Here is a 144,179-nt window from a genome sequence, read left to right as displayed (position 1 = left end):
TGGAGGCTGCTGGGGAGGCTGAACGCTCCTGGAGGGGCAGCAGCTGGCCCAGCACCACCCGGGTCAAGTGCGTGCTGTGGGCTGAGCACTGATCTCCACGAGGCTCTGTGCTCGCCAGAGGGGCTCGATTTTAGCGTTTTAAATTTTAAATGTGGAAGCCACGGCAGACTGCATCTAAGCTCAGACTGCCATGGCTGACAACACATCGGAGGTCAAAATCTGAGTCCCTGCACCCCTGGATGGGCCGGGCTCGGTAGGACGGGTGGGGGCCTTCCAGCCAGGCTCCTGTAGCAGTGAGCTGGGAGAGGCTGGCCACCTGGGTGCCAGTCCCCACACCGACACACGCTGACCGCCCAGCGCAGGCCCTCCCCAACTCAGGATCTTTGCCTTCTTTAAAGCGAGTGGGGGGGAGAGATTTGGACCACCCTTGAAGGCCCCAGAAGCTCTGATGACCCAGGATCAGAGACCGAGGTCCTGAGATATTCCTGTCCACCACAGGCACATGTGGGTGACCTCGGCCAGCCGCACACACCTGGACAGTGCGCCCCGCCCCCGCACGCCTGGGTGACACCACTGCTCGGCAGGCGCCTGAGGGACTCCTCTTGTCCCCTGCTCTGCCTTGGACAAAGGAGCTCTCTTTCTGTCCCGTGTTCCCCAGCATCCTGTTCAGCTCCCAGGGCCGGCCTTCCTGCAGATCTAGAGAGCGACCCCAGGTCTGACCTTGGCAATCCCGGGGAACCATTTCCGGTGTGTGTGCTCCCAGCAATGTTTCCGCCGTGATGCCTTAAGCCCGGCGAGGAGCGTCAGAGCTCAGTAAGTGGGGTTTTGTTTGATCCCTCTGATTCACCAGATCCAATCAAAACAATCACTGCTCACACTCTCCGGGCGTCTTTCCAGCCAGTGAGTTCCTGGAGATGTTTCTTATGCAAGTGTCTTCGAAGGAAGGAGGGAAAGAAGGAAGGAAGGAAGGAAGGAAGGAAGGAAGGAAGGAAGGAAGGAAGGAAGGAAGGAAGGGAGAGAGAGAGAGAGAGAAAGAAAGAAAGAAAGAAAGAAAGAAAGAAAGAAAGAAAGAAAGAAAGAAAGAAAGAAAGAAAGAAAGACATAAAACACACGATAACAAGGCAACAAACTGTTTTCTTGGGCACTGCCAAGTGTCTAAGCAACCGACAATTCTGAGAAAATACAAGAGGTCTTCAAAAAGTTCGTGGAAACTGTGTATTGGGAAAAAAAACTACACATGGTTTTCAATTTTTTTGCATCAAAATAGTTAGCCTGGGGCCAGCGCCGTGGCACAGTAGGTTAATCCTCTGCCTGCGGCACCAGCATCCTATATGGGTGCCGGTTCTAGTCCTGGCTGCTCCTCTTCCACTCCAGCTCTCTGTTGTGGCCTGGGATAGCAGTAGAAGATGGCCCAGGTCCTTGGGCTCCTGCACCCGCGTGGGAGACCCAGAGGAAGCACCTGGCTCCTGGCTTCGGATAGGCGCAGCGCCAGCCGTAGCAGCCATCTGGGGAGTGAACTAACGAAAGGAAGACCTTTCTCTCTGTCTCTCTCTCTCACTGTCTGTAACTCTACCTCTCAAATAAATAAATAAATAAAATCTTTTTTTAAAAAATAAAGTTAGCTTTTAATTACTTTTTTTCCCCTCATACTAGGACCCAAGACAATCTGGCTTCCACTTCTTCCTTTTTCCTGTTCTTATTTCTGTTACTGACCTGACTGCCAGGAATGGTCGAAGCATGTCTGGGGCTCACTCCGCCAGCACAGCCCTTGGCCCACCACCCTAGCCCCTCGTGGCGGTGGGCAGGCCTGGCCACCTCCTGGTGCTGCATTGTAATAAGCCCTTCACTGTTCGGGAAGCTTCCCTGTCTCGCCTGCCCCCGGGTGCTCAGAGCGCGTCCCTTCGTCCCTCCAGGCACTCTGAGCAGACACACCCGCACAGGCCCCAGACCTGACTGCGAAACTGCCTGAAACCCCATCCTGGTTTTTCTACTGGAAACGCCTCATGCACGCCATCACAGACAGCGTCGTGGTCACCCAAATGCCCTCGTCCTCCTGCTCTCCAGAGCACAGGCAGGCACGCACGGAGGGCATGTGTGTGCACACGCGTGTGTGCCTTCATGTGCGCATCCGTGTGTGCAGCTTCGGCGAATGAGACGCCGTAGTTCGTAGTTCACGTCCCTGTCTCCATCTGTCTGAGCACGGCCCCTGTCTGGTGTATGTCCGTTTTCCTCCTCCTTCACCCCCTCCTGCGACGCGCACTCCAGTGACCCCATCCATGTCCTTGGCTACACCTGCCGATCCTTGACAGAACGGTGAGGGCGTGGAAGGAGGCTAAATTTCCGTGAATACATCTGACTCTGCGTAATCATTTCTTCACTCAACACCGTGCTTTTAAAGTCTACTTTGCCACGTGTGTTCCTAATTCATGGCTTCTAACGGAAGCTTTGCAATCCATGGAAGACAGGACAGACCGTGGAAAAGGTGACACTTCAAATCAGCATGCAAAAGAAAAATTGGATAACCAGCCTCTCTCTGTCCACATGCAGGAGCCGTGGTTGGTTTGAATCCACACTAAGCTGCTTTCCTGGGAAGACCCAGATCCACAGTGGCTTCATAGGCGAAGAGTGTCTTGTCCATGGGACAGCCCAGAGGCGGCTGCCACGCCCCACCTGTGCCTCCAGACATCTCAGCCTCATTCTCCTCTCTCCCCTACTAGAAGGAGGGGTGAGAGGGCCCAGGTGGCACACATCCAGTACTTTCCAGGGAAAGATCCAAAAGAAAGTCACCAAGATGCCCCCAGCTCGCACGGCCAGGGAGGTTTGGGAAGGCAGCCAACCGCCAAGCTGCAACTCATTCCGTACGCAGGAATGGAGGCTGCTGGGGACAGCTGGGTGGGCTGCAGATCGCACGTCGTTTATTTTAGTGCTAAGATTTTTAAAGATTTATTTATTTATTTAAAGGCAGAGTTACAGAAAGAGTGGGAGATGCAGAGAGGAAGGGGGGAGGGAAGGAGAGAGGGAGAGAGAGAGAGAGGTCTTCCATCTGCTTGTTCATTCCTCAAATGTCTGCAACAGCCAGGACTAGACTGGTTCCAGGCCAAAACCAGGAACCTGGAACTCCATCCAAGTCTCCCACGTGGCTGGCAGGGGCCCAAGCACTAGACCATCTTTTGCTGCTTTCCTAGATGCATTAGTAGGGAGCTGGATCAGAAGTGCAGCAGCTGAGACTTGAACTGTCACCCAAGTGGGGTGCCAGGGACACAGGCAACAGCTCAACCTGCTGTGCTACAATGCCAGCCCCGGGTGGAAAAAATTTTGAAATTCATGCAGTTTTTCCCTAATATACATTTCCCATGAATGTTTTAAGAATATTTACTTGTTTATTTGAAAGGCAGAGTGAGAGAGAGAGAGAGAGCGAGCTTTCACCTGTTGGCTTACTCCAATAGCCAGGTCAGTGCCAGGCTGAAGCCAGGAGCTCCATCCAGATCTCCCTCATGGGTTCAGGTCCCCAACCACTCCGGCCATCTTCCACTCCTTCCCACTGGATTGAGAGCAGAGCAGCCAGGACTGGAACTGGCCTCCAATACGGAGCGCCAGGGTCAAAAGCAGAGGCTTAACTTGTGGCACCACGGTGCCAGCCCTCCGTGACCTTTCTGTAGGCCCCTCGAATGATGCATCTCAATTTCTGGCTGCGCCAAAGCCCTCTGCATCCCACTTTCCCCTGAACCGTTTGAAGTCCCCAGCAGCTGGCGCCCAGGAGCGTTCTGCCTTCATGGGCTTCCTCAATGCCGATCTCGCCTCCTTTCTGTGTCGGCCTGCATTTTAAGGAGAAGGGCTCTCGAAAGATAATTCCTTGTTTGCTCAGTGCGGGGAGAGAAAGAGGGAGAGAGACAGGAGGGGAGGGGGACAGGGAGAGCCACTGCCCTAGACAGAAAGTGGGATGGAGCCAGGCAGAGGGGCGGGGCCTCAGAGGGTGACACCTGCAGAGAGGCCCCCTCAGTAAAGCCTCACTGTTAGCATCGAGGCTGGGAGGCAGGGAGCAGACCAGATACACAAAGCACGGAGTCTGGCTCCCAGGTGGCTGGGGGGGGGGGGGAGCAGAGCTGTCCTGGGGACCCAGGGATTTCAGGCTGAGATGCCCCGTTTCAGGGAGGCTGCGTGAATGACACGGGGCCCTGTGTGCTGGCCGCCGCGGACACATCCACACCACTGGGTGCTTCTCCAGGACAACCACGGGTCCAGAAGGCCAGGAGTTTCCACAGAAGAGAAGGCTGAGGCCAGGCTGTTTCCCAGGCCAAGGTCACCCCGGCTCCGCAGCAGAGCCAGGCGAGCCGCCCGGTTCTCTGGAACTTGGGCCCTGGTGTTTCCTTCATGTCGAGGGCGTCCCTGGGACACTAATGACCAGCAGTGGCCGTCCGGGTGCCAGATTTCTGCGCCAGGTCCCTCTGACTCCCTCACAGAGAGACCATGCTGCTGTGCACGCCCTGCTCCGTGCCCGCGGTGGACTCCACCCATTCCCAGCTCTGTCTGAGTGCTATGCAGCCCCCGAATCCAAGGGCATCCTCAATCAACTTTAGTCTTAAAAACCCTGCTTACAGGGGGCCAGCGCTGTGGCGCAGTAGGTTAATACTCCACCTGCAGCACTGGCATCCCTTGTGGGTGCCAAGTCGAGTCCCGGCTGCTCTACTTCCGATCCAGCTCTCTGCTGTGGCCTGGGAAAGCAGCAGAAGATGGCCCAAGTCCTTGGGTCCCTGCACCCACATGGGAGGCCTGGAAAAAGCTCCTGGTTCCTGGCTTCAGCCTGGCCCAGCCCCAGCCATTGCAATCATTTGAGAAATAAACCAGAGGATGCAAGATCAATCTCACTCTCTCTCCCTCCCTTTCTCTCTCTGTATCTCGGCCTTTCAAATAAACAAATAAACTTTAAAAAAAAACACCCCGTTTATCTCACAAAACCAGCAAGAACTTGGAGCCCACCTGGCCTCCCCCTCCCCACTCGCCCGCTGCCCCTCCCCTGTGTGGGCCAGCTTGCATTCACACAAATGCTTCAGTCTTACCTTGGGTTTGGTTTAATTGTCCTCATGAGACCAGCCAGGGACAGCGCTTTCTCCTGGTCCTGGTCCCCAGGGCATCCCGTGAGTTCCGCTTAAATGAAATCGGGATGCAGGAGACGGGACGACCCCCAGTGGAAGGCAGCCGCCGCAGTGGCGCCCCCGCGAGGGGACAGGCAGGAACACATTCTCCCCGGAGGTGGGCCAAGAGGACGGTGTCACAGGTGTCACATCGGCTTCTTAAATTCAGCGCGGGCTTTTGTCTTCCTATTCCCCGAAGGCAGAGAGCGTTGATTCGCACAGAACTGATCTGTGCAAGGTTCACTTTCCCGCTTGCACTGCGGAGTTTGGCTCGGAGCGGCCAGCTCGGTTTGGTTTTCCTGAGACGCTCCATGAGCCCAGGGCATCGAGGGGGCTGGCGCCTGGTGCGCGGCTCCGCATTCAGCCCCGCCCCCTCGCCACCAGCCCAGGAGTCCTGAGAGGTGTCCCGGCAGCCTCAGTGGTCCAGACTCAGGATCGCGGACCCCACACACAGCCCCAGGGAAAAGCGGCAGGGGTGGGAAAATACCCCCCACTGCCACCCCTGCCAAGAGCAGCTGCCTGCAGGGGAGGTTCAGCAGAGGACCCAAGGCAGGGCTGGGGCAGCGCCGAGGAGACAGAGCCCTGCGCTAGGGCACAGGCTCTAGGGCTGCAAGGCGAGTGCAGCCAGCCCTTTACAGTTTTCTTGGTGCTCCCAGCATTTGTCGCCTTATTTCCACCTCATAGCAGCTCTGGGAAGAGATCCTTACACCCATTTCACAGATGCAGAAACTGAGGCTCGGGGAGATTGAATGATTTCCCAAAGGCCGGAGGCGGGGAGCTGGGCCAAACCCAGGGTCTGTCACACTGCTTGTGTGAAGGCCCCGGGCTTCAGGACATCATTGGGTGTTTCCCAGCTTGCAGAGCAGGTCACCCAGAGCACGAATGGAGTCACACACCCCGTCTTGGGGTAGGGCTGGCAGCTGCTCCCATGCCACCCATAGAGCACGGAGTTAAGGGTGTAGATCACAGAGCCAGATGGCTGGGTTCAAATCCAGGCTTGGAGTGTTCCTTAGCCTCTCTGTTGCCTCAGTTTCTCCATCTCTAAAATGGGCACAGTCATTTTTAAACCAGCCTGAAGGATCGAATGGTTGACATGCTTGGAATAGCAGCTGGAACAGAGTCAGTTCTTAGCAAATAGCAGCTGTGACCATCCACTTTTGACAACTGACAGATCTGAGTGTAGATTCAAGGCTTGGTTTCTAGAATCCTTCCTGTCCACCCTGGAGAGCCCAGCCCACCTGCTCAGAACCCATCCACAGAGCCAGGGAGACAGGAGCTGCAGCAGTGGCTCAGACTGTGTGCCACTACCCATGTGTGACTCCTACTCCCGTCACTCGGCTCCTCCTAAACAGATGTATTTGTTTGTTTATTTCCCGAAGCTTCACCACTTTGTAGCATCGGATCGCAAACCAGAGCCTCAGGGGTGCGAGCAATGTAATTATGCAGGAGACTGGCTCATCTTCAAGGCTAATGCTGACAAGCGCCGCCAGCCACAGCGCCAGCACCGGCTCCAAGGGTTGAAGGCGGTGGGACAGCACAGGCCAGCCCCAGACTCCTGCGGGAAATGTTCCCCGGTCGGGGGCACCGCCATCTGGAGGTAGAAAACGCATCCCTCTTCTGGGGCTAAACGTAAAAAGCTGCTGAAGTCCCAGAATGCACCACGGAGACATCTGCCGCAGCCATGGCGTGAGCCAGCGATGGGCGTGGCCCCGGTGCCGTGACCGTGACCCCGCTCACACAGCTCACGTTGTTGCTGGGATTTATGGAGAACTGGTACCAAGGGGCTGTGCTCTCGGCCTGCCGGTTAGGACACCCACATCCTACACCAGAGGGCCCGGGTCCAATTCCCAGCTCTGGCTCCTGACTCCAGCCCCCTGCTAATGCAGACCCTGGGAGGCAGTGGTGATGCCGCCAGCTATTAAGCTCCTGGGAGACTTGGATTGTGTTCCTGGCTCCCCTTGCTTTGGCCTGGCCCAGTCCTGACCACTGGGGGCAATTTGGGAGTGAACCAGCAGATGGCTCCCTCGCTGTCTCCACATATATGGTGATTACAAGTGTTGGCAAGCGCCCCATGCTTCGGGAACAATCTTAAAACCTCAGTAGGACAGATGACGGCGGATCCCACAACCTCACTTCCAGCTCAAAGACCTGGGCTTGGGATACAGAGATGGGGTCGCGTTTTTATTTCTCAAGGGTCCTGGGGCTGTGGTAGAGTGTTGTCCCCAGGCTAGCAGCAAGCTGCCTGGGCGGGCAGGGAGGGGTTTGCAAGGCCAGCAGGGATGCCCCGTGGCCGGCAGTAATGAAGAAAACCAACGCCTCTTCAGCCAGCGGCAACAGCAATGATCATTGCGACCACGAAGGTCAATGGAGCATAGGGTGTGAGTTCAAGGCTCTCCCGCCTCCTTGCCTGGGACCCAGCCTGACCTGGAAGCAGCCGGGGAAGTGTGGGAACCTCACAGAAACACCAAGAAGTCCCCTCTCGGAGCAGAAACTGAAGGCCCCAGTGTGCGCAGGTTCCAGAAACCAAAGAATAGCAATGAACAGAGGGGCCCGAGGGCCTAGGGAAACAGGTTAGAAGATAATCTTCTTTCCAGAGGTTTCCACAAATACATTCTTCATTAGCTTATTATTTATTCATAAGCAGAATACAGCCCAAAGAACTCCTACTCAGGGCTTTTCTGTATTATGCGTGTATTTCTGAGTGGGTGATATTCAATGCCCCGCTCATCCTAAGGCCATTGCCTTATGAACATTCCCCGATGACTATCCATGCTTGCCAGCCTGCTCTCCGGTTCTTCAGGGACATCCACCCCCACCCCCCCAGCCCCGCCTCTGGTGGCCAAGTTGAGCTGGAAAAGGAATGAGGCATGGTTGGCTTTTTGGCTGGCTACCAATCCAGCAAGGATTCCCTCCCTGTGAGAGACAATTAATAAGGAAGTGAACCCTATATAGACGATGCTATCAATGATGACAACCCTTGCACTTGATCAAAGGTGTCAAGTCACAGGTGGTCACTGACCCGAGCAGGGTCCATCAGAATTCTCCCCAAAGACCTCTCCTGTTGGAGTTGGCGGGGTGGGGTGGGATGGGGGGCTTCCCTATGTGAGAAGCCTTGTAGAGGAGCCACTGCTGTGGCACAGTAGGCTAAGCCTCCACCTGCATTGCTGGCAACCCATATGAGCACCAGTTCCACACCTGGCTGCTCCACTTCCAATCCAGCTGCCTGCTGCTGGCCTGGGAAAGCAGCAGAAGATGGCCCAAGTGCTTGGGTCCCTGCACCTGCGTGGGAGACCCAGAGGAAGCTCCTGGCTCCTGCCTCCGGACGGGACCAGCTCTGGCCGTTGAGGCCATGTGTGGGGTGAACCAACAGATTGGAAGACCTCTCTCTGTGCTTCTCCCTCTTTCTGTAACTCTATGTCTCCAATAAATAAATAATTAAAAAAAAAGTCTTGTAGAGGGGCGAGTTTCCCACCAGGTGAGATCAGCCCCCACTGCAGGGAGGGAATGGCGCTGACTGGCAGAGAACAGCAGGAGAGACTCTGGACAACGTACAGGCACCTGGATCCTGCTCTTCCTGAAGCCCAGCTGCATCCGGGCCCCGTCTGAAGGAGGAAGTGGCTGGTTCCACCCTGAGCAGGGACTGAGTCGGTTCAGGCTTGGGGTGAGACTCGGAAGATAAGTGAGACAGAGACAGAAAGGAAATGCAAAGACCTAGCAAATCTGAGCGGCTGCTGGCCCAAGAGCCGGGGACGCAGGAGTGTGGGAAGAGCCAGCAGTGAGGAGGGGCAGGGCCGGCAATGGAAGCAACTTGTGACAGGACTAAGGCATCTGAGCTTCTTCCCTGCGACCTGGGACCTTCTGGGGGTCTCAGCTAGCAGAGTGGAGAGGCTGGAGTCGGGGGGCAGCAGTCAGGAGCCGGTGGGACCGGCGGGAGGCTGTTGCTTATGTCCAGGAGAGAGGGATGAGGTAGACAAGCAGGAGAAGAGACCGGGAGTGTGGCTAACTCCCTGGACACCCGCCGTAGGCGCCAGCAGTGCCAGGAGTCCCGGCTGCTCCACTTCCGATCCAACTCCCTGCTAATGTGCCTGGGAAAGCAACGGAGGATGGCTCAAGTCCTTGGGCCTCTGCCAGCCATGTGGGAGACCCAGATGGAGTTGCTGGCTCCTGGCTTCAGCCTGGCCATCTGGGCAGTGACTCAGCAGGTGGAAAATCTGTCTCCTTCTCTCTCTGTCACTCTGCTTTTCAAATAAATAATACAAAGCTTGAAAAATAAATGAGGGCAGGAGCCTTTAGCAAGAGGCTCCTTGACAGTAGGGAAGCCCCCCGGCCCCACTGCACGCATCCAGCCCTCATCCAGAGCCACGCTGTGGGGAGGCTGGACCAGCGGGGAGCCGTCCCTTCCTCTTGCAGGCTTCTTGCTTGCGCTCAAGGTGAGGAAACACAAGCAGGATCCTCGTGTGCAATTTGGCTCTTTGTGCCACGTGGCCACCCGCGTGGCTGGCAGCTCAGCATTTCTCTCTTCACGGCTGGAGTTCTCAGTGGTCCTCCACAGCAACCCCAGAAACCCAAATGAATGCATCTTGGGTCTACTACCCAGTTGTGCCTTCCTGGTCTCCCCCACCCCCCCCTTTTTTTTTAATCTCTCTCCTCCTCCCTCAACTCCTTCTCTCCTCGAGGCCTACTGGAGGACTGCGTCTCTCTTGAATTCAACCACGGAGCTCCCGGGAAGCCATGCCGCACCCACGCCACGGATCCGATTCTGAGCACAGGTTGTCCTGGACCACATAGCGAAGACGGGAAGACGAAGACTGAGGGGCAGGGCGGGGGCTGTGGTTTGTGTGGTGGGAGGAGACTCAGGTGGTGGCAGGCACAGGCTGTGGGTGAGGGGCTGTCACCCAACCAGGCGATTGCTGGGTCGGCTGGAGGGCTGCTCTCCCATGCAGCCGAAGGCAGGGCCATGGCACGGACCGTCTGCCAAGCCAGCTGCTGCACCCTGCAGGCGGCGGGAGCACAGGAGCCACTGGGGTCCACTCATCCTAAGAGCTCTCTGCCTCCCGGCCAGGGGAGAGCGCGGGCCAAGGCTTCTGCCAGGGACACGGGCCCCGCGCCCTGCACTGCTGCCCTTCCCGGGAGAACGCACAGTGGAGCAGGCACCTGTCAAGGTCACGGCGACCTCGCATGGATTCTTCCTCCCATACCACAGTGAGGACTCCCTGGGAACATCATCGTCATCGTCGTGTGGCCAGCACCGGCCTCTGGGCAAGTCAGCTGAATGGACACCTCACTGAGGGAGGGCACACAGTCCCAGCTGGAGGAGGAAGGGGCCCAGTGCCTTCCACCCTCACCGCAGCAAGAAGGAACCTGCGGGCCACTGGCCCATTGCCCAGAGAGAGCAGGGCTTGGACAAGTCAGCTGCCTGAGGTGAGAAGTACCCCGCCTGCCAGGGTTCCAGACTCTCCCTGCTCCATCCCCAGGCACCGTGGGAGTGGCTGCCAGGCCACCCTGGTCCCACAGTCACCCTGAACAAGGGGAGGCTCATGAAGGGCTCAGATCTCTGCTCTCTGATCCTCCCCCAAACTAGGAGACCCCCAAGATATTGTGGAAAGAACATGGAGCTCAAGAACACTGCAGGCTTGGGGCCGGCGCTGTGGCACAGTGGGCTAAGCCTCTGCCTGTGGCGCCGGCATCCCATATGGGCACCAGTTCTAGTCCTGGCTGCTCCTCTTCTGATCCAGCTCTCTGCTATGGCCTGGGAGAGCAGCAGAAGATGGCCCCAGTGCTTGGGTTCCTGCATCCATGTGGGAGACCTGGAAGAAGCTCCTGGCTCCTGGCTTTGGATCAGCCAGCTCCAGCAGTTGCAGCCATTTCGGGAGGGAACCAGCAGATGGAAGGCCTTTCTCTCTGTCTTTCTCTCTGTAACTCTACCTCTCAAATAAATAAATAAAATCTTAAAAAAAAAAAAAAAACACAGGCTGATGCCACATATACTTTTTTTTTTTTTTTTGACAGGCAGAGTGGACAGTGAGAGAGAGAGAGACAGAGAGAAAGGTCTTCCTTTTGCCGTTGGTTCACCCTCCAATGGCCGCCGCGGCCGGCGCACTGGGCCGGCGCATCGCGCTGATCCGAAGCCAGGAGCCAGGTGTTTTTCCTGGTCTCCCATGCGGGTGCAGGGGCCAAGCACTTGGGCCATCCTCCACTGCACTCCCTGGCCACAGCAGAGAGCTGGCCTGGAAGAGGGGCAACCGGGACAGAATCCGGTGTCCCGACCAGGACTAGAACCCGGTGTGCCGGCGCCACAAGGTGGAGGATTAGCCTATTGAGCCATGGCGCTGGCCCACATGTACTTCTAATACATCGCTGTGTGACTATGGCGAAATCACCACCTCTCTCTGGACTTGCTTTCTTCCCAAGATGCATCAAAAGTCGGCTCATTCGGATGCTCTACGAATCTGAGCTATTTTGATGATGATAGTAATGACAGTGTTAAGTGCACCAGCCATTTCCAAGGTTCCTTCCTGCCCTATAGCTGGACAAGCAAACCTTCTGTTTTTAATGAGCTGCTAATAATCATAGACATCATTTACTAAGCGCTTTTTATTTTTTATTATTTATTTATTTATTTATTTTGGACAGGCAGAATTAGACAGTGAGAGAGAGAGAGAGACAGAGAGAAAGGTCTTCCTTCCATTGGTTCATCCCCCAAATGGCTGCCACGGCCAGCGCGTTGCGCCAATCCAAAGTCAGGAGCCAGGTGCTTCTCCTGGTCTCCCATGGGGTGCAGGGCCCAAGCACTTGGGCCATCCTCCACTGCACTCCTGGGGCCACAGCAGAGAGCTGGACTGGAAGAGGAGCAACCGGGACAGAATCCCCAACTGGGACTAGAACCCGGGGTACTGGTGCCACAGGCGGAGGATTAACCTAGTGAGCCGCAGTGCCAGCCTACTAAGCACTTTTGACCAGGCACTACAGATTTATCATCTCATTTATTTCTCATTAAAAAACAAACTTGCAGAGTAGATATATCAGCACCTATTTGGGAGATGGCACACCTGAGGCCCAGCGAGGTGGAATACTTGCCAACATCGCACAGTTTATTTGTGGTGGAGCTTGGGATGGAACCACACATTTCCAGCAAACCACAGAGCGATCTCTATAAAAGAGAGATGCCCTGGCCATCCAGTGACCACGTGACTTATAGTCCAAACCGAAACATTGCAGAGGGCGACCAGCCGAGCTGGCGTGCCCAGAGATCTCAGGACAGGGGCCTTCCAGCAACGAGCCTGACCCAGCCCCGCACACAGGGACGGCCGGGCACTCCACTTCTGAGCATGCCAGGGCACCTGTGTCATCCGATTTCTGTCACTGTCTGGTTCTCCCTGTGACTTCCTCTGTGGTCCACGAATTCTTTACAGTTGTACTGCTCCGTTTCCAAATAGCTGGAGATTCCCTGGCTCTCTTGTTTCCTCATTGCAAGCAGAAGGGATTCTGACCTGTTTGCACGTGTTGAAATTTGTTTTGTGGTCCAGCCCGTGGTCCACGCGGTGAACGCCCCAGCTGCACGGGAGAAGGATGTGTGTCTGCTGCTGTCGGTGGAGCTGGGCCAAGCCAGGTGAACGCATTGCTCACCGCTCCTTCGCCAAAGACCCTTCGCTGATCAGTCACCGAGAGGGGCAGTGCACTTGCCTCCTGTGTCTCCCGTCAGTGCTGTCCGGTGTCGGCTTCTGTTCTGCACTGTTGCTAGTTCTGGCACCTTTAGAAGTGCGTTGTGCTCTGACGAATAGACTGCTTGCTTGTTGGTTTGTACCAGGATGAAAGAGCTCTCTTTATCTCTGGCAAGGCTCCTTATCTCAAAGTCCCCTTTCCTCCTCTCAGAGTGAAAAGGGACAGGAAGTGTGCGGGTCCCTGCGTGCCTGCCTCATTCAAAGCCAAGGTATCCGTGTCCACCCCACCCCCACCTGAGGCCCGGAGCACCCTCACACACAATCCGATGGTCTGTGCGCTAAGTCCCTCCGGCTCCCTGCACGGGGAAGCAGCTGCTTATGTCGGCCGCCTGATGAGGCTCTTTGTCTCAGGAGGAAGAGACAAGCCATCAGCTCCCCTGGCTCCCGATGGATCGCCTGGGCGAGGCAGATGCTAATGCTGCCCTTTGGAAACCTCAGCAACACAGACGACCTTCTCTGGTGACAACCTCCCTCCTTGTGGATTTCCCTGTCATTTTGTCTGCACAGGGGGAGCTGGGCCAGGGTGAGGTCCCAGGGCTCTCGAACCTGTGGGATCAAATCATTGATTTACGACGCTTATTCTGATGCCAGAACTGACGGGGGTGGGGGGTGGCCGCCGAGGGAGTGGGGTGGCAAAAACAGGAGTCAAAGGGATTTGTTCGGCAGGCAGGGAAGATGGGGCTCCCGGTGCCCGGGACAGGTGCTCCGCAGGGCGCCTCACTCTTCTGTGCACCCGCAGTCGGCACGGTGACAAGTCAGTGTGCTCTCAGAGAAAGCACGGGAATGCAACAGGAGTGGAGGCTATCGCTGCAAACAGCCACTGTTCCAGCTAGTTCCTGCAGAAATGAACTAGACCAGGAAGCCGGGTGCTGACAGTCATCCGAAGGAAGGGGTAGGAGGCGATAATCCCTAGGCTGAGAAGAGAGGCCCTGAACACCACAGAAGCAGTTCACTGAGAACCAGGACTATGGCTTCTGCTCTCTGGCTCGAGGGCCACACCATGGCTGGTCGGGGATAAGAACCCCGGATTTCAAGATCTTTTTGCACCAAAAATAAGTGTATCTCTCTTTTTCTGAGAAACAGAGCAGTGGGGGGAAGGGAAGAAATAGACAAAAAGCTCCTATCTATTGATTCATACCCCAAATCGTTGCAACAACCAGGGCTGGGCTGGGCCAGGGCCAAGCCAGGGGCCAGGAACTCCATCCAGGTCTCCCATGGGGATGGCAGGGGCCCTGTTACTGCTGCCTCCCAGGCTGCAGCCAGAAGCCAGAGCCAGGAATCGAACGCAGGCAGCCGGATGTGGGATTTGGATGTCTTCACCTCCAGACCACTCCATTTTCCCCAAGAAGCTTGGTGAATCCCCTCGTGCAAGGGAACAAACACCTTAGACTGGAAGCGTCCAGGGCGGCCTCCTACCGAGCTTCGCCCTGGGGTGTGAGGGAGCAAACAGGAATTGCACAGCCTGGACTGCGTGTCTGTTGCTAATGTTTCTTTTTTTTAAGTGTGGAGAAAATGGGACGTCCACAGCTGTACATTTAAGTGGTGGCAATATGCGTGTTGGTTATATCCTTTTTCCAGTTTTCTGTGCAATTTTGTTTCTCAAAAAAACAGGTTTCTTTTCTTAAGATGAGGAGGTGATGATCCGGCAGCGGCTTTGCACCTTTAATGCAGCTCAATGAGCGTTCGCTCCTCGCTGACACGTTTGCCTCCAGTGGGCCCCGCTGAGTCCTGCCTCTCCTGAGGTCCGGGCGGGCAGGCAGGGCTTCATCTCCACCTAAGGAGCCGCAGCTGAAAATCATCACGGCTTCTGGCAGGCAGGCAGGCCCCGCAGTGGGGGGACCAGGTGGCAGCCTGAGGGCAGCGGGCAGGTGCCCCAGGCCCTGGAGCCCAGGGTCAGCACCCCCTGCCAGGCCCTCCCCAGAGCTCTCTCCCCCACCCACTCTAAGGGTTCAGATGGGAGTGAAGACAGGAACGCGGAGTGACAGGCAGTGGTCCCCGCCTTGGAGGAGAGACGACCACGCAGGGAGGCAGAGCCCTCCCCCTGCCCGCAGGAGGACGGCCCCCTGCCGCGCTGCCTGGCTCAGGCTGTCTCCTCTGCGTGACAAGCTCTGCCCCTGCACAGAGACAGCACACGCCAGGCTCTGAGACAGGTGCCTCCTGCATGGCAGGCTCTCTCTCTCTCTTTCGCTCTCGCTCTCGCTCTCTCCCCCTGTGGATGACAGGGCTCTTTGGTTGCACTTGAGCAAAACAGCCCTGGTGCATGGAGGCAGACGGCAGCTGGAAGGAGATTGGCGGGCCCAGGCTGGAGCGATGGAGTCAGAGGAGGACCTGGGACCCGGGCAGACCCCGGGGGTCTGAAGAAGAGCATCTGCCAGGAGACACGCCAGGGCGCAGCTGCCAGAATAAGGAGCGCCTGCAGTCGGGGTGGGGGGAGGGAGCCGCAATCCCTTGGATCGGCCCAGGGTGGTCACGGGACGACCCAGGTGGGTGAGGGCAGGACTCCTAGCTTTCCGTCCCTCTCAGAGCTCCCACAGTGGAGGCAGCATTGAGTGCCCGTGGAACTGCCAGCGCCTATCAAACATATGGGTGAGTGTTAATCATGCCCATTTTACAGAAAAGAAAAATTGAGTCCCAGAAGATTCACTCACTGTCCCAGGGCCATGCACTTGAACTAGAACCAGGCTCCCAGTTCCAATCTTGGGATCCCAGAGTTCATCTCATCCCCCCCACCCAGGTCTCCCTGAATAAAGGGGACACACGTGGACCCCAGGCCAGGCCCTGCCCGGCGCTGTCTCTGGACGCTGCTCCTCCGAGCTCCTCGCCACGTCCGTGTTTTCTCATCGCAGAGGGAAATTAGGGCTGTGACCAGGCTCAGGACTCGCCGCTGGGCCGAGGGACGCTGCTGGAGTAATTGTCTTATTATAGCAGGCCCAGAGATGTAATTTCTCAACCCGTCTGGCTGCAGTACGTGCCTGGGAAAGACAAATTAAGATGCCCTTGGAGAGACTAATCAAATAACAGCCGGCAGAAACACTCTCCAGAGTGCTGGTTCATGGAGAAGTAGCCCTGGAAGCTGTTAAGGCCCTGAGCCCAGGACACAAGGGCCCGTGTGCACCTGCCTGCAGCCCGCCCTTCTCGGAGCGAGGGGCTCCGGCGGTTCCGCGGGGGAGGGAGGGGGAGGACAGGAAACTGGGCTCCAAATGGGAAGCTCGCAGCATAAACGAGATGAACACGTTTGTTTGCTTCTGTCCTAGAAGAGCCCAATTGGCCACACATGGAATAAAGCACTTGAGATGTAATCTAAGGTCATTTTGTCACTGCCAGGAAGGCTGGGAATAAACAGGAAGTGGAGCAGCGAGGGGTCACACTAGCAGGAGCCTCACCTTCCGAGCAGGGGCAGGCGGCGTGCAGTCGGCCTGAATGTGTTGACAGACAACCTCCGACAGATGAGCGTCAGAGTGTGCGTGGGCACAGGTGCCTGCTACCACCCACAGGCCAGCCCGGAGCAGGAAGCAATCACCCCCCCCCCGCATCCGCGAGGATTTCCCACTCCCCGCACCACTGCCGGCTGGGCCACGCACTGCTTTGTCGTGGGGCTTCCCTGTGCCTTGCAGCATAGTTAGCGGCATCTTGGGCTTTCACGCACCGGAAGCCAGGAGCGCTGGGCCTGCCCCACCCCACCCCATCTCTCTCTAGCCCCTTTATCCTTCCCAAGCCAACTCCCCATCTACCGCCCCAACAGCCCTGGTAGTTTACATGGGAATCTGCCGCGGGATAAGCACTGTGGCGCAGCAGGGGTTAAGCCACCTCTTGGGATGCCCGGATTCCATATCCAAGTGCCTGGGAGCGCATCCCACCTCCACCTTCCAACCCAGCTCCCTGCTAGTGCCCACCCTGGGAAGCAGCAGTGATGGCTCAAGTGCTTAGGCCCCTGCCACCCGTGGGAAGACCTAGACTGAATGTCAGCCTGCTGGCTTCTACCTGGCCCAGCCCCTGCTGTTTGTAGACACTTGTGGAGTGAACCAGAGGATGGAAAATCAGCCTCTCTCTCTCTCTCTCTCTCTGCCACTCTGTTTCTGTTGCTCTTTCAAATGAATTTAAAATTTTTTTATAGAAAAGAGAATTGTGGGGGCCGGTGCTGTGGTGCAGTGGGCTAAGCCTCCACCTGTAGCGCCAGCATCCCATATGGGTGCCAATTCTAGTCCTGGCTGCACCTCTTCCAATCCAGATCCTTGCTAATGAGCCTGAGAAAGCAGTAGAAGATGGTCCAAGTCCTTGGGCCTCTGCCACCTACGTGGGAGACCTTGAAGAAGCTCCTGGCTCCTGGCTTCAGAACGGCCCAGCTCTGGCCACTGCAGCCATTTGGGGAGTGAACCAGTGGATGCAAGATCTTTCTGTCTGTCTCTCCCTCTCTGTAACTCTACCTCTCAATTAAATAAATAAAATAAAGACAGAAAGAAAGAAAGAAAGAAAGAAAAAAGAAAATTGTGGCTGGTTTGGTTTGCTAGGGTTTGTTTATTTTTAGAATTTTTTAAATTTAAATGTTCATGCCTTTTTAAGATTTATTTATTTATTTGAAAGGCAGAGTACAGAGAGGCAGAGGCTGGGGAGGGGGTTCTTCCATCCATTGGTTCACTCCTCAGATGGCTGCCTGCCGGAGCTGCACCAATCCAAAGCCAGGAGCCAAGTCTCCCACGGGGGTGTTACCTTCTACTGCTTTCCCAGGCCATGGCAGAGAGCTGGATAGGAAGTGGAGTGGCCAGGACTCGAACCGGCGCCCATATGGGATGCCGGCACTGCAGGTAGCGGCTTTACCAGCTTCGCACAGTGCTGGCCCCTGCTAGGGTTTTTAATTCTTTGATTTGTCTGCTAGCAGAACAAGCGCAGTTTCCACCCTATCCTGACAATTCAGAAACTTGGAGAAAGCCAGGCAGGCCCCAGCACCAGGACACCTGCCGACCGCAGCAACCCCTCATCTCCCCCAGCTCCACCTGGTCCTCGCCAGGGCTGCCCCTGAAACCTCAAGCCGGGCCCCCTCCCCAGCCCTCCCACCTGCAGCCGGCCCGAGGTCTGAGCGGGTTCCTAGAGTCACTCCCGACTCTCCTCTCTCACCATGGGCCATCTCCCAGGGGCCTCCCGGCTCACACAGCTCCCTCACAGTCATCTATGTCTTCACAGCAGACCCAGAGGCAGGGGTGAAGGCACAGTCTCCCCAGGGGACAGGAGGGGCGCGTGGGGAACTGAGAGGCGGCCTGGCACGTGACCCAGACGACTCAGCTGACAAACAGGGCAGCTGTTAGCAGCCCACGTCCTGACCGAGGGTGGGCTTCTTTAAGAAAAAAAAAAATTATTGATTCGTTTGAGATAGAGATCTTTCATCTGCTGGTTCACTCCCCAAGTGGGCCAACAGGAAGCCAGGAGCCAGGGACTCCCTCTGGGTGTCGCGCGTCGGTGGTGCAGGGGCCCAAGCACTAGGGCCCTCTTCCTCGGCTTTCGCAGGCTTCGGCAGGGAGCTGGATCAGAAGTGGAGCAGCCGGGATTCCAACAAGGAGCTCCTATGGGATGCCGGCGTCCCAGGCTGCGGCTGAACCCAGCCCACCACGAACGCTGGCCCCAGCTGTGGAGTGAATGTCTGTGTTCCCACAGATTGACCTGTGGGAGCCCCAGTGTGGCCGTCTCGGAGTTGGGGCCTCTGTGGTAGCAAGGAGGGTCCCTGAGGTGTAAGAGGAGGGCCCAGGGCAAGCCCTACCCCCTCCCCCTCCCCCTCCCTTTCTCCTTTTCTCCCTCCCCCACCCCTCTCTCTCTCACCCCCCTCCCGCACCAGGGTAAGGCAGCTCGCACACCGCACTGGGGCGCAGCGCTCTGCTCTCCGCCAGGCAGGAAGGGAGCCCTCGCCAGCGCCCCGGGCCTCCAGGCCAGGAGGAGACCCCGGGCAGCCGCCCCTCGCCCTCGGGGGTTTCGTTAGCGCGGCCCCGCTGCGGCTCTCACTTCCCGCGCACCGCCCGCCCCGCAGCTCGGGATCCTTGCTCCAAGAGCCACCTCCTCAAGCCCATGGCCTCCATTCAGCAGGTGCCAAACGTTCCCGGGGCGGGACTTCGCCGTGTGTCCAGTCACGGTCCTGTGTGTCCCCAGGCTGGACCCGGAACCGGCCATGGCGTCCCAGGAAGGAGAAGGCACCGATGCGCCCCCCACCCTACCCTTGCCCGCTCCCGCCTCTTTCCTCCTGCTCCGGTTGCGGGGCAGCGAGCGGGTCCGCAGGGGGACCCCCACCTCCCTGCCTCCATCAGTCCCCCGTCTCAGGGGCCTCGCAGCCACGTGACCGGGATACTGGCGCGAGTGAGCCCCCAGGCCTGGTTTTCTGCGCAGGTTTTCTCAACCCTGATTTGAGAACCTGACCCTTCCCTTCCCCCTCCAGTCGCGGGGGGAGGAGGGGAGGTCCGTGGGAGGCGCTTCCACCTCCCTCCTCTGTGTGTCCCTGTGCCCTGTGCAGCTTCTGGCAAGTTGCTTAACTTCTCTGAGCCTCATGTTTCAGAAATGTCACATGCATCATTTGCATAAAAGATGCAGTTTTCAAACAACACATTCCCCGAAATGTCTAAGAGGGGAGGGCAGAGCCTGAGGAATTGGGGAGATCCTGGGACAGTTGGGGGGCTCACCCGAAGACCTAGCCATGTGATCCTGTTTCCCCCACCCCGGGGCCGACTGAGACGCCTGTGTAGACACCTGAAGCAGCCCAGTCACCAAAAATCATTTTGCCAAATTTCAAATCAACTGGAATATCTTACATGAAAAGTTGGCATAAATTCTAGAAAATCTCAGATGAAATGCTGGTCATTAGCGGTTTTCTGCTGATGAAATAGCTTCAGCAAGAGCAGGTCTGTCAGGAAACGGGCTCCGGAGACGCGGGGCTCATTAGGCAAATCGACCGGCAAGCTGGGCTGAAAAGGGCACCTGTGGGCACCACCCCAGGGTCGGGACCTGCACTGGAACAGGATCCCCAGCCGACCCCGCCGCATGGGCCGGCCTGAGGGGCTGGCGGGTAAAAGCTGATCAGCACCAAGTCCCAGGGTCCCTACTGTGAGGCCCAGGAGCCAGGTGAGCTCCGGCTTCTCCAGCTCCTGCGGGCCACGGGGCAGCAGCACCCCCCACCCCACCCGGGCTTGTCTTTCAGTCTCTCCATCTGCTCCCTCCCCTCCCCTCTGGGGGACCCTGGAGCTCCACGCTCTGCAGACGCTGTCACTGGGGCCTGATTTCTGTCACCGGAGGCTGGCAGCCGGGAGACGCGTCCCTTCCAGAGCCAGTGGCTGGCGGCCCTGTCCAGGATGCCTCCCGCGGGGCCGGTGACTGGGAGGACTCTCAGAAGCACCCCACAGGGGGCAGGGTGCCCAGCCTCTGCCGACCACCCCGTCCTGGCCCATCCCAGCTGGGCGAGGTCTGCCCAGGAGGGTGCTGTCCAGGCGTACGTCCCAGCGTGGCCAGGGCAGGAGGGAGACTGCTGGGCTGGGCGGGGGCGTTGGGGCCGCATGCCTCGTCCCCCTGGAGCTCAAATCCATGGCTCTGACGGCCTTCCCGGCTGTGTGTGGACACGTGAGCCTCTGCTCTGGTCACTGGCAGGTTTGTTAGGGTCCAGATGCCGGATGCAACACCCCGAGTTTCTGATTCGGTTGCTCTGGGGTGGGGCCCAAGGATTTGCATTTCCAGTGAGCTCTGATAGGATGCGAAGCCGCTGGTCCTGGGACCACACTTTGAGAACCGCTGCCTTTGAGACTACACTGGAACGGCCCGTCCACCGCGGTCTGCTGGGTCTGACACTGAGTACTGAGTTCAGCAGAACACATAAAGCCCAGCTTGCTTCTTCCCAGCTGTGTGACCCAGGACGAGTCACCTAACCTCTCTGAGCCGGTGTAGCTCCTTGCCAAGTGGCGCTTGGGGCGACAGCTCTGCCTGCCAGGCCCCTCCCAGGCTCCCTCGTCACGTGGCAGGAACTGTAGCAGGGACCTGCGGCCACTGCTCTCTGGACCCTCAATGCAAGCACCAGCTCTTCCCGGCGGCCACCAAGGCGCCCATCATGTGAGACTGCAGGAGGACAGGGAGCACTCAGGGATCCATCGGTGCCCCACCCCAGTCCCGCAGCACAGTGGGAGCCCAGGGCAGAGCGGCAGAATTGAAGAAAAAGGTCCACCGAACTGGGACTCTGATTTTAGCCTAAAGATGAGAAAAGGTAAAAGATGACTTAAGAGTCCTCACTTTGGTGCAGGTGTTTGGCACAGTGGTGATGTCACTGCTTCCTATACCCAAGGGTCTGGGTTCAAGTCCCAGTCCTTCCACTCTGATCCAGCTTCCTATTAGTGGGATTCCTGGGAGGCAGCAGATGGTAGTTCAAGTGTTCAAGTGTCCACCACACTCAGGTAGACCTAGATTGAGTTCCAGGCTCCTGGTATTGTGGGCATTTGGAGAATGAACCAGCAGATGGAAGATCACTCTGTCTTTCAAATAAAACTGAAAACAAATAAATATTTTTAAAAAAATTAGTCTCAAGGGACCGGCGCTGTGGCCTTGAAGTTAAAGCCCTGGCCTGAAGTGCTGGCATCCCATATGGGTGCCGCTTCTAGTCCCAGCTGCTCCTCTTCTGATCCAGCTCTCTGCTGCGGCCTGGGAAAGCAGTAGAAGATGGCCCAAGTCCTTGGGCCCCTGCACCTGCGTGGGAGACCCGGAAGAAGCTCCTGGCTCCTGGCTTCGGATCGGCACAGCTCTGGCCATTGCTGCCAACTGGGGAGTGGACCAATAGATGGAGGATCTCTCTCTGCCTCTCCTCTCTCTGTGTAGTTCTGACTTTCATATAAATAAATAAATCTTTTTTAAAAAAAATTAGTCTTGAACTAGACAATGTGGAAATTAGAACCAGAGACCTTGTCCAGTCCACGTGTATGAGTCAGCTGGAGCATGAAGCTAAAGCGGGCGGGGTCTCAGAGCCCCTCCCACGGTGCCATCCCTAGATCAACCAAGACCTGAGCCTTTGGGGTGAGCCCCGAGTTGGGCCCCGCTCTAGGCACAGGTACTGGGGACTTCGAACGTCGCTGAATTCCTCTGGGCTCCACTTGGTGCATCTGTAAACTGGGTGGGACAGGTTAGTAGCTCCCTCTTGGAGCCACCACGTCCATGGTGCACAGCAAAAACACCCACCAGCGACAGCCACCACCTCTCCCCGGGGGCGGCCCTTCCGGCCCGCAGCCTGGACAGGCCTAGGAGCAACCTGAAGAGGTGTGGGCGCCTGTGTGGCCCCGGAGAACCTCTCCCCTGCACCAGGAGCCGCTCAGGGACTGCAGGGTTGAAAGCAGACAAGAATCTCATTTTAGCCCCAAGAGCGAGTTGAAAGGCCTTGCTACACATTGTGAGAGTAATGGTTGCTTTTCTTTTTTTTTTTTTTTAACACTTACTAAGGGGTAACTGCTTTCCTTTAAAGAAAAAAGTCATTTCGGCTCACTGTAATTGTAGCCACTGTCATTGTCCCCAGTGCTGTTCCTGACCCATTTCTAGTAGGGTGACACCCGCCCCCGCACAGGATCTGAGTGACGCTACCACATGACCAGCAGCCCAAGATGACCCAATAGTCATCTCTAGCTCTCACTCCTCCATGTTTCAACAGTGCTGGGACAGCCAGGGAGGCCCCCCATGGTCGTCCAAGCAGGCCAACCCCATTGTGAGCCGTGAAGCTGTGGCTGGACCCAGGTGGACAGTGCAGTGAGAGGTGACGACCCCAGGGGCAGGGAGCCTGGCCCTCTGGTGCCACCAACTTAGCAGAAGGCCCCGGGTCAGACGGCACTAGCCAGGACCCAGTAGCCGACCCCACGTGGGAGAGCAGCAGCTAACAGCAGTGCCGTCTCCCAGGGTGAGCGGGGCTGGGCGAGGCAAAGCGGGGAGGGCCTGGTGCCGCGCTGGGCACAGCCGGGCCTCACGCAGGGAGAGCCTCATTCGGGGACAGAAACAGGGCTGCGACACGGGGTCCTGCTCGCAACATGGCTGCAGGCGGCTCCTCCCAGCATATCCCGTGGCCCATGTCAAGCCAGCCGCTCTGGCCCCTGCCCGCCCTGGCCATCACTGCCCACTGCGTGGGGCCAGAGGTCCAAAAGGCCGGTCCGTCCCGGTGGCTTGGCTCCACCCTCCCTGAATGCCACCCGTCTGTCAGCAGCCCTGGCCCTGCCCGGGGGGACACAGCCCGTGTGGGCAGGAGCCGTGGGCCCACTGGGCCGGGAGGTGGGAAATGCATTTCTCACCTGTCAGGAACCGGGCCAGAGCAATTCACAGCCATGGCTGGAGCGTTTGGCAGCTCATTAGCCAGTGTAGACCGGGCTTCCAGACCTGCCAGCAACCAGGCAGTGCCAGGGCAGGGCTGGGCTGGCCTGAGGGACCGTATCCCGGGGCACTCTGCCTGAGGAGCCCTGGATGGGGGACCCACCTAGATCATCTCCCCTCTGCTTCAGGACAGAAAATGCTGAGGAGAGAAACCGGGAAGCCGCCATCTTGTTCCAGAAACATTCCACAGTGGGGAACCTAGGAGTGAGACCCCTCCTAAGACTGGGCGTTACATGGGAGGCAAGAGCACTCAGGAGACCCTCCGAGGGTCTCAGTCGGGCATGTAGCCTGCAAGTGACAACACGGATCTTTGCCCCTTAGGTGGAGGCGGAAAGGGGTGGGTGGAGGGGGCGTGGTCCCAGGTGCAAGGCCCAGCTGAAGCCTTGGGGAGGGCAAGCATCCAACAGCACCGGGGATCAGAGGGAGGAATCCTCTGTGTTACAAATGAAGGCTGGAGGCCAGGGCGGTTGGTGCCTGTCTGGTGAATGGAGCGAAATCCCCGGTCTGATCCAGAGTCTAGGCCAAGCTCTCCCAGCAACATGGAGTTCAGCCTCCCTTCAACGTCTGACCTTGGCCTGCATCGTTCTCCCTCCCACCAGCAAATGCTTAGCCACTCAGCTGTGTCCCAGGTTTGGTGGGCAGGGCAGTCACTGCAGCTCAGGGAGCCTAGGGCCCTGCTCGGGACAGCCCCATCCTCCCCCCCCCCCCCCCCCCGGGCACCTCGCCCTCCAGGGACACCTCCCACACGCTGGGGCCACCGCCCACCAGGGACCACGGCAGGCCCAGCCCTGCTGGCAGTGACGTGCACACAAGGAGGCTGAACTCGGGTTCCTGTGCACCTGTGCACGTCTCGGGTGCCTGCTCTGTGCTAGCCCCTGCGTCTGGCTACACCACGCAGTCCTTGCTCCAAGCCCTGAGGGGTGTGGCCTGCAAGAAGCAAGGCTGGGTCACAGCTGGGGTGGCCGCGGACACCAGCTTCTCATCAGGGAGCTCCAGCTCTCCCACCTGCTGGGGACTCAGAGGCAGTGGGACACGGGCGGAGCACAGGGGCACCAGCGACAGTACCAGGGGCAGGACAGCCAGGAGTGCTGGCTGTGGGTGTCCTGAGACCTGAGTGCCAGGGGCAGGACAGCCACGAGTGCTGGCTGTGGGTGTTCTGAGACCTGAGTGCAGGAGACATGGAAGTGAAGGCCAGAATACTCGGGTTTTGTAGCAGAGGAAACTAACTCCCCGAAAGCCGATGTCACCAGCACGGGACACAACTCGCAGGACCTGGAGCTCACACACCCGACGTGCCCCGCCTCTGGAGCTTACGTTCTCGCAACTGCGCCACACAGCCTCTCCCGGTCCCTGCTCAGCGGCCCAGCTCTGCCACCAGCTTGCTCCCTTTACCTCTCTGATTTTCACATCCTCTGTGTCTCCTGCCCACAGGGCCAATCCTGAGCCCTGGGCCTGACCCACGGCGGGTCTGCCCGGTTTGACCTGCCCAGGGCCTACTCTGACCCCCGGTCTGGGCTCTTAAAATGCTTTTGCAGCCAGTCGTCCCCAGAGCGCCTGTCTCGCACTTGGCTTTTCCTCTCTCTGGGGCTCCCTGGCGCCCTGACAAGCTGCCCTCCCAGGAGAAGGCCCTTTCATGCCTGCGTTTGCTTCCGATGTCTGTGTAGAGCAGATGAGCCTGGCGCCTTCCACCTCCGCACTGCCTGCGGTCCTGCAGCGATTCCCCACTTCACACGGCTACCCTGGATTAGCCGGATTTAGCCTGGTTTGCAGCAGGAGTGGAAACTCTGGAGCTGTGGACCCTTGGGAGAGTCTGTCTGTAACCAGGTCATCTTGGGGACCCCAGGAGGGAGGGGCGTGAGGTTGGCTGCCCAGGCTGCACCTGCCCCTCTTCCAAGCTTCCCCGACAGCCACCGTGACCTGCCCACCACAGTGATGCCAGCATCAGTTCTCCAGTCCCTGTGGGAAGGCGCCAACGTACCGGCAATGTCAGTGAGAGCGCACTGTGAACTCCACACAGGCGAGCGCACACCGGCCGGCTAAGTTCAGACCCTCCAATTCGAAGGCAAACATCCAAATCATCTCCAACCAAGCTGTTAAAAACATTTATTTTTATTTTTATTGAAGGGGAGGGAGGGAGAGAAGGCAAGAAGGAGGGGGCATCTTCCACTCATTCCCCAGATGTGTGCAATAACCAGGGCTTGTCCAGGTGGGAGCCGGGACCTAGCCAGGTCTCCCACGTGGATGGCGGGGACACACGTACTTGAGCCATCACTGGATGCTTCCCAGGACATGCCATAGCAGAAAGCTGGAAACTAGACTCAGCAGCCAAGCCTGGAACAGGGCATTCTACTACGGCACGTGGGCATCCCAAGTGGCGACTTGACCACCGCGCTGAAAGCCCACCCTGCAGCGACTGCTACTCCCCGACAGCTTCTGGGAGAGGAACCAGACGTCCAGGCTCCTGTGAGGACCCGTGTAGAACCCTCTGAGAAACCCATGGGACTAAAAAAGAAACTACAATTTTCTTTTAGATTTACAGAAGGATACAAAGATAATGCAGTTTCTGTAACTCTGCCAGCTTCTTTACATAACGAGGGTCCGTTTATCAAAACATGAAATTCTCTTCGGTGCCACGCCACTAAGCCAGCCACAGATCTCGCCTGGATTTTCATCGGTTCCCACAAACAGCCTTTATCCATTCCGGGAGCTCACCTAGGACCTCACCTGGCCCCCTCACCTGGGCAGCTTTTGGCTCCACCCTTGTCTTCCATGACCTCGGCACGGCCAGGGGTCTTGTCCTCAGTGGGGCAGGTCGGGTGTCTTCTCATGGGTGGACTAAGGAAGTGTCCTTCTTGGTGCGCAGTGTCAGGGGACACCGGCTGTCACCAGGACTCATCCCTGCTGGTGTTAACCTTGACCCCGGGGTTCAGGTGCTACCGGTTTCTCCACTGTGCGATCACTCTGTTCCCTTCCAGACCCAGTGTGCGAGCAGCCGCACACCACGTCCAGCCCACTCTCGAGGGAGGCTGAGCTTCCCCTCCTGGAGGGAAGGCTCTCAGGGCATTTGCAGACAGTACGTGAGCCAGCACGCTCATTACTATGCAGTGGGAGACACAGCTGCCGCCCGCTGGGCACTGGTCAGTGGGTCCTGTCCGTGGCAGGTCTCGCTGTAATGGCTCTCTGTCCCCATTCTGACTATGCTTATAACTTGCAATCCTTGTGTCAGTAAGATTTATCCCTTCCTCCCCAAGCCTACAGGATTGAAGGCTGTGGACTTCCACTTTCTTTCCAGCTGGCTCTAGGAATTCCCAATCAGCTGCTTGTCTAAAACCCAAAAGCACTCGGGCAGACTCCTGGCCTCCTTCGGTCTTAGCTTCCGCCCTGGGAACCGTCACCAGCGCCATGGGCCCAAGGCGTCTATTCTGCCTCGCCTTAACAAAACCCAGCACCCCCTCTGGTCTGAGACGCCACGCCCGCTCCACCTCTCTTCCCATCTCCATGCCCACTTCTCTCCACAACACTTGCAGCCTGCGTCTCTTCTTCGCCACCCTGAGTGAGGATAAGCAAGACTTGGGCTTAAATATTACTGCTGCTCTACCGAACTGCATCTCACGGGCAAGACGGGCAATCAGAAACAGTATTGTGTGTCACCCTCGGGTCTTTGACCCCAAAGGGAGAAGCCATTCGCTCACCTGCTTCTCTCCTGCCCCAGGTCGTGGACGCTTCTTCTCAAAGTCCACGCTCCACACCACCGGCCAGGTCAAAGGGGCTGCAACAGGCTCTTGATAAGCAAATCCAAACTCAGATGATGCCAAGTAGGTGAGTCCCAGCTCTGAAGTCTTTGAGCTTCTGGGAGTACAACACGTCTCACACACACAGGAAGCTAAGCACCAACCCTATGGCACGGTCCTACTCCACAGAACAGCAGCCTCCCCAAACTTGGCTGCTTCTGGCTGGCAGCAGGTCAGCAGCCACAGGGAACTGGAGGCTTGGACTGACCAGCTGTGCCCCTGGGTGCAGCTGTGGGGCTCAGACGCTCGGGGGACCGGTGCCTGGAGCCATGCCCACTGTGTGTGGGGCGAGCCCACACAGCTTCTCCCTCCATCCTCACAGCATGAGCGGTGGACTTACGCCATTGACACAGGGAAAGCTGAGGCTCCGGTAGGCCGCTTGCTTTCAGCATAGGACAGCAACAGTAAAGAACACAGCTGAGACTGGCCGTGCTCGGATAACTCAGGGCCCAGGTTTGCCGCTGCACCCAGAGAACACGGCTTGTGCCTGGCTAAATGCGAGGGCAGATGACGGATGACGGCCTGGGAGGTGCAAGTCTCTCTACAAACATCTGGAGATGTGCTCGAATACCCGGCATCACGCCCGTGCTGCCAGGGCCCGCGGGCTGCAAACAGCTCCCTGAAAACTCCCCCTATGCAGGAGCTCCCTTTGATTTCACACTGAAGGACAGGTGTTGCTTGAGTGGCCAGCCCCCCAGGGCTAAGGAACTGCAGCTCTAGGTTAGGAGAGGCGGCAGCAACCACGCGGAGAGAAGCCTTCCCCGCAAAGACACGCTTGTCCAACCCAAGATTTCTGAAGGGAGGGAGCAGCGAAGTCACCGAGAACAAAGTGGGCTCATGAGAGGGTCCACGTGCACGTGGGGCCTGGAGTCCGCACGGTGGACTCCCCAGGGAGCAGCTGGGCAAGGTGCTCCTTGAGTGACGCCTCCGAGAGCTCCCCCTCCAACTCTGAGGTACTGGGGCCCCCAGCTGTGTGAGGGTCACCCTTCTCTTGGTCCCGGAAACAAACCCACATCCAACGACACTGCAGCAGGACACAGACACAGGGCGGGAAGTCTGCAGTACCACCGTGACTGCACCTGCTGCAGACACCACTGCACTTGGTCCTCCAGGGCATGCGCACAGATCACTTCCGCCCTGATACTCTGCCCAGGGAACAGAGCTGAGACACCTCCCACCCTGGCCGGGCAGCATGAAACCTCTTTACCTTTGCACCCCTTGGGTCATCCTTGAGGCCACCCAGTGGGAGGCTGCCAGGAAAAGACGGAAAGGGAGCCTGGAAAGAGCCCACGGGTGCCAGCTGACGCTGTGGAAGATGGCTTTTCCAGAGCCCCACCTTTCCCAGGGCCCCTCCCACTTCAGGAGACCCCTGCAAAGTGCAGGAATCCTGGGTGCGATTTTGTGCACTCGAGCTAACTAAGGCCACCTCATCATTAGCTGGGCAGAGCCATGGGCTGGTGAGCAGCTGCAGACAGGTACTGAGCTGTCCCTAGCAGGCCCATGTGACACAGGGGGAAATCCCTGTCCTCCACGGCCAGCTGCTTAGGCTGCCTGGCAAAGAAAATCCTTTTTCTAGGATGCCTGTGGCAGGAGAGAACCTGTATCCCCGAAACCATATACCCAAGGCATCTAAGTTGTGGGCCACCCTTGGGGAAAGTGAAAGAAATGACCCAAACCCCTTTCTGCTGGGCTCCTCTCGTGGAACCCAGCTGGAGGAGGCTGCTTCTCCCCCTGAAGCTGCGGGCGTGGCTTCACACCTGTGGGGAGGTGTGATTAGGTGTTAAGGCCCAGTAGGGCCTACATCATGACTCAGCCTGCAAAGCTGCCTGTGGCGTCAACATCCCACGTGGGTGCCAGTTGAGTCCTGGCTGCTCCACTTCTCATCCAGCTCCCTGCTAATGGCCTGGGAAAAGCAGTGGAGGATGGCCCAAGTCCCTGGGCCCCTGCAGTCACATGGGAGATTCAGATGAAGCTCCTGGCTCCGGCCTGGCCCAGCGCCAGCCGTGGCAGTCATCTGGGGAGTAAGCCAGTGAATGGAAGCGCTCTCTGCCTTTCAAATCTTTTCGTAAAAACAAACAAAAAAAAGGTGGCCCTGCCTCTAACGGAACAGGTCCAAGGACAGAACGTGTTTACCTGCAGCAGAGCTGCCGCAGTAGTGGGGGCAGAGGGCGGGCAGGGAAAGCTCTTTCAATTCCTACCAAGAAATCCCGTCTGCAACAGTTCGCGGTCAGTGTAACACATGGCCCGTTTGTTGTCTCCCCTTCTAGGCCAGGCGCCTGCGCACAGCTGTCATCTGTTTCAGGGTCTCTCATGGGGCTATAGTCGAGGCACTGGCCAGGGCCACAATCATCTGAAAGCTCAGCTGGGCGGCCACCCCCAGGGGCACTCACGGTGGCTGCGGGCAGGATTCAGCTAGATGGAGGCCCTCAGCTCCTCGCCGGCTGTTGGCTGGTGCCACCCTCGACTCCCGCACACGCGGCCCCTGCCATGAGGACAAGCGCGTGGGCAGAAAGGGCAGCATCTACTGTGACCCAGTCTTGGAAGTGACGGCCCATCCCGTCCACTGTGTTCTCTTCACTAGAGCCAAGCCCCAGGTGCAGCAGGGGAGGGAGCACTCGGGCGTGAACACCAGGGGCCACCTGGGAGAATGCCCACCCCCACAGCTGTAGAGTAGACCAGTAAGTTACAGTGAGAGAGGCAGAGATCTTCCATTAGCTGGTTCCCCGCCCTCGCCCAGATGGCCGGAATGGCCAGGCAGAAGCCAGGAGCTTTATCTGGACCATCTTCTGCTGCTCTTCCCAGGCCATTAGCAGAAAACTGGATTGGAAATGGAGCAGCCATGACACGAACTGGCACTCATACGGGATGCTGGCGCTGCAGGTGTTGGCTTTGCTCACTCCGCCACAGCGCCGGCCCCCATGTTGTTCCTAAAGTATGTAATGTCCCAGCCACATAGACAGGAGTCCAAGAAACAGCAGCCATTATTCTAGACACAGGCAACATCTATTCCTCTTCTCTCCCCTGGCTATCAGCAGTATTCTTTCGTTGACAGACTCAAACACTGTCAACTGGCATCGTTATTTCAGTCCCCAAGGTTGCCCTACCCTGTGCAGCTCTGTCGTGGGTGTAACCAGACATGCCCAAGAGAGAACTCTTCCCAGCCAGGGGCTTGGCTGCCGCTGGCCCATGTCCTGCTAACTCAAGCTCTGTGTGTTACATTTTAGCTCCCCAGGAGTGTCTGTGGATTCTAGAATTGTTCCAGCAGAACCGTGACATAAAAGCCACACTGGCTCAGCCTGGAAGGAGAGCTGGAACAACGTGTTTGGGTGCAAACGCTGACACGGGACCAGTTTTGCTGTCTCCCAGAGGCTCCCAATTAGCACACAGTCCCGTGCAGTGTGCTACCGACACCCATTCCTCCAGTCCACCCTCGGAGGCCCGGCTTTGTTTCGCTGTCTCTCCCGTTCCAGGAGCCCAGCAGGTGAGACCTATTTAGATCTATTAAATCCACAGTGGCGGGGCCGGCGCTGTGACGTAGCAGGTAAAGCTGTTGCCTGCAGTGTCAGTATCCCATATGGGCGCCAGTTCAAGACCCGGCTGCTCCACTTCCAATCCAGCTTCCTTCTGTGGCCCAAGTCCTTGGGCCCCTGCACCCACGTGGGAGACCTGGAGGAGGTTCCTGGCTCCTGATCGGCGCAGTTCCAGCCGTTGCAGCCACCTGGGAGTGAACCAGTAGATGGAAGATCTCTTTCTCCCCCCACCCTGCCCCGTGTAACTCTTTTAAATATAATCTTAAAAAAAAAAAAAACCACAGTGGCCCCGTTCTCCTTTCCAGTACCAGTTTAAGGATATTCATGTATTCCAACTTCCCCCAAAGCCAGGGAGCCAGGCTGGCGGCAGCTGCTTCAGCTCATCGCCGTCGCGTCTGACAACCACAGCAGCCAAGTGAAGACCTGAGGCTGCGATGCAAGGTCGAAGCTAGGACACCGAGGCTGGCAGAGCAGAAAAGGGGAGCGGATCCATGTCCTCCATGATATCCATCAACCCCGCCCCGCCCCTAAGATTTCCATGAGGTAATCAACCTCCCTGGCAGGTTAACCCTGTGGTCTCTGGTGGGGTGAACAAGATCATCACAGAGTTTAAGAGGCCTTACCAATGCTTCCCACACACAGGCCACATGTTACGGGGTCGGGCAGCACACACGAGTGCACCACCACGCGGAGGGACACACAGTTACTGTTTCTCTTCTAGAATGTTGTGGCTTGTGCAACCCTGGAAGCCTACTGGACTTTGAGGTTTTACTATCTTAAGAGCATTTTTGCAATAGTTTCCAATGAGATGAGGAAATAGAAATCCCAAGAGAGATGTGTTCATTATCTCACAAAAATATTCTCAAAAATACTGTCAAATTTGCAGATGTATGTATCTTTCATTGACAGAAAGACAAATGTTTGAGTTTGCCACCCTTTTCCTGTGGTGACAAGTGTCTGGGGTAATTTGCAATCTAGGAGGTATTTTCCAAAGAAATGAACAGACTTGATGTGACCCTTCAAAGTAAAGCCGACATACTAACAGCGAGGAAGGAAGTAGCTAGGTTCTGAAGGGAAACTGATGTTAACTGCATCTGAAAGGCATCTGACAGGTGTCCAGCTTCATAAAGAAAACGTGTTGTCAAAACCATCACTCATAAAACCTCTTAAAACTACACATTTAAACTTGGGAAAATGAAATCCAAAGTAAGTTCCAGGAGGTACGGAGCCCATTTGTTAATGACGGCAAAAAAAAGTAACATTTCTAATTACTCAACAAGAAGTTATTACCATTGGGAAAGATGGAAATTTATTATAAAGATTATACAACAAACACTTTTGCAAAATCCATGGAAGTAACTGAAGCTTTTTTCAAGTTTAGCCATTTGGATCCACAAATCTTAATGAAGTAGCTTTTCAGCTACAACAGCCATTAAAACCAAGCATTAGACTAAACTTACCTTGTGACCAGAACTGAGTTGTTTTTATGGTGTTAAAACCAGGAGGTCCAAAAATCACAAAGCATTTTTAATAATACGCCTCTCACTAAAGGAAACTTTTCAGAAAGAAAAAAAGGAGTGCTTTTTACCACAAAAAATACTTTTAAATTTTCTGTCTTCTGCCTATGTATGTTAGTTTAGTAGCACAGATTCAAATTTAAACATTTAAAAATATATATGTATACACACACACACACATACAGACACACACACACACACCCCACATATGCTGCAGGGGGCACGTTCTGTGGAATCCAAAGTTAGGTGCCTTGGTCAGACATGGTTTTCTGTTCCTTGCCAATGCCTATATTCTTATAACAAACCTCTTCAGCCCAAGAAAAGCACACGGTCTCCTGGTTTTCACAATATGTTCTTTGATGTTTTAGTCCATCTGAAGTTTCTTTTGGTGCAAGGTATGATAGGAATCAATTTAATTTTCTCCAATGATACTAGCACCTTTCCCTGAATAATCCATCATGACCAGAGTGAATTCAAAAGCACTTTTAATGCATTCTAAATTCTTAAAAGTATTTGAATTCATTTCTATTTTTAAACTATCTTCCATTAAAGTTGTCTAAGTTCACACCAGAGTAACAAAACAAGTTTTAACTGCCCTTCAAAAATGTGATTTTTTTTTGATAGAGCGAGTTCTACACTTTCCTTTCAAAGACTTTATTTTTATACTTCCTATGAGTTTTAGAATTATACTAAAACAGTCTTTGGACTTGTACTCAGAGGACAGGCACGTTTACTGTGATCACACCGTTCTTGTCATCAAGTATGTGTGAGGCCCTGTGCTGCTCTCTCGGCCCCCCCAAAGGAAATGATGGCCTCAGTGTTGTGTTCGAGAGTCTCTTCTCTTCGTGGTTTGACCAGCACACATGGAGTCTTGCCTTGTTTCTCAACTTTACAGAGATTGGCTTGTTTTTTTCTTTTTCTTTTTTTTTTTTTAAAGATTTATTTTATTTATTTGAAAGACGGAGTTAGAGAGGTAGAGACAGAGAGAGAGAGAGAGAGAGAGAGAGACCTTCCATCTGCTGGTTCACTCCCCAGATGGCCGCAACACCCAGAGCTGCACCGATCTGAAGCCAGGAACTTCTTCTAGGTCTCCCATGCACTTGGTGCAAGAGCCCAAGCACTTGGGCCATCTTCTACTACTTTCTTTTTTTGGACAGGCAGAGTAGACAGTGAGAGAGAGAGAGATAGAGAGAAAGGTCTTCCTTCCGTTGGTTCACCCTCCAATGGCCACTGCGGCCGGCACAATGTGCTGATCCGAAGCCAGGAGCCAGGTGCTTCCTCCTGGTCTCCCATCCGGGCGCAGGGCCCAAGCACTTGGGTCATCCTCCACTGCACTCCTGGGCCACAGCAGAGAGCTGCACTGGAAGAGGAGCAACCGGGACAGAATCCGGCGCCCCAACCAGGACTAGAACCTGGTGTGCCAGCGCCGCAGGCAGAGGATTAGCCTAGTGAGCCGCGGTGCCAGCCCATCTTCTACTACTTTCCCTAGGCCACAGCAGAGAGCTGGATAGGAAGAGGAACAGCTGGGACTCGAACCGGCGCCCACATGGGATGCCGGTGCTTCAGGCCAGGGCTTTAATCTGCTGTGCCACAGTGCCAGCCCCATGAGATTGGCTTGTTTTTCAATTATTCTGAGATTCGTCCACGCTGCCGCCCACAGCTGTATGATGCCTTGACTGCCCTATGGGATTCCTCTGCACAGAATCCTCGTGAACTCACTGTACTAGAGCCAGGCATTTGGCTCCCTGGCAAGGTCCCTTCTTTTTGTTTATCACAGATAATGCTGCTACAAAAATTCCTGCACACGATTCCTACTACAAATACACACAAGTATTTTCTAAGTATAGACAGTGGGCTCTAAAAAATGCCTGCATTCGGGGCCAGTGCTGTGGTGTAGTGGGTAAAGACACTGGCTGCAATGCTGGCATCCCATATGGGCGCTGGTTCGAAACCCGGCTGCTCCACTTCCAATCTCACTCTTCTATGGCCTGGGAAAGCAGAAGATGGCCCAAGTCCTTGGGCCCCTGCACCCACATGGGAGACCCAGAAGAAACTCCTGGCTCCTGGCTTTTGATCAGCACAGCTCCAGCTGTTGCGGCCAATTGGGGAATGAACCATTGGATGAAAGACCTCTCTCCCTCCCTCCCCCCACCCCGCCTCTCCTCTCTCTGTGTAACTCTGACATTAAAAAAAAAAAAAAAAGATTTTATTTATTTATTTGAAAGAATGTTAGCCACAACATCCTCTCCATTTATTTAGGTCTATAAAGTTTTGGTTTTTTAAACTGTCTATTTATTAAAGGCTAAAACTTTTTATTAAGATTTATTCTAATATACTTTGCTTCCTTTTCCTACTGTAAATGATATTTCTTATTAAATTTTAAACTCATTACTGCTTGTAGCTGGCACATGAGAGTGAAGCTGACATTTGCACAATGACTTTTGTCCCAGCAACTTTGATAAACTACATTTTCTAATTTGCCTTATACATTCTTTAGCTTTACAGATAATCTGAAAATTTCATCTGTTAACATGAGTCATATTATTGATTTTCTATTAATAGACAAACCTAGCATTCCTATAATAAATCTGATTTGGCCATCATCTTCTAATTTCAAATACATTGTTAGACTTGGTTTGCAAATAATGCTTGTTTCCCTACTGAAAGGTACAAGGTGTTATCTTTGTATACACTCCACACATGTACTATATCCACCAGACTAAACTGATTAACCGTACTACTTCAATCTATGTCCCCAGTAGTTTTAATAATTTGATCTTCAGCCTGATCTATTAATTATAGATAGGTATACTGAAAATGCTCATAATATTGATTATATATGTATATATAGTCATTCTGTCCTTCCTTTATTTATATATACTGAGGTATATTATTAGACACTCAGGGGCAGTACTTGGAACTGTTACAACCTTCTGGTTCTCTATCATGAGTAACTGGGGGAAGGAGGGCTTAACATTAATACAGGGAAACACTGGGAGACATTAAAAAAAGCTACTCAAGACACACAGCTACTTCAGCTGAGACAAACCTCTACTCTCAGGTTTCATGTGTGACACTCCTACCTGTTTTAGAATTTGGGTTACTAAGAGAAAGGACAGTAGATGGAACAAATGCACACAAACACACACAGAGTGGTTTTAGCAAAGTGTTCTATGCACAGTGAAAAACAGAAAAGATTTGCTAAAAGATGGGACAGTGTTTAAACAGCACCCTTCCTGGCTGGGGGCAAAAAGAGAAGGTGATTTAAATGCAAAGCAAAAGAAAAGACAAAGTCTCTGCTTGGTGCTGTCTGTGGCCACCAAAATGGAGACATTATCACAACAGAGCATTTAGGTTAAAAAAAAAAAAAAAGTGTGGGGGGGGGGGTGGTTGGTGGTGAGAGTTGGCATTCAGAGACCGCTCTAGGAAAGGACACATCTAAAGAGACAGCAGAGAAAATAAAATTGTCAAATAAGGTTTTTAAAAACGAGGGTATATTACTAATTTCACAGCAAGAAAACACAAAGAGTTACAGAAAAGGCACAGTACAATCAATGCAAAAACCCCACATTAGACAGTTTTGACTAAAGGACTATTAAAAAATTATACTAGTTTAAGAAGAGAAATTACATATTTGAATATCTATGTATATACACTGTGTGTGTCAATAGGCTACGTAACTCCATATATGGCTACACACACACAGCCTGCTTTCATCACTCCAGAGGTCAAGATGGACGCAGCCTGACCGACTGCGGCGACAGCCGTGCCGAGTGTGGCTATCATTAGGAAACATCCCAAATATATCCAATGTTCTGTATTCTAACAAAGTTCCAGTGAACCATGGATCAAGGCCAGGGACAAGACTTACAACATAACAAGGCCAAGGACATCCAGACAAGATTTACTTCCTTACCCCCAATGTTTAAGACTGATAGTACATCCTAATACAGAAGGAGTGATTGAAAATCTACCAAGAGCCAGAGGTCAGAGCCAAAGCCAGTGGCTTGTACCACAGGTCAGTGAGAGTTTCATCCACCATTTTGTTTCCTTCTTGTCTGAGTGAAGAGCTGATGTTGAGAACACCCTGTTCTGAGCTCCCCAGGCCTTGTGACACACACACCCCGGGATCAGACTTCACTGCTTCGCCTTGTTCTGGCTGTGCTGATGGGTGGCAAAGCCTCTTGCCTGCATTTGATCTCCAGATCATTCAAAAGCATTCCCACTTCTAGCTGTAGCTCCCTACAACTGCACATTAAATTACTTCTCCTCAACGGCATGGTTGTCATAGTGACAAATGGGACTACTGAGAGAAGTTTACTGCCCTCTGTAAAAAAAAAATCTCCAGGCTCCTGGCCACTGTGGCCATTTGGGGAGTGAGCCAGCAGATGGAAGACCTCTCTCTCTCTCTCTGCCTTTCAAACAAATACATACATCTTTGGAAAAGAAAAAAACAAACAAGCAAACAAACAAGAAAACACCCTCCAAAGAGAATATACCCACAGTCTTATTGTATTTAGTACATAGTCACAACATGGAAATGACATGTGAGAATCAATAAAAAATATTTATTTTTTTCCAAACCACAGAATTCTTAACCCCAGAGCCACACTATAAATTTTCCAGAAGTAAGCCATTAACATGTTTCTAAACAATGCAAGTCCAACCAGTAATGAAGATAACTTCCAACCAGCAGGGAAGGTTGTAGGGATGGAGTCTGGTGAGCTCTCCCGAGGCCACTCCGTCCACATAAGCAGAAATGGTGGATGCCCCTGTGGGCCACTCAGCTCTGCAAAGGGGTCCTGACAGGCCTCTCTTGGCTAGTGGAGGAGGGAAGGTGTCGGTGGCTGTGATGAACACTGGGGACAGAAGAGGAATCACTTCCCTTGGAAACAAACAGGGCTCCTTTCACAAACTCTAGTGGCCAGAAACGAAGGCAAATCCCAACAGGAAATTTAACAGGAGAGCATTTCTGCACCAGCTCTCATGACCTCATTCTAACCTCTGAGAAAAGGCAACTTCATCTCCTGCAAGTTCACTGAAAACCGTAATCACAACCAGAAAGGTCCTATAAATCTCTCAGAGGTGTCAGTCAAGGACTCACATCTAACCTTGAATTCTGATGTCCCCTTAAGAGGCCTAGACTTGGATTAAAACAAAAATTCCTAAAAAGCTCAATGAGACACCATTTAAAAAATCACATCAAACACCCAGAACAATGAGTGGATAGCTAACATAGGTTTTTTTGTTTTGCTTTTTAGTTATAAAGTTTTTTAATTTCTCAGATTAGTGTATATTCATAAAACAATACTCCATTACTTTAATAATAGCTGATTAAGCATTTAGCTCAAGGGCAATGCCTCCTGCATAATAATCATAAAAATAATTAACTGCCATGGTGGCGGGGGGAGGGGAAGAAGAAAGAATAAGAAAATACAGTCAGCCTCAATAATAAAACAAAATCTGGAAGGGTGGTCGTTTACAGGGAGATTAAACAGAATTATTTAAATACTATGCTACAAGTGCTCCTGCTCACTCCATAATTGCAGAAACCAATTTTGCTTGCCAGATCACCATTACCTCTGCTAGTAGGTGTACAGACCACAGCTCTGCAGTCATCCTTTTGTGCTGAAAAACCTTCAGATCCCTTGTTTGGTCAGTACAAATACTGCAAGGTGATCCAAGTGCAAACTCTTCCTGAGGAACTACTTATGTGTGCAAATCTGCAACTGGAAAGAAAGCCTGGTGTGCCGCAAGGGGAGGAACAGGTGTGACCACTGGCAACGCGAGGCAGTGTTCATGGCCACAGACATCATTCTCCTGCAATCTCATCTGCCCACAAATTAATATTCGTCCTAGACCCCCATGAAGGGAGTGTAACCGCTGCAAACTTTAAAAGGGACGGAAATAAATTTGCCACAAAATAGTGCACAACACATGAATCCAGGCTTGTGTTTGTTACCATTAACCCTGCCTGTGAACTGTCAGGCTAAGAGTCCCAACAGGTTTTGCTTCCAGTAATTCCTGTCGGGTTGGGTACAGCTGTGACAGCAGAGGCCATGAGATGACACCACGGCTGAAGCTTAAGGCCAACCTTTAAAATTCATACCATCTCTCAAACAAGCATTCCATGTGTCATTATTTCATGATGATTGACCTGGTTTTCTTCTGAACAGTTCAGTTTCAGGTTGCACATACACAGATCAGTCAGTTTAGCCAAATCAATTACATGTGTCAACTAACCAATCCACTTGCATGCACAATTTTTTGGCTTCAATAATCTAGACCTTCAATGATTGCATACAGAAGACAGCATCTAACGGGAATGGGTAACTGCCTACCGTGCTGGCAACAAGAACACAAGTCAACACGGGAAGACAACACCTCTGGCAAACAGTGCTTCGTCAATGCAACTGGGGACGCAATTTCATCTCTTCGTGTTATAAACTAAGAATTTTACCAAGAAACCCAATAAATAAGCAAGGTCATTTTAAATTTAAAATAATTTTTTTTAAAAAATGGGCTCTTTATACTGTCAAGTACCTCGTGGGGTCAAGGTGTGTAACAAGCAAGACACAGTGCGGGGAGAGGTGCCTTTTCCAACCACAGCTTTGTGGGACCAAGCCACAGCTCTTCTCATAGCCACTGTACAAACACTTAGAAAAGTTAAATTTCGCAAACCGTACATTGTCTACTTTTTGTTAATACAAACAATAAAAAGAACATATTTCTCTATTCACTTGATGCAAAAACATCCAAAGATTTTAATGCCAGTTCATATAATACAATGCCTTATAGGGAAAGTTCTTCTGTTATTGGCCAAAAAAAAAAAAAAAAAGAATGCTCTCTCCCAGAAAAAAGCATTTGGGTATGAACATACTGAAGGATTCATCTACACTTAAAGAAACATTCCCACTTTACTTCTTTCAGAACAATATTCACTCAGGAGAGAATTCAGTTCGGGTGTTATTTCTAAGTCTGCAGCAAGCCTTCCATTGAGAAAGTAAAATTTGGACTTCATGATAAAATGAAACTCCTCCTCCACACTAGGATGTTACTGGTGCAGCAAATCAGGCTGAACAGGTGACAGTGAGAACCTGTCTGTGTTCTCCAAGTAGTTCAGTGTCCATCAAAACAACCCAGGATGCTCACATACTTGAGTACAATTCAAGTCTTCCACAAACTCCACCAGCTCTGGTTGTAAGCACGTACATCGGACAACCTTCACTGTGGGCTTCTCTGTGTGGTAGTTTCACAAATCAAGGTTTTCTATTATTAGAGGACCCATTTCTTTTCAATATCCCAGTTCTAATTCTCTCACTGCGCCACCTCCCAAAGAACACCAAGCTGAGTGGACAGAGGCAGGTCTGTGAACAACCCACAGTCTCAAGTGTTGACAGTGCCCCCGGTTACACCCACCCTCGTCCCAAGCTCCCTCAAGAGGTCAATATTACTAGCCTGATGTAGCCCACAGGAGTGAAGCCCGTGTTCAACCGAGATTCAAAAACACTGAGAACAGCATCTTCCTCCCTTTCCACGTCTTTCTATTTTCCTTTGTCTTTCAAAAACCACTAGAACAGCCCCAGAGACTTTTGGGAAGACTGGACTAGCACTGAGTGTGGGGAACAGAAGACAGCTTTGCCACAGCTGGAAGGCGGCCCTGAAACAGCAGTGCTGCTTCTTCCCTGTTAGACTCAACACAACACATGAAAGACGCAGGCCGCAGACTCTTTAGTACTTACGTCACCCATTTAAAACACAAATGAGCAGGAGCCCCACACCACTGGTTATATTTGGATTTGGTAACTACTTCTGCTTCCCACAGATCACAGGAAATGGCTCTGATGGTTGGATAATTCTCAACAATATTAAGAGGGGAGCTTTCATGAAGCCCCGTCCCCCCAGACTAGGGTACGGCCAACGCCACAGCAGCAGCGAATGAAATCCTGCTAAGTGACAGAGGGAAAGGAAATGCTCTATAAGAGTTGGTCCCCACAGCAACACAAGCATGTCCTGGCGAAGCACTGGGAAGCCTGACCGCTGCGGAACACCCCTCCATCCTCCCACTGAAGGAGCATCTTGCCACAGTCTCACTTGACGAGTCGGTGGGTTTGTCTGGGACACCAGAACTTCTCCAGGAAGCGTGACAACATGGTCACGCAGTTGCAAAGTGCACAAAGCTCAAGGCACAGAGTAGGCAAAAACTGTGACCTGATGGGGGGGAGCAGAGTTAGCATTTTCCTCTTACGAGACTTTCTAATGCTAAACAAAGACCAACTCTTTTAAAGGCAGTTGTTTTGGTTATGGGTGAAAAATACTGTATTGTAATGACCTGTTTGGTTTTAAAGCAAAAGGTATCTTGACATGGGAAATCAATCTGCCGAAATACCAAATCCACACATGAACAAAACAAGTGCTAAAAAAAAAAAAAGAAAAAGAAAAAGATTCTTCCGCTCATATTTTTGGAGGAAGCTACAGAATTTGGCTGTCAGATTTCACTTAGCAAGGGTCACTTTCCAAGATGCTTGCTACTTACAGACTCTGTAGTAAACTCATTAAAAGATTGTCCCATTTCAAAATCACCCCCAAGTCTAGCAGCAAGTGTTTTTATGTTTTTGCTTTTTGTTAGTTTTTTTGTTATTTAAAATTGCAAACCAAAGTAAGAAGTCCAGCATCCTCTTCCAAGAACAGCGTTGTGCCCGAGCTCCGGAGTGTCGCAGGCTCTGCTGTGCTCTGAATACAGTCTCCAGTGTGTCCTCTTTTCAGGAAGGGAAGAACATTCACGCCATCACTATCTGTACCCCCGGGAACTTGCACATGCTGACGAGCTGTCTGAAAAAAACACCACACAGAAGGATGCATGGCAGATGGCACTTGAGAATGGCCGGGGTCTACCTGCTTGGCACTCATTTCTCACCCTTCTCAAGAGCACTTGGAAAAAAAAAATGAACCTCAAAACCATGTGGAAAGGTGTCAGGATTATCGGGAAGTGAGACTGGTCATGACCCTTGTGGGTGAGACTAAAGCACCCGGTGGCCTCTCGGCATCTGCCAGAGAACCAGCGCCACCAACTGGACTGCAGGGCTGTCACAGCTAGAAGGGCGGCCTGGCTGAGCATCACGGTGCCTCTGAGAACGCCACGGGCCCCAGACTCCGCACACGCACCACAGAGCACGGAGCGACGACAGGACGCCATTACTTACTATAGGCCAACTCGTCCCCAGCTCTCTTCCGGGACTGGTCACCTCTAGAAACGAGAAAGGCAGCAGTCACAGAGCTGACAATCTGACTCTTCACGCACCAAAGCAGCAGAGGGAGCTGACAGCACAGACAACAGAAGCGCAGCTGATATTTTAGTTCTAACCCAGCAAACCGTTTTAAAATAGACATTAAACCTAAGCAGAGTCGTGTTAGCTAAATGGTACAGTCTTTCAAATACAGAAAGCTAGTAAATGGGAGAAGGGTCATCTACACCCATGTTTACAATGAGACACAGAACTCGGTTTACACTAATCTTCTCAAAATGACTCTGAGTTCTGCGGTCAGCACTGTGGGGCCCTGCGTAATTCCACAGGAGAAGATAACTTACAAGCTCAGTGAAACCAAAAACTGCTTAAAGTCTTTAAAAAAATCTCAGAACCTTGATGTACCTTAACACTTTTTGTGAGTGGCGGAACATGAACCCTTACATGTATTAACCGAACCAGGAAAGATGGGTCCTGATAAGGTTCTGTACTACCTGTAACTCCTAGTGTTGCCTTTCTGGCTCCTCACCCGGAATCCAATTGCTAATGCTCACGCAATGAGCAGCAATGACCAGTTCACAAGCTCTGCCTTCCCGGTCTCTCAGCAGCATGAATGCAGTTGAGCGCTCCCTTTCTGAGCCACTTTTCCTCCGGAGGCTTCTGGGACCTGCCCTCACCTGCTGTCCCATCTCAGCCTTGCATGCTGCTCTGCCCAGCACTCCACCTGGGCCATCTCTTCCTCTCCATACACATTCTTCTCTAGTCTAGGATGGAGGTTGTCACCCTGCGACTTTAAATGCTCTCCCAAGCCTGTGGTTTCCAGGTTGTATTTCCAGCTCTGATTTCTTCCCAGTGCCGCAGATCTGCAGGTCCAACTGCCGCATCATCTCCCCTTGGAAGGTCTAGACACACTGCAAATATTCCATGGCCAGAGAACAATGCCGACGCCACTCCTTCCTTAGTCTTCCATCTCAATAAAGGGCCCCACCACTGACCCAAGGACTCAGGCCAAAATCCAAAGTCATCCTTGATTCCTCTCTTTCCCTCACTCGGGGGCATACTGCCTGCAAACACTTCTCACCAACTCCACTGCTACAAGCCGAATCCTAGCCATTAACATCCCTCCTTGACCCAACTGCACAAGTCTGAGTATTAGTCAAGAGCCTGAGTGATCTTCTACTGTAGCATAAGATCAGTTCACAGCTCCAATTAAAGCCCTTGTGTGGCTTCCCCTTACAGTTTCTCCCAGCCCTGGCACATGGCTCTTGCCTCCATCGCCAACCTCATTTCCACCACTCCACCCCTGTGCATAATACAGTAGCCTCCCTAGCTCTCACCTGTCCCTGGACAGGTTGGCACCTTTGAATACTATCTTTGCCTACAACGCCTGCCTCCCCCAGGCAGCCACTTTACCATATCATCATCTTCTAGGTGCCCTCAACCAGGCTGAAATGACTCCTTCTTAGAAGGCCCATTACCAAGTTAGCCAGGACAGCACTCACTGTGCCCAGGCCACTCACTCTCAATGCCTTTTTGTTTAATTTTCTTAACAGCACTCACTACCAGAAATTATACTTTACTCTTACTATCTATCTCCCAACAACACAATGTAACTTCCATGAAAACAGGAATTTGTTCACCAAGTGCCTCCCACGTTACTAGACACTCAATAAATATTTGGTGAATTAAAAAATTACTGAGGGGCCAGCATTGTGGCACAGTGAGCTTAGCATCCCATCTGGGCACCAGTTCCAGTTCCAGACTTGACTTGTAGCCCATATGGGATGCTGGCGCTGTAGGTGACAGCTTTACCCACTTCTTCACAAGTACCTGAGAGGCTGCCAAAGCTGTTCTGTGATCCTACAAGTACAGAAGGCCAGCCCTCAAAACCAGACCCTGCTACCAAGTGAGAAAGTCCACAGGCGTGTCTTGTTCCTCAGATGTGGGTAACCCCGGCTCAGATGGAGCACTTCATCTCTAACATGGTGAAAGCTACCTGGTCCCCTCCGAAGGGGACCATAAGCTTGTCTTCAGGAGGCCGAGCTGAGGTCCTGAATTTCAGAAGCTCCTTACCGTGATATGATGATATCCAACTGTCACTCTCTTCAATCCATTCAATTTTGCAGGTATGGCTTAGAAGTAAAATGTTGTTTACCTGCTAATTCTAGTTTCAAAATAAGCCTACCCATGCCCAAAGATCACCTTTCAATAAAGCCCCACCCCCTCAAATGAGATCTGCCACCAGCAGCAAGACAGGATGTTCTGACAACACCACCCATTACTTCAGGGACTTACTTTGAGTCACTCACATAAAAGCCACTGTTTGCCTGTTCAGGATCTCTACCTCAGAGAAAAGCCTCCTAAATAAATACGCAGTGTCCAACACTGAACAGGACTTGTGTGGCTGGCGAGGCAGGAACCATGAAATGAGCACACCTATCAGAGCAGTCGGTTAATACCATTCTTATTAAACAGCCTGTGTTTCAGTCTCCAGTTTTTTTCTTTCCTACCAGTGGACGCCATCCAGCCAAGAAGGGAGGAAGGCCGACAGGGCAGAGGGAGGGAGCCTCAAGCACCAGGGAGGACAGGCAGTTCCACAGCCACCAAGGATGCTGCGCACACATCCCTCTGACTGCGAAGGCTGAGCTCAGCAGTGGGCACAGAACAGCAGTGTTGACATTCTTCTCTGCAAAGCACCTGTCAGAGCAGTTTATGAGGCAGGTTCAACCCTCACAGTAAATCTATAATAACAATATGATGTAATTATAAAAATCACCCAGTAGGGAGCTTACAAAGTAAAACATTTTATCACCTCTTAGAATACTGCTTAACATTTAAATCTCAGCCAGAAGCTGTGTAACAGAATTCCACTAAGAGCACCAAAACTCAGTTTACACCAAGAAACCCAGGCACTTGTTCAATGCGACTGAGTTGGCCTTGGCTGGCCAACCAGCCAGTGCCCTGTCAGCCCTTCACTACAAAGGCAATGTTGCCTAAGGCTACTCATGGAGTCACTTGCTCACCTCATCCAAAGCAAACCTGACAAAAGAGCTACCACACACCGAGCAGTCCTGTCCCCTGTTCTCTCCCTCCAGTTCCAACAGGATTTGGACAATGTCACTGACTGTGTTCAAACACACTCTGTTCTGAAGGTATACTCAAGATGCCCAGAAAGGCGCAAAGCTACATTCCCACACTGCCTCTCAGAAATATCTATAGTAAACTCAGCTCTAAAATTAAAAGCAAACATTCATATAAAATATCAGTAAAAGCATAAAAGACTTCAAAATTATGGCAAGCCTAAAAACATCACTCACTTACTGCTGTGTTTGGATTCTGTACATCCCCCAGAGGCCCATGTGATAAGTCTTATGTTAATGGTACTGAGAGTACGGGAACTTAGCCCAGTGATGGTGTTTGGAGGTGAGCCTTTGGGGGGTAACTGGACTGGACTGGGTCCTTCGGGTGGAGCCCCCTGGAAACCCTGGTGGCTTTCTAATAGACCACACGGACCCAGCACAGATGCATGTGCTCCCTCTCTCTTGCCAAGCAACGCTCTGTCCTGCCTTGGGACTCTGCCAAGAGCAGTGCCATCATCAGGGGCCAACCCAACAAGGGCCTGCCTAATTGTGGACAGAACCAGGGAAGGAAAAAAAGATAGTAAAAACAAATAGGAAATGAACAAAGGACATACACAGGCAGTTTGTCCAAAAAGAAAAGCAAATGGGAAAACACACTCAGCCTCATTCATAAAAAGAGAAATGAAAATTAAACTAATTTGATTATTTTAATATCTGATTGACTGGCAAAAATCCAAGTGCCACAACATTCTGTACAAGCAAGGCCATGAAGAACACACATTTTTAAGCTTTGTTTGTGGATATGCAAAATGCCACAATCCTCCCTGGAGGGTAACTGGGCAATACTGATCAAAATCACAACTACATTTACTCTGGACCCCATCACTCCACCTCTGAGACAGACGTGCAACAATTATGCATATTCAAGGTTATTCACTGTAAGACTGTGTGTAATAGCAAAAGACCAGAAATAATTACTTAATGGTTACTCAAGAGGGTAGAGACATGGAGACAGGTGGGAACAAAAGTTCTCAATGTGTACTTTTACTTTTATTTTTGAACCATATATTAGTCTTCTAAACTGAATAAGTAAAATTAACACAGCCTCATAAATTGAATGGCCTCATTCTGTATATGAAAAGAATACCCTCTATTTCTACAGGAAAACTAGCTACTTACATTCTATGATTTCCAAGGGGTCCTTCCTCTCCCTAACCACAAGAAAGCAGAAATCCCAGGCCTGCCTACACAGCTTCTCTGAGCCCTTCCAGAAGAGCTATCAGTGGATTATTCAGTGCCCCCACACAAACACAGCTGCCACAACAAAAAAGGAATAAATGCTAATCTTTGGGCCAAGAAAAAAAAAACCACCTGCTTCCTTACTGCGCTGAAACTGGAGACTTACTGACCTGAACCTGGTCAAGGCCAGCTTTCCTGAAATTTAATTTGGTTTCAGAAACTTTGAGAGACAAATGTCCATCCCTAGCCCCAGCCAGGCATGTGAGTCAACACTCCCCTACCACATGTGGATACAGGTATACCTAAAACAACCCACGTAGTTTCCTTCCCACAACTTCTCTCCTTGATGCCAAGGACTCAAAAAGGTAAAGATATGTACAAGTGCCAAGAGTCCAGATTCTGAAAATATACAATATTACTGCATCCTTAAAGATCTGGTGATAATAGGTTTTTTCCTACAGAGAATCACAAGAATTTTATATTCATTATAGTTTAAAAAAAACTTATTATAGTTGAACTTTGCAAGATTTTCTGGAATGTGACCATGATAAAAAATTGCAAAAATTAGTAAAATGTGTATAACAAAAGCAAGGGAGCAAAGGAAGAAAATGTTCTAGGTAAGTATGCAGAAAGCAAAAACATGAAACATAGAACTCACAGCCACTCTGCTAGTTTAGCCTGCAAAGCACATCATCGCAGGCCTCGTATGAGAGAACCCACACTGGGGAAGCTCTCAGAGGTCGCCCGCCCTACGTGCTGACCCTGAGAAACCCTTTCTGCAAAACCCAGGGGCTGAAGGGGCGCGTCCAAACACCAAAGCCAGGACAAGGAGCCAGTGAGCTGAGCTCTCCCAGCAGCAGCCGCACAGCCTCCTGGACGACCGCTTTCCATTCCTAGGACTTGGCATCCCTCCCTGTCAGTCAAGTCGCCCTGGGGCAGGGAACGGACGCTTTGTCGCTGAGGAAAAGCCAACTTGCCTTGTAAAACCATTCTGAATGAGTTCTCTTTGCAGCTTCTGGTCTTGAGCAGCATATTCGGAGAGTTCAGATTCCACCGCTGGAGGGAGGATGTTGGGAATAAATTTAGAAAAAAGAGTTGGAGCCATCTGAACCCACTCTGTGAGGGAAGAAAAAGATTCATCAGAGAAACCATGCAAACTAAATGACACACAAAATAGAAGTTTTATTCAAGGAACAAAAATATTTATTAAACCAAATCTATAAAGTGGGGGGAATTAAAGCATTCCAAATCTAGCATAAAACAAGTTATTTTTTCTTTCTGAAAAGAATTTACTGTATAAAGAAAACTGGCTTTTTTACATTTCACTGGTTTAACAGAATAGTGAAAATCTGTAGGAATTTTTCAATCTTGTTGAACATTCTAAATACGGAGGAAAATATGAATGAGATTACCAAAGAGTTCTGAGTAGGAGGGGTCTTGATAAAAAGGGGACTGGTGGAAACACCAGCCCTCTCAGCCATTAATGAAAACATTATAATGGTCCGAAAACAGACCAGAACAGGTAATAAGAAGTATAAAAAAAAAAGAGGCAACACAAAGAGGTTGGCAGGAAGGGGCTGAACATTTAAGTGGGGTGGAGATAACTGGTTAGTATTTTTTAGAAATAAAAGTTTTGGGGCTGGTGCCAGCACTGCAGGCCCATACAAGTGCCATATGGGTGCCAGTTCTAGTCCCGGATGCTAAACTTCCAATCCAGTTCTCTCTTAATGTTCCTGGAAGAATAGTGGAGGATTGCCCAAGTCCTTGGGTCCCTGTACCCATGTGGGACACCCGGATGAAGCTCCTGGCATCAGCCTGGCCCAGCCTGGCCAATGCAGGCAATTTGGGGAGTGAACCATGAGATGGAATACCTCTCTTTCTCTCTCTCTCTCTCTCTGCCTCTATATCTCTTTTCTGTAACGCTGACTTTTGAATAAATAAATAATATTTAAAAAATCTTTTCTATGTTAAATTAAATAGATACAACAGTAAAGAGAATTAAGTGGCTATCAAATTATTAAGAGTAAGATGAAGGTAATAATATTTACAAAAGAAATAGGCAAAGAGAAGTCACAGGAAAATATCTGAACCAGATATGACAAAAACAAACTAGCACATTTATTATAAAGAATCTACAATCCAGAAAGTCCAGGTAAATGAGTGATGGACAAGACTGGATAATTCACAAGAAAAAAAGTGAACAGAATTAAGTCACCTTGTTAGTACTCAAGAAAATTCGAACTAAAATAAATGAAAAATATAAACAATGCCCATGTGTGTGGAGAGCAGGATGAAACCAGCACTCCCCTTCCTTGCTGGGGGTCCTCAGCTAGGACTACTGTCCCTTCTGCATTGTTTTAATCTAGCCTTTTCAAGTTTTCTCTCTTGGAAAATATTTGGGCTGCACATAACAAAAACTGTACAAATATAAATATTGTTTATAATTCAGTAAACCCACTGTTTAAAAACAGTGCAATCGAATAAAAATTCAAAATCTGAAAATGCACATTCGATGCTGTGTGATGTTAAGTGATGCTGTGTGTGTAAGTAAAAAAGTGGACATACACAGATGACCACCAAGAGAACAGATTAGAAGCCGGCACCTACACAAGCACGACAGGTGATGCACCGGCCAGTTCCCTCGCTCTGCACAGCTCACAGCAAACCGTTCTCGACACAGTGCCTCCTGACAACTCAGCTCAAGCATGGCTTCACAAAGAACCTCGGTGCCAGGCTGACACCACAGCCCACGGGGCAGGGCTGGCAGAAGTCAAACCTTTCTGTCACCTTATGGGGCTCTACAGCCATTAAAACAAAGGTGAAGAAACAAGGAAATGATGTGTCTTTTACGCATTTCTAACTGAACCACTAAAAACCAGAAACACACCAAAAATCTGTTTGATGACAAAAACATCATCAAAGTCTCCAAGAGGTAAGGCCCACGAATCTATAATTTAAAAAAACTCTGAGACAATTCAAACGCAGTCACACAAAGACCAGCACTTGAGATCTACTGCAACGGAAGACATTTTTACATTTAAAATTCAACTCTGAAAATATTCCAACCATAATGCGCTAGGTGAATAAAACTGCTTTAATAAACCAGGAACACAGTGGGTACTGACAAGAGACATAAATGTCAAAATATGCTTGAAAGTATCTCTGAAAATGCCTAGGGCAGCAAAAGGTTAGTCTAATCAAATTCACCTTTTCAAAAGGACAATTCTCAACTACAGAATTCTCCTCACAAGTGGTGTAAATCTTATTACCAGAACTTGAACCAAGGTAAGATAGCATTTAGGTAAACACGTATCTATACTTTTTCCTACCCTTGGTGATGTTTTTATTTTGCTATATGATACAGCTGCCTATTTGGGAGTCAGATTTGTCATACTGCATCTGAATGCCTTCCAACATAAAATAAAAAAACTATTCATAACCTAGCACCAAAAAAAATTAGTCATTTTCATCACAATGTATTAAAGTAAAATTCAAAATTCTAAGAAACTAGTTTATTGGAAACATGCAAAATATTTTTTGCTATTTTATATAATCAATTACCTCACAGAAGAAATTTCTGTTAAAAATGATAAATATATCTCAAGACCTGATCCAAACTTAATTAATAAACTGAATGCTCTAGAAATCACTAGTTCAAAGTAGCCTGACCAAAAAAAGATTTCTCAAATCAGTTTACCCAGGCCGGCGCCACAGCTCACTAGGCTAATCCTCTGCCTGTGGTGCCGGCACCCCGGGTTCTAGTCCCAGAGGCTCCTCTTCCACACCAGCTCTCTGCTGTGGCCCGGGAGTGCAGTGGAGGATGGCCCAAGTGCTTGGGCCCTGTACCCGCATGGGAGACCAGGAGAAGCACCTGGCTCCTGGCTTCAGATCAGCACAGCGCACTGGCCATGGCAGCCATTTGGGGGGTAAACCAACGGAGGGAAGACCTTTCTCTCTGTCTCTCACTGTCTAACTCTGCCTGTCAAAAAAAAAAAAAAAAAAAAGTTTACCCAATAAACTGATTTCTATTTTATCAAGTGAACTTTTAACACAATTAAACAACCAATCTATCCATCAATTAATTAAAATAATCATTAAACTCAAATGGATAGTAATAATAGCATTTAATGTTTGCATGCTTATTATGTTATCAAATACTATGGTAAGCTGTTTTCATGTTTTATTTCAATTTAATTCTCATACAAAAAAATTTTGCAAAAAGGTACTTAGTGCCAGAAAGCATCTTTCGTGTTTGTAGACTGTAACAATGTTCTACCCTGAGAACTTCTCCAATCTCTCTCCCATACATTTTTTCAATTAACTAGACAAGTCGAAGGTTCTGGCTTATAACCAGGAAATATACACAAAGGCACTTTGAGATTCCTTTAAATCTATCACAGTTTTTGTTCTAATAGAGAGATATTAAAATAATTTATAAACCATTTCTTTGAATATTGTGATCCGTGATTTCTTATTCTGCTCTTGTGATTCTCTCTCCTCAAAACATCCTCATGAAATGACTCAATTTTAGCAACACTTCAGAGTCCCTCTGAGTCATAATAGGCCTAATGGAGTTGTGAATGTTCATGACTGCACATTTGCAGTGTGGGATAGACAGAGATTATACCAACTACCACATTCAATCTTATATACAGTGTATCCTACAAATTATTTCTTGTATTTCCCTCCCAAGGGCAGCAAAAAACAAACAAACAAAACCAACTAGATGGTTTCACTAACAAAAAAAAGCTCCCAGTGAATTTTCAAATTTTCAGTTTATATTTCTCAATGACGAGTATCTCCTCCATATTTTTTTCTATATCAGGTCGAAATATCATTAGTCTTCACAGAACACACACGAATCACTGCTGCTTCGATACGACTGTCATGTCATAAAACCCACGAGAGATGATGAGTGTTACCTGGTCTCAGCGTATACAGGCCTTTCACAATATTTGCCATGGTTGAAGGTGTGACCTGAAATGGTGTTGACTGGGCTTCGAGAAGCAAAGCTGGAGAAGAGGAGAAAGATGAAAAAGCATGGAACACTCGTTAAAGTTTCTCCCAAAGACTGAAGGCAAACAGTGCAAACAAGAACAGCCCAAGAAAACAAACTGGGAGTTTACCCCTCACTCCCAACCCCACAACCTGTATAGAGCGCCAGTTCAAGTCCTGACTAGTCAGCTTCCTCCTAATGCGCCTGGGAATATAGCGGGCGAGGGGTCGAGTTTTTGGATTCCTTCCACCCATGTGGGAGACCAGATGGAGTTCTTGGCTCTTGGCTTCAGCCTGGTCCAGGCCCAGCTTTGCAGGCATTTGGGGAATGAACCAGCAGGTAGAAGACACTTTCCTGCCTCCCTCACTCCCCCATCTCCAGCTTTTCTCTATCTCGCCTTTCAAAAAAAAAACTTAAATAAATAACAAACAAATCTTTTAAAAATCAAATGCAATAGCTCAAGCTAACGGGGAAATACATGAAAGCGTGCTGGAACACTAATGGAAACGAACTGACTCATGGGGGACCTGAGTAGTAAATCCTCTAAAAGCAATGGCATTCATGGCACAGAGTGAATTGAAAGCGCTTCCATTAGAGGAATAAAATGTCACGCAATAAACTCAAACATTTCTTCTTCCCTCAAATCACCACAGTTGAGGCTTTTAGCATTTTTCTGAAAGACATGTGTTACAGGTTGAGTATCCCTTATCTGAAATGCTTGGAATCAGAAGCGTTTCAGATTTTGGAATATCTGAATACATTTTACAATTGAGCATCCCTCATCTGAAAATCCAAAATTTGAAATCCAAAGCTTTTTGAGCTCCAGCAGACGCTCAAAGCGTGTGGATTTCAAAGCTTTCCAGATGAGGGATGCTCATCACTAACAGTTATACATGAATTCTATTATTGAATGGATAGAAGATACTACTGACCTAAAAGTTAATTTTTAATTCATCTTCCAAAGATCTGCAATGTACTAAGAAAACAAACCAAAACCCCAAAATCTTTGGTATTTTACTCTAAATCAGGCTTGTAAAATATTAAAACCAATTTCCTCTGTGCATGCCTTTCCAAAAGTGGAAACGCCACCGAAGTGGCCGGCCCGGAAGCACGTCTACAGTTTAGAAGACTGTGAGCTACATTTGGACTCACATGATGAAGACCCTCCGAGGTACACTGTTCAAGTTTACCTTTCCAGTCTTATCGTTGGTAGATGGTTACAATTTTGAATGACATACATAAATTTTAAAGAGGGCATATGGTAAGCATTTAAACTGCAATGTTTAAAACTTGAACTTACAAATGTTAAGTTCAGAAAGTCTCTGACAGGGTCTGAAGTTAGCACAAACAAATGCAACCTCTCTTTACTACTCCACCCCCCGCCCCGCCTTTTGTGACTGGCACTGAGGCCTTCCATTAGCCTGGTTCCCACTAACTCTGCATGTTCAACCAATATTTACCATGTGGTTAAGCATATACATTTACAAACACCCTCTACCACAACTGTAATCACCTCTGTCAAATTAAAAAGCTATGAATAAATGATAAATATCAAAGATAAAAATACACACAAAATGTAGACAGACTGATCTGGGATGAATTAATTGAAAGTAATTACATTCAATAGCAAAAGATTAGAGTTGAGAAGGTTTTGCAACATTTCATTAACATCTTTCCATGTAAACTCTCAGGAAAACAGTATCTAAAACTTAATACTTCCGGCCGGCGCCGTGGCTCAATAGGCTAATCCTCTGCCTTGCGGCGCCAGCACATCGGGTTCTAGTCCCGGTCGGGGCACCGGATTCTGTCCCGGTTGCTCCTCTTCCAGGCCAGCTCTCTGCTATGGCCCGGGAGTGCAGTGGAGGATGGCCCAAGTGCTTGGGCCCTGTACCCCATGGGAGACCAGGATAAGCACCTGGCTCCTGCCTTCGGATCAGCGCGATGCGCCGGTCGCAGCACGCCGGCCGCGGCGGCCAAAAAAAAACTTAATACTTCCTGGTTACCACCATCCTGGCCCCCTGCAGCCTCTTAAGGAAAAGTAAGTTGGAATTTGGGGGATGAGCTTGAAAGGCAAAATAAAATATTTACTGAGTATTTAGCAGTGCTAGGTACTTTTCTATATCAGGCCACTTCAAAAAAGTTTGTGGAGGGCCTGGTGTTTTGGCACAGTGGGTTAAGCCACTGACTGCAACATGGGTACCTTACATATCAGAGCACTGGTTCAAGTCCTGGCTGTTGTTCCACTCCAGATCCAGCTTCCTGCTGATGAACCTCGAAGATAGATGATGGCGCCCAAGTACCTGGGCCCCTGTCACCCAAGTGGGAGACTCAGATGGAGTTCCTGGCTCCCTGGCTTCAGCCTGGCACAGCCCTGGCTGTGGCAGTCCATTTGGGTAGTGAACCAGTGGCTGAAAAGTCTCTTCTTTCCCCTTCTCTCTCTCTCTCTTGCTCTGTCTTTCAAATAAGTAAAAATAAATCTTTAAAAAATAAAAACCAGTTCCGGGCCATCATTGTGGTGCAACATGTTAAGCCCCTGACTCCAATGCCAGCATCCTATACAGGAGCACTGCTTCTAATCCTGGCTGCTCTGCTTCCCATCTAGCTCCCTGCTAATGTGTCTGGAAAAGCAGTGGAGGAGAGTCCAAGTGCCTGGGCCCAGGCTGCCCATGTGGGAGACCCGGTTGGAGTTCTGGGCTCCTGACTTGGGCCTAGTCAGTTCCAGCATTGCAGGCATTTGGGGAGTTAACCAGCAGATGAATGATCTCTGTCTCTCCTTGTCTTTAAAAAAAAAAAAAAGTTCATGGAGAAATGGAATTAAAAGATGAGTTTATTTTGGTATAAAAGATTATGAAAGCCATATATAGTTTTTTCACAAGATACATTTTCCACGAACTTTGGAGGTCCCTCATCTACATGTATGAACATGATCACACCATGGGAGCTGACAGAAAATCAGCTTTATCTCTAGTGACAAGACACCTTCTTCATTCATGAAGCCTGCTATTCATGGACAATATGGGCATTTGAGTTTCAATTTTTTTTTTTAATTTATTTGACAGGCAGAGTTATAGACAGTGAGAGAGACAGACAGAGAGAAAGGTCTTCCTTCCGTTGGTTCACCCCCCAAATGGCCGCAACAGCCGGTGCTGTGCCGATCCAAAGCCAGGAGCCAGGTGCTTCTTCCTGGTCTCCCATGCGGGTGCAGGGGCCCAAGCAGTTGGGCCATCCTCCTCTGCCTTCCCAGGCCACAGCAGAGAGCGGGAGTGGAAGAGGAGTAGCCGGGACTAGAACCTGGCACCCATATGGGATGCCAGTGCCACAGGCAGAGGATTAACCAGGTGAGCCATGGCGCCAGCCCTGGAGTTTCAATTCTTTACCAGCAGACAGTTTCATTCTGCCCTGTTCTTCTAGTTCTAAGGCAGGATTCTGAAATTCTTTCAACAGGTCTCCCACTGAGAGGCAGGGGCCAGGCCTCTCCCCTGGAATCTGGGTTCTGTGACTGTCCAACAGAATCCAGCAACAATAACACTGCGTCAGTTTCTGGACCCAGGATCTAAGGAACTGGCAGTTTCCACTGCCTGCTTCTTGGGGCACTCGCTCTTAGAAGAAAAATGAAAGGAACCAAATGCCAGCACCAACTCACCAGCCATGAGAGGCAGTCACAGCAAAAGCTTCCGCCCCTGCCATGGCCACGTCAGCAGTGGTGAGCAGAGGAGACACACTGCCCCAGGAGACCTCCCCAAACTGCAGAGCGAAATAAGAGCCTGCTGGTCGCAGCCAGTATGCTTCTGGACGGTCTGTTACACAGCAGTAATGAAAGGAATGGCAGCATTTCCAAACGGCTCTGAAGCCCAAGGAAGAAAGTTACTGATCAGATTTTAGAAAATCACTGAGACTGAGTGTTATTATTTGTTTTATTAGAGTAAGGGGGCAAGAGATAGGAAAATGTGTAACTACAGACAAGGCACCAATCCTCAATAGCTATGTTATTCTGGCTTAAATTAATTTTAGCCTCCTTTTGCCTCAGTTTCTGAAATATTGATTATACTCATCTTATAGGGGGTGAAGAGAATTAAGCAGTTAATAAGAAACGTGTGTGTGTGTGTGTGTGTGTGTGTGTTTTAAAAGATCTTTTTGATGATCAATCACACAGCTGTGAACATCTACAGACTCTGCTGGTATAGAGAGTCCAGGCCAGTGAGGCTGCGGTCACTTTGTTTTCCTCGTTCTAAGTACAATGCTCAGTAACTGCTCAACAAACACCTGAGAAGACCGTTGCAGTTTATTGGGGGGAAAGGTATCTTTACCTTTTTTTTAAGATTTGTTTATTTATATGAAAGGCAGAGAGAGAGAGAGAGAGAGAGAGAGAGAGAGAGGTCTTCCTTCTGCTAGCTCACTCCCCAAATGGCTGCAATGGCCAGAGCTAGGCCAATCCAAAGCCAGAAGCCAGGAGCTCCCTACTGGTCTCCCACATGTGTGCAGGGGCCCAAGCACTTGGGCCATCTTCTGCTGCTCTCCCAGGCCATAAGCAGAGAGCTGGATCGGAAATGGAGCAGCTGGGACTCGAACTGGCACCCATATGGGATGCCAGCACTACAGAGGCTTTGCCCATTGAGCCACAGCACCGGCCCTTGTATCTTTACTTTTAAGTGTAAATTTTATTGACAGTCACAGATTATACAATTAAAAAAAAAAAAAAAGAATTTGTTCTTTTCTCATCAGATCTGGGTTCCTATGTTGTCTTTTGAATATGCCCTATAAATGTCCAATAAGCCTGATTTCCAAATAACTGACAAGTGTAAGAACATATTTACAAAGTAAACAGCTTTTCCATCTGACACTGGTCAAGACATTAAACAAAGATGACTTCAAAATGGTTGCGCTCTATTTCACAATGAAAGCAAAAAGACGATGTTAACATCAGAGGACATACTTAAATGGTCATAATCAATAGCCAGAATACATCATAACAGAAAAGAAAAGCATGTAATATCCCCAAGATTCTAAGCCTCTGTTCTAATTCTGGAATCTTTTGGAAACATATTAATAAAACATATATATTCTTTTTGTCTACACTATTATTTGAAAACTCTTCCCTTCTAAAATAAACTGAATCAATATTCAACAATTGCTTTCCTTCATTTAAAATGAAAACAGTTTGTGGTCAAGCCTAGAACAACTCTTTTGTTAATCTTGGCAAAAGTTCAAGTGGTAGAAACTAATCAAGGCTAGTAAGAAAGCAAAACAAAAACAAACAAAAAAATCCCAGCAGACTAAAAATCCAAATATGTGCTAAATTCCTAAAAACTGACTTGATGACACACTGCATAAAATATGAGCTTTTTTTTTTTTTTATTGACAGGCAGAGTGGACAGTGAGGGAGAGAGAGACAAAGAGAAAGGTCTTCCTTTACCATTGGTTCACCTTCCAATGGCCACTGAGGCTGGCGCACCGCGCTGATCCGAAGCCAGGAGCCAGGTGCTTCTCCTGGTCTCCCATGGGGTGCAGGGCCCAAGCACTTGGGCCATCCTCCACTGCACTCCCGGGCCACAGCAGAGAGCTGGCCTGGAAGAGGAGCAACCGGGAAAGAATCCGGCGCCTCGACCCGGACTAGAACCCGGTGTGCTGGCGCCACTAGGTGGAGGATTAGCCTATTGAGCCGCGGCGCCGGCCGAGGTTTAGTTTCCTTTAAAAGCTCATATTTTGGCCGGCACCACAGCTCACTAGGCTAATCCTCCGCCTTGCAGCACCGGCACACCGGGTTCTAGTCCCGGTCGGGATGCCGGATTCTGTCCTGGTTGCTCCTCTTCCAGTCCAGCTCTCTGCTGTGGCCCGGGAGTGCAGTGGAGGATGGCCCAAGTGCTTGGGCCCTGCACCCCATGGGAGACCAGGAGAAGCACCTGGCTCCTGGCTTCGGATCACTGTGGAGCCCCGGCTGCAGCGCACCAGCCATGGCGGCCATTGGAGGGTGAGCCAACGGCAAAAGGAAGACCTTTCTCTCTCTCTCTCTCTCTCACTATCCACTCTGCCTGTCAAAAAAATAAATAAATAAATAAATAAATAAATAAATAAATAAATAAAAAGGAAACTAACCCTCTAGGTTACAGGGGTGGCACCTAAATGTCACTCGGAGAGGCATATTCCTTTAGGAAAAGAGGATGAAATGCCATCTACCAGGAGGGAGCATGGAAGCTGGGAATGGGGAGAAAGGAGAAACTAACTGAGCCTGGTACTTCCATCTGCTTACTTTACATTTATCTAAGCAGCTATGTTGCATATTTTATAAATCTAAATCACAGAAGAACCCATGCAGATCTAGAGGCTAGAAAGCTTGTCTAAAATACATAGTTTGTAAATGACAGAGCCAAAGTAGAAAATGGTTTCTGCAGTAATGAGTGAAACTAAGAGAGAAGTCTGTACTTCCACTTCAAAGATAGAAAACTGTTCTAGAGTAACTGGCCAACAGAGTTAAGAGCAAACCTCCCAAGTGGGCAGGGCCAGGAGCAGGGGACAAGCATGAGGCCAGACACAAACGCCCTGTCCAATAACCTGGCTATGCTGCTCCTAGTTCACTGGGCAGACTTCAAGTCATATTTACAATTCCTCGCTGTTTTTCCCTACAGTATAGAGTGGGTTTACTACTTCCAGAGGATAGCAACATCAGGGCTTATGTGACAATGCTCTCAGAACAAATGAAAAAGAAGAAAATCATTGTCAGTGTTTTCACAGCCCAAAGCAAGTTAAGTTACTTACGCATCAGGCTGCAAATGTGCTTTTCTGCAACATGTTCCGTAAACAGCTTTATAAGGTCATCTTTCAGGTCTCTGTTAAGCTTGGTTTCGATGTAAAATTTATTCTGAAAAAAAAAAAAAAAAAAAAATTTTTTTTTCCATGTATCAGTTGGGAAAATATTTAGTCTAACAAACTGAAGCAGTAAATATTATTTTAGAAGACAATGTATAAAGGCAATATATAAGACACAAAACTCCAATATCAAACAACAGAAATCTTGCCACTCTGAGTTATATATTGTGCATGGAGTTGAAAGCATAAAAAGATAAAATGCTGTTAACTACAGACCTTCAAAAGAACACTGGAAGATATCCAACATTACTAGATAGGACTGTATATACATGATGGAACCAGACCATGGACACACCTTTGCAAAATATTGTTATCACAGGACTGCTGCCTATGGCACTGGCACACCAAATCAGAGTGCCAGGAGTGCTAGCTGCTCCATTTCACATCTAGCTTCCTGCTAATTCGCCTGCGAAGACAGCAGATGATGATTCAAATACTTGGGCCTCTGACAGTCACATGGGAGACCCAGATGGAGTTCTTGGCTCCTGGCTTTGGTCTGGCCCAGACCTGGCTATTGTCACCATTTAGGGAATGAACAGCAGATGGACAGTTTCTCTCTGACTCTCCCTGTCGTTCTGCCTTATCAATAAGTAATTATTTTAAAATAACTGTCTCATCATCTAAAGACAATATCTGGAAACACTAATGAAAGGCATCCCCCATTTATCAGCGACTTTGTCAGTGGTGTTGGCTCCCATGTATGTACACATTCACCAGGGGTACTCTGTAGGGACATCTCTGGTTCACAGACACACACACAAGGTAGCCCAATCAGACTGAGAGAAACCTAGGCTGAGAGAAACGCTTATCATCATAATGAAACATGTTGTGGACAGTAAAGAGAACCCTGTGGACAGAAAAAGAACATGGGACCTTGGTATCTCTGCTGAACCACGGATTCACACAGCCCTGGAAACTGCCTGTGCCTGCAGTCTTATTACAGCAGACGAACCTTTTCCTTACTCTCAAAGCACTCTGAGCCACGTTCCCCGTTTCGTGTGGCTGTGGGCCTTCTGCCTGGTGCGACTAGCAAATCATCTTCATTGTTAACTCAACATGTAAGAGTGGGAAACACAGAAGGAATGTGAGCAAGCTGCTCACTGATTTGCTCTTCATTCTGAACACTTTTTCTTTAAAAAAATTATGAAAGTAAGATTCACGTGGTTAAAAATAAAAGCAAAAGGATGCACAACAAAAAGAAGTCCCCCACTGTGGAGAGGCCCCATGTCCCCTGGAAGCACTACTGTATATTATTTCTAATATGTACCCTGCATACGTGCATACACTTCTCCACTGCCCGCCTCCCATACACACTGGCTCCTGAACTACTGCTGACACAAGCTCTGTAACTTGCTTTTTCACCCAGTGTTGTATCTTAGAAGATCTTTCTCTAAAAGAACATGGAGGCATGCCATTATATTTAACTGTATGTTTTTCTACTCTATCTTCCATTAATTATTTTTTAAAATATTTATTTTATTTTATTTATTTGGAAGTCAGAGTTACACAGAGAGAGGAGAGGCAGAGAGAGAGAGTCTTCCATCTGCTGGTTCACTCCCCAGATGGCCACAACGGCTAGAACTGTGGCGATCCGAAGCCAGGAGACAGGAGCTTCTTCCAGGTCTCCCACGAGGGTGCAGGGGCCCAAGGACTTGGGCCATCTTGTACTGCTTTCCCAGGCTATAGCAGAGAGCTGGCTTGGAAGTGGAGCAGCCAGGACTCGAACCGGCGCCCATATGGGATGCCGGTACTTCAGGTCAAGGCGTTAACCCACTGCGCCACAGTGCTGGCCCTTTCCATTAATTACTTAATAGTCCTCCAAACACACTGGTAATACAGATTTTTCCAATGTTCTATTCAAAAACCAGTGCATAAATCTTTTATACATATGCATATTATTTGCATATACTTGTATTTATTTATATGATGGATTCCTAAAGACACTCCATTCAGCTCGTGCATTTTAAACTTGAAACAATGCCAGATAGTCTCCCAAAGGTTTTATCACCAAAAGTGTGAGGTGTTTGTTTCCTTTAGAGAGTCCATAGAACTGATTATCAATCTTTTCCAATTTCACTAATTGCACTTTTTTATTTATGATGTTGAATATCTGTTCCCATTTATATCTCAGTATATTTTCTGTAATCTATTCACAGCCTTTATTCATTTTTCAACATAAAAATGGGATGCCTTTTTTCTAATTAATTCATGAACACATTATTTATCAAAGCAAATCTCTGCCTTATGTTTTGCAAATTTACTGCAAATTTCCCCACCTACTTTTGGTGTATAGTTACTTTGCTGAATTTTATGTTGTCACAGTCTAATATTTTCCTCATGGCTTCTAGATTTAGGTCTCATTTAGAAAGGCCTTTTCTCACTCCAGGAGTGTGCATAATTTCTTCTAGTTCTTATAAAGACTTACTCCATTCAGAATTTATGAAGAATAAGCAGTGATGAGGCACCATTATCCTCTATTCCAAAATGACTTCAGCTATCTTAATACCAGCTATGGAATAATCTGTTTACTGGTATGAAATGTCACATTTTTTTTTTCCATTAAACTCTCACATTTACCTTGGTCTAGGTTCCCTGTTCTGCCTATCCTTGCACTGAAGACAAATACTTTAATTACCTCAGCCTTCACATTATTAGAATATCACCTCTTATTAGTCTTTCATAGCAGCTTTCCTATTTAATTTCCTGCAATAAGAATTTTATAAAAGGGATCATATAAATAAGACCAAGTGTCTGCTAATAACAATAGATAGAATTAAAAAGGAGAGAATGATCCAACATGGGAAGCAGGCCACACAGCAGACTCAGAGAATGACAAATGCCCTAAACAGCACTCTGGCCTCAGAATCAGCCCTTAATTAAGGCATTCAGATCTGGCTAAAAAGCCCATGAAAGCAATTCAGGCATGGAAAGACAAAAAAATGACCTACATGAAGGATCTCTGTGAGTGAGATCCCTGTGGAAAGAAGGGGCCATCAAAGAAGGAGGCACCTTTCTCTGAAGGGAGGAGAGAACTTCCACTTTAATTATGGCCCTGTCTAAATACTGATGGAGTTTGTGGACTCAAGAGGATTCCATAGCCTTGGCAGCTCATGACAAGAGCCTCAAGTGATCACTGATATCATAAATAAGAGTGTCAATTGTTAAATCAACAACAGGGGGCCGGCGCTGTGGCACAGCAGGTAAAGCTGCCACCTGTAGTGCCAGCATCCCATATGGGTGTGGGTTCATGTCCCGGCTGCTCTACTTCCAATCCAGCTCTCTACTGTGGCCTGGGAAAGCAGTGGAAGATGACCCAAGTCCTTGATCCCCTGCACCCATGTGGGAGACCTGGAGGAAGCTCCTGGCTCCTGGCTTCGGATTGGCACAGCTCCAGTCATTGCAGCCAGTTGGGGAGTGAACCAGCGGATGAAAGACCTTTCTCTCTGCCTCTCCTTCTCTCTGTGTAACTCTGACTTTCAAATAAATAAATAAATCTTAAAAAAAAAAATCAATAACAGGAGTCACTGTACACTTTCTCCCCATGTAGGACCTCTGTCCTTAATGAGTTGTACTATGAGAATTAACAATAAAACTTGTCTTCAAACAGTTCTTTATACTTTGTGTGTCTGTGTGGATGCAAACTGTTGAAATCTTTACTTAGTATAGAGTTGATCTTCCGTATATAAAGATAATTAAAAATGAATCTTAATGAAGAATGGGATGGGAGAGGGAGCAGGAGGTGGGACGGGAGTCGGGGTGGGAGGACAGGTATGGGGGTAAGAACTGCTATATTCCTAAAGCTGTACCTATGAAATTTATATTTATTAAATACAAGTTTTCTATTAAAGAATTTTACAGCAATAGATTAAATTAACTGCCTGCCTTATTTCATTTCTAAGAATTTCTTTCCTATTTTGGAAGTAAGTATCTAGTGAAAGTTTATTTTTAAATAACTAAAAATATCAACTATAAAGCTACTTTCACAATTGAGATTTTTTTCTTGATCAAAATAAATCAAAAATAAAGATTTTTTTTTTAAAAATCAACTTTTAGAGCAACAGTTGATTTGGCAGTATAACTTTAAGTCTTTGAAGTAATTAGACATCTTTTTGAGACTTTGCAGTTTGTATATAAGAATAAAAGACAACACTCTGGTTTCTCTTCAGATCGTATAAATCTTTCGCCTTTTACTAAAGAATAAAAGACAACTGTTCAACTTCCAGTGGAAATGCTTCTGCATTTATAATGCTTTTCCTCTCCTGCTGTCAGCAATGTTAGTATTTAAAACCTTCGTGCACAGCAGTTCAAGGAGCCCTTCCTACACTTCAGTAAGCAACCAGGACACATCAAACAGAAACAGTGCGAGAGCATCAGCACTTGAACGCTAACGTGATTCCAGCTCTTCAGTTAACAGGAGACATTCAACTTTCTCTCAGGGACAGTAATATTAGTTCCAATATTCTAAACCAAGCACATGCACCTGATCTCTGTGTCTTCCAAAAAGAATCTAATAAAGTAGTTTAGAGTGTTAGACAAGTTATTTTCTGGTTTAATGATCTGATTTCTTAAAATATTCATAGAGACAGACTTCTAATAAAAATACTAATTTTGACAATACTCAAAAAACTTCTCTTTGGTTTCTGTGACTACAAAGGACATTCTGCTGATTATGCTCTTCATAGTTTGGGAATTCAAACTATTTCCTTTAAGTAATACACTTTCCCAACAATGCAGTGACAAATTACAAAGAATTTCTATCTTCTGGACAATAAAAATAATTTACATAACAAATTTTCACGAATAACTAGAAGGCAAAGTCACATTCTTGATCTATACAGCAAGTTGGAGCCAAGCTTCCTTTCACAACCTAAAATCCCTTAGGGATTCTGCTAGGTGGAAGAAGTCTGAAGTTCATTTATTCTTAGATAATAAGAACCCCAGGACATTAGCATAAAGTTTAAGAAAGCAACACTGGCAATACAGGAATGTGTGAATCACTTTCCTGTCATATTTATGTACTTTTGTACAAATTAACTATTCGGTTTTTTACTTAGAATCCAAGTCAAGACAATGTAGACTTGTTATTACTAACCCACCTACCCAAACTGCCTACTGTAATGCCATTTAACGGCAGACGGAGGAGACAGCACTACAATGCAAGCTCCACTTTCCGTGGAATGACTTACTTGCACTTATCACATGGCTATTTTTAGATATTCTATTTTCTGATGACAAGAGATCTTACATATCTTTGTTTTCCCAGGACCAAGCAAAGTGCCAGCCACATGACAAATACGTTGGCTGATTGTTACTTGTCTATTCAGCAATTTTTACTTAGGGAATTTTAAAGAAGAGGGAAGTAGATAATTCTATACCAATAACCATGACACATTAATGAAATACTTTCCACCTCAAAGAATGGAAATCACACAAAATACAGTAAAAGAAAAACAGAACACGCTTAACTCTGCATGCGTGTGTGCCCAGACCCACACTCCCCCAGGGACTAGGAAGGAGGAAACCCCTCTGCCTTACCATATATATGAAAAGAGGCACAATGCTCTGCAATGCTCCCATGTACTGTCCAAGCGCTATATTAAATCTTTCAATATACAGATCTGGAGGGCTGGCCTGTGAGAAAGAACATACGTGTGATCACTCCCGTAAACCAAGCAGACGCCCTTCCACCCCAACCCACAACGCAAGTAGAATGAAAAGGAATCCAAAGTCCACAGGAGAGTGACAAGAAAGAAAAGGACACTTATACCCAGAGGCTTTAAGACTTCTTAGTTCCAAAAATCTGCTACATAAAACTGAGGTTTAGTTTAGCTACTGTTGAAAACTATGTAACCTTACAGGCTTGCTCTCTTCATGAGTAAAAAGGTGCATTCAAAATGTTTTTATTTATTTATTTTTGACAGGCAGAGTTAGAGAGAGACAGAGACAGAGACGAGAAAGGTCTTCCTTTTCTGTTGGTTCACCCCTCAAGTGGCCGCTACGGCCGGCACGCTGCAGCCAGCGCACTGTGCCAATCCGAAGCCAGGAGCCAGGTCTTCCTCCTGGTCTCCCATGCGGGTGCAGGGCCCAAGCACCTGGGCCATCCTCCACTGACTTCCCAGGCCACAGCAGAGAGCTGGCCTGGAAGAGGAGCCACCGGAACTAGAACCCAGCACCCATATAGAATACCGGTGCCACAGACGGAGGATTAGCTAAGTGAGCTGCGGCGCTGGCCAGGTGCATTCAAAATGTAAGACAAATGATGTGATTAAAAAATTTTCACTGGCCGGCGCTGTGGCTCAATAGGTTAATCCTCCGCCTTGCGGCGCCAGCACCCCGGGTTCTAGTCCCGGTTGGGGCGCCGGATTCTGTCCCGGTTGCCCCTCTTCCAGGCCAGCTCTCTGCTATGGCCCAGGAGTGCAGTGGAGGATGGCCCAAGTCCTTGGGCCCTGCACCCGCATGGGAGACCAGGAAAAACACCTGGCTCCTGGCTTCAGATCAGCGCGATGCGCCGGCCGCAGTGCGCCGGCCGTAGCGGCCATTGGAGGGTGAACCAACGGCAAAAAGGAAGACCTTTCTCTCTGTCTCTCTCACTGTCCACTCTGCCTGTCAAAAAAAAAAAAAAAAAAAAAAAAAATCACTGGAGAACAGCATAGTGGCATAGCAAGTAAAACCGCCTCCTGCAACACTGGCATCCCATATGTGTGTCAGTTCATGTCCCAGCTGCTCCATTTCTGATCCAAATCCTTACTGGTGGCTTGGGAAAAGCAGCGGAAGATAGTCCAAGTGCTAGAGTCCCTGCAACCACTTGGGAGACTCCGATGGAGTTGCAGGCTCCTGGCTTCAGCATGGTCAGCCCTGGCTGTGGCAGCCATTTGGGGAGAGAACAAGTAGATGGAAGCTCGCTCTCTCACTCTCTCTGTAACTCCTGACATTCAAATAAACAAATAATCTTTTTTTAAAAAGTTATCACTGAATGATATCAACCCTTTCTGTGTGAACCAAACTACATTTGGGCCTGGAATGGGGGCAAAGGGAATCCAAGAAAGTGGCACAGGCTTAACATGTTATTAGCCTGGCTAATGAATCTGTATAATTACCTTAGGCACAGTAACCTTCTGAGTTCTATGCTAACTTGATTGTAAACGCTCCTGTAGCTAACCAGTCATAAACATTACTAGCCAGAAAGCAACAGCCCAAATGGTCCATAGATATCACAGCTTGGAGAGCAGTATAATACATGTCTCACATTTAATTTCTTGTTATAAAACCGCATGTCATAAAGCCATCAAAAGAAAACACTTCTAGCTTTATTGTGTCTTCTACTGAAAGTGCATGTCCTAAAATTCATGAAGACCCATCCCTCCCCCATTCTGCTGTATCGAGAAGAAAGTAGTTAAGGCTACATGGAGTCACAGGGTGGGGCCCTGATCCTACAGGATTAAGAAGAAACATCAGGAGCTGGTGTTTAGCCTAGCAGTTACGGTGCCAGCATCCCACACTGGACTGCCTACTTCCAATTCTTAGCTCTGGCTCCCAACTCCAGCTTCCCACCAGTGCAGGTCCTGAGAGGCAGGCACTGATAATGGCTTAAGTATTTGGGTTCCTGCCAAGCACAAGGGAGATCTAGACAGTATGCCCGGCTCCTGGCTTTGGCCCTGGTCTAACCTAGCCATTGTACGCATTAGAGGAGTGACCAGAAGAGAGCTCACACTCTATCTTGCTCTCTTTCCAATAATTTTTTAAAGACACATTTCATTATATGGACCCAGAATATCTCATCTGAAGAGTCTTTAAGTATGTGTCTTAGTGGCAGATCCAAATATTCCAAAATTTGAATTTCCACTACAAAGCTCACATTTTATCAGCAACAAATACTATCAGTTGTTTTCCTTGAAGAGACGGGCTTATTTCACTCATTTTTGAGCCAATGTCAAATCTCTAAATCAGTCTGTCAGTCATTCAATTAAAAATAACGTGTTTCATTCGGGGTGGGGAACTTTGGATGAAAACTCAACCAGACAAAATGTGCTTCCCAAATAGCCACTGTGCCTTGGTATGCAGTTTCCCCCCTCTCCACACAAAATATTTTTAAATCAATGCTCAGTCACAATTTAATATAAGTAATATTTTCACTGCTTCGGCTGGGACATTCTTAAGTGAAGCAAGGCTTCTGTTTTTTGTGTTCACCGCAAGTGTGTGGAAGTAACGCTTCATGCTAAAGCATCAGCAGTTTAGCCCTGCTGCTGCCGCAGCACCAGAGAAAATGTCAACATCATGAAAACAGCATCTTAACAACACCAGAAAATCAGTTTGGATTTTCAGGAACCCTGGAACTGAAAAGGTTTCAGGAACCCTCAGAAGTCCATAAACTGCTTAGAGAACATACTTAAAGAACACATATTCTTGTAAATTCATTGTCTGTTTTTAAACAAATACAGATTATTCTGTAACCTGCTTTTATCGTTCAACTATGTGTCAACATCTCTCCCAGGCCAAGCTTCGTCCTACAATGTAAACGTCATAAGGGTCTGGACTGTCACTGTCCACCAGTCTCTGTTCACCAATACTTAGGCTCTGCTCTGCTGTTTGCTGCCCAGGATTGCAGGGTCATTTCTAAACCAGATGAGCCCTGGGGCTCAGCTTAAACATAAGATATACTGTGCTCCTCGGTCAAAAGATAGATTCCAGCTTCAGGAACGACCTGACACTTCCACGGGCCAGTGGACCTCAGAGAACACTGCTCTCCAGATCTCATGAGGGGTCTGTCAGGGACTGCAGAACCTCCCGCCGCATTCCAAGGCCCTGCCTCAGCCACTTCCCAGAGGTACAAATGAGAACTGCAGGGGCTCCGTGAACAGCGGGCTCAGCTGGCCCTCACATCCACCTGAGGCTTCTCCAAAACACTGAGAACAGAGAGCCTGCAGGAGTCGAGAGAAAGCTGAACAGTCGGCACCCACACACACAACAGAAGGTGTTGACTGCACAAGAAACAACTATACTGACATTAGTAAAAATATGATGCATCACCCGAGTGTTAGGGTAAAGGTGAACTTTTCTTCTAAAGTCAACAGCTTCTTAACTAGTACGAAATTCAGTGATTATAAAGTCATTAAAATGTAGCTGTGACGTTCCACTTAGCTTAGAATGCAGAAAGCGTCAAGAGAATCACATTTACACCTTTATAGTTAGCCTAAACAGTTTTTCTGAGCACACAGGCATCTGTTTACCTTACATTTATAATGGCCAAGAGACATGAATTCCAAAGAGTAAACCGCCCCTCTAAGGAAAGAAAGGCTACACTACGTCACCTTTGGTATTGGTGGCCATAACAGCTCCTCAGAATCAGCCCTTAAGGCATTCGGATCTGGCTAAAGAGCCCATGAGAGCATTTCAGGCATGGAAAGCCAAGACACTGTGGCAAAAAATGACCCAAATGAAAGATCTCTGCAAGTGAGATCCCAGTGGAAAGAACAGGCCATCAAAGGAGGAGGTACCTTTCTCTGAAGGGACGAGAGAACTTCCACTTTGATTATGGCCCTGTCTAAATAAGGTCAGAGCTGGTGAACTCAAGAGGCTTCCAGAGCCTTGGCAGCTCATGACAAGAGTCTCAGGTGATTACTGACTCATAAATAAGAGTGTCAATTGTTAATCAACAGGAGTCACTGTGCACTTGCTCCCCATGTAGGACCTCGATCCTTAATGTGTTGTACTATGAGAATTAACGGTAATACTAGTCTTCAAACAGTACTTTATACCTTGTGTGTCTGTGTTGGTGCAAACTGTTGAAATCTTTACTTAGAGTTGATCTTCTATATATAAAGATAATTAAAAATGAATCTTAATGAAGAATGGGATGGGGGAGGGAGTAGGAGGTGGGACGGGAATGGCGGGGAGGGCAAGTATGGGGGGAAGAATCGCTATACTCCAAAGTTGTAGTTATGAAATTTGTATTTATTAAATAAAAGCTTTCTATGGAAAAAAAAAAAGGCAGGTTAAGAGGGGCCAGCACAGCAAGCTAAGCCACAGCTTCTGATGCCAGTACCCCATATCAAAGTGCTTCTGGCCCAGCTTCCTGCTAATGCACCTGGGAAGGCATCAGAAATAGCCCAAGTGCTTGGGTCCCTGACACTCACTGGGAGACCAGGATGGAGCTCCTGGTCCCTGGCTTTGGCCTGGTGCCGTCCCATCTCTTGTGGCCACTTGGGGAATGAATCAGCAGATGAAAGCTCTCTCTCTCTCTCTCTTCCTCCCTCTATCACTCTTTCACAAATAAACATTAAAAATAAAAAAGTAGGCAAGAAAACAAGAGAAGCTGTAATGAGTCATTAAAGGCCAAGTGTGACCAACAGTACAGGATTCTAGGAAGCTTCCACCCAGGGGAAGGCCCAGCTACTCCTTTCCCATAATCTTCCACTGGGTTGGAAAGAGAAGGCTGAAGAAGAACCTGTCTCCACGGCACAGACGTGCTGGGTGTGTCAAGGGATGCAGATGGGGCAGGAGTACCTGAACAAGTCCACGCATGCTACACTTGGGTCCACCATGAGTAAAAACATGTTGACTAGCTGACAGTTCAAAACACAAAGACCGTCTGCCTGGAACCTACTCAAACTCAAAGCAAAAGCCACTGTGCAGGGAAGGCCTAAGAAACCTACCTGCACCCCGGTTACTCTTCTCTGTCCCAAGGTAAAATCTATCTAATGCTGAAAAACGGGCAGGTAATCCTCCAGCCCTTCTGTGACACGAAAAGGTCAGCTGGCCAGCACCGTGGCTCAATAGGCTAATCCTCCGCCTTGCGGCGCCGGCACACCGGGTTCTAGTCCCGGTCGGGGCGCCGGATTCTGTCCCGGTTGCCCCTCTTCCAGGCCAGCTCTCTGCTATGGCCAGGGAGTGCAGTGGAGGATGGCCCAAGTCCTTGGGCCCTGCACCCCATGGCAGACCAGGATAAGTACCTAGCTCCTGCCTTCGGATCAGCACGGTGCGCAGGTCGCAGCGCGCCAGCCGTGGCAGCCATTGGAGGGTGAACCAACGGCAAAAGGAAGACCTTTCTCTCTGTCTCTCTCTCACTGTCCACTCTGCCTGTCAAAAAAAGAAAAGGTCAGCTATTATTAGCAAGGCAGAGAATCTACTCATGCCCAGGTTTCTGCACCATTCAAAGCAAAACTATACCACCGCTGAGCCAAGGGCAGGAAACTTGCTCACGCCCAAGGCCCATCAGAGTTACAAGGCAGCTTCCTCTCCCAGAGACACCAAACAGCAGATGACACCCATGCATAAGGAGGCCGAGAGGACCAAAGGTGGGAGGCCACGGCACCTTCTGCAGAAGCTCTGGCAGCAGCACCGGGACAGCAATCGTAGCCAAGGCCAAGACCAAGGAGTGGTTCCCTGCCACCAAGCTGGGTCACTTGGTCAAGGACACGAAGAAGATCAAGTCCTTGGAGGAGAGCTATCTCTTCCCTCTTCCCAACAAGGATTCTGAGATCAGTGGTTTTACCTGGGGGCCTACCTCAAAGAGGAGGTTTTAGAAGATTCTGCCAGTGCAAAAGCAGATATGCACTGGCCGGCGGACCAGGTTCAAGGCATTTGTTGCCGTTGGGGACTACCATGGCCATGTCGCCTGAGCGTGAAATGTTCCAAGGAGGTAGCCACCACCATCCAAGGGGCCATCATCCTGGCCATGTTCTTCACTGTGCCCAAGCAGAGAGGCTACTGAGGGAACAAGATCAGCAAACCTCACACCACGCCTTACAAGTGACCAGAGGCACCGGTATCATCTAGGCCTCTGAACCTAGGGAGCTGCTGTTGATGGCTGGCATTGATGACGGCTTCACTTCAGCCAGGGACCACACTGCCACCCCAGGCAACTTTGCCATGGCCATCTTTGACGCCATCTTCAAAACTTAACAGCTATCTGACCCCTGACCTCTGGAAAGAGACTGTGTTTACCAACAACTTTGCCATGGCCATCTTTGACGCCATCTTCAAAACTTAACAGCTATCTGACCCCTGACCTCTGGAAAGAGACTGTGGTTTACCAAGTCTTCCCATCAGGAATTCACAGACCATCTTGTAAAGATTCAAACCAGAGTATCTGTGCAGAGGATCCAGGCTCCAGCTGTGGCTACAAGAGTTATACACACACACACACACACACACACACTGTGGCTACCACAAAGTTATACACACACACACACTGTGGCTACAACATAGAGTTATACATACACACACACACTGTGGCTACAACAGAGTTATACACACACACACAAACACTGTGGCTACAACATAGGGTTATACACACACACAAATACTGTGTCTACAACATAGCATTATACAAACACAAACACTGTGGGTACAACAGAGTTATACACACACACACAAACACTGTGACTACAACATAGAGTCATACACACAAACACTGGTTACAATAAAGAGTTATATACATGCACACACACACACACACACAAAGTGAATTAAGCATCCCCCTCCTTTTTCCAGTTACAAGGCAACATCTGCTCACCACAGGAAGCAGATATTTATTATCTACCCCTTAAAGGTCGCTAACCCCTGGGCAGACCTTCAACTGAGGAGGAAAAGATTCTCTGTAACTGGCATAGGGAGAATGCCCCACCCCAAGGCTCGGGGCACAGGCAATACCTATGACTAAGGCAAGAGTGAGAGAAACCCCTCAAAAACACATACAAAACCTGCCCTGCCTCTCACACCAAGCAAGTAACAGCTATGCACTGCTAATGGAGAGACATCACAAAGAAAGACCCCCCACCACAATTCCCACCTGGACAAGGCCTGCTAAGAGCTGAGGGCAGAGAAGAAGCACTGAAAAGAACGTATCCCAGTCGCATTGAGAACAGAGCAACGCAGCCTAGCACTGCCAGTATCAGCCCGATGCAACAGTAACTCACAACCCAACTCACCCACTGTACGATTAGCTCAACTCCTCATACTAATAGCCCTGCAGAAGATATATTCATTCCTAGGCATAAATATTACTCATATTTATGTCAGTCTCTACTTTTTATATACAATGTCCCACAGCCAAAAACTAAGAAATCCCACAAAAGCAAGAAAGCACACCCACTGTCAAGAATCAAACAGCTGGGACAGGCCTTTGGTTTGGACAGAAGTTAAGACAACACCTGGGACATCCATCTCCCACGTCAGAGCGCCTGCTTTGAGCCCCAGCTCTGCTTCCCACCCAGCTTCCTGCTCGAGTGCACCCTAGGAAGCAGCAGATGAGGGCTCAAGTACTGAGTCCTTGTTACTCACACGACAGTTCCAGGCTTCTGGGTTCTGCCTGGCTAAGCACCAGCTGCTGTAGACTTTCAGGGGGTAAACCAGCAGATGGACACTACCTCACTGACTTTCAAATAAGGTAAAAATAAATAAATTTTTTAAAAAGACAAATATTCAACATGTCCTGATGCAAAAGTGGCCCACATGATGAAACTGTTTTAAAGATTTTAAAATAACTCTGCTTAATATTTACAATGACCTAACAGAAAAAGTAGACAATATGAACAAAAAAGATGGGGAATTTTAGCAGACAAAAGAGTCAAATGGAATGCTCAATTTTTTTAAACAGTTTCTTCATGATCTTTTGGCATTTATTCCTGTATTACACCAAATGGATCTCAAGGATCCTTAATGCTGTTTTCCAAATATAAGTAAGAATTCTCTTTAAAAAATTGGCCTCTTCAGCTCCTGGCTCCTGGCTACGGAACGGCGCAGCTCTGGCCGTTGCAGCCAATTGGGGAGTGAACCAATGGATGGAAGACTTCTCCCTCTCTCCCCCTCCCCGGCCCCTGCGTCTCTCCTTCTCTCTGTGTAACCCTGTCTTTCAAATAAATAAATAAATCTTTACCAAAAAAATTGCCTCTTCATGACCGATTTAGCAGAAACATCTAGTATCCTTCATGGTTAAGTCTCACTAGCCTATTCCATGACTTACAAAGCAGTGCCACACTGCGTCCCTCTGTTGAGGCCTCAGCAGCACACCCATGACACCTGAGGGTGGTAACAATGCTACATAAACATGGAATTTCTTCCCAAAAAGAATACATCTGACATCCCATTCTCGTTCTTGCTGTGCAGATATTATTTCCATAGCAAAATAATATCCAAAAATAATAGGTTACATAGAAGATAAATGAATTTCAAGGGATTTTAAGATTTTTAAAAAATTTTAAAAATAAAAAGGGGCCGGCGCTTCGGCATAGTAGGTTAATCCTCTACCCGCGGTGCTGGCATCCCATATGGGCGCCCGTTCTAGTCCCGGCTGCTGCTCTTCCAGTCCAGCTCTCTGCTGTGGCCTGGGAAAGCAGAAGATGGCCCAAAGGCTTGGGCCCCTACACCCACATGAGAGACCCAAAAGAAATTCCTGGCTCCCGGCTTCAGATCAGCTCAGCTCTGGCTGTTGTGGCCATTTGGGGAGTGAACCAGCGGATGCAAGACCTTTCTCTATGTCTCTCCCTCTCACTCTCTATAATTCTACCTCTATGATAAATAAGTAAAATCTTAAAAAAAAAAAAAAAAATCAGAGGTAAAGAGTGACAAAAGCCATCCTTATAATTTATAATAGATTATCTGGCATGTATCATATTCCAGCTCTCAATACCTCCACAGGGCTGGGTGTTATGGTGCAGTGGCTTAAGCACCATCTGAGACACGGTATCCTATACAGGAGTGCCTGGCTCAGTCCTGGCAACCTGGTCCTTCTGATGCAGCTCCCTGCGCGTTCCTGGGAGGTAACAGATGATGTCCCAAGTACTTGGGTCCCTGTCACCCACATAAGAGACCTAGAGTTCCTGGCTCCCGGCTTTTTTCTAATCCAGTCCCACCGAGCTGTTGAGGGCATCTGAGGAGTGATCCAGAGGAAGAGAGATGCCTCTTTGTGTGTCTGTTTCCCTGTCTTCCAAATATATATATAATTTCTACTACGATTATATAAAAAATTGCTGAATTTATTTCTAAAACTGAAACTCTTCTCATCTTTTAATACTCCTGGGGCTTGAATAGTAAACTGAATTACAGTCTAGCTTCTGTGATCCTGGAATCCTTTATCCACACACCCACGAGATCCCCTCGGCTCCAGTCCCAGTTTTTCCTGACAAGCCAGGGGACACTGAGCAATTACACAGAGTCAAGGAGCAGTGAAGGGAGAAAATAGCCAAAAACCAGACAGGCCAGGATGCACGCTCATTTTTCTAAACAGCGAATCTTTTGATACTCAGTAAAGACTACAACTGGTCACTATTTGCTTATTTTTTAAAAGGACACCTCCCCCTTTTCCAAATGAAATACAGAGATGTTTCAAAGCACACAATGTATCTTAAGAAGAATACAATTAGTAACTATACTTTGCATACTGTGATAATAAACAAATGCAAATAACTAGCCATTATTAAGTGACTTTACTCCCCTGCTCATGACAGATTCTAGCTTCCAAGTTCAGGATGCTGTTTTTACTAGAACATGTAGACACTTCTAGCAATATTTGCTATAAAGCAAGCATATGCTTTTTACCAACTTATAAGCAGTTCTATTTGGGGCCTCACGTTATGTTAAGCCCCAATGAGGCAAATGAAGAGCAGACACAGTTCTGCTTTATTTGATAAATAAACTTTATCTAAATTACAGTCTCAATGAGAGCCTAAAGAATGAAAGCTAGGATGTCTCACTGGCAAATTCTGAGATAAGAACTACTTTCCCAAGAACAAGTGTTTTTTGTTTTTTTGTTTTGTTTTTATTTATTTATTTTTTTTTTGACAGGCAGAGTGAACAGTGAGAGAGAGAGGGACAGAGAGAAAGGTCTTCCTTTTGCCGTTGGTTCACCCTCCAATGGCCGCCGCGGCTGGCGTGCTGCGGCTGGCGCACCGCGCTGATCCGAAGGCAGGAGCCAGGAGCCAGGTGCTTTTCCTGGTCTCCCATGGGGTGCAGGGCCCAAGTACCTGGGCCATCCTCCACTGCACTCCCGGGCCACAGCAAAGAGCTGGCCTGGAAGAGGGGCAACCGGGACAGAATCCGGCGCCCTGACCGGGACTAGAACCCGGGGTGCTGGTGCCGCAAGGCGGAGGATTAGCCTAGTGAGCCGCGGCACCAGCCAGAACAAGTGCTTTCAGTTCAGTTTCAATTAAACCATAGATCTCCAGAGGCTGCCGCTGAGGTATAGCAGGTGAGGTTTCCTCCTGCGATGCTGGCATCCCAAATGGGCACCAGCTCATATGCTAGTTGCTTCACTTCCAATCCACCTCCCTGCTAATGGCCTGGGAAGTCAGTAGAGGATGGCCCCAGTGCTTGGGCCCTGACACCCATGTGGGAGGCACAGATGAAGCTCCTGGCTTCCGCCGGGCCCAGCCCAAGCCATTGCAACCATCTGAGGAGTAAACAAGCAGATAGAGGATCTCTCTCCCTTCCTCTCTCTAACTCTGACTTTCAAATAAATAAATAAATCTCCAAATAATTTCTCAGAGAAACGTTCAGTAAAATATACATATGAAGAGCTATTGACCAATTAGTGATTTTTATTTAAACTCTCTGAAGAAAAGATCATGGAATTCTGTCATTATCTAAAATCCTTTTTATTATATCAAGGAGTAAACAGCATATTTGGAGGAGGGAAGTTTTTTAAAAACACACTTTGTAATTCAACAGATAAAAGTTAAGAGCCTTTAATACAAACATATAACATTTCAAATAACCAGTTGAGTTATGCTGCCACCCACTGGTCATAAAACAAATAGCAAAGCAATCCCTGCCCTGGTCTTAAACACCAGGACTCTGGCTCACTTTATGGGTAATCTTTAAAAATGTTATCTGGTGCCTGTGAAGACAGAATCAGAGCTAACTATGATTGATTATGATTTAGTCTCCAATAACTTCCATTATTAATTAGTTTGAGAGACAAGTGATAGATTTAGCTTAAAACCGAGGTATATTTACCATAAGTTATCAAAATTAAATTTTATTAAAAGGAATAGTTTAAATATAATTCAAATTCTTTTAAATTAAAAATAGTTGACAAATACTCAAACTATTATAAATTCAGTTCTTTTTTTTTAAGATTTATTTATTTATTTGAAAGTCAGAGTTACACAGAGAGAGGAGAGGCAAAGAGAGAGAAGTCTCCCATCTGATGGTTCCATTTCCAATTGGCCATAACGGCTGGAGCTTTGCCGATCTGAAGCCAGGAGCCAGGAGCTTCTTCTAGGTCTCCCACACAGGTACAGGGGCCAAAGGACTTGGGCCATCCTCTAATGCTTTCCCAGGCCATAGCAGAGGATTGGATCAGAAGTGGAGCAGCCAGGTCTCGAACCGGCACCCCTATGGGATGCTGGCGCTTCAGGCCAGGGCGTTAACATGTTGAGCCACAGCACCAACCCCAATAAATTCAGTTCTGTTTGAAAATAAAATCTACAGCATCTTCCTCTCCTCCTGTGTCTCTATGGTCCTTCCTCCTGGAGAGCTGAACTCGGCTGAGCATCATGAGGCTTGTTCCTCTCACTGGAATGTCACTATCCTGATTTGCAACCAAATGTCTGCTTCAACAGTGTTTCTGGAAGGAACTCACCCACCAATGTGTTACTGAACTATAAAGCTACTATATCAAAATAGAATATTTTTATTTGGTAAAAGTGAAACTACATTCTTAATAAAGCACATTAACATATCCAATAAATTGTATCAGGGAGAAAATGCCTCACTGAATCGTTCCTTAGTAGAAAAGATTCAGTCATACACACAAAAAAAAAAATCAATACCTGGCAAGGTCATTTAAGACAGTATTAAGAGTAAAGGATTTTATATGCCTTCAATTCAGTTCTCTGCATTGTGGTGGGCAAAACAGAATACTCTAAATGTCGATTCAAATGCTTAATGTTATCAGTTAAAAAGGAAAAAAATTATTAGTGAATTAAAATAACACAACTTAGGAGTCAGCGCTCTGGTGCAGCAGGTTAAAGCCCTGGCCTGAAGCACCAGCATCTCATATGGGCACCAGTTCTAGTCCTGGCTGTTCCACTTCTGATCCAGCTCTCTGCTATGGCCTGGGAAAGCAGTACAACATGGCCCAAATCCTTGGGCCCCTGCACCCATGTGGGAGACCCGGAAGAAGCTCCTGGTTCCTGGCTTCAGATCGGCGCAGCTCCAGCCCTTGCGGCCATCTGCAGAGTGAACCAGCGGATGGAAGACCTTTCTCTCTCCGTCTCTACCTCTCTCTGTAACTCTTCCAAATAAATAAAATAAATCTTTTAAAGAAAACACAACTTAGATAAACAAAACGTGCTATATCCCCCCAGAAGATTACTATTCAGCTATTAAGAAAGAATTGAGTATTAATGATGCTGTAACTTGAATGAACCGTTGAAACCATCATGCAAGTCAGTCAAGACAGATACAAAACTGTATTGTGCCATTTGCATTGGATGTCCAGAAAAGGTAAATCCACAAAGCGCATCAGTGGTCGATGGGGTGTGATGGGGTGTGATGGGGTGTGATGGGGTGTGATGGGGTGTGATGGGGTGTGATGGGAGAGAACAGGAAGCGACAGCTAATGGACCTGGGGGGTTCCTTTTCAGAACAACTAAAATGTTCTGCAGGGAGCCCGGACCCCAGCCACAGGATAAGTGACCGCGACTACATGGGCTGGACGGATATTGGCCGGCACAGTGCCGAGGAGTATGAGTACCCGTCCTAGGGCAGCCAGCACCCCCCTCAGCCCCACAGGAAGCAGCCTCCTGACCTAACTCAGAGGAGGCTGAAAAAGGAAACAATCACATTGTAACTCACTGTCTCCGACTTTTGACATTTGAAGTCTCTATTAAGTTCTCAATGTGAAAATGTCTGTAAATTGTCAGTGAGTGCCCCTCCCCGCCAACCTCAGCAGAATTGTGCAAATGGAAGACCAATGTGTGTTACATCTGTGGCTCCTCCTCAAGCGTTGCTATGCTATTAAAGTGATTGCTTTCTGTCCATCAAAAAAAAAAAAAAAAAATGTTCTGCAGGTAGTGATGATGGCTGCACAGCCTATGACTATACTAAGAAGCCACTAAACTGTACATTTAAGAGGGTGAGTAGGAGCAAGCATTTAGCTCAGCAGTTAATTCTAGTTAAGACGTCCATGTCCCACATCAGAGTACCTGGGTTCGATGCCCAGCTCCTGACTCCAGCTTCCTGCTAATGCAGGCCCTGGGGGCAGCCTGAGAAACGGGATCACTGCCACCTATGTGGGAGATCTGGATTGAGTCTCCAGCTCCCAATCTGCCCAGCCCAGCCCCAGCTGCCACGTGTGCAAGTCAACTAGCAGACAGATCTTCAGTCTGTCTCCCTGACTCTCATATAAATACATTTTACTAATTACAAAAGGGTGTATGTGAATCTTATCTCAATAAAAATGAATTTTAAAAATGAATTAAACAGGGCCGGCACCGTGGCTTACTTGGCTAATCCTCCGCCTGCGGCGCCAGCACACCGGGTTGTAGTCCCAGTTGGGGTGCCGGATTCTGTCCCAGTTGCTCCTCTTCCAGTCCAGCTCTCTGCTGTGGCCCGGGAGGGCAGCGGAGGATGGCCCAGGTCCTTGGGCCCTGCACCCCATGGGAGACCGGGAGGAAGCACCTGGCTCCTGGCTTCGGATTGGCGCAGTGCAACGGCCGCCAACAGCCACTTGGGGGGGTGAACCAACGGAAAAAGGAAGACTTTTCTCTTTCTCTCTCTCTCACCGTCTATAACTCTCTCTCTCTCTCACTAACTCTGCCTGGCAAAAAAAATAAAATAAAATCTTTTTAAAAAATGAATTAAAAATTCAGGGAAAATATAGTAAAGCTTTCTTTCTGGCTCACATTCAGTGCCTATGCTAAGGTCCTGTTCCATGTTCTCCCCACTCAGGAACCCCAGTTCCTGAGCCCTACCATCTGCAGCACTGAGGCAAGGAAAGGGAAACACGGGGAAGTGCAGGGCCCATCGAGGCCTCAGACCTGTGAGTCTCCCTTCACCTTCTCACAATTCAAGAGTCAGCTTTGGCCATGTCTAGCTTCAGTGGGCTAGAAAAGCACAATCCTACCACACACCTAGAAGGGACATCTGGTCAACAGCACTCTAACCGGCACCCTTACATGGAGGACTGAAACAAAAGAAACCAGGCTCGGTGAGTCGGGATCTGTGCCCACAAGAAGCTCACAGTGTCGCAAAGGTGACATCCTCATGAGTAACTAAACACAGGCCAGAGTGCTACATTAAGGACTACAGTAACAATATAAAGTGCCACAGCCACAGCCACAGCCACAGCCACAACGAGATTAATTAGGCCTGCCAGGAACAGCAAAATGAAGAGCTGAGCAAACCCTAACAAACAGAAAGGGGGGAGGAAAGTAGTAGTGACCGAAGAAACCAAAGGAGAAAAGGCACCCAGATGAAAAGAGGGACAGTTTAAATTCAAAAAGCAAAATGCTACCGCAAGATCTGAGTTCAGTGTGAAGAGCCTTGAAAGCCTTGTCAAGGACTATGGCCTTTTCTCTTGAGGCAAATGAGACGGAAAGCTAAGAAAATGGATGACAGGACAACCCCGAGAATGGTAACGGAATGGTTCGGGGGACACGCAAGGCCAAGAGAGAAGCTAGGAATCCTCCTCTACTATCCTGCCCCGTGCGAGTGAGGCCCTAAACTAGGGAGGTGGGAAGGCCCTCCGCGAGGCACCCACACATACCCTTTGTTTGTTTTTTGTTTTCTTTTTTTTGGAGGATCCAAGCAGTTTATTAATGCCAGCGGGCTCAGCTGGAATCGTTTCCTGAGAACTCAGCAACAATCCCAAGTTTCTTATAATATTTAAAGGTTCATCAGCATCATACCTTAGCTGTTACAGCATCGGTGGGTTTAAACTGCAGCCTACGTGACTTAGGACCACACTTCAATGGTTGGTGGGCCTGGTATGTTTGTAAAAGGGATACTCTAAGGCCACCACAAAACACACCAAACACCACAGTAAGGCAACGGGTTTATTGGGAGAAACCCGACACACTGGAGGGAAGGGGCAAAGAAGGAAAAAGATAAGGAGAACGTTAAGAGAGAGATCAAGAGGCAAAGAGAGAGAGAGATCAAGAGACAGAGAGAGAGAGAGATCAAGAGAGAGCCACGTGTTCAGGAACAGGTCCTGTTTAAACTCTGCTGGGGGGCGGGCAGGGAAGTAGGAGCAGCGAATCCCTTTAGGATGGGGGTGGAGCTGACACCAGTGGTTGGGCCACGGGGTCACCTGGTTTCCAGCCATGGTGGCAAGGGCTAGAGCCTAGGATGGTGTCCGGGGTATAGATCATGCCATAGGTAAGATTGTGCCACTTTACTAACATTCCTCTCTGTTTTTTACAAAGCAAGAGTCCCACACATACCCTTCTCCCTTTCCATTGCCTACCAACAGGTCCACAGTCGCTCATCCAAGAGTCCTGGGGCTACAACTTTTTGAGTTTAGAAGTTTTATGGTAGAAAAGTTTTCAGGTTTAGAAGCTGTTAAAGAACAAAATACGCAGTAGAGATGCAAACAACAGGTTGCTATTTGTAGAAGAAAATATATGAATGTTCCCATTAAGTTCCTCACATGAGTTCAGATCAAATTATGTTACCACATGACTTCTGGTAACAAAACTATGAGGGGAAAAAACCACAGTCTAACTTCAAAGCTTGGCTGGATTTTGGAATTGCACGTCAGAGAGCAGACCTGAAAACCAGGCTACCATAACCACCACTGCCCCCCTCCCGTCCTTTCCTGCCCCAGTCCACCTCAAACTTTCTTACCACACATCTAAAAGGCAGCTCCGGGCAGGTAAGGGCTCCCATCTGCTTTTCAGTCTTCTCCCAATCTCGCTGTAACACCTCACAATCCATCTTCGTTGGATCACTCCTGATTCTGGGTATGTCCCTTTCTCAGCAAGTTCACACCTCCGCCTCTGTACACCCACTTCACAGCGTACCCCAGCCAAGGCGCCATCCCTCTGACTTCCTCCACTTGCCTGTGATCATTCCACCTTCATTTTGACTTCCCTTAGTTTTCAGTATTTCTTGGCCTTTTTTTTTTTTTTTTTTTTTTTTGACAGGCAGAGTGGACAGAGAGAGAGAGAGAGAGAGAGAGAGAAAGGCCTTCCTTTGCCGTTGGTTCATCCTCCAATGGCCGCCGTGGCCGGCGCATCTCGCTGATCTGGAGGCAGGAGCCAGGTGCTTCTCCTGGTCTCCCATGGGGTGCAGGGCCCAAGCACTTGGGCCATCCTCCACTGTACTCCCTGGCCACAGCAGAAAGCTGGCCTGGAAGAGGGGCAACCAGGACAGAATCCGGCGCCCCGACCGGGACTAGAACCTGGTGTGCCGGCGCCGCAGGCGGAGGATCAGCCTCATGAGCCGTGGCGCCAGCTCTTGGCCTTTTAATAGTCTACTAACACTTTAAAGTGGCCCAGCCTCGGTCATTGTGGCCATTGGGGGAGTGAACCAGTGGATGGATGGAAGACTTTTTTCTCTTGTCTCTCCCTCTGTCTGTAACGCTGCCTCAAATAGATAAATATAATCTTTTTTTTTTTCAAGATTTATTTATGGGGCCAGCACTATAGTGTGGCATGTTAATCTTCCGCCTGCAGCGCTGGCATACCACGTGGGTGCCAGTTCTGGTCCCGGCTGCTCCTCTTCCAATCCGGCTCTCTGCTATGGCCTGGGAAAGCAGTAGAAGATGACCCAAGTCCTTGGGCCCCTGCACCCATGTGGGAGACCGGGGGAAGGCACCTGGCTTTGGATCAGCACAGCTCCAGCCATTGCGGCCGATTGGGGAGTGAACCAGCAGAGGGAGGACCTTTCTCTGTCTCTCACTGTCTGTAACTCTGCCTCTCAAATAAATAAATAAATAAAATAAAGTAAAAAGATTTATTTATTTATTTGAAAGTCAGGGTTATAGAGAAGAGGGAGAGGCGGGGGGGGGGGGGTCTTTCATCTGATGGTTCACTCCCCAATTGGCCACAACAGCTGGAGTTGCGCCAATCGGAAGCCAGGAGCCAGGAGCCTCTTCCGGTCTCCCATGGGGGTGCAGGGGCCCAAGGTCTTGGGCCATCTTCTATTACTTTTCCAGGCCATAGCAGAGAGCTGGATTGGAAGTGAGCAGCCAGGATTGGAACTGGTGCCCATATGGGATGCTGGCACTGCAGGCGGTGGCTTTACCTGCTTTGCCACGGCACCGGCCCTGATAAATACAATATTTTATTTAAAAAAAAAAAAAAAAAGGCTACTAACAGATCTGACTTAATTTCTTTTTCTTTTTCTTTTTTTTTTTTTTTGGATTTCATTCGTTATTCTTCTTAGTATTTACCTCAAAAAATTAGAAAGGCACTGGTCTTTTAATTTATTATTTATGTATTTTAGGACTTTAAATGTTTTTAAGATTTATTTATTAATTTGAATGCCAGATTCATAGAGAGAGAGAGACTGACTCTTCCATCTGCTGGCTCACTACCCAAATGGTGGCAAAGGCCCAAGCTGGGCCAGAAGCTTCTCCCACATGGGTGGAAGGGACCCAAGGACTTGGGCCATCTTCCACTGCTCTTCCAGGTGCATCAGCAAGGAGGTGAATTGGCAGTGTAACAGGTGGGACTTGAACTGGCGCCCATACGGGATGCCAGCATTGCAGGTGGCAGTTTTACCTGCTACGCCACAACACTGGCCCCTAAATTTTCTAATATTCTATCCACGTTAACTATCACCTGGAAATACAAGGTACAAAAGCAAATAGGAGTCATAGATGAAGATGAAATCTAAAACCTGAGAAAGAAACTGATTTGAGTGAAGAGGCACAGATTCAGACATTCAGAAGAAGTCATCCAAATTCACGGGCAGGGAGGTTTGGGGCTGAGCCCACAACGGGAGGAGAGCGATTTCCAAAAGCTTCAATAAATTTTCTAAAAACTAATCAGAATATTAGTTACTGAACTTATAAAGCAATTTCCTCTTTATAGTTATCCACTGTCATTCATCTATATATCAAAGAATTGGAAATTCACATTTTGAGACTCTGGAGATGATAGGCAAAAAAGGAAAAGAAATACAGAGTTCATTACCACATTTAAAGAGAGGAATTAAGGATGGAGGGGAGAATGGCAATTAAAAAAAATATCATCGGCTGGCACTGAGGTGTAGCGGGTAAAGCCGCTGCCTACAGTGCCAGCAACCCATGTGGGCGCCAGTTTGAATTCTGACTGCTCTACTTCTGAGCCAGCTCTCTGCTGTGGCCTGGGAAAGCAGTAGAAGATGGTCCAAGTCCTTGGGCCCCTGCACCAGCATGGGAGACCTGAAGAAGCTCCTGGCTTTGGATTCGGGTAGCTCTGGCCATTGCACCCATCTGGAAAGTGAACCATTAGATGGAAGACCTCTCTCTCTCTGCCTCTGCCTCTCTGTAACTCGGCCTTTCAAATAAATAAATCTTTTAAAAAAAAATCATCACAGTTGCAAATGATCCAGCAGCAAGTCAAAACAAAGATACACAGCCAGTGAAACACAACATAAAGAGAATATTGAGTGAGCTGAACTATGTGTTAAGTGGTTCCATTAATTTAACAAGAACAAAATTTATTAAAGTCACCAAAGTACTGGAAAAGTCATTCTTTCTAAAATGAGAGAAACGTCTTTCCTTTTAAAGTCAGATTATGCTTTCATATAGAAATATTTAGGTTCAACAAATTAAAACAATCTTTTAAAAAAACTCTGAATAAAGTAGTATTCTCTACTTCTTGGGTCAACTCCAAAAGTAGCTGGGGAATATGGACCATTATTTCATCGAATACTCTTCGGTCTCCCCTACAAGGTACACTTTGGGATGGAGATAAATTAAGTCCCTCTGACATAAAAACTGTTCCATCCAGAAGCTATTTCAAGATGCTCTCAACAGGCTATACCTGGTAGAGCCAACTCAATGATTCATGACCTCCAACACTAAATTTAGGATTATGTGCCAAACACAACGCATCCCACACTCTTGTTTTGGGTCATAGCAACATTTCATTATGAAAACCAGAGCTACAAACAAAATGTTCCACCCCAACAGTCTCTGGTTCATGAGAACTGACAGTCTCTTGTTCCATCCCCATGACAACTGCCCTAAGGTCTCTATAAAACAGAGGTGGTTACAGCAGGCCACATACTTGAAATGCTGAACGAATCAGTAAAACGCCTAAGTACCTACAGAACATAAAGCCAGTGGTCATCGAGGCTGATTATGCCCCTCCTTCTATTGCCAAAGGTCAGATTCAGCTGCTGAGCACTCATCCGACAAACATCTGCTGAGCCGTGATCCTGCCAGACACCAAAGATAAGACAAGACGGAGCCCCGTCTGCAAAGGCAGGCCTGTGAAGCCGTCAGACATGGAATCAGCAAGTCACACAAGATCACTGGCCTAAAGGAGTTGTTATTGCCAAGATGCTGAGTCCACAGAAGAAATGCCAGCAGTCTGTTCCGTTCTGTTCCATTGTGAGGGAAGGGCAAGAGTTCCAGGAAGACTTCACACAGGTGGACAAAAACACTCAAGAAAGAACGAAGAAGTATTTGCCAGGCAGGAAGCAGAAAAAAACGAACACCTCACAACTTAGTATAAGGAACTACAGATATTTTAGTAAAACTACTTCATTTTAATGTTGACAAAATCCACAAGATGACATTAGCATGTTTAATCAAGAGGCATACAACTGCTGAGTGGTAACATTGAAACCAGATCTCCACCCATGTCCCCTTGTTTCTGATCACTACACCTTATTAAGAATAGTTACAGGGGCCAGCGCCGTGGCACAGGTTAATCCTCCACCTGCGGCGCCAGCATCCCATATGGGCGCCAGTTCTAGTCCCGGCTGCTGCTCTTCCAATCCAGCTCTCTGCTGTGGCCTAGGAAAGCAGTAGAAGATGGCCCAAGAGCTTGAGCTCCTGCACCCACATGGGAGACCAGGAAGAAGCTCCTGGCTCCTGGCTTTGGATCGGCACAGCTCCGGTCGTTGCAGCTATTGGGGAGTGAACCAATGGACAGAAGACCTTTCTCTATGTCTCTCCCTCTCACTGTCTGTAATTCTCTCAAATAAATAAATAAAATCTTAAAAAAAAAATAGTTACAGACTTCATAATCTTACAAAAGAGATCATTTTGAAGGAAGTTTTTTTTATAGGATCACACTGCTCAAATCCAAGTAAAGCATACATTGATTCTAAAAATACACCACATTCCCTGCTTTCATATATTACCTTTACATTTACTGATAGTTATAAAATTACTAACATCCAAATAGGTAGCACCCTTCTGTTTTAATTTTTAAATTTTTTTTTTTTTTTTTTTTTTTTTTTTTTTGACAGGCAGAGTGGACAGTGAGAGAGAGAGACAGAGAGAGAAAGGTCTTCCTTTTGCCGCTGGTTCACCCTCCAATGGCCGCCGCTGCAGCCGGCGCACCGCGCTGATCCTGGCAGGAGCCAGGAGCCAGGTGCTTTTCCTGGTCTCCCATGGGGTGCAGGGCCCAAGCACCTGGGCCATCCTCCACTGCACTCCCTGGCCATAGCAGAGAGCTGGCCTGGAAGAGGGGCAACCGGGACAGAATCCGGCGCCCCAACCGGGACTAGAACCCGGTGTGCCGGCGCCGCAAGGTGGAGGATTAGCCTATTGAGCCACGGCGCCGGCTCCTTCTGTTTTAATTTTTAATAAGAATCATTCCTCTATTAATATATTATTTAATTTCATAATGTTGTATTAGCAAGGTGACAAAAAACAGACACTGAAATGTCAGTGGTAGTAGTCTAGCGATACTTCCATGACCCACAAGTGGAGTTAATGACACAACTTACAAGACTGACCAATCACTGCCGCACTGTAACACTCCAAATTAAATGTAATCTGAATATTCAATCAAAAATTTGTTAAATAAATTAAGGCAAATTAATAAAATAAGCCAGAGCTACCAGTTGAGACAAGCATTTTAGTAAAACACTTGTGTGACCTGGATCAGAGCACTGACAGCTAAACAGAAGTTGACAGCATCCAGAGAGAGCAAGGAAGTACATAGGAGGCGGCAACAAACGGAATTCAGGTGAGAACTCAGGGAGAGGGCAGAATCAGGAGTTAACTGGGAGTGAACCAGGGGATCAAAGATCCCTCCTCTCTGTGTCTCCCTTTAACTCTGACTTCCAAAATAAGTAAATCTTTAGGGGAAAAAAAATCATTCAAAGATATAACTCAGAGATCTTAGGTTTCACCTACAATTTATACACGATGCCTAGGCGCTAAATATATTTGTTAAATGAATAAAATCTTTGTATTTAGTGATAAAAACTTGAAGAAGTTTATACTAACAACTGTGAAACATACTTGACTGTGATTAAAAAAAAAAAAAAAAGCTACTTAAGGCCACAAGCATTTGGAGTGAACCAGACTAAGATACTTCAGAACAAAAAGTAAATGAGGAACAGTGTCCAAGTAAGAGCACACTCGAGTGCTTACTAGAATTTGTGGTTATTTCAGAATTGCTGAACGCCTCCTGACTGTGGTGTGGGCCCTGGTAATCTACTGCTGAGTGGTTTTCTTAGACATCACGTTAGTACACCAGAACTAAAACGAGATCTGGCTCTGGCATAAAGACAGTAGCTGACCTTTAAGCACTGGAAGCTTTATTGAAGGGGGAGGGAGACCAACAACCCAGGTGCTCCCTGAAGCAAAAGACCTTCCATCAGGTCTGGCATTGTGGCGTAGCAGATAAAGCCGCTCTTGCCGCCTGAGACACCAGCATCTCATTTGGCCACCAGTTCGAGTTCCAGCTGCTCCACTTAGGATTCAGCTCCCTGCCAATGGCCTGGGAAAAGCAGCGGAAGATGGCCCAAATGCTTGGGCCCCTGACACCCATGTGGGAGACCCAGAAGAAGCTCCTGGCTCCTGGTTTCCACGTGGCCCAGGCCCAGCCCCAGCCAATGCAGCCATCTGCGGAACGAACCAGCAAATGGAAGCTCTGTCTCTCCCTCCCTGTAATTCTGACTTCAAATAAATAAATCTTAAAAAAAAAGACCTGCAATCTATTCCAGACTTTAGAGCAGGATGTCCTCACCTACAGGGGCTGGCAACAAACAGTTGACTTTGGTTGTTTATATTGACAAGCATTAGAAACTAAGTACGCAAAAGACAATAATACAAGTTTCAGAAAAAAAGCTAATGTATTCTTATATTATAAAAAATCACCAAATATTGACATTAAGAGAAAATTAAGGTTTTGAATAAAAGAAATGGCGACACGGTAATAAGTGCAAGCAGTGAAGGTCTGAAATAGATTCAACCTAAAATTCACATAACTTGTCAAATCTTCAAACTCATAATCTGTGTCAAAGTTTAGATGATTTGGTCAACATTTATCTAGATAATACATACAAATTTATATCATAGTCAAATTAACAAGCTTCTAAATGTGTAGTAGATAGGAAAATTCCAACCAGTGAAAAAAGCTCAAGAAAGCAAAAATCAATAAAATCAGTTCTTTACCTGCAGCTCCTTTGAGACTCTCTCTAAGTGATTAGTTATCTTTTTAATCAGATCACTATACATCTGTTCTGAGTGCTGCTGGCATACACATTTATACACACAACTGCAATAAAAACAAACAAAACACAAAAACCAAGTAAATGATAAAGCACTTAACTCAGTCTCAAGTCAAAGCACATTTCTGATACACAGCCACTGCTCAAATAACTAATGCAGGCCTGAAATGTGACCAATCCTGACTTTTAAATAAAAATTTGTCTTCCCCCAATCATGTTCAGGTAGAAAAGATATTAAAAACAGGGCAAGTGATTTCCTTTGAGTGGTCTATTACATTTTTAATCAGTACTAGGTAACCTAATAGTGGGTGATAAATCTATGGCCTGATATGGTAACAGTTTATCAACCAGGTGCTCTCTCATTGTTTTCCTAATAAGTATCAAAATCAGGAAAAGAGTGATAATCAGCGGAGAAGAAATTTCCAACTCACAAAACTGTTTGCTGCCGGCGCCGTGGCTCAATAGGCTAATCCTCCACCATGCGGCGCCGGCACACCGGGTTCTAGTCCCGGTTGGGGCGCCGGATTCTGTCCCGGTTGCCCCTCTTCCAGGCCAGCTCTCTGCTATGGCCAGGGAGTGCAGTGGAGGATGGCCCAGGTGCTTGGGCCCTGCACCCCATGGGAGACCAGGAAAAGCACCTGGCTCCTGGCTCCTGCCATCGGATCAGCGCGGTGTGCCGGCTGCAGCGGCGGCCATTGGAGGGTGATCCAACGGCAAAGGAAGACCTTTCTCTCTCTGTCTCTCTCTCACTGTCCACTCTGCCTGTCAAAAAAAAAAAAAAAAAAAAAACTGTTTGCAATACAACCTCTGTGTACATCAGTTGTGTGGCCTAACAAAGCTGCCACTTTCTCTCCCTGTCACTGTGCTGACTTCATGTCCCACCCCAGTTCCTAATTTGCTGCTTCCATTTACTGGGAGCTGAGAAACAAAATATTCAGACAGAGTCAGGATGTGTGTCAACAAACAGATTAAACCAGAATCTCCCTTCAGTCACTCTTGCTTTCTTAGCTGCCCTCCTAGGTGTCTGTCTGCCTATGTGCAGAGGCGGCAGGATGAGCTGCAAGTCTAACACAATGCAGTTTACTCTATCTTGATTTGAAAATCACCCTGGAACCCTAAAGGTGTAAATCAAACCTCCCCTCAACAAACATTAAATACATACACAGCCTGACCCTACATATTATGTGTTACACATTTATACTTATGTATACATCATAACCAAGTTGTCTGAATGTCAATATAACCTTTCAAACCCAGGCAAATTAAAGCTCGACTTACCTGTATATCTGTTCATAGGATATGGGGATATAGTCACCAGGACTCTGGGTTAAAAGTTGATCTATGGCACCATCCAATTTTGGCCAGTATGTGCTCTTGTAATCTTCAATAGTTATAACATTCATTACTAAAAGTAAAAAAGTAAAATAATATTTACTTATGCTACACATAAACTACAGCAAATTTTTATTCTCACATTCCTATAACACTTATTACTAAAAGCAAAAAACAGCACTGTGTGCCAGGCACAAACAAACACAAATCACAGCAATCCTGCGCTCTCAAATCCTTTGACTTTTCTGATTTTACACTGACACTCCATCATCTAACCAGCCCATTTCAACTTAAAAAAAACACACACACAACAACAACCACCACCTGGAGGAGGCATTTAGTCTAGCAGTTAAGACGCTTGCCTTCCACATCGGAGTACCTGGGTTTGATTCTCAGTTCTGGCTCCTGATTCCAGTTTCCCACCAAAGCAGACCCTGGGAGACAGTGGTGATGGCTCAAGTAAGTAGATTCCCTCTACCCTTGAAAGAGACCTGGACTGTGTCCCAAGCTCCTTGTCTCATCCAGCCCTGGTAACTGGGGGCGTTTGGGGCATGAAGCAGGGGGTGGGAGCTCTATCTGTTTTTGTCTGCTTCTCAAATTCAAAAAAGTTATTTTAAAACTTTCTAAAAAAGCAATCTGGTTAGAGATATTAAGCAGCCATTAATCATGAGTTTAAAAGGAATTAACTATGAATCTGCCCATTTTTAAAAATCACAACAAAAAAAGCAAATATCAATGGTTTCCATCCCAGTTCTCTATAAGCTGCTGTCATCAGTCGAGCATTCAAAAGATGCTCGCTCTCTCTCTGCCTTTCAAATAAATATTTTTTTTAAATGTTCTGACCCTCAGATATACAATTATGTGACAAAATGGCACAAGAACCACAAGAAGGTTCTAACACAATGCAGTTTACTCTATCTTGATTTGAAAATCACCCTGGAACCCTAAAGGGTTCCAGGCAATCGTTACAAACATCCCCAGGAAAATGCATCTAACAAAAGGGCTATGGGGAACTCTGCAGTCATAGAAGAGACAGCGTACCAGCAGCTCCTCTGAGATCCGACTTGAGCTCTTCTCTTGGCCTCTGTCTTCAACTTGATAAGCCCCCAAAAGTCAATGAATGGATCAGAGCCTTACGTCGAAGGCCTACCCCACTCCTTGGGACAGGCTCTCACTCCTCCACTCGTGTAGGTTTACAAAGCATTTATAACAGCTGCTCCTAACAACCCAGGAGTGACAGCTGCTTCCCAGAGATGAAATGTGAACGTTAAAAAAGAATTTCCAAAGAACCCATGGAGAGACTGTCTCCTGAAGCAGTTAGCTCAGGAGACAAGAGCTAGTGACGACCAGATCAGGCATCTTACAGCGAATTTTACCTGGAGGGTAGAGAGGAGTGCAACTCCTCCAAAAACACATGGTGAATTCTTGGCAGAGGCATCGGGTAAAACAAAAACTTGTCCCGGTAACTTTCTATCTCAGTGTTCTGTGTGGCACTGATTTCCAAACCTTAGTCATTCAGATCCATGTCTCTTTTCCTATCTGCATACCACCTATATCATTTTTATTTAATGAAAGAATTGACTAAATTTACTTTTGCTTTTTACTTACAATTTGCTTTAATGGATATTTGAGAAATGAACTACTAATTCATACAACATGGTATAATCTTAAATGCATTTTGATAAATGGAAACACCAGCCCCAGAAGACTGCATATTCTAAGAATGCCACTTACACAACACAAACAAAAACCACGGAGAGGAACACAGACCGGGGCTGCCAGGGGCTGGAAGGTGAGAGGATTACCTGCACGGGGGCAGTATGGGGGATTCCAGGGCAATGGACTGTTCTGTGGGGGAACTGTGGGAGTGAACACACCACACCATGCACTTGTCAAAACCAATACAACTGTACTCCATAAAGTGAATTTATGTATACATATTTTTAAAGAATCAGCCAGGCCATAGTGGCAACAATGGAATGCAAACTGTGAGACATGAATTTCATTTAGAATGAATCATAACCCCTACTGAAGAGTCTGAGAAGGAAAGTAAAAACACAAAGATTGTACGTGCCCAGACACACAAGCCAGCAAGCGGGAGGCCAGATGACGGGCCTGACAGGACACAATGCGGACTCCTACTTCCACTCTGAGTAGCTGGGGGCCTCTGCAGGGTTCTGAGCAGCGGAGTGACCTAATCTGATGTGAGCTGTACATGGATCATTCTAGCTGCTGGGTGGAGAATAAACTAAATGAGGAGACTGGAGCTGACAGCAGGGTTGAGCCAGGTGGTGGCACCAAGGATGACAGGAGAGGTCAGATTCTGAACTGTTTAAAGGCAAAACCAACAACATTTGCTGACAGGATGATGTGAGATGGGAGAAAAGTGTTGAGGATGACTCCAAAGTTTTTGGCCTGAACACCAAAAGACGGGGCTGTAATTCAAGAAGATGAAGAAGACTTCAGGAAAAGCCTATTTTGTCTCTTGGTGTCCTGCCTGTCAGCCCTGTCCACATGTGGGACTACCATGTCTCAATGTTCTGTGTGGCTGCCAGGACCTGCTGTGGCCGCAGGCCAACCAATGCCCCTGGAGGCACCTTCAACCCATGCCACTCAGGATTTGGTATCACTAACCCAGAGGCTCCTTCTGTTCTTAGGTGAGACACCCACTGCAGTCAAACTCCACAATGGTGACTCACCTCACCTGGCTCCTTATCTCCCCCATCTCAATTCCCCCACCATCTCTACATGTACTTCCTGGAATCACTTCCTGTACTTAAAAAATACTTGTAGCCCCCTCAAAAAAGTTTGGGGGAGGCTATTAAAAATAGAAAAGGCCGTGGGGCCAGCCTTGTGGCGCAGCAGGTACACTGCCTGTAATGCTAGCATCCCATATAGGCGCCGGTTCACGACTGGCTGCTCCACTTCTCATCCAGCTCTCTGCTAATGCACCTGGGAAAGCAGCAGAAGATGGCCCAGGTCCTTAGGCCTCCACCACCCATGTGGGAGAACCAGAAGAAGCTCTGGGCTCCTGGCTTCAGCCTGGCCCAGACTTGGCTTTTGTGACCATTTGAGGAGTGAATCAGTATATGAAAGATTTCTTGCTCTCTCTTGCTCTCACTCTATCTTCCTTTCTGTGTAAATCTGCTTTTCAAACAAATAAATCTTCAAAAAAAAAAAAAATAGAAAAGGCCTGGCACTTGCCAGTAAACAGAAGGCGTTACAAAAACAATTATAATGTTATGAAATGCTCTAGCTACTTCTAGAATTTCATAACATCAAACAACACGCAGCTGCCTGCTAAAGGTTCAAAGTCTGAAGATAGTTTTCCCTGTTAAGAGATTGGCAGATGTCGACAAGTGTTACACACTAGCTCCAAAATGCATATGTAATCAGAACGATTCAGGGAAAACTGAAACAGAAATTGCATTCCCATTCTGTGACTCTGCATCACTGCTCCCATGTCACTGTACCACCTAAGCCACATCGAAGCCGGGACTGCAAAAAGGTAAGTGGCATGCTCAAAAAGAAAGCTGTCAGCAGAGAAACACCAAGACCATCAATCCCACAGGCCCCCGCACTGCCCAGCTCAATGCGCTGCAGCGGGGGAGCCCTGCGCCTTCCCCAGCACGTCTGCACTTCTTCCCACTCAGCAGAGCACCGAGTCGGACAGCAGCAGGGGAGGACGCGCGCGCAACTGTGAAGCCCTGCAGCGCTGAGGACAGCATGGAGACTCCCTACAGAGCAGTGACTGCTGACGCCCTCATGGTCGAGCACAAGGCCTTCCGGGCAGGTGTTTGGCACAGCAGTCAAGGCACTGCTTGGCACCCTGAATCCCTTACTGGAGTGCACGATTCAAATCCCAGTTCCACTCTCCATTCCAGCTTCCTGCTAATTTACACCCACTGGGAGGCAGCAAATGATGGCTCAAGTAGCTAGGTGCCTGCTCCCACACGGGAGACCTGGACTGAGTTCTGGCTGCAGCCTGGCCTAGGCCCAGAAGGTGCGGACTTCTGCAGAACCAGCGGATGGAAGATCTCTTGCTCCTGCACACTCTTGCTTTCTCTCTCTCTCCCCCGCCACATCTCCCTGCCTTTCAAATAAAATGAAAATGAATTTTTCAAAAATTTAATGCTCTATTTTAAAATCTATAAAAAATTTGAAAACCAAGATGAGAAAATCAAGAACAGCAGAGAAGCTTAAAGCCTATTTCTGTTTACACACACACACACACACACGTAATATAAAATATACACCTAGCCCCACAAACATTTTACTTGAAAAATGAACAGGAAGTCAATTCAGTTGTGCTTACATGCTAGCTACCAGAACTTTCTTAGTGGAGGAGCAGTCAGTCTTCAATAGAGGAGAAAAGGGCACCTCACCTGGGCAGCCGCAGAAATGGGCACCAGCTGTATACACCCTCAGCCAGACATTAGCAAGGTTCTTCACACAAGCCTCAGTCAACACTAAACTTGCAATCTGGGAAACTTCCAGGTGTTAGTTATTTCCTTGCTAATCTAAACCCAATCCCTAACTTAAAGAATTAAAACACAAACTATCAGCTGTTTATTTCGCATCTGACACATACAGCCTCAGGAGGGGTATGTGTGTGCATGTGCACCTGTCTATGGTCTTGTTTAAACTGTATCCTCTTGTTAGAGAAACAATCACCGTGGACTTTTTCCACAGAAAAGTCTCAAAAACCAAAAGAAATTCATTCCATCTTAGAAACAGCTAACCCACTAATTTTAAAAGGTGACAAGGAGTTCCAACATGAACTGATCTTAGGAGACTTGCATCATTTAGATGGTATTTTTCAAATTTTTGTTTCTTGATTTAAGGAGTTCAGTTTTAAGTGCATATCAGAAAACAGATCACCAAGAGGAAAAAAAATCACTTATAATTCCACCAAGAACACTGGTATACAAAGTCTTCTCAATGTACATTCTCTGTGGTTAAAGAGTATATGCAGAGGCCAGCGCTGTGGCGTAGCAGGTAAAGCCGCCACCTGCAGTGCTGGCATCCATATGGGCGCTGATTTGGGTCCTGGCTGCTCCTCTTCCAAATCAGCTCCCTGCTATGGCCTGGGGAAGCTGTAGAAGATGGCCCAAGTGCTTGGGCCCCTGCACCCACATGGGAAACCTGGAAGAAGCTCGTGGCTCCTGGTTTCAGATGGAAACCTCTTCTCTCTCTCTCTCTCTCTCTCTCTCTCTCTCTCTCTCCCCCCCTTCCCTCCCTCTCTCTCTCTGCCGCTGCCTCTTTGTAACTCTGCCTTTCAAATAAAATAAATCAATCTTTAAAAAAAGTATAAGCAGATTTCACGTGAGCTAAAGAATTCCTTGAATTCTGCCTTTTAGATAGTTAGCTCAATTTCTTCTCTGTACATAACGTGCAATATCAGCAAATAACCAACCTTGACACATAGAACCTAAATGAAAATGAAATTGCCAGTAAATGACTAAATTTCATCTAGCACATTTTCCAGTTGGAAAAGAATGGGCTGGGCCTCTGCCTGGGTGCTGGCATGCCATGTGGGCACCGGTTTGTGTCCCAGCTGCTCCTCTTCCACTCCAGCTCTCTGTTTATGGACTGGGAAAGCAGCAGAAGATGGCCCAAGTGCTGGGGTCCCCACACCTATGTGGGAGACCTGGAGGAGGCTTCCGGGCTCCTGACCAGCTCAGCTCTGGCCGCTGCGGCCATCTTGGGGGTGAACCAGTAGTTGGAAGAACTTTCTGTCTCTCTCTGTGTGACTCTACCTCTCAAATGAAATATTTTTTAAAAAAGAATGAACTAATTTTAAAGAAGGCACTTCAAATCCAAATGTCTACAAGGGCCAGGCCAGTAACATAAACGAGTCAATCAGGTCTGGTGTAACCACAGGAAAAGAGTGAATGGCAGAATGCCCTCTACAGACGTTCACGTCAGAGAAAATCCAATAACCATTATGCAAGCCTCAAGACACCACACCATAAGGCTTAGACCTAGCAATATACCTGTAAGATAGCAAACTCATATAGTCTAGATCCTACTAAAAAAGCAGTTTCACTGACCTTATGCAATAGCCAATATCTAAGGTTTAGAAAGTATTATCAGTTGCTAATAAAAAGGAAAACTACTGAAGATCTATAATTCATTCCAGGCAGGAGTAAGTATGTTTAACTTACATGTTTTTTAATCCAACTAAATCATCAAAACGTGACATGTGTTTATTGTTGATACCTCCCAAACTAGACAGAAGTCCCACGGGGAGGAAGTCGCCGTCAGAGCTCCAACACTAAGTAGCACACGATGCACGGCAGAGACTTAATAAAGTCTGTAAGGTGAGCTGACGTAGTGAGTCACAGCAAACGCTTACAGAAAGACAGTCGGCAGCATACACTTATTAGCTGTCTTTAAGTTTAAATCATATTTAATTCCATACAGGCTAAAGCAAATCAGGTTTACCCTACTAAATAATCCTTTGGAGTTGTTTTGTTTTGTTACTGTTAACTGATTTTTTTTTCTTTTTTAAGATTTATTTGAGAGGTAGAGTTACAGACAGTGAGAGAAAGAGACAGAGAGAAAGGTCTTCCCTCTGTTGGTTCACTCCCCAAATGGCTGCAACGGCCGGAGCTGTGCTGATTCGAAGCCAAGAGCCAGGAGCTTTTTCCAGTCCTCCCACATGGGTGCAGAGGCCCAAGGACTTGGGCCATCTTCTACTGCTTTCCCAGACCACAGCAGGGAGCCAGATGGAAGAGGAGCAGCCAGGACTAGAACCGGAGCCCACATGGGATGCCAGCAGCGCTGGCAGAGGATTAACCTACTGCGACACAGCGCCGGCCCCTGACTTGTTTCTTAAGGGGAGAATGGATCAGAAATTACAATAGGCATTAATTCACACTTGGTTTACTGCAAAGACTGATCATTACCTTCTATCAATGCCTCTCAAAGCATGAGATCCAGAGCAGCACCAGCAGCACCAGGCAACCTGTCCCAAACGCAAACTGCTAGGCACCCCTCCCCACCAGACTTGCTGACTCAGAAACTCCAGGAGCAGGAGCACCCAGGACTCTGTTTAACAAGCCCTCCTCCAGGTGATTCTTGGCCTGCGGAAATTCGGGAACTACTGCCTAACAGTCCTACCACAAGCATCTCAGGACAGGCAGTCTCACAGGTGTTCCTCTTCGACTGCTAATAAATGGGTTGTCTGTTTTCAACAACTTTAATTGGAGAGTCAACTGATGGTATAAAAATACACTCAATATCAAAGAAAATATTACAAGGGTGGCTAGGAATTGTTTTACATCTAAAGAATGACTAAAATTATATTCTTCCATACACTTTCTCTCACCAAATAAACCATCTTAATTTAGAATAAATTCTTTTAAGATTATAACGGCAGGGACCGGCGCTAGGGGCTGACGCTAGGGGCTGGCGCTGTGGCACAGCAGGTTAATGCCCTGGTCTGAAGCGGGGGCATCCCATATGGGCGCCGGTTCAAGACTTGGTTGCTCCAGCTCTCTGCTATGGCCTCGGAAAGCAGTGGAAGATGGTCCAAGTCCTTGGGCCCCTGCACCACGTGGGAGACCTGGAAGAAGCTCCTGGCTTCGATCGGTGCAGCTCCAGCCATTGCAGCCATTTGGGAAGTGAACCAGCGGATGGAAGACCTCTCTCCTTCTCTGCCTCTCCTCTCTCTGTGTAACTCTGACTTTCAAATAAATAAATCTTTCAAAAAAAAAAAAGATTATAATGGCTGGGCCAATAATGTGGCATTATGCATTAAGTCACCACCAGCAATGCTGGCATCCTAATCAGGTACCATTGAAGTCCGGTTGTTCCACTTCCAATCCATCTCCCTGCTGATGTGCCTGGCAAAGTAATGGACAGCCTAAGTCCCTGGGCCCCTACACCATCATGGGAGACCTGGATGAACTTCCTGGTTTCTGGCTTCCTTGCGGCCACTTGGGGAGTGAACCAGTAGATAGGAGATCTCTCTCTTCCTCCTTGCGGCCATTTGGGGAGTGAACCAGTAGACAGGAGATCTCTCTCCTCCTCTCTGTAACTCTGCCTTTCAAATAAATAAGATAAATCTTAAAGAAAGAGATTATAATGGCAATTATAAAAACAAATGAAGCCAAATTCAGCAGGCTAAATTATGTCTGAAATGTGACAATTTTTAGATTAACTAATTACAAGTAGAATATGTGACAGAGGGTACAAAAGAAGAGTTCTGGGTTATCTAACTCCAGCTGGTGTGTGTTACCTTAAAGGAAGGTCACGACCGCTTGTTACCACAGTGTGCCCTTCTGGTGAGTCTGCTGTCCACAGCATCACCACTGGGCAGAATGTTCTGCTCCCCCCTGCACAACGGGAGGACTGAACTCTTTCAAGTACTGGACAAAACAAAGCTGAAGGCCAGGAACAAAACCTGCGGGACAGGAGGGAAGCCCCTGGTAATGCAGAAAAGGAATGGTCACAGCAGAAGAGGAGAATCAATCAGAATCAGGTAGTAGATTCTAATAAATAAATGAGGAGGGGCTTACAAAGGAAAATTCCCAGGGTTCACCCCGGTCTAGCGGTTAAGAAGCTGAGTGGCGAACCCACAACCCACAGCAGAGTCCCGGGGTCCAAGTCTTGGCTCCACTTCCAATTCTGTCGTCCTGCTGATGCAGACCGAGGGGCAGCAGGTGATGGTTCAAGTAACTGTTTCCTGCCACTCACATGGGAGACCTGGATTAAGTTCTATTACAAGCATCTGTGACCTAGCAGACAGAACTTTCTCACTCTTGCTCTTGCTCACTCGCTCAAATAAAAGAAAAAAGCTTTTTAAATAATGGAAAAAAAAATTTTAAAAACAAAACTAGCAAATACTTAGTCAAAAGGAATATAACTTGATACTAGCAAAGCAGACAGCAATGCAAAGTTGCTCCTAAGAGAACTGGCCAGTTTTTATAAAAAAGTGAAAGAAGTTGGCAAGTTATTTTAAATGCCTTTTCCCTTAATGGAAGAAAAAACCAAAACCTGCACCACCTACCTACCTAGGCACATTCCGACTGCCAGCTGGAAAGGGCAGCTCACGCTAACTCCCGTGAAGCACACCTCAGCCTTCGAAAAGCTGTGTGCTTCGGGTGTCTCTCTCCTGGGGGGGGGGGGGGGGGGGGGGCTCTAGGTTTTCAGGTTGTGGTTTGCATAATTCAGCTGAAACTCTACAGACAATGTGAAATGTCCAGGTCTACTGTGAGATCAGTAAACAACCAAAAACACGCTGGTCTTATTTTTATTACATATAAGTTCTCGTTAACTCATTCCTTAAGGGTTTATGCTCTCCACCCTCCTAGAAAGAAAACAGTTTGGTCCAGATAAGGCTTGTAACATACCAACTATATGACTTTGCTTTGCCTTGCCTCAAAAGTACACTGTAACCCAAAACGCTGTAAAATCCATCTAGGAAATACATTCTGTTACTGCTTCACTGTTTGAAAAGCCACACATTTTCAAAGGGAGGAAATGTAATAAAGCAGTAAAAACTTCCTTCATGATCACTATCTTAAAAAAAAACACACACACAAAACCTAGCCACAGTGGTCTCTGGCAAGACTGAGATCTATGTTCCTGTAAAATAGTTACCACACCCTTTTTATAAATAAAAATTTTTTAAAGAAATAATGAAGAATAATTCTCAGGACACATTGCCACATGAAAAAACAACATATTTACCACAAATATTTTCATATAGCTTTAAATTCTGCATAATTTCCCTTACCATGTATAATTTTTAAATGTAACCAAATATGCTATCCTATCTGCAATATCCTTTATAATTTCTAAATATAGCAATTCTGTATTCTTTACATTTCAAAATAAGTGTGTATGTGTACATAAAAAGTTACCACACAAGACTGTTCTATAATTACATCACACTTGAACCTGCTGACACTGTTCCTGAAATGAACGTGTTATAATACATATATGAAAAGGTCAAAGGCTATCAAGACATCCATCATGACTCTACCTAATCTAAAACTTCATAAAATTCAAGGTATTCAAAATTCAAACTAAATACTATTGGCTCAACTGAGATGACACGGGTGTAAACTATGCTGATTGCAGGTCTTCAATCATTTTTAAACTCTGTGATATCTTGCAAGATTTAAAGAAGTCAATCTCTCCTCAGCAGTAAGACCAGGAAAAGTTTGATCCTTGAAGCAGTAGCATAAGGAGGGTCCTGGGAGGGATACCCACAATATGTGAGCTAACCTTGTCCTGCAAGACCCTGACAAGGTCAGGACTTAAGGATGGGATACAACGAATGTGTTACAGGCAGAGATTTGGAAACAGGAGGGAAGTAGATGGTTGCAGACTAAACAGTAAAAAAGAAGAGAGGGGTTTTGGTGTGGAGAAGTGAGTTGGAGCCTGGTACATGAGGAGTGTGAAGCATATAACTAGTGGAGCAAATAAGTGAAAATTCAAACATAAAAAATGCTCAAACAGGGGATAAGATGGTGTCTGGGACATTTACATCCCATATCAGAATGCCTGGTCCCACTCTGTTCCCAATAACAGCTTTCTGCTAACGCACACCCTGGGAGGCAACGGGTGATGGCTCAAGGACCTGGGTCCTAGCTACCCACAGAGGAGACCTGGATGGAGTTCCCAACTCCTGGCTTTCACCTGGCCCAGCAATGACAACTGTGGGTGGGAACTGAACAGGAGGGATGGATGCTCTGTCTCTCAAATTTTAAAAAATAACAAAAGAAATGCTCAAACATCTGGCCTTACTCCTTCTCTTTAATTCCAGAATGTCAGACCAGGAAAAATAAACTTTACATACTGCTCCATCCGCCCCTCCCATTTTCTCAGAATGGAAGACCCTTCTCCAGAGAAACTCAACAGTCCAAGAGGAAAGACATTCACATCCTAACGTCTGGCAATCCCTCAGGAAAACAGCAGCTCTGCATCCAATCAGCCTAAGTGAAGCCCAACACTAACCCTGGTTCCCTGTAAGTACAACCTACCAATTATCCTTTTTACTTGTAAGTATGAACAGACAGCTAAGGATCCTCAAAGATTTGCAGATGGTCTCAGGCAGGAGAGACTATGAAATGCTAAAGCAAAGATAAATCAGAGACTAGAAGAAAACTTTTTTTCAGTCAGATGACAATTTTTAAATACAAATAAATGCAAATACTGAAGGAAAATACTTTTTATACTCTTGCAATTTACTCTATTGGGAATTAAATGAGATCATTCCTTTTAAATTTCTACATTCAAGACAGAGCACCCTGCAGTTCTCTCACAAGAACCTTTTTGTTTAAACTATAATAATTATCTTCCAAGAGATAAGATTTTCCTTTTTTTTTTTAAGATTATTTACTTGAAAGTCAGGGTTACACAGAGAGAGGAGAGGTAGAGAGAGACAGGGAGAAAGGGAGGGAGAGGGAGGGAGAGGGAGAGAGAGGGAGAGGGAGAGAGGGAGAGGGAGGGAGGGAGGGAGGGAGGGGGAGAGAGAGGGAGAGAGAGGGAGAGAGAGGGAGGGAGGGAGGGAGAGAGGGGGAGAGAGAGGTGAGTCTCCCATCTGCTGGTTCACTCCCCAGATAGCTACAATGGCTGGAGCTGCGCCGTTCGCCGTTCGGAAGCCAGGAGCTAGGAGCTTCCTCTGGGTCTCCTACGCGGGTGTGGGTCTCCCATGCGGTGCAGGGGCCCAAGGACTTGGGCCATCATCTACTGTTTTCCCAGGCCTTAGCAGAGAGTCGGATCAGAAGTGCCGCAGCCAGGACTTGAACCCACCCACGTGGGGAAACCTAAATGGAGTTCCAGGATCTGGCTTCAGCCTGGCCCTGGCTCTTGTGGGCACTTGGGAGTGATCCAGAGGATGAAAGATACCTCTTTCTCTCTCTCTTTCAAGTAGATAAAAAAATAAACATTCTTTCAAATGAGTTTATTTTGGTGAAAAAAATTTTGAAGTCCATGCATATATGAGATCTTCAAAAAGTTCACAGAAAATGGGTGTTAGGAAATAAAATATGAATAGATTTTAAAATTTTTAAAAATATTTTATTTATCTGAAAGGCAGAGTTACAGAGAGAGGGAGATACAGAGATAGATCTTCCATTCACTGGTTCAATCCCCAGAGGCCACAATGGCCAGGGCTGCACCAGGCCAAAGCCAGGAGCAAGGAGCTTCATCCAGGTCTCCCACTTGGGTGCAGGGACCCAAGCACTTGGGCTGTCCTCCACTGCTTTCCCAGGATCAAAAGTGGAGCAGCAGAGAGACTCGAATCGGCACCCTATGGGATGCCAGTGTTGCAGGAGGCAGCTTAACCCCATTACACCACTATGCCAGACTCGATTTCAAATTAAAAAAAAAAAAAAAAAAAAAGATTTATTTATTTGAAAGTCAGAGTTACACAGAGAGAAGGAGAGGCAGAGAGAGAGAAAGAGAGAAAGAGAGGGAAGGGGGGAGGGGGGAGGGGGAGGGAGAGGGAGGGATGGAGGGAGGGAGGGAGAGAGAGAGAGAGAGAGAGAGAGAGAGATTGAGAGAGATAGGTCTTCTATCCACCGGTTCACTCCCCAGTTGGCTACAATGGCCAGAGCTGTGCTGATCCAAAGCCAGGATCCAGGAGCTTCTTCCCGGTCTCCTATACCAGTGCAGGGGCCCAAGGACTTGGGCCATCCTCTGCTATTTTTCCAGGCCACAGCAGAGAGCTGGATCGGAAGTGGAGCAGCTGGGTCTTGAACCAGCGCCCATATGGGCCATTATGCCACGCCACGTGGCGGCCCCTCAAAATTTCTTACAACAAAATAATCTCACCTTTCAATTCCATTTTCCACAAACTTTTTGAAGTGTCCTCATATAGTTAACAGATTTAGAAGATAAAAACAGGAAATTTAACATTGACTATTAGCAATTCCAGAGTAAGGAGAGTAGAGAAATGGAATGGGAGAGAAACACTGACACATTAAAATAAGAAGATACCCAGAAATTTTCTCAAGGGGGAAAAAAATGTCACATACTAAAGGACAGCGTTAGAATGGTCACCTGACTTCACTGTAAAACATAAGCTGGATCAATGGAGCTACATTAAAAATTCCAAGGAAAACATTTTCTATTAAGAATTCTAGGAGCCGGCGCCGTGGCTCAATAGGCTAATCCTCCACCTTGCGGCGCCGGCACACCGGGTTCTAGTCCCGGTTGGGGCGCCGGATTCTGTCCCGGTTGCCCCTCTTCCAGGCCAGCTCTCTGCTATGGCCAGGGAGTGCAGTGGAGGATGGCCCAAGTGCTTGGGCCCTGCACCCCATGGGAGACCAGGAAAAGCACCTGGCTCCTGGCTCCTGCCATCGGATCAGCGTGGTGCGCCGGCTGCAGCGGCGGCCATTGGAGGGTGAACCAACGGCAAAGGAAGACCTTTCTCTCTCTGTCTCTCTCTCTCACTGTCCACTCTGCCTGTCAAAAAAAAAAAAAAAAAAAAAAAAAGAATTCTAGGGGCGAGTGTTTGGCACAATGGTTAAGTCCCCACCTGGAGTGCTGCATCCTATATCGAAGTGCCTGATTCAAGCTTCGGCTCCTCTCCTTCAACCCAGCTTCCCACCAACATGTGTGCTGGGAGGCAGCAGATAACAGCTCACGTCCTTGGATCCCTGTCCCCGACCAGAGATCTGAAATGAATTCTGGCCTCCAGACCTTGGCCTGGACTAGCCAGCATTTAGGAAGGGAACCAGTGAATGGAAGATCTCTGTCTCTCTCTCTCAAATAAACAATGAAAATAAATAAAAATTTTAAAAATAAGAACTCTGGGCTGGCGCCGCAGCTCAATAGGCTAATCCTCCGCCTGCGGCGCCGGCACACCAAGTTCTAGTCCCAGTCAGGGCGCCAGATTCTGTCCCGGTTGCTCCTCTTCCAGTCCAGCTCTCTGCTGTGGCCCGGGAGTGCAGTGGAGGACGGCCCAAGTGCTCAGGCCCTGCACCCGGATGGGAGACCAGGAGAAGCACCTGGCTCCTGGTTTCGGATCAGTGCGGTGCAGGCTGCAGTGGCCATTGGAGGGTGAACCTACGATAAAGGAAGACCTTTCTCTCTGTCTCTCTCACTGTCCACTCTGCCTGTCAAAAAAATAAAAATAAATAAGAACTCTGTACTCAAACTGTTAAACAATTATGAAAGCAAAATTTTTTGATGTGCAGGATCTGAAACTTTATTATCCACACAATCTTTCTCAGAAAGCTATTAGATTTATTCTATACACACACTTGCCAATAAAAATGAAGACACAAAGAAGCAATCTATCTGTGAAGTCACTGAGTGGCAACCATGCATTAGCACTAAAGAATAAACAGGAACAAGAGAATAAACAGCTTCAGAGGTGGATCAAAAAAATTTTGTAACTGATATGTTTTAGCATTTCAAAAACAATCAGGGACAAGCACATGATGAATCTAGTGAACCTGTTGAAAAAATTTAAGAGTTAAGTTCAGGGCCGGTGTTGTGATGCGGCCTGTGATGCCAGCATCCCATATGAGCACCAGTGGAGTCCTGGCTGCTCCACTCCCAATCCAACTCCCTGCTAATGCACCTGGGAAAGTAGCGGAAAATGGGCCGAGTGCCTGTGCCCCTGCTGCTTATGTGGGAGATCCAGATGGAGTTCCAGGATCCTGGCTTCAGCCCGGCCCAGCCCTGGTTATTGCAGACATTTGGGGAGTGAACCAGTGATGGAAGATCAATTTCTTTCTCTGCTCATTCTGACTTTATTCAAACAAATAAATCTTTTTTAAAAAGAAATTCAACAAAAATTATACAATTGCAAATAAGGCAGCTAACAACAAAGTTCTATGTGAAAAAAATGTGATCTGAGTACAATTCTGGCCCTCCAGTGATTACTTACATTGCTGTAATGCAGACGTGGCTTACTGGTTACATAAAAGAACTGGAGAGGCAAGGCACATAGAGGTGTAAAACTAAATCATCTTAATAACAGGAAGTCAACAGATAACATTAAGCAATAACAACATTACCAATTGAAATGTGTTAATAAATAACAGAAGAAACAGCTAAATGAATCACAGTCAAATGACCGACTTTTACTAACAGTCCAGGAATGGGAAAGGATGGGAGAGGGAACCACTGATTTTCATTATGTGTCTTTTCATATAATTTGGGTTTTTAAATTATAAGCCTGTATACTTATAATAAAAGGAAGGTCTTCTTGATGCTTTTAAAGCCAAAGTTTAAAGAATCCCAAATCCTCAGAAACTGAAAAATAAATCTGAAGTTGAATTTTTCTTTCAAGATTTCCAACATTATAAGACATAGGAAATGAGAACACTCAGGATTTACCAATTGTTTCTGCATCTCTCTACCTCAGTGTTCCACAGACACTCTGAAAGAGACACACACCCACACCTTCATTCCTTCTGTATCTGGATCAAAGGCAATGTCAGTTCCCACTCATGCAAACCAGCAGTCTGAGTCTTCACCTTCTCCCTCACCCTGAAACTGTAGATTCTGTCTCCAGTATCTCCAAAATCTGAAACTTCCTCTTTTGCAAAGCTCTGTTTGTTCAGGCCTCATCGCTTGTCTGGACTATAATAGTTACCACCCCCTAACTAGTCTCTAGGCCCCCATTCTCTCTCTACTCTAAATGCACACATTGAGATGAGTTTTACCAAGTTGACTCCCTGACTACCATTCAGTGGCTCCCACTCCTATAGGAGAAAGACCTTCCTCTAACTTGGCGAGACCTCCACTATCTAGCCCTTTCTTTTCAAGATTTATTTTATTTATTTGAAAGCCAGAGTTAGGGAGGCACGGGGCAGGGGGGGGTGGGGTGGGGGGATCTTTCATCCACTGGTTCACTCTCCAAACAGCTGGGGCCAGGTAGAAGCCAAAAACCAGGAGCTTCATCAGAGTCTCCCATGTGGGTACAGGAGCCCAGGAACTTGGGCATCTTCCACTGTTTTCCCAAGCAAATTAGCAGGGGGTCGGATGAGAAGTGGAGCAGCCGACTTGACCAGTGTTTATGTGAAGACGGTGCTTTATCCCCTAAGCCACAACTCTGGCCCCTATCTAGGCCTTTCTATTCATCCAGGTTCAGTCATTGCCACTCCCTCCCTCACACCCTGCATTCCAAAAATAATTTCAACTCTGAGTCTTTGGCACAGGCTCTCCTCTACAAGGAAGTCTGAGTCCAATTTCCCTACTACCACCTATCCTCCTACCACACATCTATTCATTTCCATAAAAATATTCTCTTTCCTTTAGGCTATCAAGTACATACTTAACTGCAATACAGCATTTAATCATGATGTATCATAATTATCTATCTCTCCATCTTCCACATTAAACTGTGTCTCAGTCATTACCAGAGGCTAAAATATTACCTTGGCACACAATTAATAGATACTTGTTGGATAAAATGCCATTCAGACGTCTAATCTGCACACCTGCAACTATGTATTACAGACCTATACAGGTTAACAGCCAAATGTCCACAAAAGTAGCAAGAAAAATTAGCCAGTTGCCCTGCCAAGATACACAACCAAGGAGTATCAACAGTAATTTTTTTTTTTTTTTTTTTGACAGGCAGGCAGACAGTGAGAGAGAGAGAGAGAGAGAGAGACAGAAAGGTCTTCCTTTTTCTGTTGGTTCACCCCAAGTGGCCGCTAAGGCCAGCGCGTTGGGGCCGGCGCGCTGCACCCATCCGAAGCCAGGAGCCAGATGCTTCCTCCTGGTCTCCATCCAGGTGCAGGGCCCAAGCACTTGGGCCATCCTCCACTGCACTCCCTGGTCACAGCAGAGAGCTGGACTGGAAGAGGAGCAATAGGACAGAATCCGGCGCCCCGACCAGGACTAGAACCCGGGGTGCTGGCACCACAGGCGGAGGAATAGCCTATTGAGCTGTGGCGCCGGCCAACAATAAATTTGTATACAGTAGTTAACAGTTTACAAAGTGACTGCATATGTCTATTACAAAGTAATAGTTTATAGAGGAAGCAACAGCATTTATTTTCAGGGATTTGGAACATGGTCTTACATATATATTAAAATAGCTTTCTTTCAGTTTCAAAGTCAATCTGTGAAATACATGTCAAAAAATGTCAAGAAAAGATATCCACTGAGATCCCGAAGTTTGGCCAATGAATCAGTGTCTCAGTGGCACTGCCCCAGCATAGCTCTGCCAGGCTGGGAACCAAGAAGGCACCAAACCACCACCATGGATACTGCATACAGTGCGTGTGCTAAGACCTAAATATACGAGCCGATCTACCTGTCAGAGTCAACCCTCTGCAAATAAGGCAGACAGGACCTCGTCAACCAAAAGACAGCTTTATTTAGGACTGAATAAAATCAGTTAACACTTTCATTCAATATAAATACCAATTTTTAGCACACTTTGAAAGCAGTCAATTCTTAAAATAGAATCCCTTCACTTCACTGAGTTCAATTTAAAATCCTGTGAAGCTTCTGTTCATCTGAGGAAGACGATCCTAGTGCTGTGCTGGGTGTGTTAAGTTTGCTTGGACCATCAGTCAGTGCCAGAGCCCTTCACACATTCACTGCCTTTTCTCCTCTTATTCTTAACCCCCATCTCATATGCTTCCCTCCCCAACACATGCAGGACTCATTCTGCTCTGTGAATATATTTGGAATATGAAAATGTGCAGCATTCTGATACCCTTCATTTGAGTAGAAACTCTGACAGTCATGTGTTTCTGTCTACTCTTTTTGCCTCTACCAAGAATGGTAGGATCGGGGAAACAGCTACACAAGAGTCACAGCTAACTTCCAATCACCAATGTAGGATGAACAGGAAATAAATATTTGTTGTTCTGAAAATTCCTAAGCCTTGGGGGTTATTTTCATAGAAAGTGACTAATACAGAATGGAAAGTTAAACTAAATGATTACACTTTCCAAATTTGGATCCACCAAAGAGATGCATTTGAGTGCAATTCGGAAGGCCAAATCAAGGCCAAAAAACATATTACTGTTGCCAGTGGTTCTGCGAAATAAAGTTAGAATACGAAAGCCCGTCTCCAAGTTTGCTGCAAGCCATAGTCCTGGTGTTTGGCCACCAATTTCAGTGATGAGGGACAGTTGTGACAATTGAAGAACAGCAAAAATGGAAGGAGCATGCTCCCTGGAATGAAGCTTTAGTAGAACCACCTCAGTGCCTTCTTTATTTCCTCTTCATTTTATTTGAAAGGTGCAGAGAGAGACAGAGCTCTCATCCAAGGATTCATTCCCCCAAATGCCCACAATAGCCAGGGCTTGGCTGGCCAAAACCTAGAGCCAGGAATTCAGTCCAGGTCTCCCACATAGACGGCAGGGACCGAATCACTAAAGCCACTACCCCTGCCTCCCAGAGTGCACACTAGCAAGAAGCCGAAACTGGATGTGGAACAGGGCCTTGACGCAGCCACAGATATGGAACATAGGCATCCCAAGCAGGTTTCATCTGCTGTGCCAAATGCCCAGCCCAGCCTCGCTGACTTCCAGACCTTCGGCCTTTCCAATGATTTATAAAGCACCCAATTTCCAGTATTCGGTCATTCTTGCTTTGGGGTACCTAAAGCAGTTTCTTACACTGAACTCTAACTGGTAGAGTATTGATAATGAAGCAGTTACAGGAAACAGGTTCTCAAAAGCTAGGAAGCTGGTTTTGGTTTTCTGTTCCAGTTGATTCAAAGGCAATGATGCCCCTGCCAACCACTGGAAAACATAATTCTAGCAGTGCACAGCATGTAGCAATGGAGTTACTTAAGCTATCACCTGTGGCCATCTGGAGTAAAGCTCTCGGAGAAAACAACTTGGCAAACTGCTTTGGTAGTTACGAGCAAAGTGAAAAACACAAGGGCTGCGGAGTGGGCTCTGATCCAACAAATGGAAAACTTAAAAGAATATGATGAATAGCTCAGTGAATGGCAGACCAAAGAGTACGTATGACTGCCATGAGTGGATCTCTTAATTCTTATAGAAACCGGGTTGTTATAGCCAAAAATGAGAAACAGGATGACTCTGAAGGTTACAGAATTACCATATAAAACTCAAAGGCTAGACATCTCAGTGAAAGTAAAGGCATTGACTGTGAAATCAATTGGACCCTGAGACCCAAAATGAGGCCACTTTGGATCAATGTCAGAAACCTGACCTGACAAACTCTCTGAGCCCTCCCCCACGTGAGGCGAAGCTGACGTGACTGAAGACGCTGCCAAATTACTGGAAACCTCAGGAGGGAGGCTCTCCACGCCTCACCCCCAAGTAGTCTTTCCCACCTCTAGATCCCCAGCCAGAAGCAGATTTCCCAGAGGAGCAAGTACCAAACCTTAACGACAGGAGATAACTTATGTTCCTAACAACTTGGAAGACTTCAGTATCTTACACTGGCAGAAGCCTGGGAACACATGTGGAATCAGATCCTGAATAAGGAAGAAACAACTTTAGATAACACTGAAACTACCAACAGGAAAGCACTTCTTGAAGATTCTTCATTCACTGTACTACCTCAAGTTAGGCACATTCCTAACAGCTTGCTGTTACCTCACTGAAACCTGGACTCAGTGTCGGCCTGCACGAAAATGCTGGACTCCTGCTAGGAGCAGAATTAGCACCCCACTGAAAAAGATCAGTGATCATGAAAATACAGCAAAACAATCCAAACAGAAAGACAAAGAACAAAAAAACTTTTAAAAGAAAATGAACAGACCTTCAGTGACTGTCAGTACAGAAACAGGTAATTAACATACGCGTAACATATATGTAAATAAATATGTGTAGCTGGCAGTGGGAGGTAGGGTCTAGGAACAAAAAATGAAAATGTTCTGCTGGCGCCGTGGCTCACTAGGATAATCCTCCGCCTAGCGGCGCCGGCATACCAGGTTCTAGTCCCGGTCGGGACGCCGGATTCTGTCCCAGTTGCCCCTCTTCCAGGCCAGCTCTCTGCTGTGGCCCGGGAGTGCAGTGGAGGATGGCCCAAGTGCTTGGGCCCTGCACCCCATGGGAGACCAGGAGAAGCACCTGGCTCCAGCCTTTGGATCAGCGCGGTGTGCCGGCCGCAGCGCACTGGCCGCGGTGGCCACTGGAGGGTAAACCACCGGCAAAAGGAAGACCTTTCTCTCTGTCTCTCTCACTGTCCACTCTGCCTGTCAAAAAAAAAAAAAAAAAAAAGAAAGAAAGAAAGAAAATGTTCCAAACTGACAAATCCAAGAAGCACAATAAAGCCCAAAATAAATAATTTATTATTTGAAAATCTGAAATTTTTTAAGCAGCTAGAAAACAAGGAAACATTACAGAGAAGAATAGACTATTCAGTCATTTCTTTTAAGAAACAATGCAAGTCAAAAAAAAAAACAATGGAAAGACTAAATCTTAACAGTGTTAAGGGGAGCTGTATGTCTAAAATTCTATATCCAGAAAAAAAAATTCTTATAAAATGAAAGTAAAATAATGACTCTGTAGACAAAAGATAAATTAAGTAGAGGCCAACAACACTATACTACAGGAACTACTAAAGTCAGTCCTTAAGTGGACACAAAATAAGAATGGAAACCCAGATCTACACAAAAGAAAGAACAAAGGAAAGAAACGACAACCATTTGGAAACACAAATAACTTACTTTCTAGTTTTCAGTTATTTAAAAGATAAATGTCTTTATTATGATTCTGTTCCCATGAAACATCTAAAATAGGTACACCTAGAGAGACAGGAAGTATCTGGTGGGTGTCAGCAGGGAGGGGAAGGAATGGGGAAAACTGCTTAACAGGTTTGGGATGTTATTTTGGGGAAATCAAAATGTTTTCAAATTAGATAGAGGGATAGTTCAATACTGTGAATGTTCTAAATGCCACTGAATTATTCACTTTAGAATGGCTACTTCTTTTTTTTTTAATTTAATTTTTTTTGACAGGCAGAGTTAGACAGTGAGAGAAAGAAAGGTCTTCCTTCCATTGGTTCACCCCCCAAATGGCTGCCACAGCCAGCACTGCGCGGATCCAAAGCCAGGAGCCAGGTGCTTCCTCCTGGTCTCCCATGCGGGTGCAGGGCCCAAGCACTTGGGCCATCCTCCACCGCCTTCCTGGGCCACAGCAGAGAGCTGGACTGGAAGAAGAGCAACTGGGACAGAATCCGGTGCCCCAACTGGGATTAGAACCCTGGGTGCTGGCACTGCAGGAAGAGGATTAGCCAAGTGAACCATGGTGCCAGCCCAAATAAATAAATCTTAAAAAAAAAAAAAAATAGACAACCCAAGCACAATCGAAAGATTTGATCATACTGTCACAAATAAAATTATAAGGAAGGCCAGTAATCACACGAAAAAGTCAACAGTTCATGTAAAAGGGAAATGCAAAATAAATCCACCATTAAATACCACTACTTAACCTCTAGAAAGACTAAAAGTTTAAAGACTGCCAATATCAAGAATGAAACCCCTACCCAGTACAAGAATCCATAAATATGTGGGGTAACTGGAACTGTCATTTATTACTGGTAGATGATTCAACTACTCTGGAAAATAGTTTGGCAATTTCCTCATAGTTAAACATATAACCAAGGAATTCCACTTGCCAACATTTCACATGTCCATGCAAAACCCTGCACATGGCTGTTAACAACAGCTTAAATCAGAATAGCCGGGGCCGGCTCTGTGGCTCACTTGGCTAATCCTCCGCCTGTGGCGCCAGCATCTCATATGGGTGCCGAGTTCCAGTCTGGGTTGCTCCTCTTCCAGGCCAGCTCTCTGCTGTGGTCCCGGAGGGCAGTGGAGGATGGCCCAAGTGCTTGGGTCCCTGCACCTGCATGGGAGATCAGGAAGAGGCACCTGGCCCCTGGCACCTGGCTCCTGGCTCCTGATCGGCGCAGTGCCAGCCATAGCAGCCATTGGAGGGTGAACCAACGGAAGGAAGACCTTTCTCTCTCTCTCTCTCTCTCACTGTCTATAACTCTACCTGTCAAATAAATTTTTAAAAAATCAGAATAGCTAACACTGGAGACAACCCAAATGATCACCAACAGATGGATAAACAACGTATAGTGTATCCAAAGAAGACTACCTATCTCAGCCATCAAAAGGAATAAACTGCTGGTACATCCAAGAACAGGGAGGAAGAATTTCAAAAACGACTAAGGGAAAGAAGTCAAGTACACAATAATACCAATTATAGGATTCCATTTATGCGAAGTCCTACAGTGACAAAAAGCAGATCTGTGGATGCCTGGGGCTGGGGTCGTGACTACAAAGAGGCATGAGGAAACGCTCTACACCTGGACTGCTGTGGTGGTCACTGCTGGGCACAGTCCTCCTAGGGCTTGGTGCGCTTCTACACACCACTGCTGTACCAAGAATGAAAGGCCCTGACCAAAAATTTTTTTTTTATTTTTTGTTATTTTTTTGACAGGCAGAGTGGACAGTGAGAGAGAGAGACAGAGAGAAAGGTCTTTCTTTGCCATTGGTTCACCCTCCAATGGCTGCCGCAGCCGGCGCTGCGGCCAGCGCATCGTGCTGATCCGAAGCCAGGAGCCAGGTGCTTCTCCTGGTCTCCCATGGGGTGCAGGGTCCAAGGACCTGGGCCATCCTGCACTGCACTTCCGGGCCATAGCAGAAAGCTGGCCTGGAAGAGGGGCAACCGGGACAGAATCCGGCGCCCCGACAGGGACTAGAACCTGGTGTTCCGGCGCTGCAAGCGAAGGATTAGCCTACTGAGCCGCAGCGCCAGCCAAAATTCCTTTTAAAGATTTATTTTGCCGGCGCTGTGGCACAGCAGGTTAATGCCCTGGCCTGAAGTGCCGGCATCCCGTATGTGCGCCAGTTCAAGACCTGGCTGCTCCACTTCCGATCCAGCTCTCTGCTATAGCCTGGAAAAGCAGTACAAGATGGCCCAAGTCCTTGGGCCCCTGCACCTACATGGGAGACCTGGAAGAAGCTCCTGGCTCCAGACCAGCGCAGCTCCAGCCAATGCGGCCATCTGGGTTGTGAACCATCGGATATAAGACCTCTTTCTCTCTCTCTGCCTCTCCTCTCTCTGTGTAACTCTTTCAAATAAATAAACAAAAGATTTATTTATTTATTTGAAAGACAGTTACAGAGAGAGGTAGAGGCAGAGTAGGTAGGGAGGGAGGGAGAGAAAGAGAGGTATTTTCCAACCACTGGTTTACTCCCCAAATGGTCACAACAGCCAGAGCTGGGCAGATCCCAAGCCAGGAGCCAAAAGCTTCTTCCTGGTCTCCCACGTGGGTGCAGGGGCCCAAGGAATTGGGCCATCCCCCGCTGCTTTCCCAGGCCATGGCAGAGAACTGGATCAGCTGGGACTTGAACCAGTGCCCATATGAAATGCCAGTGTTGCAGGCCTAGGCTTTAACCTGCTGCACCACAGTGCTGGCCCCCAAAAATTCCTAAACCTGGGCCATTTCTGCACTTGGTAATCTTAAAATCCTTGTCCACCTCCCGCTGGACAAGAGTAGGTCTGCTCACTGCTTTCATAAAGCAAAGGATTCCCTGAGTTCAGCGCTCTTCAGCTACAACACAAACCTGTTTCCTGACAGAGAATGACTTTGGTCATAGCCCCTTGTGGGACGTGGGGGTAAGAGAAACGGATGCACATACAGTGATTCTCATGTAGCTCCTCTGGGTGATGCTTCTGCCAGCATCCTGTAGTAACGGTACCAGGCTGGGTGACTTTTAGTTTCAAGTGGGACAAAAATCAAATCATAGACCAGACAGTTACACAGGTCAAAATTCAGCAAACGATGTACCTAACATGGATGAAAATGGAGGAGAGGAAGGCAAGGGAAGGGATATAAAGGGAGGAAATGGACAAGGAGAAAAAAGATGAGCAAGAAGAAAAGGAGGAAGAGCCAAGGAAGGAGGGAGGAAAGAGGTCCAGACACCAGGAACTCCTTATGTGTGGAGGAATTAATTTCATAGTTACAAAGACAGTGACAACAGAGTTTTTATCACACCCAACCCCCTCTCCCACACACATATCTACTCTAAACTATGCTCTGAGAAGGCCCCTCACACCAAGGAATTAAGAAATAATTTGGTAAGGGATGCACTAATATCTTGGGGGAAAATGCTACAGTGGTTGACGTTTGCATGCTGAGTTAGATGGGCAACACTGCACTCACGGGGCACCCTGATTTTAACATGATCACTCAGTGTCCAGACAAAGAGTATGAGCACTACAGCAGGCGGCAGGGCCACAGAGGTACCAGCTTGCTCTGCTGGTGGCCAGCCAGGGCATCCTTAGGAAAAACAATCAGGTAGTATACAAAGGTATTATTGACCTGCATAATGCAGAAAACCCAAACAGAAGTCTCACTGAGTGGCCAAAATGGGCAACAAAGAACTTCACCAGCTGGGCCGACCCGCCAGGGGCTTCTGCCGGGTCTCCCACACAGGTACAGCAGCCCGAGTGCTTGGGCCATCCTCTACTGCTTTCCCAGCTCTGTGGCAGAGAGCTGGATAGGAAGAGGAGCAGCCAGGACACAAACTGGCGCCCACATGGGATGCCAGCACTGCCGGCAGAGACTTAAACTACTAGGCCACAGCGCCAACTCCCATTTTCTTTTTTTTTCTAATTGAAAGGCAGTCACAGAGTTGGAGAGACAGAGAGAGACCCTTCATTTGCGGGCTCACTCTCCAAATGGCCAAAGCTAGGAGCCCTGAGGAGCTCCGGGTCTCCCATGTGGGTGCAGGAGCCCAAGCACCTGGGCCATCTTCCGCTGCTTTCCCAGGCACATTAACAGGGAGCTGGATCCGAAGTGGAGCAGCCGGAACTTGAACGGGTTCCCATAAGGGATGCTAGCATCACAGGCAGAGGCCTAACCCGCTATTACACAACGCTAGCCCCAAAACAAATCTTAAAGGAGCCAGCACTGAGGTGTAGCTGATAAAACCACCGCCTGCAGTGCCAACATATGGAGGAGGCTCCAAGCTCCTGGCTTCAGATCGGCCACTGCAGCCGTTTGGGAGTGAACCTGTGGATGTAAGACCTCTCTCCACCTCTTCAACTCTGCTTTTCAAATAAATAAATAAATCTTTAAAAAACTATGTGGTGGAGCAGGCATTTGGCCCAGTGGTTAAGGCTCAACTTGGCATGCCTCTATCCCATATCAGAGTGCCTAGCTCCTAGTCCTGGCTCCACCTGCCTGCTAGTGCACACCCTGGGAGGCAACAGATGATGGTGCAGGTCTTGGGCTCCTGCCACCCATGTGGGAGATGAAGTCTGAGCTCTGGGCACCTGGCTGTGGCCTGGCCCAGCCCTGGCTGTTGCTGGCATCTAGGGAGTGAACTGGTGGATGAAAGATCTCTATCATCTCTCTGCCTTTCAAATAGCATACGTATATAAAGCAAAAAAGAAAGAAAGAAAACCACAGTGTTGACTCCTGTTGTAATTGCTATTGCTTTAGATATGGTCTATTCTCCAGAACAAATCAACCCTGTCCCTGCTAAGTATCCATCAAGGTAACAAATTATTCTCTATTCCAAAAACAAAGGCCAGCAAAAGCTACTTTTACCCTGGTCTAGGGCAAATCTTCACCGTCAGGGCTATGAAGGTGCAGTCACCGTTTGTGATACTCTCAGACTCTGGGTCTCTCAACATCTCAGAGTCCACTTGTTATCCCGGACAGCAGGCGCTGTTTCCCATGTTCCCATGTGCCCACCTGCACATGGCACTTCCAGCTTTCTAATTTTTGTCAATTTAACCAATGGCAAAAGGCACTCCATTCCTTTTAATTTGCAAGTCTGATCAATAATAATAATTTCATCACTTCTTATGCCTGTTAGGATTGCCTATTCTATAAAGTACCCATTTTTTTTTTAAAGATTTGTTTATTTTACTTGAAAGTCACAGTTACACAGAGGAGAGGCAGAGAGAGGCAGAGAGAGAGAGAGAGAGAGAGAGAGAGAGAGGTCTTCCATCTGCTGGTTCACTCCCCAGATGGCCACAATGGCCGGAACTGCGCCCATCCAAAACCAGGAGCTTCTTCCGGGTCTCCCATGCAGGTGCAGGCGCCCAAGGATTTGGGCCATCTTGTACTGCTTTCCCAGGCCATAGCAGAGAGATGGATTGCAAGTGGAGCAGCCAGGTCTCGAACCGGTGCCCATATGGGATGCCGGGATTGCAGGCGGCGGCTTTACTCGCCACACCACAGCGCCGGCCCCCACCACCATTTTCCGCAGCGGTTGCTGCTCGTACTGTTGATGAGCAGCTGCTTTATCTAGGCAGACATTAATCGCTTGTCAACTGCAGAAGTAGTAAGTGTCCTCTCTCATCCTTTCATCTGTTTTTAGCTGAATGAAAATCTATATCTAAGTCATTAAAGTTTTACCTTTGTAAGCTTTTGAACCTTTGATAAGTCCTTCCTTATCCTAAGAAAAGAGCTCCTATGACATTTTCTATCAACTTTACAGTTATTCTGTTCACATTCAGGTCTTGAATCCAGACTCCATCCTGTTTATGGTGGCCTTTCTTTCCTCCATGGAATGAGCCGTTCCCCTAACATGACTCCTTTCTCCAATGATCTATGCCACATCTGACTTAAGTTCCCAGACACACAGCCTCTACCTTCTCATTTGTTCCCATGACCTATTTTTCTATTACTGAATTTATACCAGTTTTTATTACAATAGCCGCGAAACATTACCTTACCTTCTGATTAAGGCAAGCCCCTACCAAAAGAAATCTTTTACATTGATTTGGTTATTTACAAACTTTATTCCACCTGCCATAAGTTTTAGATGTAAGTTATTAAGTTTGTAAAAGTAAACCAAATGTACTTTTTTTTTTTGACAGGCAGAGTGAACAGTGAGAGAGAGAGAGACAGAGAAAGGTCTTCCTTTGCCGTTGGTTCACCCTCCAATGGCCACTGCAGCCAGCACACTGCGGCCGGCGCACCACACTGATCCAAAGCCAGGAGCCAGGTGCTTCTCCTGGTCTCCCAAGCAGGTGCAGGGCCCAAGCACTTGGGCCATCCTCCACTGCACTCCCGGGCCACAGCAGAGAGCTGGCCTGGAAGAGGAGCAACCGGGACAGAATCCGGCGTCCCGACCGGGACTAGAACCCGGTGTGCCGGCGCCGCAGGTGGAGGATTAGCCTAGTGAGCCGCGGCGCCGGCCAAGTCTGTAAAAGTAAACCAAATGTACTTTTGATGACATTAAAATTGAAAGTATACATCACAATGGAAAAGACTGACATTCTTTCCCTGCTAACACAACTAAGAAAGCAGCAGAAGTAACTGGGCCCCTGGGACCACATGGCACACCTGGATGAAGCTCCTGGCTTCCACCTGGCCCAGGCTTGGCCATTGTGGCCAATAGGGGAGCGAACCAGCAGATGGAAGACTCTCTAACCTGACTCTCAAATAAATAAATCATCAAAAAAAAGTTTCTCGTTAAAGATCTTATGTATTCTTAGGTTATTTCTTAGAGCTTACAGTTTGTTGCTATTATTATACTTACTTTTGATTATCTTTGTTAGTTGTTTACCACTAGTTTGGTAAATGCTGTTAATTTTTGTAGATGGACCTTAAACCCAGTAATCTGGCTGAACTTTTTGGGTTTTTTTTGGTTTTTATAAAAGATTTATTTATTTACTTGAGAGGGAAGAGTTACATACAGAGAGAAGGACACACAGAGAATTCTTCTATTCACTGGTTTACTCCCCAAATAGCCACAACAGCTGGAGCTGGGCCGATCCGAAGCCAGGAGCTTCCTCCAGGTCTCCATCCCAGTGCAAGGGGCCCAAGCACTCAGGCCATCTACTGCTTTCCCAGGCCATCAGCAGGGAGCTGGATTGGAAGTGGAGCAGCTGGGACTTGAACCGGCACAGGAGGATGCTTAACCTACTACACCACAGCACCAGCCCCTCGGGCTGAACTCTTACTAGTTCTCTGGATTGATGGTTTTTCCAGGTAAGTGATCACATCCACACATACGAGGTTTACTGCATCTGTCCTATCTCCCCAACCCACCCCCTTACCATTTTTAACAGCAGTAGTGACAGGGGGCACTCTTATCTTGTTATCAACCTTAAAGCAAGTCTATCAAATTTCTTCAGTAAGTATTACTATTTGTGGTAGGTTTTGGTAATGACTTTTAGCTAGATATCTTGTATTCTGAGCTTACTAAGAGTTTTTACCATAAATAGGTGTTAAAATGATTTTACAGCATCAGCTGAGATAATTATTCTTTTCCTTTAGTCTATTAATGAGCTGAATTACATAAACAGAAAGATGCTGAACCATGCTTAGATTCCTAGGACAAACTCCATGGATCACAATTCTTTTAACACATTGTTGGCTCTGATGAGCTAGCACTCTGTGTAGGACTTTCAGTTCTATGTTAATAAGCTGAAACAGACCTATAATTTTCTCTTCTTCTATTGTCCTTATCTAGTCTTAGAATCAAGACTTCATTAACCTCATAAAATGAGCCTGACATCCTCTCTCATCCTTCAGAACTTGTTAAAAGAATTATGTGGTATTTAACTTCGACAGAACTCACTTGTCAGAGTGCCTAGATTCAGCATTTTTGAAAGGGGAGGTCTTTACCATTTCAGTTTACAAGCTATTTCATCTGATACCAATTTTCACAATTAATAGTTTTCTAAGAATTACACGTTTCGTTAGGTGTCAGAAGTTATTAGCCTACTATAATTTATAAAAGACTTTTTAATTTGATATTTGTAGTTATAGTCCATTTCTTATTTGCATTTTTTTCTTGATCACGCTTAGCAGAGGTTTGTCTAAATTAATCTCCTCAAAGGACAGTTTTTTGTTTGACAAAACCTTTTGTGCTCAGCTTCACTGGGTTTTGTTTATGCTGTTGAACTCTTTGAATACATTTTAAGCATTAAAGCCCATTTCCTTCGCATTGAGGTGAGTCACCCTTAACTTCGCACAAGGTCTGGCTTCAGAATATAGCCTTCCACTCACAGACTGTGCGACACAAATGTGATTCTCATGGATGCCAAATCGAGAAAAACCATATGCAAATCTTACCAACCCATACCTACCCATGTCTTTGACTAAAGCAGTATTTTTAAAGCAAGTGGAAATGGGTAAGTGCTGTACACACACAAACCTGTGTAAGGTTGTAACTACAGGTGTCTGCACAGCTACTTGAACAAGCACCGGTACAGCTTGATACAAGTCAAGAAATGAAGTTTACAGGTGCCACTGAAAACCTGCGGTTCACGACAGAGGAAACCTGGCTATGGCGGGCACACTTATTTTACCACCCCAGCCCCACCAGCAACCCCTCTGAACAAGAATACCTTCTCTCCCTGGCTACAGACGCATACAGCCTAGCCGGGGACAACTTCCAATCACGACACAGACGTGGCCCTTAAATCTCCCTGCCTGCAGCCCATCGCTCACGGAGCTGGACACGCGCTCCGTGGCTTACTGTGACGTGCAGGCTCCGAGAGGTGCCCCTGCACGGCATTCGGCTCAGAACGGACGTCGCAGCTCCCGCTGCAACGGGAAGTAACTCAGCCACTTCCCTGGGCGACGACGGAGGTGCACGCAGAGGGAGAAGCCCGAGACGCACGCCCAGGCTAACTCTGAAATTTCCCGACTTGTCTAACGCACGCCGGCTGAAAGCCCGGGAACACAACTTGCCACATTTCTTCTCTCGGGCTGCAAACACGAGCCTGTCCCGAACGGCGCCGCGCAGCCCTCGTTACCCCCTCACCTCTGGGGGTCAAACTTTTAAAGGGGAGTGGGGGGGGGGCGGTTGAGAGACAGCGGCTGCGACACGGCTCGCGTCTGCAGAAGTCGGGGCTGCGTGCCTAGCAGGCAGCTTCTGCCGGCCAGGTAATTCAAGAAGCCAGGGCCGCCCAGGAGCTGGCTGCAGCCAGCACCCGAGGGGGCAGGGCGCAGAGGGGCAGCCCCGGGCCTGCAACAAAGAGAGCGGGGCCGCTCCGACGCGGGGTGGGCGCGGGGCGGCGGGACTCACAGAACTTGGAGGTGGAGGTGTTGATGTTGATGGTGGAGCTGGGCGTGGGGGCGGGGGCCGCCTTGGCCACGGCGCCGGCCGCGTCGCAGCTCTTCAACATCATGATCACCCCATTGGGCTCCGGCGGCGGCGGCGGGCCCAGCGGGAGCCCCTCCTTGGAGCCTTTCCTGTCCACGGAGACGGCGGGCGCCGCCAGCAGGTGTCCGCCCGGGGGCTCCCGCACGGGGGCCGGCATCGACGACGCGGGCGGCGGGGGCTGCCGGAAGCCGTCCACGGCGGCCTCCCAGTTGTTGTGGTTCTGGTCGTCCATCATCGCCTCGTAGCTGCCTCCCTCCTCCTCTTCCATGCTCTCCTCCATCCTGCCGGCCCCGGCACCCGCCCGCCTCACAGGCACCTGCAGCCCGTCTCAGCCCTGGGCCAGAGGGCACCGCAGCCCACCCCCCCGACCTCACATCGCCGGGGCCGGAAAGGGCGCGACGAGGAGGGCAGCGGAGCGCGGGGCCTCTCGCTCTGCGCCGGGCCGACTCGCTCAGGCTGACGGCGGTGGGCGCTCCGGGGCGCTCGTTCTGGGAGAGGCGACCGTAAAGCGAAGGCGCCCTCACGACATTTTACAGCAGCTTCCAGCAGGCAGTTGGAAAGGGCGCTGGGGGAGCGGCCAGCGGGGCACGTGGGGCGGGAGAGTAGCGGAGAGACTGCCGAGCGAAAGGGGGCGGGAGCTGCGAGTCAGCTCCACGCTATAGGCCCGAGCTAGGCCCCGCCTCGGCGGGCCGGCCGCTGAGACGAGTGGCGCCACGGGTTCCGACCCGAACTCAATGCCCCGCCCCTGGCCCGTCCTCACGTGACGAGACAGTGCGGCTGCGCACGCGCGTTCTGGTTACCAGGACGACGAGCAGCCGGGCGGGCTGTGGGAGATGAGGCCAAGCAGGGCTGGTCGGCCTGTCTCTGGTATTTGTCTCCTATTCTCGGGGCCTTGCAGCCGGGCCTCTGCGTGGAGACGGAGATACGGGGCCGCGAGTGGCAGAGAATGAACGGTGGGGCCCCGATCCTCAGCCCGCACGAGCCGGAGCCGCGAAACCGAGAGTAAAACCCGAATCACGGCAGGGCGGCCGGAGAAAAATGCGGCGCTCGCGGATGTTTGTTCTGGTTCTTTAACCCCTGTGCACAGAGACCCGGACTCCAACCCTTAGCATGAGACGTCCCCAGACGCCGCGGGTGGTGTGGGAGAGCCGAGGGCCGAGGAAGGAGACTCTGCCTCGTGCAAGTGTGTCCACTCCTCGGGTAAACTTGGATTTGCAAGCTAACAGAGCAGGGTAGGAGAGGTGGGTGGAACTCCTAGCTGCCGGTGAGCAGCTGTTAGAAGCTCCGCGGGGAAGGGTCCCTGCATCCGGGAGTCTGATGGGCTTCAGTGTCCACGGCGGGCTCCGCGCTCCGACACCGTCCCTCGTCCCCACCGTACTCAGGGGAAGGTTTCCGGAAGTCACTCGGGGGAGTTTAATTCAGGCCACGCTGCCTCGATTTAACCAATGACAGTTTTTTGAGTCAGCACATGTTTTCAATTCCCTTGCCTTGTGACATTTGAGGCTGTGAAAACAGCTTTAAGTAAAAGAGAATTAATGAAATGCTGAGGGGGAAAAGCATTAAAACCTTAGAATTCCACCCCTACGGCCCGGCGCCGTGGCTCACTTGGTTAATCCTCTGCCTGTGGTGCCGCATCCCATATGGGTGCCAGGTTCTCGTCCCAGTTGCTCCTCTTCCAGTTCAGCTCTCTGCTGTGGCCCGGGAGTACAGTGGAGGATGGCCCAGGTGCTTGGGCCCTGCACCCCATGGGAGACCAGGAAAAGCACCTGGCTCCTGGCTTCAGATCAGCACAGCGCCGGCCATGGCAGCCATTTAGGGGGTGAACCAACCGAAGGAAGACCTTTGTCTCTATATATATAACTCTCAAACAAACAAATAAATAAAAAAAGTCCACACCTAGCAAAATAGAGATGGAAGAAGGCAGACAAATTATATTTTTTTTTCAACCAACTGATTGTCAGCAGACTCTTAAGTGGACAGGAAAGGGTGGGGAATGACTGGAGATAAAAAGGGGGAGGGAGTGTCTACATAGCCAAAGGTCCAGTACACAGGGAAGGTTACAGGAGTCACACATGTGTCTCTCATAACATGGCTGTTTAATATATGAAGCAAAAAAATGACAGAAGTACAAAAGGAGCCACTGGGGGTGACTTTTCACATAGAGCCCTGACAAACTGCAGTGGGTTGAAGGTGGTCCCTGGAAAGATGCAACCATGTCCCAATCCCTGACCTTGTGAATGTGATTTATCTGGGGGGTTGAGGGAGAACTGTTCGCAGATATAGTTAAATATCTTGAGTTGAGCTCATCTGGATTGTCTGGGTGGCCCATACCTCCAATGACAAATATCCCTGGAAGACAGAGGGAGATGCGTGGGAAGACACCAAGAGGAGTTGAGAATGTGACCGCAGAAGCAGGAGTGGGGGGACACACGCAGTGGGGGGACAGCCACCCAAGGCTAGAGACACAAATGTACTTTCTCCTGGAGCCTCCAGAGGGTGTGTGACACTGCCGACACTTGGACTTCCAGCTTGGCGGCTTGCAGAGCTGTGAGAGAACACGTTTCCGTGGCACTGAGCTACCCTCTGTGGCCGTGTGTTACAGCAGCCGTGGGAAGCACACAGATCAAGGGATGGAAGAAGACTTTAAGTGACTACAAGAGTTGAGTAACACGATTCATCTTATGTGTATGGGGTATTGCTCCAACAGCTGCAGAATATACACTCCTTTAAAGAATGCGTGAAACATTTACGAAAACTGAACATACAACAGCTTTATCTTCACAAATAGCAGTATCCAGCTGAGAGGGCCCATGAATTCCAGCTCTCTGTTATGAGACAATTTCTTCCCAGGAGACCTGAACAAACTTCTCAGTGTCCAGTGTCCCACTGGCCCAGTTCTGAACCAAACACATAGCACCTGGACCAGGGGTCCAGAGCCCTTCACTGGACAGGATTATGGTGCTATGCCTGGAAAACAAGGCCCACCCCAGAACCCAGAGTGGCATCGGTCTCTTCTTAAGTAGCTTGGTTGAGAGTGAAAGGGGTGGATATAAGAACAGATATTGAGGTCAACTTGGGAGGTTTCCAGGGTCCTAGCCAAGCAACAATGCTCTATACAGGCCCAGGTAACTAATCCTCTGCAGCCTGGCTACCACCTAACCTCACCCAACCTCCTCACTTCCTCCCCTTCATAAATACCTCCATAATCAATATGTTTACCCTAAGTTGTATATATACTGATTAGAATCAAGAAAGACATAGTTGATGTTCATTTAATTACAAAATGCAAATGTGGTTGATTGTCTTAAGTAGTTAAAATTTTGATGGGGAGGTTTAGAAACTTTGTCACTAAAAATTAGTCTTTATGTGGTTTTATATGTGAGTCCTGGCTGCTCAAATTCCAATCCAGCTCCCTGCTAATGTGCCTGGGAAAGCAGCAGAGGATGGCCGATGTGCTTGGGCCCCTGCACAACATGGGAGACCCAGAAGAAGCTCCTGGCTCCTGGCTTTGGCTTGGCCCTGCCCCGGCTGTTGCAGCCATTTGGGGAGTGAACCAGCAGATGGAAGACCTTTCTCCGTCTCTCTCCCCCTCTCTCTATAACTCTACCTTTCATATAAATAAATCTTTAAAAAATAAAAGAACTGACAAATGATTTGTGAATGTATAATGCAGTTGAAAGTCTAAATGCAAAACTATTGGAATGATCTTGATTCGAAGGTGAGAGGATTGTAAGTATGTAAATAATTCAAGGCTCAATACTTGCATGCCGAGATCACTGCCTACAGTGGAGAACTGCAGCTACTTAGGGGAGTCTTCTCTATTTGGTATTTCTTTCTACTGACATTGGATTTTGGTCCTTCCCTTCATACACATCTTAGCATCTGAACCCTAAACTCCACCCTAGCAGGGGAACATATAATGACACACATCCTCTCATAAACCTGCTAAATTTAGAAGCTAAAGAAATGAATCGAGGCTGTAGGAAGCTGTAGAAAGATAAGCTTTCCTTCCCACAGCCTGTTGCAGGCCTATCCCTTCCACTCAGTCATTCACAGATATTTCTGTATTTGAGCACTCTGCTGGGACTACAACAGTATACAAGACAGAAATACTTCTGCCCTTTGTGGAGTTTCCATTTCTTTGAGGTAGCAAGCATTAAACAACTAACCACATGAGCCAAAGCATGACAAGGACTACTGCTATGGCCTGGATGCGGTTTGTTCCTCAAGAGTTCATGTGTTGGGAGCTTGATCCCCAGGGTAGCGGCACTGGGAGTCAGTCCTTAGGTGGATTGGGCCATGGCCCTGAAAGGATTACATGGGACTCCAGTATCTTTGGCTTCCTGTTTTGCAACGTGATATCTTCCCTCCACACATGCTCCCACTGCTGTGACACCATCCGCCATGAAGTCCTCATCAGGATTGAGCCAATGCTAGCACCATCCCCTTGAACCTCCAGAACCATGAAGGAAATAAACCTCTCTCCTTTATAAAGTTAGACTCCTACCTCAGGTATGTCATTGCAGTAATGAAAAACAATGAAGGAAAGAACTAGGTGCTGTGAGAGAGTTACAGAGAAAATCACTGTACCTGGGGGAGTCATGGAAAAGCTCTCTGCACGACACTTCTGCTCAGATGAAAGGCTGAGTAGAAGTTAGCCAGACAGCGGGTTGGGGAGAGAACATTCCAGGAACAAGAAACATGGCAGAAGGCAACTGACATCATCTAGGAACTGAAAGCAAAGCAAAGATCCCCAGTGGTGTGAAGGGAGGAGGGCATGGCATAAGGCAGAAAGGTAGGACGTGGCTGGGTTATGCACTCCCTTGCAAATCCTGTTGAGGATTCTGTGTTTCTATCTGAATGGAAATGAGACAGAGAAGTGAATTTTTAAGGGCATCTAACTGCGCTAAGGGCAAAGGCCTGTAGGAAAAGAACAACTGAAAACAGAGACCTATTAGGAAGCTATGGCAACACTTCAGGCAAGTGATGATTGTGGCTTAGACTAGGGGAGTGGCTGTAGACACAGCAAGAAGTGGTAGGCTGCAGATTTATTTTGACATTAGGATAAACAGTACTTGATGATGGATTAAATATTGAGGGGGAGGGAGCAATGGGTTCCAGGGGTGGCTTATTCTGGCCTGGATGCTCATATTCTCTTCAAAGCCAGAGTTTTACCAGATACACGCAGTGGAATGCCAGTTAAGTTAGTAATGGAAAGGCTAAATAAGCCACGAGCCCAAAGCTGGATAGCTAAGTAAAAACAGGGCTGATGGCTAAGGAGAAGTTAGTATTGTTCATGGACGAGTGGTCTTCTTGAAGTTGAAAAGCTATTGCCAGGGATGCCTGTCCTTAGCAGGACACTAGCAAGACTGCTCTTATCCAAAAGGCAGAATGTTCAAATTAACGATTTCAGAGGCAGTGCAGACGCTGCCGGGAACAAGACCTGCGGCAGGTGTGGCAGAATTTGTCTGTTTCCCTTCCTACTTGGACAGATCCACGCGCTGTGTGCTTTGGTGAGCGGCAAGCCTCTCCCTAGTGCTGTGCAGGAAGTCAGGGTGCCAGACATTCCTTCCCCACATGCCACGATCAGAGCAAGGACACACAACCTATACTCAGCCAAATCAGATCTTCCTGCCGAGGGACTTGAGTCCTACAAGGCTGCAGGAATCGCTGGAAATGACTGCTGATATCTGAGAGCCCGGTTCTCACAGGGAGGGCAGCATCAGAGCAGTACGTTATGTTAACCAGACTGCCCCCCCCCGGCAGGACCCCCAGCTGTCTTAGCGGCCTATCCCCCCCCCGCGGGACCCCCAGCTGTCTCAGCAGCCTATCCCCCCCCCGCGGGACCCCCAGCTGTCTCAGCAGCCTATCCCCCCCCGCGGGACCCCCAGCTGTCTTAGCAGCCTATCCCCCCACCAGGTGGGACCCCAGCTGTCTTAGCGGCCTATCTCCCCACCAGGTGGGACCCCAGCTGTCTTAGCAGCCTATCCCCCCACCAGGCGGGACCCCCAGCTGTCTTAGCGGCCTATCCCCCCCCGCGGGACCCCCAGCTGTCTTAGCGGCCTATTCCCCCCCAGGTGGGACCCCAGCTGTCTTAGCAGCCTATCCCCCCACCAGGTGGGACCCCAGCTGTCTTAGCGGCCTATCTCCCCCCCCACGGCGGGACCCCAGCTGTCTTAGCAGCCTATCCCCCCACCAGGTGGGACCCCAGCTGTCTTAGCAGCCTATCCCCCCCCAGGCGGGACCCCCAGCTGTCTTAGCGGCCTATCCCCCCCCAGGTGGGACCCCAGCTGTCTTAGCGGCCTATCTCCCCCCCCCCGGCGGGACCCCAGCTGTCTTAGCAGCCTATCCCCCCACCAGGTGGGACCCCAGCTGTCTTAGCAGCCTATCCCCCCCCCCCGGCGGGACCCCCAGCTGTCTCAGCAGCCTATCTCCCCCCCCAGGCGGGACCCCAGCTGTCTTAGCGGCCTAGCGTTGCATGGATCCTGCCTGGATCCAGGCCAAGTTTCCCAACCTTCTTGATGATACTGTGAGCAATTCATTGTCCTTCCAATAAATTCCTCTTGGACCTTAAATAGAATTGGTTTTTTTTTTTTTTTTTTTTTTTTTTTGAGAGGTAAAGTTACAGACAGAGAGGTTTTCTGTCTACAGCCATACCACTCTGAGCATGCCCCTTCTCATCTGGTCTCGGAAGCTAAGCAAGGTCAGGGGATAGAGAGAGGTCTTCCATCCACTCGTTCACTCCCCAGATGGCCATGATGGCCAGAGCTGAGCTGATCCGAAGCCAGGATCCAAGAGCTTCTTCCAAGTCTCCCATGTGGGTGCAGGGGCTCAAGCACTTGGGCCATCTTCCACTGCTTTCCCAGTCTGTAAGCAGACTTACGTTTATTAAAATTTATCTGATCTTCTGGATCGGAAGAGGAGCAACTGGAATATAAACTGGCTCCCACAGGCAGAGGATTAGCCTACTCGCCACAGCACCAGCCTTGGTTTCTATTGTTTGCAACCAAAAATACAGACAGTTTAGTGGGACTGTGGGAGTGCTTGGCCAAGGGAGAGAGGAGGCAAAGTCTTAGACGTGTGAAGACCTCACTCAAAGAGGCCACTGCTGGGCCTGGAGCTTCAGTTCAGGGAGCTCTGTACTGCAACACACACAGACACACACACACAGACACACAGAGACACACACACAGACACACACACACAGAGACACACACACAGACATACACATACAGAGACACAGACACACAGACATACACACACAGACACACACACACACAGACACACACAGAGACACACACAGACATACACACACACAGACACACACACAGTCACACACACAGACACACACACACAGACACATACACACAGAGAGACACACACAGACACACACACACAGACACACACACACAGACACATACACACAGAGAGACACACACAGACACACACACAGAGACACACACACAGACACAGACACACACACAGTCACACACACACACAGACACAGACACACACACACAGAGACACACACACAGACACACACACACAGACACATAAACACACAGACATATACACACAGAGACACACAGACACACACACACAGACACACACACAGACACACACAGACACACACACAGACACACACACAGACACACACACAGAGACACACACAGACACAGACACACAGACACACACAGACACATACACACAGACATACACACACAGAGACACACAGACACACACAGAGACACACACACACAGACACACACACAGACACACACACACACACACACAATTTATCAAAGGGCAAAGAGGCACCTTTATCATTTGGGATTCAGTGCTCAGAGCTGGTACAGCATAACCGTAGTCTTCAACATTCACCCTCAAGACCAACCGCATTGAGCTCCCAGGAAGTGCCTCTCTGCACTCTGTGTCCTCAGAACAAAAAGCAACCACATCTGGACGCCAGGAAGGTTTCTGGGTGGTGCCTACTGGTGACACAAGGCAGTGAACCGGCTGTGCACAGAACATTTAACTGAGAGAGAAAACAAATTAATTAACTTTGCAAATCCATTCCGCTTGGCACCAATGTGATAGATTCTTGCATAACAAAGGATCATTTCCCAGTTGTGCCAAGTGTCCATTTTTGTGTTCTAATAAATGGCCCAGGAGCTACTTGCTGTGCTAAAGCAATCGATTTAATTTAGATAAGATAGATGACATGCGCTGGAAGAGTTAACTGGAACAACAGAAGACCCTCAGACATGAGTAAATCAGGGTCTTTTGTGGGAAATGAAATTACTTTAGTGTCTGCACTAAAGAATTTGGTGTGAACTGTTGCTTACAAAAGAAAACCAGAATTTGTCTATTTTATTCTTTAAAATTACATTTTTATCTTTAAGAAAGATTTAAAAAAGTTGGCATGATTATGTTTGCATGGCCATGAAGATCCATATACAATTTCTCCAAAAGTCCCTGAATTTCTACAGAAACTAGTTTGACCATTATAGATCAAAATGTAATATTTTAGCAAATTGAATAAGATGCTGCTGTTGTCAGTTTTCTTCTTAGATCCCAACCTTGAAGAATTTGAAAGAAAAATACTTAAAAATACTGTTTGAATCTTAATATTACATTAAGAGACAGTGAAGCTCATGATAGTGGAAGCAATTTACATAATGAATTTTTGTTGTTGTTTTCTGTGACAAAAGTTGATCATTTATAGTCTATCCCCATCAAAATGCTTGAGCATGATTTATTAAATTCATGGTTCATTTACAATCTAAGTACTGCTTTAAGAAATTAATTAACAATTTCTAGTGGCTCTGATCTGAGCAGAACATAGTTCTTCTATTTGGAAATTAATGAAAAACATCCCAAGAACCACCATGTCACCAGAAATGTTGTCTAATTTTGTAGTTACCCTCCACAGAACACAAAATATGTGAAAGTCTTGATTATAACAACATAATTTGTAATTTACTTAAAAGAAGGTGAGAAAATTAAGTTTCTTGAAGTAAATATGGCTTATGAATTATGTATGACTTTTTATTATCCGGATTTTGCCACCCATCAAAAGCTCATATATATATATATATATATATATATATATATATATAGTAATAGTTACATTCAGCCATCTTAGGTATTTGGCTGTAACTTTACAGGTATTTTTTATTTTGTTATCATCTAAAGGTATATTGCCAAGAAAGGAGGATGGGATGTGTGTTAGTTAACAATGTATTACTGGGTGTGTGACCTTTATACCATTTGGACAAACAGATGAGCCTATTGGCACTCTTCTACAAATATCAGAATTGGACCTCGTGAGGCGCCAGGGAAGTAAGAGGCCAGAGGACTGCAAGGGCCACCCACATGGTTGTGGAGATGCCTTCCTGAGAGTGACGGCAGGGTGGGGGGAGCTGGGAGCAGGCGGGCGGTAATGACCAGAAGGCCCGGAGACAGTCACGGAGGGGGTGCAGAGCTGGGAGCAGGCGGGCGGTAATGACCAGAAGGCCCGGAGACAGCCCCTGTGAGGAGCGAGCCTCTAAGGAACTGCCAAGAGGAAAGGGGAGGAATGAGACGAAAGCAGGTGTGGGAACAAGGAGGGCACCAGCACCACCTCCCTTTGGAAGGAATGCAGGGTATGAGAAACAAGTGTTCCCTTGAGAGAGCACAGACAGGCTGCGCTCAGAAGATACCTGAGCGAAGGCAAGGACCCCGAGGGGATATTTGGAGAAAAAATGTATTTTAAAATGTACTGGTTGGGGCCGACACTGTGGCACAGTAGGTTAATCCTCCGCCTGTGGCCTCAGCATCCCATAAGGGTGCCGGTTCTAGTCCAGGCTGCTCCTCTCCTGATCCAGCTCTCTGCTGTGCCCTGGAAAAGCAGTAGGAGATGGCCCAAGTCCTTGGACCCCTGAACCCAGGAGGGAGACCTGGAAGAAGCTCCTGTCTTCGGGTTGGCTCAGCTCTGGCCGTTGTGGCCATTTGGGGAGTGAACTGGCAGATGGAAGACCCTTCTCATCTCTCTCCCTCTCCTTGTCTGTAACTCTACCTCTTAAATAAATGAATAAATAAAATCTTTTTAAAAATCTACTGATCATGGAACAAGGCTCTAGAAAGCATAGTGAGGGAAACTGTAAAGGTGGGAAGGAGTGAAAGATTGTGTCAGAGAAGTATGGAGATGAGAATTCCAAAGTCTACTAAAAGCCGTGGTGCAGTAAGCTAATCTTTTGCCTGCGGCGTGGGCATCCCATACAGGTACTGGTTCTAGTCCCAGCTGCTTCTCTTCCTATCCAGCTCTCTGTTGTGGTCTGGGAAAGCAATAGAAGATGGCCCAAGTGCTTGGGCCCCTGCACCTGCATGGGAGACCAGGAAGAAGTACCTGGCTCCTGGCTTCGGGTCAGCACAGCTCCAGCCATTGCAGCCATTGGGGAGTAAACCAACGGAAGGAAGACCTTTTTCTCTGTCTCTCCCTCTTGCTGTCTGTAACTCTACCTCTCAAATAAATAAATAAAATCTTTAAAAAAAAAAAAAAGCCACTGCAAGTACTTTAGATGATGAAAGCATTGAGTGGCTCTGTGTGTCCAGTCCTGATGGAGTCTTAGAGGAAGAGGGTACCTGGGCCTAATACAGTCAGCTGTGGCCTACAAGGGAGGCCCTGGATGGGGCTGCAAGGCAGGACTGGCCCTCTGCCATCAGTCAGCACTGGCAGGTGTCATGGGCATGTCCGTGGTTGGCAGGAGTGAGCACAAGACACCTGGTTCTTCATGGCCAGTCAATCCAGGAAATTCTCATTGGCATTCCAGGTGGTTGGACCAAGATGTTTCATGAGCTTGGCACCAACACTGTCAATGAATGAGTCCTGGTAGAGGCCAGGGAGCCTGCTATGGCCACACCGATTCCCCGGGAAGAGTTGGTATCTATCTTGTCATGTTTAAGAAGAGGCAGACACAGACGAGTCTCAGCTTCATTCATTTCACACACAACCAGCGCTTTCCTGCATCATAACCCACACTGCCTTCCACACTGCAACCCCAGACACTCCCACCATCGGCACAGGGGTGCTTCCCGCCAACCCATAGGGCAGCTTTGGCAGCATCTCAGTCTTTATTTGGTCAGCAGTATATGTTTATGAAAATTGCATGTTTTTGCCTCATTGTCTTATGCAAACGAGTAGAAATGGCGAACTGGATGAACTGATACAGGTGATTTTTTTTTAAAGGTATAAAGTTAATAAAGTTTAGGCACAGATAGAAACCATTAGGAGTGAGGCAATCTGGGATGCTGATCTCCATCATTCACTAGACATCAACGGGTCACTTACGTAAAGAAAAAAAAAAGTTCAAAAGGCAACAAAATTCTGTCCAGGAGTATTAGGACAATTATGGTAATTTTAGCTTTCTGAGAATGGAGGAGCCTTGTGACTATGAGGATCCATTGTTCAACTATCTTATGTCCAACTGTCCCAAAATTTGGAGGAGCACATTTTGGGAGGAAGCAGAGGCCATTCGAGATGGGAACCTGTCTCCTGGAACAATGCCCCTGAGGGGACAGTTTAATCATCATTCTTTTGATCGGAAGGCAAGTGGGCAGGTCATCTGAGGTGGCTGTATGATTCTAAGTCAGGGAAGGTAGGAAATGGCTACTGTGCACCTGCTAAGTACCTGCCCACCCCAGGGGCTTTTTGCATCCAGCATGTGCTGCCTTTCTTCCAGACTCAGAACTGCCCTTAAAACCAGTGCTGGTCTGGTCTTAATACTTGTAGTATTAAGAGCACTAACAATGCTAATGACAATAGCAAGCACTCAGTCCATGTTAACTTCATGACAGGCACTGTGCTGAGCATTCTCTCAGGTTATCTCACACAGTCCTCACCAGGACCTACGAGGAAGAGTCTGGACAGATGAGGAAGCTGAGGCTCAGAGAGAGGAGAAGGAAACTCCCATGTCCAAGGTAAGAGGAGCTGGAATGTAAGCATAGGAAATCTGACCTCACGGCCTGTCCATGTCTGAAGTGGGCCACCCAGAGCAGCAGAAAGAGAAGCAGGGCTGACCAGGGCAGCACGTGGCCCTGGGAAGCCGCAGGCAGCTGGCCAACAGGAGGATGTTCGCTTCTGGAGGCAGCCTGCTCCAAGGGAGCAGCAGGAGTCAGCCCAGAGAGCTATACCGACCCGGGATGACCGTGGGAGGGTAGCTGACAGGGGGTCTGTCCCCTGCTCTGTGACACCCTTCCTCCAAGAGGCAGATCTCAGTGGTGAATGTGTTCATCACGCCACAGCCACATGCACGTCTCTCATCTTCAGCTCAACTCGCCTCCTTCATCAAATTCTAGATGGGTTTCTCTTTGCCTTTTTTCACCCGTTCTTTCTCCTTGGCTGACTGTGCCTTACCTTGCCAATGACAAGGGTTACCAAGATGGAAGATATCTGATGGAGAGTCAAGAATCAGTTATTTGCAACTGGATTCCCTTGGTCATCTTACTGCAGACTCATCATGTTGGGTCCAAGCAGACCTGCCTCGAGTGGCCTCAGTAGTTGCAGATGAGGATTTTCGGTAGCCTAGCCTACAGCCACTCCCTCTCCCTACAGACTTTGCAGGCAGGCATCAGGCACTGTGAGAAATCCAGGAAAAACTCACTACATGAACTTTTTTTTTTTTTTTTTTGACAATCAGAGTGGACAGTGAGAGAGAGAGAGACAAAGAGAAAGGTCTTCCTTTTGTTCCATTGGTTCATCCTCCAATGGCCGCTGTGGCCGGCGCACTGCAGCCCGTGCACCGCGCTGATCCGAAGCCAGGAGCCAGGTGCTTCTCCTGGTCTCCCATGCGGGTGCAGGGCCCAAGCACTTGGGCCATCCTCCACTGCCTTCCCGGGCCACAGCAGAGAGCTGGACTGGAAGAGGAGCAACCGGGATAGAATCAGGCGCCCCAACCAGGACTAGAACCCAGGGTGCCAGCGCCACAGGCGGAGGATTAGCCTATTGAGCCGTGGCACCGGCCTACTACATGAATCTTGATTTATGCAAAGCAATCATAGTGATTCCCTGGGAATAGTGATTGACTTCAGAAGAGGTCTGTGTTGCGATCCTGATTAGAGTCATGAGATGTCTCCTGGAGCCCGAAGGATGCAAGGAAGGAATGTTCTCTCCTGGGCAATGGGAGAATCTGTAGCCGCAACAACCATCATACAACCTGAGCAGGAAGTCCAGGCGCTGGAATTGGCAGGGCAGGAAGACGGAATAAGTCTGGGGCATTAGGATGTTTCAAAAACAAATTAACCAACCTTGGATCTGCCCTATCTCTAGGCTTTTATTTTTTATTTTTTTAAAAGATTTACTTATTTATTTGAAAGATGGAGTTACAGAGAGGGAGAAGCAGAGGCTCAGAGAGAGAGAGAGAGAGAGAGAAGTCTTACATCTGCTGGTTCACTCTTCAAGTGGCCATACTGGCCAGACCAAAGCCAGGAGTCAGGAGATTCCTCCGGGTCTCCTACATGGGTGCAGGGACCCAAGCAATTGGGCCATCTTCCACTGCTTTCCCAGGCACATTAGCAGGGAGCTGGATTGGGAGTGGAGCAGCCGGGACTCAAACTGGTGCCCACACGGGATGCCGGCGCTGCAGATGGTTGCTTCACCTGCCACACCACAGTGCTGACCCCTCTGGAGCGTTTTGTTATGTGAGACTTTCAGTCCCCTGAGACTGAGCCATTTTCACTTGGATCCTCCATTACATGCAGCTGAAAATACCCCATTCAACATCGCAGCAGCATCCGTGCCCCTTGCAGCCAATGGGACATGCACCAGGTCCAAATGTGCGCCAGACCAGGGGCGGGGGGGCCTGGGAACTTCGGCCAGCCCAGTTACTACACCCCAGGCCTGGCGGGGGCGCGAAATGAAAGTGAGTGGGACGTTACTTGTATAATGAACTTTTCTTGAGGCCGGGAAAAGTGTCAAAGCACTTTACAATCAAGCCTAATTGAAAACAACAGCTCTTTAATCTAAATTTACAACATAATCAGCCTTCTGGTTACCTAATTATAATTAAATTAGATTGGCAGTGTATTTCATATATGCTAATTAAAAGCACCAGAAGAAAAAGCTGCCTTTGGTAACTGCTGTGTCTGTTCACTCCCTATTAGAGCCAAGCATGAGAGAGCTTCCAGGGCTGTAAATCTGGAGACCTGGGTTCTGGTCCTGCCTCTGCTCAGACTGGCTGTGTGACTTTAGGCAAGTCAGCACTTTGTCCTTCGGACTCTCTGTCTTACCCGTAATATTCTAAACAAAGGGATTCTATGGGGGAAAAGTACTTCACATTATGCAAAGTGTCATTATCAATTAATCTCGCCTGTTCTTCTATACCAAACAACTAAAACCATACAGAATGCACTTGTTGTGTTTAGTAATGGGGACATTGATCACCAGAATTAACGACTCTGTACTAGGAAAGATTTTGACTGTCGACGCATTAAACAACCCAAACAACGCATGGACCCCCAACACTGCCCAGGCAGGAAGTGGACCTCGGCAGTCTGTGCACTAAGTGTGGCAAACTCAACACTCCCCTTAGATGTGGCCCAGGAGGAAATGAGCAAGGAGGAGTCTCCCAAAGGGTGGAGTCTGAACCTGGGAGAACATCTAAGGGAGGGACAGTGATCACACCTGGATGCCTGCGCAGCTGCACCCTGTACACCTGGGGAACACACATGCGTGATAAGCACCTGCCCCAGCCTGCTCTCTGCCTGCTGTCTCTCTCCAGCCCTCCTCTCTCCTGCTTGCTGAGGCCCATCCAAAAATCGGCGCGTCCAGGGCCTGGGCATCATCTGACCAGGATGGAGCACCAGGCTCCCCTCCTGCAGGGTCTACAGGGAACCTTCCCCCTTCACTGGGCTTGGTGGCACCAGGTGGGGGAGGGTCACGGGCTAGCAGCACATGAGCTGTCCCACCCCCCTCACCCCCTGGAAAGAAAAGGAAATTTTATCTTCCCCCACAAGGCCCAATACACAGTGCCTCCCTGTCCTCATCAGCCTTGGACCCAGAGCCATGAGGCAGGTCCCACTTTACGACCTGCCCAGCAACCAAGCACTTTGGATCTTACGAGCGAAGCCTCCAGCTTGGCAGCCTTGCCAAGTGCAAGGCGTCCATGGGCGTGTGAAAGTCAGGCTTTAGGGACAAAATGACTGGTATCCCTTTGTTCCTTCATTCTTCAATCCTCCTGGTGACTGAAGGAATATAAACCGAATTGCTGCATACGACTTCCAAGAAGTGATCCTTCAGGTCCTTAAAAAACACAGGCAGGGATTTCCCTTGCTGGTGAACATAATGTCTGGAGCTGCAGCAGCTATCTTGGGCTATAAAACAGAGTCTGCATAATGGTGCCAGAGCCACAGAGTAGAAGTCTGGGTTCCTGATAATCACGAAACTGCGTTTCCAGCCCTGGGATGCCTGCCTCCAATTCATCTACCTGAGCAAAACATATCTGATCTTTTTTTTTCTTTCTTTTTTTTTTTTTTACAGGCAGAGTGGATAGTGAGAGAGAGAGACAGAGAGAAAGGTCTTCCTTTGCCGTTGGTTCACCCTCCAATGGCCCCTGCAGCTGCGGCCGGCTCACCACGCTGATCCGATGGCAGGAGCCAGGTACTTATCCTGGTCTCCCATGGGGTGCAGGGCCCAAGTACTTGGGCCATCCTCCACTGCACTCCCGGGCCACAGCAGAGAGCTGGCCTGGAAGAGGGGCAACCGGGACAGAATCCGGTGCCGCGACCGGGACTAGAACCTGGTGTGCCGGCGCCGCAGGTGGAGGATTAGCCTAGTGAGCCGCAGCGCCGACCACATACGTGATCTCGTTAGACCACCCTGCTCAAGCTCTCTGCCTCTCCCAGCCAAACCCAATTTGAGAGTCTGGCTCTGAGCCTGAGGCCTGCTGTTTCATGGAAAGATTATTTTCTTGAGACATTCAGGACCAAAGAGATAAGTGGAAAGGAAATGACTTTGCATTAAGCTATGGTTGCGTATGGCTTGAGTGCGTCCCCCAGAGCCTCCTGTATCGGAAGCCCAGTCTCCAGCGTGGTGATGTTAAGACGTGGTGGAACCTTTGCGGTGGGACCGCGTAGGTATTGCCTAGGTCACTGAGACACTGTCCTCGGAAAGGTGACCCTCAGTGGTTCTCGTAAGAGGGAGTGGTCACAGAAGAGGGCCCCTGCTTGTTTCTGCTTCCGGTCTCCGCACATGATCGCTGCCTTTTGCACACACTCCCACCAAGATGCCTTCAGCCACGTGATGCCGCCCAGGGTCCCTCGGAAGAACCAGGACTACGCTGTTTGTACTTCCAACCTCCAAAACTGGGGGCTACGTACACTTCTTTATACACTACCCTGCCTCAGGTATTTTATTACAGCAATAGTGTTATGATTTAAACAAGATTCGGTTCCCCAAGCTCATGCAAACTTTAAACACAAAAGTCTTACGTTAACAGCTATTGGATGGGCCGGCGCTGTGGCTCACTAGGCTAATCCTCCACCTGCAGCGCCTGCACCCCGGGTTCTAGTCCTGGTCGGGGCACCGGTTCTGTCCCGGTTGCTCCTCTTCCACTCTAGCTCTCTGCTGTGGCCAGGGAGCGCAGTGGAGGATGGCCCAGGTGCTTGGGTCCTGCACCCGCATGGGAGACCAGGAGGAAGCACCTGGCTCCTGGCTTCCGATCGGCGCAACGCGCTGGCCATAGCGGCCATTTGGGGGGTGAACCAACGGAAGGAAGATCTTTCTCTCTGTCTCTTTCTCTCTCACTGTCTAACTCTGCCTGTCCAAAAACAAAAAGCAGCTGATGCATGGGTTCAGGTTGGAGACTTGATTTAATTATGGTGCCTGGAAGGAGGAGACCTCAGGTCCTCTGGAGATCGTTCCCATGATAGGGCTGGCTACACAGGCAGAGCACGCTCCCCACGCCTCCCGCGCCTCCAGCGCCTCCCTGCCTCCTGGCTCACCGTGGGACTGGCCCTCCACCGTCCTCTGGCCTCACAGGTGCCTGACCGCTGGGGCTCCTATCCTGGACTGTGACCCTCCGAACTGTAAGCCCGGAACCCTTCCTTCCCAAGCAGCTCCCACGGACTTTAGTGAAAGGAATGAAAAGCTGACGAGTGCAAGTGGAAAACTCACTACTGCACATTGCAAGAGAGGACAGTCTTCGTTTGTGCCTGCTCAGATTACCTCTCCTAGGGGCGTCCCTGCTTCAGGGTTTGGGGAAAGCTCACTCAGGGTACAAAGTCAGTGGAACCTGGGTTAGAGTTTAGTTCCTAAGATTTGCTGTGTAACCATAAGCCAGTTACCCAACATTTACAACTTCAGTTTCCTGATTTATTAAATAACAAAATATACAAAAATGTATATACAAAATATACAAATTGTATATATAAAACATACAAAGATGTATATTTTCAAGAATTCATCTAAGATATTTTCATTTTACATTTACCATCTGTATGACCGGATGCTGGAGATATGGGGGTAATTCAAAAAGTGTGTGGAAAATGCAATTTAAAAATATAGCTTATTATGCAAAATTGTTTTCATAATGCATAGAAAATGCATATCGTGAGAAAATTATGCATAGACTTCACAAAAGTTTTTGCACCAAAGAAAGTCATACTTTTAATTTCATTTTTCCATAAACTTTCTGAAGTACCCTCACAGCACATAGAAAAAAAAAACAGGCAAGACGTCTACCTTCAAGGAACTTGTTGTCCAGTGGGGGAGAGTTGATAAAGTGAATAAAGGTGCAAAAAAAAAAAATAACCAGAATAATGGTGTGCTGTGTGGAAAATAACAGTGTGGGAGCCGTGGGAGCCAGGGCGTCCTCCCTTACGGACTGGCTGGAAGAAAGCGCTGAGCACCCCCCAGCTACTACCAGAGTCCGCTTGCCCCTTGGACAGGATCTGGTTGCTAGCAAAGCCCCATGGTCCAGCGTGGGGTCCGTGCACAGATCCTACCTGGCTAGTCCGTTCTGTGCATCTTCTGTACACCTGCGATGGTTGGCGGGCAGGAGGGACACAGACAGACTGTAGGCCTCACACAGGCTGCCACCAGGGAAAGCTATTGGCTGCCGACCTGCCTGGCACAGACCCTCCACTGAGCTGGCTTTGCTTCTTTGCTTAATGGGCACCACCTGGGTCCCAGGGACTGCAACTGGCATCAGTTAGTTCTCACTGAGCCCAAGCTGGAGCAGTACCCTGGCTCCCCTCCCAGGCACTGGCGCTGAAAGCAACCAGCTCCCAGGCTGTGTGTCTTTCCCTTCTCATGACCTCCACGGGTGACCTCTCCCTGATAAGCAGGGCCCACAGCTGCCACCATCACAAGAAATCTGGCCCTCAGAGGTACGTGAGCAGACCCCAGCCACCACTGCATGTCCGGAGGGGCCTGGCAAACTAAGGATGACGTAAGCAACAGAGGGGCTCTGACAATTCCATTTCTAACTTTCATTCCGTGTAGGACGGCAGCACTGCGGGCTATGTGAGGGACAGCCGTGGAGGCAGGCGGTATGGGAGAGGTCCAATCCCTGCGCGGTTGTCTCTGGGGGTCTGAATTGGGGCAAATGACCCAACCTCCCAAAGCCTACCCCATCTTAAAATGGAACCCATCTCACATTCTGGACAAAGGGTTAAGTACAACAATTGGTGTAAACACACGTGGAAAATATTCAACACGTTTGCTACATTACCTTCATCCAGTCAACAAATAAGTGGTTTTGTCCCTCTAATACGAAGGGTCTTTAAAAAGTTCATGGAAAATGCATAGGCTAATCCTCCACCTGCGGCGCCAGCACCCCGGGTTCTAGCCCTGGTCGGGGCGCCAGATTCTGTCCTGGTTGCTCCTCTTCCAGTCCAGCTCTCTGCTGTGGCCTGGGAGTGCAGTGGAGGATGGCCCAAGTGCCTGGGCCCTGCACCCACATGAGAGACGAGGAGAAGCACCTGGCTCCTGGCTTCAGATCAGCGCGGTGCACCGGACACAGTACACCGGCCACAGCGGCCATTGTGGAGTGAACTAACAAAAAAGGAAGACCTTTCTCTGTCTCACTCTCTCTCTCACTGTCCACTCTGCCTGTCAAAAAAAAAAAAAAAAAAAAGAAAGAAAGAAAAGAAAAGAATTGTTTTGCACCAAAATACCTTTGTCTTTTAATTCTGCTTTTCCACAAACTCTTTGAAGTGCCCTGCTGTGTGCCAGGCCCTGTTCTGGGCTCTAGAAATGCAAATGACTAAGCTGGGAGGACTACTGAAAGTCAGTTCATCCGCTGATCATCCGTTTGTTAGAAACAGCGCATGTGAGCTGGGTGAAAGATCCTGAGATGTGCCTACCCCACAGGACTACATGGAACTAACCGCCCCCAAACCTAGTGGCTTAAGCAATCCACATTTGTGCTTTTCTTGTAAGTCGGTGGGTGACCCGGGCCAGACAGGTCCCGGCTAGGTGGTCTGGGACAGCCTCGCACAGGATCCTGAGCCTCAGCTGGGAGTGTCAGCAGCCACCTGCCCACGGTGGGCTTGTTCCCTGAGTACCAGGAGGTCCCACAGTAGAAAGAAAGGTGGCTCCAACTCACAAGCACTTTCTACCTGCAACACAGGAGCTGTTGTTCCACAGGCCAAAGCGCACGGCCAGGCCACAGAGTCCTAGGGCAGGAGGCCCCCAAATGCACGCGAGCAGGGAAGCAAGAACTGATGGGAGCTGTCCCTGCCTGTCAACCGCACCGGCCCAGTCCTCAGTGGTCCCCAAATATGTTCGATCGTGTGTGCCTGTATTCGCTTGCTCAGACGCTGTAACAACATTACACAGACTGGACGACTCCAACACCCGAAATGTATTGCTCATGGGTCTAGAGGGTGCACTCCAAGCCCAGGGAGCCGGCATGGTGAGGTCCTGCTGAGGCCGCCCTTCCGGACTTGCAGGCAGCCTCCTCCCTGGGCCTCTCCTCGCACACGTGCATAGAGAGAGTAGCCTCTCCCTCTTCCTCTCCCCAGGAAGCCGCTGATCCTGTTCATTAGGACCCGACCCTCATCAGCTCCTTTAACCTTACTCATCTAAATCCCCGTCTCCAGTGCAGGCACGCTGGGGATTAGGGTCTCAACCTGAGCTTTGAGAGCACACAGCTGGGCCACAGAAATCCCTAATTTTCATTCTACATCCCCAACATATGCATACTTACACATGTATCACATGCATGTTCCATTAAACAGACATTTTGAATTGATGAGTCAAAGACAAGTGTGGTATTTTATGTGTTAATTTTGATGACACTGTAATGTGAATAACTAATATTCCAAGGCACAAGGTACAATAAATGTGAGCTTCATCATTAATGACAGCAGATAGAAGTTCATCTTTCTTGATCATTTTAATTTGGGGGAGGGGCAAGGGACAATTCAGATTTTTTTTTTAAGATTTGTTTATTTATTTGAAAGTCAGAGTTACAAAGAGAGGGAGAGAGAGAGGGAGAGAGAGAGAGGGAGAGAGAGGTCTTCCATCTGCTGGTTCACAGATGGCCTCAATGGCCAGGGCTGGGCCAGGCGAAGCCAGGAGCTACATCTGCATCCCCACATGCAGTAGGAGCCTAAGGACTTGGACCCATTTTCCGCTGCTTTCCCAGGCACATTAGCAGAGAGCTGGATCAGAAGTGGGGCAGGCGGAACTCGAACCAGTGCCCATACGGGATGCTGGCATTGCAGACAGAGGTTTAACCCGCTGTGCCCCAGTGCCAGCCCAACTTCTCAGATTTTACCTTGCAATGTGCTGATACAGAATGAGAGTGTCAGCAGTCATACTAGTAACCTAAACTCTGCAAATTTCTTCTTGTTTTCTGAGACTTCTACTATCAGTATTGTCTTTAATCCTCAGTCTCTCCATACTAATCTTTTAAAGCTGCTTTCCATTTCATAGCGATGAGTGTTGTTGGAACTGATCATGCTGTGAATCCGCTGACTCAAGTGTCCGTGGACTGGAAAAACTCAGCCTCCCCTGCCCACTGGTACATAAACAGTGAGGTCACCCCAGGTCCCCCACAAGGGAGAGCCCTTAAGGACCTGCCTTACCCAAAAGGAAATAGCTAGTGCCAATCTGAATCTTTTTTTTTTTTTTTTTTTTGACAGGCAGAGTGGACAGTGAGAAAGAGAGAGACAGAGAGAAAGGTCTTCCTTTACCGTTGGTTCACCCTCCAATGGCCGCTGCAGCCGGCGCGCTGCGGCTGGCGCACCGCGCTGATCCAATGGCAGGAGCCAGGTGCTTCTCCTGGTCTCCCATGCGGGTGCAGGGCCCAAGCACTTGGGCCATCCTCCACTGCACTCCCTGGCCACAGCAGAGATCTGGACTGGAAGAGGAGCAACTGGGACAGAACCCGGCGCCCTGACTGGTACTAGAACCCAGTGTGCCGGCACCGCAGGTGGAGGATTAGCCTGTTGAGCCGCAGCGCCGGCTGCCAATCTGAATCTTAACAAATTAGAATAGTGTAATTGCTTTCTTATTTTTTTAGCCTCATAGTTCTAGTATTTTTCCCATAGCCCAGTGGGTTCTGTTGAGCACCCTACTTGGAGACCACTGATTTGCTTTGCCAAAAAAAAATCTGCAGGGGGGTGGGTGGGCGGGGGGCATTGCTGTGGGGGTGCAGCAGGTTAAGCCACGGCTGACAACACCGGCATCCCATATTGGCACGCTTGTTGGAGTCCAGCCGCTGACTTCTCATCCAGCTCCCTGCTAATGTGCATAGGAAAGCAGCGAAAGGTGGCCCAAGTGCCTGCCACCCACAGGGTGGAGTTCCTGGCGCCTGGCTTCAGCCTGGCTCAGTCCTGGCTGTTGCAGCCACTCGGGGAGTGAACCAGCAGATGGAAGCTCTCACTCTCTCTATCACTCTGCCTTTTGAATAAATAAGTCTTTTATTTAAAAAAAAAATTTGATGCACAGTTTTGGATAGCCTCTGTCCAACGCTGGCAGCACTGAGCCACCTACGCAGAGGCTGCAGGCAAGCGGGGCTTGGCCGTCTCCTGTGTGTGCCCAGAGGACCAGGCAGGCTGCGTACTCCAGGCCCCATCAGTGGATTTCAGGCGCACACAGGTATGTATCTCATCTCAAAGTCCCTAATCATCTTGGCAAAGAGCACATTTCCACATAACGGCACTGTCCCAGACCTTCAGCCTGCTGCACACATCCTCACCGGAGCAGAGTCCAAAGGAGAGGCCGAGCCCACGGTGGCCAGCCTGGGCCCGCTCCTGGGCTGCCTGTCCTGGGCCTCTCTGCTCGCCCTGCTGCGCCACAGAAGGCCTTCCCCGTACAGAGTGCACTCCCATCTTCCCACCTGCAAATTAGAAAAGAACGCTTGGGGGCCCTCAAGTCTCCTTCCCCCTGCCGTCTCACCGCCCTTTCCTGCATTCCTCCCCCTCCGGGACTCTCCAGCTTCTTGCCTGGGCCACTGGCAGCCTGCGTGGCAATCTCCAGGAAGAAGCCGGAACCTGCGGGCTCGCCGCTCAGTCCACTGGCCGCAGCGTGCTCCGGGGAGGTTTGCCCTTGACCTCAGGGCCACACCACTTCTGAGTTTGGGCAGGCCTTGCCCTGTGGTGAGAGCTGCTGTACTTGGCAAGCAAGAAAGCAGGAGGCTCAGTTGAGTTTGTTATGGAGAGACGACAAGTGGTATTTTAGCGTAAGTATGTCCCTCGCAACCTTTTAGAATAAAACTACAATGCAATATTCAGAACATATTTATACTAAAAAATTGTTCGTTATTCATCTGAAATTCAGATTTAGCTGGGTGTCCTGCATTTTATCCGTCAGCCTTACCTATGAAGTTTCCTCCATCCCTCCCTCCCTCCCTCCTTTTGCAAAACCTTCGTTACGACACTGCTTCGTTACGACACTACTTTGTTACGACCTGCCAAGTCCTGCACCAGGCACGCTGAAAGCACAATGCTTCTCTTCAAGGTGTTTTCCGCACAGGGTGGGGAACTGGTACAAATCCTTCAGCCTCCTGAGATCTCCCCTCCGCAGTACATGCGCACATGAGTCGTTGTGTGAATGTGGAGAAAGGGATGATCAGTTCTGCACAGGGGAGAACCGGCTAAGGTGGACGAAAAGAGCTTGGGAAAGGCGCAGGGGTGAGGGCGGGTGAGCCCCTCAAGGAGCAGCAGGTGTAAAGCACCAGACAGGTGTGCAGGCCCGGGGTGAGCAAGGGAGACACGCCGTGTGCTGGGAGCACAGAGGCCCAGCCGTGCGGGGCTGGGAGACGGGAGCCAAGTGTCCTGTGGACAGCGTGGGCACTGATGTCAGGAGGCAGGGTCAGAGAGGTCGTCTGGAGCCAGGTGTGAAGGGTTCTTTATGCCACGCTGGGGAATTGGGCCCTGAGGGACCGAGCACACAAAGGGACAGCGGCCAGCCCTGGGTGACTGTGGATCTCTGGCCCGCCACCTCTGCAGCCAGTGGTCCCGAAGCCATGCCTCAGCCTCCACGGCAATCAGCCAGGAGGGTCAGGCCTCGGCCAGTTTCCGTATTTGCTGTCGCTGCTGCGAGCTCAGGGCCAATCACATACAATGCCCCATTTCTAATGAGCCTGCCTCCAACTTCCCCACGCCAACAACCGCCAATCGCAGACACCAGAAGCCTTCCGTTTTCTTTGCTCTGAACTTCCCCATTCCACTGCCTGCCTTTGAGTCTCTGCTCTAAATAGTCCATTTGTTCTCAAGGGAGTGGGTTTGTTTATTTCCTCAGTACAGGCAGGGGCTTTCTAGGGGGGAGGGGACAATGAAAGTGGAAACTGCTTCCCCAACAGAGAGGCCTAATGTCAAAATGGCTGTGGTGGCATTCCGAGCTGGACAAGTCTGCCTTCGAGACCTCTGACAATGTGTGCACACGTGGACACACACACACACACACACACACTTTTTAAATGTTTATATATGCCTGAACGTTCCCAAATTCTTTTATGCTCTAAAAGAAAGCTTTGACTATTTAAAGTGAAGTTTCAAAAAGTATTTTACAGCTGTCTTGCACTTTAAAACTTATGGAGTTTTTTATTTGAGAAACAGAAAGAGACAGAAATCTCCTACGCGCTGCTTCACCCCTCAAATGCCTCCAAGCCAGAAGCTGGGAACTCAAGGCAGGTCTTCCACGCAGATGGCAGCGACCAGTCACTGAGCCATGGCCTCTGCCCCAGGATCTGCATTAGCAGAAAGCAAGAGTCAGGAGCTGGAGCCAGAGATCAAGCCCAGGTCCCCTGATGAGGGTCACAGGTGCCGTAGCTGACATCCTAACCCCTAGATTGGACGCCTGTGCCTTGTTTTTCTTTCTCACTTAATACTTGCTTTCCCCTCCGGAAGATGGCATTGGTGACTGCCATGTATCCTGGATCCACACCCTCGGCCGCTGGACTCCGCAGTACTTCCCACTAAGTGGGCAGAGTGGACTCTCCTGCCCCTTCGTGCTCATGGTGGCCATGAGACCTGCCCTGGCCAGCGGGACGTTGGCAGGCAGGAGGCAGGCAGAGGCTTCACGTGGCTGACCCCTGTCCCTCTGCCATCCCACGTCTGCTGCTCACAGAGGAGGAGGAGTGGAGGAGCCAGGCTACCTCCAGCCAAGCGTGGTCATGTTAGACTCGCTGACAAAAACCAAACAAATGGCTACCGTTTCCACACCTCTGAAAACACTGTGGTTTTTCCCTTGTCAGGTAGCACTTCTGTACCAATCACTATTACACCCCTTGATTTCAAATCTCCAAGAAATGTTTCATTATTAGTAGCAGATCTCACCTGTGCCTACTCACATCCGTTCTTTCCTGCTCATAGAATCTTGGTTTGTTTTGTTTGTTCTTGTTTTTTCCAGGCGTTTACCCTCTGCCCAGTGGACAAGTACTCAGGGACGGTGGGCTCCTCAGCCCGGGGCAAACCTTAATTCACTGTAGTTTGCTGGTGACTGATTTCAGAGTGAACACTTAGTCTGTTTACAGCCAGGGAGACTTGTGCCAAGGAGCTCTCTGGAAAGACTCATCTCCTGAAGAGAAGCCCCTGAGGCCATGCTGCCTGTGTTAGGAGCGGCCAGTGCCACCTGGGACCCCCACCAGCGAGCCTCGGTGCTCACCCTCGAGTGCGGCTTACTTTCCCTTGGAATTTCTTTCTTTTTTTAAAGAGTTATATTTTTACTTATTGGAAAGGCAGAGTTACCGAGAGAGGAGGAGAGACAGAGATCTTCCACACGCTGGTTCACTTCCCAAATGGCTGTAACAGCTTGGACTGGGTCAGGCCGAAGCCGGGAGCCGGGAGCTGGGAGCTTCCTCTGGGTCTCCTAGGTGGGTGCAGGGGCCCAAGCACCTTGGGCCATCTCCCACTGCCTCCCCAGGTGCATCAGAAGGAACTGGATGGTAAGTGAAGCAGCCGGGACTCGAACCGGTGCCCACACGGGATGCCGGCGCCTCAGAGGGAAGCTTACCATGCTGTGCCGCAGCACTGACCCCTCCCTCCCTGGAGGTTTCAGTTCCTCACAGCTCGGTTCTTCTACTGATTCAGAACCTCGAAGGAGGAGGAAAGCCCAGGCTGAAGAGGAACATGTATTAATCTTATTTTCTTTCTGGTATTTTTACCAAAGTGAATCGGCATAGGGCTTCTAGCAAAATCTTTAAAGATGGATTTGACAATGTTCATGCCGGGGCTGCCTCTGAGACTTGATTTTAAGGGTTCTTCCACGCTATGCCACAGCAGGAAATGACCTCGGCTGCTCCCGGGAGCCCCGGGAAGCTTTGCCCAGTGAGGTGGCGCCCCCTTGAGGACAGCGGCAGAACCTCAGACTGCTGGGCAACCCCGGAAGAATTCCACCAACTCTTAGTCCCTCGCCGTCAGTCCTTCCAAAGGCTCTCTGGGGGTCTGTTGCTCTGGGGGTGCTGTAGGTGGCTAGGGTGACCTTGAGCTTTTCTACTTGGTGCCAGCTGACTCATCAAAAGCCAATTCAATTGCACTGGGCATACTTCCCCATATTGACATGGTTCACTTTAGTGTACAGCGCCTTCAGAAGACACATTCAAGGGGCCAAGCCTGTGGCGCAGCAGGTAAAGCTGCCACCTGCAGTGTCAGCATCCCATAAGGGCACTGGTTCTGGCTGCTCCACTTCCGATCCAGCTCTCTGCTCTGGCCTGGGAAAGCAGTGGAAGATGGCCCAAATCTTTGGGCCCTGCACCCGCTTGGGAGACCCGGAAGAAGCTCCTGGCTCCTGGCTTCAGATCGGCACAGCTCCAGCCATTGTGGCCATCTGGGGAGTGAACCAGCGGACGGAAGACCTTTCTCTCTGTCTCTACCTCTCTCTGTAACTCTGTCTTTCAAATAAATAAAATAAATCTTTAAAAAAAAAGACTAAATGAATAGGAAATACTGTATCTAGACAGACTCCTTTTTTTTGAGCTTTTATTTATTTGAGAGTGAAGTTCGGGGCCAGTGCTGTGGCACAGTGGGTTAATGCCCTGGCCTGAAGCGCTGGCATCCCATGTGGGCGCCAGTTCTAGTCCTGGCTGCTCCTCTTCCCATCCAGCTCTCTGTTATGGCCTGGGAAAGCAGTGGAAGATGGCCTAAGCCCTCGGGCCCCTGCACCCATGTGGGAGACCTGGAGGAGGCTCCTGGCTCCTGGCTTCAGATCGGCACAGCTCCAGCTGTTGCAGCCAACTGGGGAGTGAACCAGAGGATGGAAGACCTCTCTCTCTTTCTCTGCCTCTCCTCTCTCTGTGTAACTCTGACTTTCAAATAAATAAATAAATCTTAAAAGAGAAAGAGAGTGGAGTTACAGACAGAGAGAGGTCTT

General features: G+C 48.5%; 1 protein-coding gene across 3 annotated transcripts; it reads right to left on the bottom strand.

Annotated features, from left to right (window-relative positions):
• Positions 1 to 36,592: 36,592 nt before the first annotated feature.
• On the bottom strand, positions 36,593 to 117,929 carry CACUL1 (CDK2 associated cullin domain 1). Of its 3 annotated transcripts, none has more exons than XM_051824216.2 (9): positions 117,305 to 117,929; positions 87,319 to 87,445; positions 85,985 to 86,087; positions 63,004 to 63,099; positions 57,358 to 57,460; positions 50,531 to 50,620; positions 46,586 to 46,724; positions 41,248 to 41,291; positions 36,593 to 40,876 (listed from the first exon to the last, which is right to left on the bottom strand). In XM_051824216.2, the coding sequence occupies exons 1-9, from the start codon at positions 117,660 to 117,662 to the stop codon at positions 40,836 to 40,838; spliced, it is 1,101 nt and encodes a 366-aa protein (XP_051680176.1). In that variant the 5' UTR covers positions 117,663 to 117,929; the 3' UTR covers positions 36,593 to 40,835. The 3 variants fall into 3 exon arrangements, with proteins under 3 accessions (XP_051680176.1, XP_051680175.1, XP_051680177.1); XM_051824215.2 differs by having other exon boundaries at positions 36,593 to 40,872; positions 117,305 to 117,892; XM_051824217.2 differs by lacking the exon at positions 117,305 to 117,929 and adding an exon at positions 116,622 to 116,748 and having other exon boundaries at positions 36,593 to 40,872.
• Between the last annotated feature and the right edge of the window lie 26,250 nt (positions 117,930 to 144,179).

The sequence above is a fragment of the Oryctolagus cuniculus genome, chromosome 15 (assembly GCF_964237555.1).
Source record: "Oryctolagus cuniculus chromosome 15, mOryCun1.1, whole genome shotgun sequence".
Lineage (NCBI taxonomy): Eukaryota > Metazoa > Chordata > Mammalia > Lagomorpha > Leporidae > Oryctolagus > Oryctolagus cuniculus.
Note: the sequence above shows the minus strand (reverse complement) of the source record. Positions and strands in the feature narration are given on the sequence as shown.

What these genes read in the sequence shown, in the direction of transcription:
- CACUL1 (XM_051824215.2), bottom strand. Translation starts at nt 117,662, where the DNA reads ATGGAGGAGAGCATGGAAGAGGAGGAGGGAGGCAGCTACGAGGCGATG. An exon ending in CCTGTATACGCTGAGACCAG is followed by an intron (nt 46,725 to 50,530) that starts GTAACACTCATC and finishes CTTCCCTCACAG; the next exon opens with AGTGGGTTCAGATGGCTCCA. An exon ending in ATTCAGAATGGTTTTACAAG is followed by an intron (nt 41,292 to 46,585) that starts GCAAGTTGGCTT and finishes TCTCGTTTCTAG; the next exon opens with AGGTGACCAGTCCCGGAAGA.